Source organism: Theropithecus gelada, chromosome 6, assembly GCF_003255815.1.
Source record: "Theropithecus gelada isolate Dixy chromosome 6, Tgel_1.0, whole genome shotgun sequence".
Taxonomy (NCBI): Eukaryota; Metazoa; Chordata; class Mammalia; order Primates; family Cercopithecidae; genus Theropithecus; species Theropithecus gelada.
Genome location: NC_037673.1, coordinates 142,137,258 through 142,277,011, shown reverse-complemented (window position 1 = coordinate 142,277,011; position 139,754 = coordinate 142,137,258). Strand labels below are relative to the sequence as shown.

Genomic DNA, 139,754 nt, shown 5'->3' with positions numbered 1-139,754 from the left:
CCATGCCTGCTTTCTTAGGTTCAAAGTGTTATAATTTTTGAAGGCCTCCTATGTATCAGGCCATGTGTAAGTCATAAGCAGTCACACAGATGAAAGAGACATAGTATCTTCTCTCAAGGACATCATGGTCTCACAGGGAATTAGAGAATTAAACAAACATTTGCAAAATAAAATAATACATCCATATGAAGGGAAGAGAATAAAGATTGGTTAACTCTCCTTTCATTGTTGGTCTCCCTCATTCAACTTTGAGCTTCTTGAGGACAGGAACTGTGGCCATGCATCACTGTGTCCCCAGCATCTACACTGTGCTTGGTGCATAGAAGGTGTTCTATAAATATGTGGTGGTTTGGTGTTTGCAGAGACATGACATTTAATTGCATATACAGAGCCCTCAGTGTATTGTTGTATTATGGGCCAATGCCTTGTGAAAATTTCACCAGTGGACAGCTTCTAAAATGCCTCCCAATGATTCCCACCTCCTGGTATTCCTGGCCTGTGTAATCCCTTTCCCTTGAGTGTGGACTGGACCAAGTGACTTACTTCTAACAATAGGATATGGCAAAAGTGATGCGATGTCACTTCAAAGATGGAGTTGTCAAAGACTATGACTCTTTCTCTGGCTTTTTGCTTGCTCACCTGTTGAGGCCAACTGCCATGTTGCAAGGTGCCTTATGGAGAGGTCCATGCAGCAAGGAGCAGAAGATGGCTTCCAGCCAACTGCCAGCAAGGAACTGAGGCCCTCAGTCAGCAGCCTGCTGGGAATGGAATTCTGCCAACAGCCACATGAGTGAGCTTGGAAGAGGGTCTTTCCCCAGTTGAGCTTGAGATGACTGCAACCACAGCTGACAACTTAATTGCAGCCCATCAGAGACCTAGAGTCAGAACCACTCTGCTAAGCCATGCCCAGATCTCTGACCTGTGGGATACAAAACGGTGAGATAATAAATGCTGTTTTGAGCCAATACATTTTGGGATGATTTGTTACATAAGAATAGATAACCAGTACAAGGTAAGACCATCTTCTGTCTAGGTCTTTGTTGATGGAGCCTTATATATCTGAAGGTTTTTCTCATGGAGAAGAATACTAGCAACCATTTGTTCTTTGTTTAATGCTCAATTTATTAAGCTCATAAATCGAACACCAAAAACTAATAACCAATTTTTCTTGGGGCCTTTAAACACTGATCACAAATTTATTAAGAAAACCACCGTAAACAATTTAAACAAACTGCAATTAGATATTTGGAATGGCTAACCCTTTCAAACACTTCAAAACCATAATTCACAAACAGAAACAAAGACTACAGAACATAGTGCTGTGGTTTCACATAAATTTACTTTAAGGCATCAATATCATGGGTTTGATGCTTTTCTTATTTCTGTGCTTGTTTTTCTATGCTTGTTTTGATATACCCTCAGGATTTCATTGTTATTATTTTTATTTCTTTCTGGGGTCACACAATTTTTAGAAGGCCCAAAGAAAAGATTATCTTATCAGAACAGCCTAGATTGCAGGACTTGGTTTATTGACTGATTAATTCTTGGTTAGATTTGTTGCTTCTCCCAAGGTGATTCTAACCTGAACCACCTTTTTATAGTAAGCTTTTCTATAGTTCAATGATATCTGTTATGTCAGCAAGACTATTTCAGGCCTTATCTTACGCCTAGGGTTTAAGTTTTGCAACCTACTATCTACCCCTGAAATTGTTTTTGTAATTATCACTTGGCTGTTCTTACATAACTGATTCTCCTGTCATAATCAAATATCGATTTGGTCTCTTAGCATTAAAAACAGACAACTTCCTTATTAGCACTGAGATTTAATCTCCTAGGAGTTGAGGATTGAGTCTGAGTAGTTAGCCTTCATCTGTAGTTGTCTGGTAATTCATTACACTGGCAAACACTGCAAAACCGTCTTTCTGGTGGGTTATTGTAGGTATTCACTCAAACTGAATAGTGTTTTTGGCTTGCAGTTCCCAACACTTATTCTCCTTAAACAGACATAGAGAGACAGATGACTGTGTGTCATAAACACATAAAGTTAATGGAAGAAATATCAAGCCCTCTTCATTGTTAAAATCAGTAAGAAAATAAGTGTGCTCTATTATATTCACTGTTTTCTATTACAATGACCTTTTGCACAGACTTCATATTAACACATTTCTGTTTCGAGTTATTTTGAATGCATGGCCTTTGATAAGACTCACCTTTTTCCTATAATTCATGATGATGATGGTGGTGGGAAGAGTGATTTTGATGCTCACATTGTAACTTAATCTTGAAAGGCATATCATTGTTTTAAAAAAATTGGAGAGACTAAACTATAGTGTTTAGGAGTGCACATTCGGGTGATAATACTATAAAACGACAATGATGTCATTACTATTAGAGTGACGATATGCAGAAAGAAATGGGGATGTGGTTGGCATGAGGCTCATGGAAGGGGCTTATGAGGTGGGCAGCAAAGTTCTATATTTTTGACCTGGGCCTACATTTTACTTTTTTGGGGGCATATGTGCTTTCTTTTTATAAGGCAAAGTTTATTTTTAAAAATTGTCACCATATAGTTAGTGGGGCGCCCTGTATGCTGGCTCCCTTATTCTTTAACCACTGTCCCTGATGTTCTTGAAAATATTCTTGCTTTTTGGCAACAATAGAAGATTGAAGAAATGTTCTGATTTATTTCCATCTTAAATAATGAAATTAGCTATTCTCCAAGGAATTATTTTTCCTTTTAGTAGGAAATAATTGTAAAGTCCGGGAGCTGGGATCTGGGAGTTGCACATGAGAATGTGTGCTGAGCCAGAATGCTATTGATGTGGCTGTTAGGCCACTCAGAGTTGAAAAAATACTACTTAAGCTTATTATTTCACACTGGTATTTCCAATTTAACTTACTATGTTGCTATTCCATACTTTTTTATACTTTATAAGGTTTCATCAGCTACAAATCTTTCTCCTGAATTGACAATCTTTTTGGTATGATGAAACTCCTGAATGGAGCTAAGACATGCCTTCTATCAATTCTCCTCTTTGGTATAGTAATTCATAAACTTCTGTCATTCACATAATTCATATTTTTTGCCATATTTGTCAAATTTCTAATTTTGTACCACCTGTATTGTTGTTTTCTTAATATTTTATTTAATCAATTAAATTGAACCTCTTAAAATTCTTAGCTTCCTATTAAGCAATAATCTCTGTGAAATTGTAGGGTTTAATTAACTGGCATATATTGTTCCAGTTCACATTAAGATGAATACATAAGTATTGAGATTTGAATAGACTCAATAAATGTTACTTTCCCTTACTCAAGTTCTGCACCATCTGACAGAAAGATGAGAATCAGGAAGGTGGAGCTCAAAATAGTAGCTTCATTACTAGTGAAAGTTGGATTGGGGGATGCGGCTTAAGTGCTGGACAATTATGGGCTCCTTAAGAGTAAACTCCAGGTGTGGACAGACATGTACACTCATAGGTCTTCCCTGCCGTGGAGTACTATTGATCTCACAGCCAAGAACAGTGCAGAATTTGTCCTCCCTGAAGGAGATAGAGTCAAAAAGTACAAGGAGTGAATGACTGAGCTACTATACTCAATTTTATTACCATTATCAATGAATTAACTTATTTTAATTGTCAAATAAAGATGAGATATGTGTATGGTGTACCATATGTTGTTTTGAAATATGCATACATAGTGGAATGGCTAAATCAAGCTAATTAACATATGTATTACCTCGCGTGTTTATCATTTATTTGTGGTGGTGAACACTTAAAATCTACCCTCAGCAATTTTGAAGTATACAATACAGTGTTATTAACTATAGTCACCTTGTTGTATGATAGATCTCCTGAACTTATTTCTCTTGTTTAACTAAAATTTTGCATTAAAAAAATTGAGACAAGATCTCACTCTGTTGCCGAGGCTGGAGTACAGTGGTGAGATCATGGCTCACTACAACCTTGAGCTTCTCGGCTCAAGTGATCCTCTTGCCTCAGCCTCCCAAGTAGCTGGGACTACAGCCATGCACCACCATGCCAGGCTAATTTTTTAAATTTTTTGTAGAGGTGGGGTTTCAGTATGTTGCCAAATTTTGTACTTTTTGACCAACATTGCCCTAATCCTTACCCTCACTCCTAGCCCCTGCTAGCCGCCATTCTACTCTGCTATGAATTCAACTTTTTAAGATTCCACATATAAGTGTGATCATGCAGCATTTATGTTCCTATCCCTGGGTTATTTCACTTAACATATTGTCCTCCAGTTTCATTTATGTTGTTGCAAATGACAGGATTTCCTTCTTTTTAAAGGCTGAATAGTATTCCATTGTGTACATAAACCACATTTTCTTCATCTGTTCATCCACTGATGGCCACATCTAGTTATTCCTTCAAACTCACCAATGGGGCAGGTGTGACATTAAGCTAATGAACATTCCAGTAGGTAAAAATGCAAAATCAGGGAGTAACTACTAAGAATACATGTTTGTTCATGTATTGTGTCAGAACACCTCAAGTATACTTTTTGGGAATTTCTGCTGTAGTGAACAGTGCTATGATAAAGTGCCTGTGAAGTTCACCTTGTCAAATGTTGCTGGGTACCTTTTCTGCATCTCAGATTGCTATATATAGAGGAACGCATCTGATGTAGAAGAGTCTGTCTGAATCCAAGTCAGAGTGAGTCACATTGACCATGTGTCACATAAACCATCTTGGCCATTTTCCAGATGCTTTTGTTAAAGAAACTACCAGTACAAAATCATAATCAAAAGCTTCTAGTCCTCATGTTACTGACTGTTATTTTACTCTCTTCATTCACAAATTGACCAGACTATGGCAAGGTCTTGTGTGTTATCATCCTGTATTTCCTTAATTGAGTCAGGAACATGTATCCCATTCACCAGTTTTGATGTGGTAACTTCCTGTGATTAGCCTCCATAGAATGTCAGTGCTTAAAGGAAAAGGAGAGACACCCTGAAAGTAGGCGGAGTGAGCTCCCCCTTGCTCACAGAGCTGAAGAAGTGAAGGTCTGAGCAGGCAAAAGACTTGTCCAAGGTCACATCCTACTTATTAACCAACTTAAACCCAGAACTGGAGTCTCCTTACTCAGCTTATGCCTTTTTTATGCTGCCCCCTGACGTTTTAACTTAAAGTCAAAGTGAGAAACCATGGGTTTTGGCAGAGAAAAATAATTTCCTATCATTTTCTTTCTCTAAAATAAAGTTTGAATCTATCCATTCTTTTCTATGTTTTCTAACACTATAGACACAATCAACACCACCTGGACCACTGCAATAGCCACAAAACAGGTCTTCTCCATGTCAACCTCCAATTCCATTTCTTCCTCCAATTTAGTTGCTTCCCTTCACATAAGTTCTTCACTGGAATGCTTTATCTTTTATTTTTCACCATTTTCCTTGTACTCATTATATGAATTAGGGCTTTTTCTGTTTCTAAAGACAGAAAAACTTTGAAACTGGTAAATATAAGTCAGGATGAGCTAGGTTATGTTGTGGTAAAGAACAACTCTAAAATGTCAGTGCTTTCATTTCTCCATCTTGGTTGATGGGGAACTCTGCCCCCTGTCATGCTCTGTAAGGATCTTTAGGTTGACAGACTCCCCACCATTTGGAGTCTATTTGATTGCCATGGCAGGGATGGAAAACATGGTGGAGTGTGCCCCAGCTCTTAAAGGCTTCTGCCTCAAAGTGACACACGTTACATATGCTCACATTTCATTGGCCAAACCAAGTCCCATGTCTACTTCAAGGACTGAGGAAGTGCAGTCCTACCATATGTCCAGAGGAGCAGAACCAGAAGAAAAAAAAATGCCTAGCACTAATGACTACCATGCTTTACGCATAAGGGAATGTGTGATGATTCATGACTGAACAATTCTTGGGTGGATATGGTCAGGCAGAACTTAAATCAGAGCTTAAATGATGGCAAGAGGATATATTTCTTGACTAAGCTGTCTCTCAGTTGTATGTCATTCTTTTCTTTTAGTGTCAAGGTTGTATCTTTACAAGACTCAGTGCAGTGAAGAAGATAATCTACTTCCCTGATCGATTAGATCAAAGATTCTAAATGGAACCTGGCTGCTGTTATTGGCCCAACAGAGGTCACATGCTCATCCCTGAATCAATAGAATCATTACTGTGGTCAGGGAGATGGAATACACTGATTGGCTGAGCCTAGGTCTTGGCCCCACCCTAGCAGCCAGAGATGGAAGAAATAGCTCCAAAACACTGAGGCTGAGAATGTGGTAGAGTATTTTCTCCAGGAAGACTTGGGCTGTGGTTATAGAAGAATGTGAATGGAAGTTGGATAAGAAAAAACACAAGACATCTATCTATGGGTCTTTTCTTTCAAGCCTCTTTTTAATGTCACTTCCTCAGGGGTCCTCCTTGGGCACACACAGAAACTGAATTAGATACATCTTTATTTTCTCTCAGTATTCCTTTTATTTTTCTTTTAAGGCAAAATATGTAATTTTGTATTTACCTGTGTGATGATTTGTTTAGTGTCTGTTTCCCTCACTAGAAGGTAAGCTCCTTAAGGGCAATAACTCTACCTGTTTTGTGCATTGATGTTTGCTCAGCATCTAAAAAAATGCCTAGAATGGAGTAGGCTCCCAGGAAATATTTATTGAAAGAAACAACAGTAAATACTACCTATTTTGGATATCTACTGGTTGTAAGATAAAGATGGGAGCATGCGATGGTTAATTTTATGTGTCAATTTAAATGGATTAAGGGATGCTCATATAGCTGCAGATAGCAGGTCATTGTCATTGGGCTTCTCAACCTTTATAATCATACGAGCCTATCCCTAAAATAAACCCCTGTTATGTATATCTCTATATATCCTATTAATTCTGTTTTTCTGGGGAACCCTGACTAATACAGATTTGAATATTAGGGGGTTTTAGCACAAAGATACATGGCGTAGTATGTCTAGGTTAACAAGTAGATAAATTTTAGTAAGACAGTAAAGATAACAGATTGGGCTAATAAAAGTATGTATTATTAAATGCTTCTACAATAACCTTTACTGCAGCAAAATGAAAAAAAAAGGTTTCCAAGAATCTATAAATCAACATGACATATTAAAATGTTGTAAAAAACTAAGCAAATCTGTATTTTCAACCCTCTTATTTTGTCTAGAAGATGAAACACAATCTTGTTATGAACTGGCTTAGGTAAGTCCTATTGGTTGAGGCATGAGACTTTATGATTCTGTTTTTGTAAGTCATTAATTATCTAACTACTGAGCCCTTTGATCTTAAGCAAACTGTTGTATATCTTAGTAAATGTGTTGTACCTCAGCTTCCTAACCTGTAAACTATGGATAATAACTATACCTGGCAATTGTGGTGAGAGTTAAATAAACTAATACACATAAATTACTCAAAGCAATTACACAAATAACAGTGCCTGCCACATATTAAGTGTCCAATAAATGTTAGCTGTTATTATTAAGAACTTATTTCCCTTATTATTTCATTTGAATAGCAGCTTCTACTGCCAGAACACTTACTTACACATGATCTTATCCGAATTGCATGAGGTGTTCAGCATTTGGTATTTGTTGAGTGCTAGAGATACAAAGAAACTTGAGACCAAGTCCCATCTTTCAGAAATTTGCAACGTAGTTCCAACAGTATTTTCTGCTATGGCTTGATTTTAGAAAATACATCTCCAGGGGAGCTAAACATAGACTGCTAACTTTTTACCAATTAGGATTCTTTAGGTTGCAAGTAACAGAATCCAACTCGAAGTAGCTTCAAAAACAGAGTGGACTTGTTAGTATGGGTCAATGAAAAGAGTGTGTCTTTTAGGAGTGGTTGGTCCAGGATCTCCACAGTGTTCACTGAAAGCCCAACTTTTCCCCAGCTGTTGGCTTCTCTCATCACAGGGATGACATCAAGCCAAGGCTATCTACCCATAGGATGTCTACTAGCCTTAGCTTGGGGCATTTCCTTGTTCATATCTGGGGGAGGGGAGCTAATTTCCAGAATCCCCCAGTAAACCTCTCTTCATGTCTCATTGGTCCAATCTGCACCATATGCCTGTTCTATTGCCAGTCCCTGGGAGTGGAGATTATCCCTGGATCAATCAGGCCCACCTTGGAAGCTGGGAGTGAGTCAACCTCCTTTCAGGTCCCTGTGCTAGTGCTTATTAGGGCTACAATAAAAACTTGAAGGCAGAATGAATGCTGACTAGATAACCAACAATTCCCAGTCTACTCTTTGAGAGGAGAATGATACCTTACTTTTATGTTCTAACATGTTCTGAGCCAAGTATACAGAAAATGCTTAATAAATACTGCAGAAAGAGTGGAGAGTAAATAGACCTACCAAAGAATTATTTATCCACCTTACATAAGTCTCTGAATCCTAGAAATATTTGTCTTAGGAACTGGCACTATCAGTTTTTTTCTTGTTTAATTGCCCTCTCTCTCAGCAACATGACCGTAGACTCCATCTAGTCCCAAGAGTGTTGGAAGGGCAGTTGGGATTGACCTTTTCTTTTGGAGTCTCCCTTATTGATTGATCATAAGCTGTGATATTCGTAATTCATTCCCAGGTCAAGGGGCACATTTTGACTGCTTGGTATCATATGCTGTAGTAGATGAATCAATCTTTTAAGATTTGTGCCCAGAAAAGTTGGCATTTAAGCTTTCCCTTTATTCCAGCTCCGAGGTTAGGGAAACAGCTGTTGATGGACTAATTAGCATCTTAAGGGGACTAAGAATGATCTCCTATCCTTTAACAGTTGAATAAGCAGTTGTCTCAGGGAGATTCTTCGAGCATCACTGGAATATTATTTCATGCAGAACTACAGGCTGGCCTGACTTCCTGGTCACCACAGATAACACAATGGCAATAGCTATAGTAAAGAAAAGCAAGTTTGTCATGCCTGGTCATGGGAAAGGATAATGGTAGGGTGCATTTGACATAGGAAAGTTTGTAACTTCTCAGGAGTTAACCCTTCGACTGGCATGCTTAGCATCTGTTTTGTCTCACTTCTAAGAGAGGGTCTATGTCTTAGGAGTAGATGCAGGAAAACCAAGTACATACAATCAATGCATAATATCACACACAATAGCCACTAAGGATATTGGGAAGCTGAAGCAAAATCAGGAGCCACTTTATTCATTCTGAAGTATTACTACTGTACCAGTTAGTAACATTCTCATTGATAAGAACAGCTGGTTTGGTGAGCTGACCAAGACAGGAGCTTGAGGTAAATCTTTTTCAAAATTTTTGTTTTATCTCAAGCTCCAACATGATCAATGAGGTTAATCTTATGTATTCACTTATTTGTTTTACTGCTCTGAAGGTGCATCCGCATGGGTCAATCTTTTTTTTTTTAGACAGGGTCTCACTGTGTTGTCCAGGCTGGAGTGCAGTGGTACAGTCACGGCCACTGCAGCCTTGACCTCTCCAGGCTCAGGTGATCCTCCCACTTCAACCTCCCAAGCATCTGGGACTACAGGTGCACACCACCATGTCTGGCTAATTTTTCTATTTTTTGTAGAGACTGGGTTTCACCATGTTGCCTAGGTCAATATGAAATCCCGAGTTCCTCTGCCCTCCTCAGTTTCCCACAGTGCTAGAATTATGGATGTGAGCTACCAAGCTCACCTGGTTAATCTTTTATTATTATTATTTTAATTCTGGAACAGATTAAGATGAGAATGGCTTCGTTAATCTTGATGTGACCATTTTAGGAAAATAAATATTTTTTCCATGGGAAAATAACTAAAGTCCTTGCCTGAATCTTCTATTTCTAGGTATAATTTCCCCAATATCCATGTTTACCTATTGAATGTTATTTTCCCATTATTTCATAGTGGCCATCACCTCTTCTGACTGAAGTTTCTTTTTTTAAAGAAACATCAATGTCTTTAATCTGGATACTCTTGTGTGTTCTGGTTTCAAATAATTCCAGTTTTCAAGTACTGACTTTGAACCTATTAGTTTACATCTCTGCAAATGAAAGTTTAGTGAAATGGGAGTCTACTCCCTTTGGATGAGTTAATTAGCCCCTCCATGCTTCAGTTTATTCATCTGTGAACTGTGGATAATAATGGTAATGAATGTGGCAGTGCTTCACTCATGCCCCCTCTGCAGGGTCTGTGCTCCCCATCCTCCTCAAAGCTGTGCTCCTTTCTGAGGCTTGTCACCCAGCCTCCTTACCTTAATACCCCAGCTCCAGGGATTTCTATAGGATCGGTTGAGGCCTCAACTGGAACCAAATTTTGGAGCAGATTGTCTTATTGTCCAACCCTCCATTCCTCACTTCCTAAGGGGTGTATCTCCCTAAAGTACCCCCATCCTCATCTCTGTATGTAATTCCTTGTCTCATAGTCTGTTTCCAAGGAACCCAATCTGAGACAAATACCTACTTCTTCAGATTGTTGTAAAGATTGAGTGTCTATATAAAGCCCTTCAGATAGCACTTGGGTTTGGGAATAGATTTATTATTTGATAGCTGTCATTATTCTTGGGTTGTACTTCATTGATAACATTGCCATTTCTGCTTATCTCATCAATCAGATAGTCCTTTGGAAAAATAATTTAATAACTAGCCCAAGTCAAAGTTGTTAAGTTTGCTATTTTTCTGTTAGTTTACTCTTCCTTTGCCCTGGGGCCCTTCATGGCTGCCTCCTTCCCTGCCCCTTCTCTCCTTTCCCCTTCTCCTACCCATTCCAACCCTATAGTATCTGACTGCTCATGGCTTCCCCTGCTGGAAAAATATGTGGGAAAGGAAAGGACTTGCTAAACTTACTCACATTGGAGGCTCAGTGTGTTATCCCTTCACTTTCTAAGTTAAACTTCATCTGAAATTCTCTCTGTATGCCTTTGGTTTTATTATTACTATTATTATTACCTGCAGTACCACCACAACTGCCCTTCTGTAATTTTTTACCTTCAGTCTGTTGTGAGATCATTTTTAAAAAATTGGTCTTCCCAGATAAGAAGCATCTTAAATAGATGCTTTTAAAATGCATGCCATTATGAGCTTCAAGTCAGTGAAATTTTTTTTAAAAAAGAAATAAAATGCATGCCATTAAGATAAAATAAAATGCATGCCACTAATTGCTACCTGCTATTACAAAGAAAATTTCCCCTTTTGTACTCATATGGTGAGGCGAATTGGCCTTAAAGAATGCAATTTTACCAAACAAACAAGATGAATAAAATTCTTATTGGATTTCCAAACAATCAAGGTGAATAGGGTAAATACGGAGAGTTGAAAACATAATGTAAAAGGCAGCTCGACTTTCAAAGATCTCAAGAGCTGGGTCGATTTGGAGATGGAAAAAGAGTGGGCAATAAGTAGTCTTTTTTCTTTCCTTTTCTCTTCTTTTTCTTTGGGCACATGAACTCACGACAGCTAAATTTTTCTTCCACATCATACTAGATAGGAGTCTCAGTTCAAAGTGCTAGAAAACTCAACTCAAATTAAGCTAAGCACAAAAGGAGATTTCCTGGAAGGATCCTGACCAAGCTCAGAGAATCTAAGAAGGAGCTGCAGAAAACATGGCAATTCATGGGATTCAGGGACCAGAACTGGAGGTCCGATGCCTCCAGAATCTCTCTTCATCTTTCGTCTCAGCTTGTGTCTGATATTACTGGTTAAATTGTGTCCTTCAAAAAGATGTTGAAGTCCTAACCCCCAGTGCCTATGAATGCGGTCTTGTTTGGAAAGAAAGTTTTATCAGATGATCAAGTTAAAATGATGTATTAGCTTGCTAGGGCGTCCATAACAAAGTACCACAGACTGTTTGGCTTAAAATAACAAGAAATTTATTTCTTCACAGTTCCGGAGCCCAAAAGTCTGAGATGAAGGCATCAGCAGGATTGATTTCTCCTTGGCTTGTTGGTGGCCTTCTTCTCTCTCTCTCTTCACATGATCTTCCTTCTGTGCATGTTTGTGTCCTCAGCTCTTCTTCTGATAAGGGCACCAATCATATGGGTTATTAGGGCCCAACAATATGACCTCACTTTACATTAGTGACCTAGTTACCCTTTCAAAGCTCCTGTCTTTAAATACAGTCACATCCTGAGGTACTGGGCGTTAGTACTTCAACATATAAATTTTAGGGACACAATTTTGTGTATAACAGTTGAGGTCATTAGGGTGGCTCTTAATCTAATGTTCTTATAAAAATTTGGACACAAAAACAGACATGCATAGAGAGAAGACAATGTGAAGTCACAAGAAGACCATCCACAAGCTAAGAAATGCCTGGGGCTATTAGAAGCTAGGGGAGAAGCATGGGACAGATTCTCCCTCAGAGCCCTCAGAAGGAATCCATCCTGCCAACAACAGCTTGATTTATGACTTCTGGAATCCAGAGCTGTGAGACAATAAATTTCTGTTTTTCAAGCCATCCATTTGTGGCATTTTGAAAATGAATACATCTGGCTTTTGTTCCCTCTACAGTCAGACAGGCTTTCTCCAGATGGTGACCAGACTGGACCTTGGCTCTTCCTCTTCCCACTTCTGATCTTTCAGCACACGTTTCCATTTCTACTTTCACAACGGATCCAGAACCTAAAAACTGATCACTACCTGCGCTGATACCATTGTGGTCTCAGCCATCATTTCCTCTTATCTAGATTATGGCAATTGCCTCTTGAGGGGAGAACAAGCTCAAATCGTGATTTTTTTCCTGTGCTCTCACCACAAAAATCATCAACACAGAAGACGTTCTGTATTTTGTAGAGACCGGGTTTCACCATGTTGCCTAGGGCAGTATGAAACTCCCGAGTTCCTCTGCCCTCCTTCAGTAATGGCAGTTGTGGTGAGAGTTAAATAAACTAATACATACTATTATTATTAATAATATTGTTATCTACAGTACCACCACAACTGCTCTTCTGTAACTTTTTGGCCTTCATGTATGATGAAATATCTCTGTAAGACATTTGGTATCTTAAAGACCAAATAAGGTCATGAACTTCTAAGGTTGGTAACACACATGCAAATGTGTGTGTGGTTTCTCCCCATACAGCAAGCAAGCACTCAGGTCTGCAGTGGACACCAGCTAGGTGTCCTCCAATTCAATTCTGACACTACCTGGAGATAGTTCAGATCCCACAAGTTGAGGACCCAGTCCCACAAGATCACTCCGCTGTCCCCACCCTCCCCCATTCAGATGCTAGTTGCAAGTCCTGACCTCCAGAACTTCTGACTCACCCACTTCAAGACGGGCTTCCCGTGACCCTCTCTTTGGATTCAATTAATTTACTAGAGCAGCTCATAGAACTCAGGGAAACACTTACTTCCATTTACCAGTTTATTATAAAGGATAGTGCAAAGGATGTAGCTGAAGAGATGCATAGGGCAAGGTACAGGGGAAGAGGCGTGGAGCTTCCATGCTCTCCCTGGGTGCACCATCCTCCAGAAATCTCCATATGTTTGGCTAGCTGGGAGCTCTCTGAACCCTGTTCTTTTGGGTCTCTTAGCAAGACTCCATTGGATAGACATGATTGAAGACAACCAGGTAGAAATATGATTAGCTAAAAAAGGGTATGATCTAATACTAACAGACTGAGTCAGGAAACCTAGTAAGGCCCATCTGTCTAGATTCTTCGTGGCCTTCCCGTGCAGCATTTCTTCGTGCACGGTATGGGGCAGGACACTCTCTGGAATGAGAAATCAATCAGAAAAGCCAGGAAAGATTAGAGTCCTGCCTTGGGCAGGTGAAGGGAAGTCAGAAGAAGGTCAGAGAGAGAAAAGCCTGCTTCTGAGGCCTAAAGTGTCCCCAACATTATAGCAAAAGACTGTAGCAAGGGCTATGGGAGTTATGAGCCGGGAACCATGAATCTATATTTATATATAGAGGGAAGAGTGGAGTTTAGTGAGGAGTGGGAGTAGGGGAGGAAATTTTACATATGTATATATGTAAAATATCATACCTCTTAATTGGTCTTTTTCTTCACTTTGCCTCCCCATATTCACTTCTCCAAACTGTAAGTAGCCAGAGTGATTCTGTTAAAATATAGAGTTGAGATCATGTCTCTCCTCTGCTCAAAACTCTTAATGGCTTCCCATCTCATACAGATAAAGCCAACATCTTTACCATGGCCTGGAGGACCCTGTGTGACCTAGATCCGTGTTTTCTGACCTTATATCTCAGGAACTCTGCAACAGCCATACTGGCCTCCTTGCAGTTCTGAAATGTATCAGGAGAATGCCTGTTTCAGGATCTTAGAACCTGCCGTTCCTTCTACCCAGAATGATCCTCCTCCAAATACGAGCATGACTTGCTTCTCCTCTTCTTTCAACTTTTCTGCTTTAATGTAATTTTCTCAGAGAGGTCTTCCTTAGCTCTTTTAAAAAATTTAAACACTGCTCCTCTTTCCCCTGCCCTGCCATCACTTCTCATCCTTCTTCTCCAGTTTATTTTTTCTCCTTAGTACCCATACTTACTTATCATACATGATATTTTACATATTTGAATCTATTCTGAGATTTTGCTTTGTTTTCCTTGCAAGTTATCATTCTGTACCCTGGTTTCAATAACTATATCCCTGTTCCCTGCCTTGGCTTGTGTCTCTAGCCCACATCTCAAATGTAAGGTTGCTGGATTTTAGAGACAGTCTTGGCCCACTCAGTTTCTGCCCCTGCATTTCAGTTTTTTTTTTTTTTTTTTTGAGACGGAGTCTTGCTCTGTCGCCCAGGCTGGAGTGCAGTGGCCGGATCTCAGCTCACTGCAAGCTCCGCCTCCTGGGTTTACGCCATTCTCCTGTCTCAGCCTCCCGAGTAGCTGGGACTACAGGCGCCCGCCACCTCGCCCGGCTAGTTTTTTGTATTTTTTAGTAGAGACGGGGTTTCACCGTGTTAGCCAGGATGGTCTCGATCTCCTGACCTCGTGATCCGCCCATCTCGGCCTCCCAAAGTGCTGGGATTACAGGCTTGAGCCACCGCGCCCGGCCGCATTTCAGTTTTCGTTGGTGGAAAAACTGAGCTGCAGGGGCAGGAAGGATTTTGTTCAAGGTCATATTTTATATTAAGTACATTCGTGAGTTTTTTCAACATATACTAGGTGTCAGGCATTTTACTAGGCACTGGATAGAGAGGAGTGAATAATATATACAGTTCCTCCAGTCTTGAGAACGTCACAGTAACAGTGAAGTGTTTACATATACAGATAATTATAAGACTGGATACAAAAAATCATTGATAGAGAGATGGTCAGGATGGTCAGAAGTGGGAACTGAACCAACATGAAGAAGGTGAGAAAAGCAGAGAGACAGGGTCAGGGCTGGAGTTCTGTCTCACTTAAATCTTGCAGCATTTACAATCATTCATTCATTCATTCAACCTGAATATATTGGATGTCTACCATGTTTAAACTATTGTGCCTCCCTTTGAAGATACAAAAGGTATTTGATATCTTATAAAAGCTCTTTAGTAAGATATTTGGCATGTTAAAGACCAAATAAAGTCATGAACTTCTAAGGTCTGTCAGCAAATTTCCATCCTCAAGTCCCTGCCCAGTTAAGCCAAGCAATTTAAAAGCAATGGAAATTTGTTTCACAGTTTCTTCTCTCTCCCTCAGAGGACCCAGCAAGTAAGATTACTATTGTGCAAACCGGCTGTGATTCAGAGCTACAAGATTATAGGCTCATGTTGTCAAGTCTGGCACACGTTTCAGAAAGCCCCAATGTCCTTGGAATGGGCAGGTTGCATTTGTTCTTACACAAGTCACTCAGCCAATCAGCCCCAAGTAGAGGTAGCAGGTGGTGGGGCCTTTAATCTTTCAGGATACACCATTGGCCTTTCAAGGTTACTTAATCAGGAGATGAAATCCTGCTTAAAGATACACTCTGGGAGAAACTGATGGTCAGAGTGGATTGAGGATACAGGGCCCAGGACCCACGCTAGCGGTTTGTATGTCACATCTGGTCTCCAGCTACTCTGGTAAAAAAGGCAGATACAAAATACCATAAACTCTGCAGATAATTGAACTCTCCTTTGTGGGCCTGTGTAGTCTCCCTGTAAGACTGCCTTTTGTTTTCCCGTAAGGAGGGATTGGTGATATAATGGAGTGACTTTTCAACATGCATCCAACACATGTAAGAGCGTTTGCATCTCATTCTCCTCTCCACTCCTCCCTCTGTATTTCAAGGAAACGCTGCCTACAGGCTTAGTAAGGTGGGGATTAAGAATTAATTATTGGATTTAGCAATTTGGTCATTGGTGACCTTGACAACAGTAGCTTCAGTGAAGTGGTGGGGGCAAATACTGATTGGAATGGACTCAAGACATTACAGGGAGCTCTTTTGAGAAGCATCAGTGGAGCAGGGACTTGGAATACAGCTGGAGGAAGATAGTGAAGATAGGGGGTTAAGAGGGTTAGGAGTGTTTTTTTTTTTTTCTTTTTCTTTTTAATGGAAGAAATTACAGTGTACTTGTTGTGCTGGCTGGAATGGCCCACTAGAGACAAAGCTGATGATGCAGAAAGGGAGATATTGCTAGAGCAATGGCCTTGAACAAGAAAGAGGATGGGAACTTTTAGTGATGTACTAGAGCTGGCCATTCAACACAGCTATTATTAAAGCGTATAAATTTACAATCACATAAATTACATATAAAAATTAATAAATATTTATTTATTTGAGATGGGTCTCACTCTGTGGCCCAGGCTGGAGTGCATGGCACCATCATAGTTCACTACAGCCTTGAACTCCTGGATTTAATAGATCCTCTGGCCTTAGCAACAGGTGTGTGCCACCACACTTGGCTAATTTTTATTTTTTATTTTATTTTTTGTAGAGATGGGGTTTCACTATGTTGCCCACACTGGTCTCAAACTCTTGGCCTCAAGTGATCCTTCTACCTTGACCTCCCAAAGTGCTGAGGTTACAGGCAGGAACCATAGCAGCCTGGCCAAAGAGTAATAAACATTGAAAACTCATCCCTTCCTACTGCATTTTTCCATTATCTATGTTCTTGGTTCTTTATGGCTGTTGTACGTAGGTGGTGAAAATACCGTGTGATGGTGTGCTTCTGTGCTTCCCTCCCCAACTCCCACCCCTCACTAAACTCCATGTTGCTAAATCCCCAACTTGTGTTTAGTGACATCGAGTTGGCATCTTTAAACATGGTAGGAGTATTTACACCACAGGAATCAGCAACCTTTGGAAATCAGGGCCTTGCGTGATTTATGCTTTAAAGGAGAGCTGTTTGTTAAACATTTTTCAGTTCACCTCAGGATTCAGTGGACAAATGGAGACACTGGTGCTAAAACAAAGTGCTGACAGTTCAGCCACAGGAACAAGAGGGAAGGCAGGGCATTTGGTCTGGTTGGTAGAGAGGTGGCAGAGCGATGTGACCTACTGACTAAGTGAAAATGGAAGTAAGGTAATGACTGGAGTATAAGACTGGGAACAAAGATGTGAGAGGTGTGAGGTGAGAGGAATGTGGGAGAGTAAGTGGATTAGAGAAATTCAGTACTTTCTTTTTTCTTTTTTTTTTTTTTGAGATGGAGTCTTGCTCTTGTTGCCCAGGCTGGAGTGTAATGGGCGATCTCTGCTCACTGCAACCTCCGTCTCCCTGGTTCAAGCGATTCTCCTGCCTCAGTCTCCCGTGTAGCTGGGACTACAGGCACCCGTCACCACGCCCAGCTAATTTTTGTATTTTTAGGAGAGACGGGGTTTCACCATGTTGGCCAGGCTGGTCTCGAACTCCGGACCAGGTGATCCGCCCACCTTGGCCTCCCAAAGCGCTGGGATTACAGGCGTGAGTCACCGTGCCCGGCCAGAAATTCAGTACTTTCATAGTGTATTTGGTACTATTAAAAGGCGCCATAGGGTTAGTGGTTATGAATTTAAAAGATGCCTGTCACAGTGGGTGTGTATTTTCCTCCAGCCCCTTCCGGTGGCTTGGGTAGGGACAGTCAGAGGAGAGCTAGATTTACACAAGGCTAGGGTTTTGCCAGACCAGTGTGACTGTGTACAGCAGGGGCGAGCAAGATGGCAAAATCGTAAAAGTCATCACCTCGGAGACCCTCCATAATCACCCTCGCTAAAATCATGTCCGCGCCCGTGTCACTTTAACCGATTATTGTGTTTATTTTCCCAGCTTGTTGATTGGGTGTGAAATCAGCCGGCTCATCAGCAGGGCTGGTGTTTCCTCCCGGCAGAATCCGCAGTGCCCACCGCAGCGCTGGGGCATAGGAGGTCTCAGAACCGTGCTGAATACACGGATGAACGTGCTGGTTCTCCTAACATCTGGGCGTTGCAGTAAAGAATAATACTCGCAACTCTTTTGTATCCTCTAGTTCCCTGCTCCGTGGTGTTTAACCTCAGCGAGCAAAGGAACTTAACTGCAGGGTTGGATGCACTAAAACGAGGTTCTTATTCCCGAGGCAATCTTGACCTTACACAAGGCCCAACCCCAAGCCTCAGAGGCAGCTGCCTGGTGGCGTGAGTAATGCTGGCCTTTGTCACACCAGACCTTCCTTATTAATATTTTCCCGTGCTGCCAACCACGGCTTATTCTGTGACTCCAGGCGGTGATACCATAAACGCACAAGCCCAAGGTCCAGGTTTCCTGGGGCGGGGCGTGATGGCTTCCAGGCAGAGAAGCTTCTTTCGGCAGGCGCGGCCGCGGGAGGGTACCAGGGCCGCTCAGGCGCCGCCAGCGTGGAGACCGCGGGGCCCTAGGTGCTCTGGGCGCGCTCCAGCACCTCCAGCGCTCTGCAACACCCGCCTCCGTGACTCTGGGCGTAGGGGCAGGAGCGTGGGCGTGGCCCACTGCTCGTTTCTCCGAGTGGCCAATAAAGTTTCGAAAGTTTGAAAAGCGGAGGAAAAAGGCCACGCCCATGTGGCTGTCCGAGTGTGGGCGCCTGCGGGCCTCGGCGGAGCCTTGGGCTGCTCTGCGCTCGCGGAGGCGTGGCCGGTGCGCGGGGCCCGCGGCGCGCGGGGATGGGGGTCTCGGTGGACGTGCACCAGGTGTACAAGTACCCCTTCGAGCAGGTGGTCGCCAGCTTTCTCCGAAAGGTACCGCCCCGCTTCCACCCTCCGGATCCCGCGCTGCCTCCGCTGCTTGCCCCCTCTCTTCTCCTCCATCCACGCGGAAGCTGGCATCGTCCGTCTCTCTCTCCAGCCGCGGGCTTGGCTTCAGGGATGTGTGGGTCGAGAGGGATTTCCTCGAAAACTCCCCTTACAGGGAGCGGGAAAAGGCGCCGTGCTTGGCATCACGTTCACACCTGCCCCAGCTGAAAGAAGAGGCTTTCCTTTCAGGAAGAGCCTCGGGGAATGCCAGCTCGCGAACTCCGTGGAGTTGCAGATGACCGACGTGTGGAGCTTTCCCGTTCATCACTGACCCCTTAAAAGCGAGGGGAGGCCATTGGGCAGTCATCCTGGTTTACTCAGCATGATCGTTCTGCCGCCTCTCCACTTCCCCTTATTAAACAGCTGTGGGACTTCACGCAGCTTGCTTACTCTCTCTGTGCCTTAGTTTGCTAATCTGTAAAATGGGGAAGATAATAGTACCGACTCAGAATTGTTGTGAGGATCCAGATGAGGTAACTTACGTACAGTGCTTATCACAGCTGTGACCTAAATGAAGAAACTGAGGCAAAATCAATATAAAAAGAGAGTTTATTTGAGCCAAGTTTGAGGACTGCATCCTGGGAGTGAAGGTGCCCTGAGTACACATTCTGATGAGCAGAAGTCGAAAGTGAGTTTTTAAAGGAGAATAAGAAGCGGTTCCTAAGTTGTTTACCAAGAATTTATATTAAAGTAATATAAACTATTGATTGGCTGTACATTGTTCTTTGTATCACAAATTCCGGGAACTTGAAGGTAATGGGTAAGGCATCTAACTGGTCGGGAACAAAATTGGGCTCGCAGGAATAGGTTGCTCGCAGGAATAGGTTGGGTGAGGAGGGGACCACCGAAGTCCTGTACTCTTGTCTCTCTGGGCTTGATCGGTTTTGCGTATTTCACTGTAACTCACACAATCTGCTCTGAGCTATTTTTTTTTTCTCACTGCTACTGATGTTTAGTTAGGGCTCTAAAATGTTATTGTTGTTTGTATTACTACAACTGATTTCAATACAAGTAATGAACTCTTCCTCAATATTGAGTGGCCCTGAATCCTAAAGACTGTTTCTAGGGTTGTGGGTCCTGATAATAGGAAAATGGGATATGTCTTTGAGAAATCGAAAGCGCCCAGGCCTGGGAGGTAGGACTCCTGTACTCTGGTCTGGTTCTATGTGTGGTTAGTTCTCTGGGTTGACCTTGGCCGAGGGTCTTTTCTCTAGGCCTTAGTTTCCACATCTATAAGATGAGGGGTTGTACCGGAAGATCTTTTAAGGTCCCCTTCAGTTTTCACTTTCTTAAGCAAGATGTGCAACAATTGCAGTTTGTCTTGGTTAGCAGCCACGGAACATTGAACTCCATATGCAACCCGGAAGCCAAACTAAGGGAGATGCTGGGAAGACGAAGGTCATTTGTTAAACGATAAGGCATAGCCTGCATTAGAGGAGGTGACACGGTAGCCCTGGTCACAGAGGAATGAGGAGGACACTGGTTAACATTTTTTTGCTATAGGGGGCCTCTTTAGAAGGAATGTCAGCTTGCTGATATGTTCATTGATTTTCAGTGTCTAGACTAGTGCCTAGCACCTACTAGGTATTTAATAAAAACCTGATCAATGAATAAAGGAATGAGTGATTTACAGATCTTTTGTAGACTTTGCCTTAGGCCAGGCTTCTGGACCCAAAAAGTAACAGCCAACACCCAATGTTTTTGTTAGGACTGGCACTTTGGAGTCTGGGTATTCTTTTTTTTTTTTTTTTTTTTTTTTTTTTTAAATTTATTTATTATTATTATACTGTAAGTTGTAGGGTACATGTGCATAACGTGCAGGTTTGTTACATATGTATACTTGTGCCTTGCTGGTGTGCTGCACCCATCAACTCGTCATTTACATCAGGTATAACTCCCAATGCAATCCCTCCCCCCGCCCCCCTCCCCATGATAGGCCCCGGTGTGTGATGTTCCCCTTCCCGAGTCCAAGTGATCTCATTGTTCAGTTCCCACCTATGAGTGAGAACATGCGGTGTTTGGTTTTCTGTTCTTGTGATAGTTTGCTAAGAATGATGGATTCCAGCTGCATCCATGTCCCTACAAAGGACACAAACTCATCCTTTTTTATGGCTGCATAGTATTCCATGGTGTATATATGCCACATTTTCTTAATCCAATCTGTCACTGATGGACATTTGGGTTGATTCCAAGTCTTTGCTATTGTGAATAGTGCTGCAATAAACATACGTGTGCATGTGTCTTTATAGCAGCATAATTTATAATCCTTTGGGTATATACCCAGTAATGGGATGGCTGGGTCATATGGTACATCTAGTTCTAGATCCTTGAGGAATCGCCATACTGTTTTCCATAATGGTTGAACTAGTTTACAATCCCACCAACAGTGTAAAAGTGTTCCTATTTCTCCACATCCTCTCCAGCACCTGTTGTTTCCTGACTTTTGAATGATCGCCATTCTAACTGGTGTGAGATGGTATCTCATTGTGGTTTTGATTTGCATTTCTCTGATGGCCAGTGATGATGAGCATTTTTTCATGTATTTGTTGGCTGTATGAATGTCTTCTTTTGAGAAATGTCTATTCATATCCTTTGCCCACTTTTTGATGGGGTTGTTTGTTTTTTTCTTGTAAATTTGTTGGAGTTCTTTGTAGGTTCTGGATATTAGCCCTTTGTCAGATGAGTAGATTGCAAAAATTTTCTCCCATTCTGTAGGTTGCCTGTTCACTCTGATGGTAGTTTCTTTTGCTGTGCAGAAGCTCTTTAGTTTAATGAGATCCCATTTGTCAATTTTGGCTTTTGCTGCCGTTGCTTTTGGTGTTTTAGACATGAAGTCTTTGCCCATGCCTATGTCCTGAATGGTACTACCTAGGTTTTCCTCTAGGATTTTTATGGTATTAGGTCTAACATTTAAGTCTCTAATCCATCTTGAATTAATTTTCGTATAAGGAGTAAGGAAAGGATCCAGTTTCAGCTTTCTACTTATGGCTAGCCAATTTTCCCAGCACCATTTATTAAATAGGGAATCCTTTCCCCATTTCTTGTTTCTCTCAGGTTTGTCAAAGATCAGATGGCTGTAGATGTGTGGTATTATTTCTGAGGACTCTGTTCTGTTCCATTGGTCTATATCTCTGTTTTGGTACCAGTACCATGCTGTTTTGGTTACTGTAGCCTTGTAGTATAGTTTGAAGTCAGGTAGCGTGATGCCTCCAGCTTTGTTCTTTTGACTTAGGATTGTCTTGGAGATGCGGGCTCTTTTTTGGTTCCATATGAACTTTAAAGCAGTTTTTTCCAATTCTGTGAAGAAACTCATTGGTAGCTTGATGGGGATGGCATTGAATCTATAAATTACCTTGGGCAGTATGGCCATTTTCACGATATTGATTCTTCCTATCCATGAGCATGGTATGTTCTTCCATTTGTTTGTGTCCTCTTTTATTTCACTGAGCAGTGGTTTGTAGTTCTCCTTGAAGAGGTCCTTTACATCCCTTGTAAGTTGGATTCCTAGGTATTTGATTCTCTTTGAAGCAATTGTGAATGGAAGTTCATTCATGATTTGGCTCTCTGTTTGTCTGTTACTAGTGTATAAGAATGCTTGTGATTTTTGCACATTAATTTTGTATCCTGAGACTTTGCTGAAGTTGCTTATCAGCTTAAGGAGATTTTGGGCTGAGACAATGGGATTTTCTAAATAGACAATCATGTCATCTGCAAACAGGGACAATTTGACTTCTTCTTTTCCTAACTGAATACCCTTGATTTCTTTCTCTTGCCTGATTGCCCTAGCCAGAACTTCCAACACTATGTTGAATAGGAGTGGTGAGAGAGGGCATCCCTGTCTTGTGCCAGTTTTCAAAGGGAATTTTTCCAGTTTTTGCCCATTCAGTATGATATTGGCTGTGGGTTTGTCATAAATAGCTCTTATTATTTTGAGGTACGTTCCATCAATACCGAATTTATTGAGCGTTTTTAGCATGAAGGGCTGTTGAATTTTGTCAAAAGCCTTTTCTGCATCTATTGAGATAATCATGTGGTTCTTGTCTTTGGTTCTGTTTATATGCTGGATTATGTTTATTGATTTGCGAATGTTGAACCAGCCTTGCATCCCAGGGATGAAGCCCACTTGATCATGGTGGATAAGCTTTTTGATGTGTTGCTGAATCCGGTTTGCCAGTATTTTATTGAGGATTTTTGCATCGATGTTCATCAGGGATATTGGTCTAAAATTCTCTTTTTTTGTTGTATCTCTGCCAGGCTTTGGTATCAGGATGATGTTGGCCTCATAAAATGAGTTAGGGAGGATTCCCTCTTTTTCTATTGATTGGAATAGTTTCAGAAGGAATGGTACCAACTCCTCCTTGTACCTCTGGTAGAATTCAGCTGTGAATCCATCTGGTCCTGGACTTTTTTTGGTTGGTAGGCTATTAATTGTTGCCTCAATTTCAGAGCCTGCTATTGGTCTATTCAGGGATTCAACTTCTTCCTGGTTTAGTCTTGGAAGAGTGTAAGTGTCCAGGAAATTATCCATTTCTTCTAGATTTTCCAGTTTATTTGCGTAGAGGTGTTTATAGTATTCTCTGATGGTAGTTTGTATTTCTGTGGGGTCGGTGGTGATATCCCCTTTTTCATTTTTAATTGCGTCGATTTGATTCTTCTCTCTTTTCTTCTTTATTAGTCTTGCTAGTGGTCTGTCAATTTTGTTGATCTTTTCAAAAAACCAACTCCTGGATTCATTGATTTTTTGGAGGGTTTTTTGTGTCTCTATCTCCTTCAGTTCTGCTCTGATCTTAGTTATTTCTAGCCTTCTGCTAGCTTTCGAATGTGTTTGCTCTTGCTTCTCTAGTTCTTTTAATTGCGATGTTAGAGTGTCAATTTTAGATCTTTCCTGCTTTCTCTTGTGGGCATTTAGTGCTATAAATTTCCCTCTACACACTGCTTTAAATGTGTCCCAGAGATTCTGGTATGTTGTATCTTTGTTCTCATTGGTTTCAAAGAACATCTTTATTTCTGCCTTCATTTCGTTATGTACCCAGTAGTCATTCAGGAGCAGGTTGTTCAGTTTCCATGTAGTTGAGCGGTTTTGATTGAGTTTCTTAGTCCTGAGTTCTAGTTTGATTGCACTGTGGTCTGAGAGACAGTTTGTTATAATTTCTGTTCTTGTACATTTGCTGAGGAGTGCTTTACTTCCAATTACGTGGTCAATTTTGGAATAAGTACGATGTGGTGCTGAGAAGAATGTATATTCTGTTGATTTGGGGTGGAGAGTTCTATAGATGTCTATTAGGTCTGCTTGCTGCAGAGATGAGTTCAATTCCTGGATATCCTTGTTAACTTTCTGTCTCGTTGATCTGTCTAATGTTGACAATGGAGTGTTGAAGTCTCCCATTATTATTGTATGGGAGTCTAAGTCTCTTTGTAAGTCTCTAAGGACTTGCTTTATGAATCTGGGTGCTCCTGTATTGGGTGCATATATATTTAGGATAGTTAGCTCTTCCTGTTGAATTGATCCCTTTACCATTATGTAATGGCCTTCTTTGTCTCTTTTGATCTTTGATGGTTTAAAGTCTGTTTTATCAGAGACTAGTATTGCAACCCCCGCTTTTTTTTGTTCTCCATTTGCTTGGTAAATCTTCCTCCATCCCTTTATTTTGAGCCTATGTATGTCTCTGCGTGTGAGATGGGTCTCCTGAATACAGCAGACTGATGGGTCTTGACTCTTTATCCAGTTTGCCAGTCTGTGTCTCTTAATTGGAGCATTTAGTCCATTTACATTTAAGGTTAAGATTGTTATGTGTGAACTTGATCCTGCCATTATGATATTAACTGGTTATTTTGCTCATTAGTTGATGCAGTTTCTTCCTAGCCTCGATGGTCTTTACATTTTGGCATGTTTTTGAGATGGCTGGTACCGGTTGTTCCTTTCCATGTTGAGTGCTTCCTTCAGGGTCTCTTGTAAGGCAGGCCTAGTGGTGACAAAATCTCTAAGCATTTGCTTATCTGTAAAGGATTTTATTTCTCCTTCACTTATGAAACTTAGTTTGGCTGGATATGAAATTCTGGGTTTAAAATTCTTTTCTTTAAGAATGTTGAATATTGGCCCCCACTCTCTTCTGGCTTGGAGAGTTTCTGCCGAGAGATCTGCTGTGAGTCTGATGGGCTTCCCTTTGTGGGTAACCCGACCTTTCTCTCTGGCTGCCCTTAAGATTTTTTCCTTCATTTCAACTTTGGTGAATCTGACAATTATGTGTCTTGGAGTTGCTCTTCTCGAGGAGTATCTTTGTGGCGTTCTCTGTATTTCCTGGATTTGAGTGTTGGCCTGCCCTACTAGGTTGGGGAAGTTCTCCTGGATGATATCCTGAAGAGTGTTTTCCAACTTGGTTCCATTTTCCCCCTCACTTTCAGGCACCCCAATCAGACGTAGATTTGGTCTTTTTACATAATCCCATACTTCTTGCAGGCTTTGTTCATTTCTTTTTCTTCTTTTTTCTTTTGGTTTCTCTTCTCGCTTCATTTCATTCATTTGATCCTCAATTGCTGATACTCTTTCTTCCAGTTGATCGAGTCGGTTACTGAAGCTTGTGCATTTGTCACGTATTTCTCGTGTCATGGTTTTCATCTCTTTCATTTCGTTTATGACCTTCTCTGCATTAATTAGTCTAGCCGTCAATTCTTCCACTTTTTTTTCAAGATTTTTAGTTTCTTTGCGCTGGGTACGTAATTCCTCCTTTAGCTCTGAGAAATTTGATGGACTGAAGCCTTCTTCTCTCATCTCGTCAAAGTCATTCTCCGTCCAGCTTTGATCCGTTGCTGGCGATGAGCTGCGCTCCTTTGCCGGGGGAGATGCGCTCTTGTTTTTTGAATTTCCAGCTTTTCTGCCCTGCTTTTTCCCCATCTTTGTGGTTTTATCTGCCTCTGGTCTTTGATGATGGTGATGTACTGATGGGGTTTTGGTGTAGGTGTCCTTCCTGTTTGATAGTTTTCCTTCTAACAGTCAGGACCCTCAGCTGTAGGTCTGTTGGAGATTGCTTGAGGTCCACTCCAGACCCTGTTTGCCTGGGTATCAGCAGCAGAGGCTGCAGAAGATAGAATATTTCTGAACAGCAAGTGTACCTGTCTGATTCTTGCTTTGGAAGCTTCCTCTCAGGGGTGTACTCCACCCTGTGAGGTGTGGGGTGTCAGACTGCCCCTAGTGGGGGATGTCTCCCAGTTAGGCTACTCAGGGGTCAGGGACCCGCTTGAGCAGGGAGTCTGTCCCTTCTCAGATCTCAACCTCCGTGTTGGGAGATCCACTGCTCTCTTCAAAGCTGTCAGACAGAGTCGTTTGCGTCTGCAGAGGTGTCTGCTGCTTTGTTATTGTTTTCTGTGCCCTGCCCCCAGAGGTGGAGTCTACAGAGACAGGCAGGTTTCCTTGAGCTGCTGTGAGCTCCACCCAGTTCGAGCTTCCCAGCAGCTTTGTTTACCTACTTAAGCCTCAGCAATGGCGGGCGCCCCTCCCCCAGCCTCGCTGCTGCCTTGCCGGTAGATCACAGACTGCTGTGATAGCAATGAGGGAGGCTCCGTGGGTGTGGGACCCTCCCGGCCAGGTGTGGGATATGATCTCCTGGTGTGCCTGTTTGCTCAAAGCGCAGTATTGGGGTGGGAGTTACCCGATTCTCCAGGTGTTGTGTGTCTCAGTTCCCCTGGCTAGGAAAAGGGATTCCCTTCCCCCTTGCGCTTCTCAGGTGAGGCAATGCCTCGCCCTGCTTCAGCTCTCGCTGGTCGGGCTGCAGCAGCTGACCAGTACCGATCGTCCGGCACTCCCCAGTGAGATGAACCCAGTACCTCAGTTGAAAATGCCGAAATCACCGGTCTTCTGTGTCGCTGGCGCTGGGAGTTGAAGACTGGAGCTGCTCCTATTCGGCCATCTTGCTCCAAACGGTCTTAATTACTGCCGAGTCTGGGTATTCTTATGCCACTGCTTCTTTGTAAAGTCTTTTTGGATTGTCATCATCAAGAGTTAGTCGATCTCCACATTCTCAGAACTCTCAGGGCACTCTGTCTAGGCCTTGCTGACCTTCTGCAGTGTCAGATGGTGACTTCTGTATGTGTTGTATTTCCCATTAGACTCTCAGGTTTTTAAAGGTGAGACTCACTCCTGCAGAAGCACACAACACAATGCCAAGTTCTCATTTACGGAGGTCTCGGTGCATTGTCAGCTTTTGGAAAATGCTTTTCTTTTGTTGAATAGATACTTATCTTCTGTGTGCCAAGCTTTGTGCTAGGTGCTAGAAAAATGTGGGAGGTCACCACAGACCCTGTTCTCATGGAACTGATGGTGTGTAGTGGGTGAGATTAACATAAATAAATGATGAGCAAACGAACACAAAATTCAAATTGATGCTGTGTACTTATAAAAGGAAAATACATGGTGCTCGAATACAGCAGGGAGGCCTGCTGAAGTCAGACAGGGTGATCTTTAGGAAAGGCTTCCCTGAAGAAGTGGCACTTGTGAAATGATGGCTGAAGCATGAATAGAAGTTTCCTAGGAAGACTGGGTGTGTGGTGTGTGGTGTGGCATGGTGTGTGTGTGTATGTGCGCTCATGTGTACTTTCCATACTTTATCATGTTTACTGCTGCCAACACCCTCAGGAAGTAGTTATGATTAATTTCCATTTTACAATATAGAGAAACTGAGGACCAGAGAAGTCCAAGTGTCTTCCTCAAGTTCCTACAGCTAGCAGGTAGGACAGCCAGTATTTTAACACACGGATCCAAAACTCACACCCTGAGTCACCAGGCTCTGCTGCATTGCATATAATAGGCGCTTCCAACGATCATTGAGGGAATACAGTGTTTCAGAATCAACTTTGCTGGCCGGGCGCAGCAGCTCACGCCTGTAATCCCAGCACTTTGGGAGGCCGAGGCTGGTGGATCACTTGAGGTCAGGAGTCAAGACCAGCCTGGCTAACATGGCGAAACCCCATCTCTACCAAAAATACAAAAAATTAGCCAGGTCTGGTGGCCTATGCCTGTAATCCCAGCTACTCAGGAGGCTAAGATGAGAATCACTTGAACCCAGGAGGCGGAGGTCGCAGTGAGCCAAGATCACGCCATTGCACTCCAGCCTGGGTAACAGAGCAAGACTTTGTCTCAAAAACGAAAACAAACAAGCCCAAAAAACTTTGCTGTGCTCAATCTGTTTTCTTTTGTTCACAGTCTTCTCTCAGAGTTTGCTTAGCTGTGTGGATCTGTGGTCCCTGATATAAAGGTATAACTTGGATGTATGTTAGGGTGAGAACACAGAATGTTTAAGTTATCTATTGGTAGGTAACAAACCACTCCAAAATTTAATGACTTAAACCAACGACAGGCTTTTAATTTTCACAATTCTGTGAGTTGACTAAGCTCATGTGGTTGGTTTTTGTGTGCTGTGTGGTATAGCTGAGGTCACTTATATAGCTATATTCAGTTAGAACCTGTTGTAATTCTTATAAAATATTTAGCAGAGTACCTGGTACATAGTGAACAAGAACTATGGAAGGGAAGAACTGGGAAAGGCAGAACTGGGAATATCAGAACTGGGAAATGGAAGGTGGAACTGGGAAAACAAGAGACAAACATTTGGAGACTAAAGATCTAGTGATGGAACAGTGTTAACGTCATGCATGTCACTGTACTTCCTTTCTTTCTATTCATTCATAAAGGAATCCTTCAGAGATTTCTTGGAAGGAGCAATGTGGCTATTTATAAGATGTCAGTAAATCCATTTGCTGGGTGAATTTTCCCCTTATGTTATTCAAAGCCATGAACTGGAATTCAGTAGACCTGGATCCTAATCATTATGCTTTCACTGTTAGGTTGGGTGGCCATGGAAAACCGTTTTCACCATCCTATACTGTGTCCTTGTCCAAATTAGAAAAGGCATCTTTTAGGGGTCCGCTTCATAAGCTCACAGTTCATAGGGCTGGTGGAAAGCAAATGAGACTATTTATGCAAATTAGAAAATGGTACTCCTTCCTCTAGGTGGGTGCAGTCCTGTGCCCATGGGTGCACTTGACGAGGAGCCCTTGTGCAGTGAGTAACATCACAACTGTGTAAGCCCTAGTTTCTCCTCTGTGAAAATGGTAATGCCACCTACCGCACCTACCTTCCAGGGTTGTTGTGAGGATATAACATGTGTTGACAGTTTGAAAAGCATAAGCTTTTTAAAATAAACCTAGGGTAGTAATAATTATCTTTTTGGCAAAATACACTTTTATTTTTCTTTCAGTCTTTATGATTTTTGTTTCAAAGGAAAGCACTTGGCAGAAGGGACAATCATCTGAGGGTCCCTGGGAAGTATTTAATCTGATTTTGCACAATGGTATGTTTAGCATTGAAGAAGTTCTATTTTAAATCAAATCTACTGATCTATGGCTTTTGGTTTGTTAGCAGTTGCCTTCCAAGTTATAATATACTACTGTTTTTAAAACCTGAAGAATGTTTGCTCTTCTTACATCTGCCTGTTGAATACCACAGGCAAAATATTAGCTGCATGCTTTCAAAGCTAAATGACACTGTGAAAACAAACAATATGATACCCTTTGTTCGTGAAATATAGTATTTCTCAATAAACTTCATGGAGGAATGTTATGAAACCCAAAATGGTTTATTCATTGGATGCTGAACTGTATGTATTCCAAGAACTATAGTGTCAATGCACTTGACGGTGTATTTTGGTTTCTTTCTTTGTGTGACTCTTAGCTTTCTAGCTCTCATCACTTACCACGGTTTCCTTCCTTTTACTTAAAATCATCTACAAAGAGAACACAAAGTTGCATAGACGAATGTAGCAATGTAGAAAATAGGTCTTCTTTGGAATCTCACTTAGACCTTTCTAATGGGCTTGCCTTTCGTGACCTGGATTCAGAGAACTTCTTAAATTTCATCTGCCTGAAATTTAAAGTCATTAAAAAGGATCCAGAGAGCCATTATATTGACTATGTTTTCTTGTTTGTATCTAAATGAGGCCAGAGAAGTAAAGATTTTTCTTACCTTTGCAAGGTTGATTTTCTTTTTATGCTGTGGTCAAAAGAGTCATAGTGAATAGAGTATCACCTTCATAGGTGGTGATTTTTGTCATTTGTCTCTGATGTATCCCAAGTACCCAAAGAGATTCTGGAACATAGTAGGTACACAGCAAATCCTTGTTGAATGAATGAATGAAATAACTCTTTTGGGGATTAGCCCTGTGCAATTTTAGATTGAAGTCAGTATGGGATTCAGAAACATGTCCTTACTTTTGGTACTGTAATAAAATGGACAGATTAAAATATTAATAATTTCTTTGCTTCAACAGAATGACCCTGGGTGTTATTTATTTTGGCTGGGAGCCTGGTATGCTGAACAAATGGTTTGAATGTTTACTCTTAAGCTCATAAAGGGGATTTATGAATGGCTATTTCCATTTAGAGTAGAAAGTTGATTGGGTAATTAATAATGTTTCCATTTCTGATCCTATCTTTTCTCCCTTGCAAATCTGACACTTACATGTGTGGAACATATCTCCTTGCAAAGCTCCAGAAATATTTGGGGGTGAACCTGCATTTCTAAAATAAACGATTTGATAAACCATAGGCCTAGTTTAACATAATGATTATTTATCTTTTGTCACATGCTGTACTAATCTTTCTTCACTTTTATCTTCCTGTCCTCAGTTCCACTAGAAGATTAGGCATGATGTAAAGGAGAATGGTGCAGATGTGCAGGATGTGGGCTCTGACATCGGATGGGGTGGGGAAGACAGGGATGGAGCGCTGTTAGCCCTGTGAGCTTGGATGGGTCATTTCATTTTTCTATGCCTCGATTTCCTCATCTGCAAAATGAGAATAATAATCACTATCTTCTGGAGTTGTTGGAGAAATTAAATTGGATAATGCATACAGTTACACGTAACATACCCAGCTTAATTTCAGCACACAGTAGGCTCTTTTAAAGTACTTGTTGAATAATGATAACAACAACAACAACAACAACAATAATTTGTTGCATTGATTTCATGAGCCTGAAAATAAAAAGCTGAGAGAAGTGGCCTCAGAAATCTTTACTAACTTAGAGTAATAAAAGGGAGAGTGAGCGTGAATAAAGGTACACATTTGAATGAGGAATATTTTCTAAATGCCATTTGAATAACTGTAAAGGATACTTAGAAACTTATCTAGTGGAGATTGCTGCTTAATCAGTGTATAAAAGATAGAAGATATTGGCCAGGCATGGTGGCTCATGCCTATAATCCCAGCACTTTGCAAGGCCGAGGTGGGTTGATCAATTGAGCCCAGGAGTTCAAGACCAGCCTGGGCAACAGGGCAAAAACCCCATCTCTAACGACAACAACAACAACACTCCAAACCACACAGACACAGAAACAAACAACCCCCGCCCCCACCAAAATTAGCCGGACATGGTGGCACACACATGTAGTCCTAGGTACTCGGGAGGCTGAGGTAGGAGGATCACTTGAACCGGGTGGCAGAGGTTGCAGTGAGCTGTAATTGCATCACCACTACACTCCAGCCTGGGTGACAAAATGAGACCCAGTCTCAAAAAAAAAAAAAAAAAAAAAAAAATTTTTCATGATCTAAGTACATGGACCTGTCTTCAAGGAGTTCACTGTCAGAAGGGACAGAGGAGGATGTAATAGTTTTCATGATAAGGCTTTCTCGGGGGCATATGGCAGACGTTGCATTATAGTATGGGGCTAGATTTATATTTTAACTATAAATCCATGAAAGCATTTAAACTATTTAGAAATAGTTGCCTTTAAAAAAACAAGTAAATACTCTCTCTTGCACTCTCGCTTCTCTGGTGCAGCCCTTTCCCTAATGCTAGTGCAGAGTGAAGTGTCAGGAAGGCCTTGTATCTCACACAAATTCTGAACTGGTAAAGTATGAGCTTGCGAGTTTTTTTTTTTTTGAGACGGAGTCTCGCTCTGTCGCCCAGGCTGGAGTGCAGTGGCCGGATCTCAGCTCACTGCAAGCTCCGCCTCCCGGGTTCACGCCATTCTCCGGCCTCAGCCTCCCAAGTAGCTGGGACTACAGGCGCCCGCCACCTCGCCCGGCTAGTTTTTTGTATTTCTTAATAGAGACGGGGTTTCACCGTGTTAGCCAGGATGGTCTCGATCTCCTGACCTCGTGATCCGCCCGTCTCGGCCTCCCAAAGTGCTGGGATTACAGGCTTGAGCCACCGCGCCCGGCCGCGAGTTTTTTTTAATTAGTCTAGGAAAATCAGATATATTATCTTCTAATCATTTTAAAATCACTGTTTAAGTATTTTTGGATTGCAGATAGATGCCAGCAATATATTTAATGCCATACCACAGTAAATCGCAAGGTAAAAACCGAAGTCTTGAAGCTCTTTAAGTTTTCAAAAGCGTTGATTCATTTGTTAGTAGCAAAACCAGCTACATTGATTTTCTACTTGCACAGTGCTAGGTATTATACTGTAATTAAATTGTTTCCTTTAATTCTGGTAACAACTCTTTGAGGTAATTATTTATTCTCACTTTACAGATGAAGAGACTAGGGCAGATTAAAATGATTTGTCGAAGCTTCTCACAGATGAGATTCCAATTCAGATCTCTTGGGCTCTAAAATTCACCATTTTCCAAAATCCTGTCTTTAATTTTGTTTTTTATTTCTTAACTTTTCCTTTAGAAACAATTTGACTTATAAACCATTTCAAAATCAATATGGCAGAACAAATAATTCCCGTATACTTTTTTCCAGCTTCCCCGAACCACAGTATAGTTTCTAAAACCAGAAAATTAACACTGATACAATGCTATTAACTAACCTATAGACCCTATTTAGATTTTGCCAATTGTCCACTAATACTGTTTTTCCAGTCTAGGATTCAGTTCAGGCCCCTACAGTGCATTTAGCTGTCAGTCTCCTGCAGTGTAGGGCAGTTCCTCAATCTTTCCTTGCATTTCCAGACCATGGTGATTTTGAAGAGTGCTGGGCAGTTATTTGTAGCATATCTTTAGCTGCACTGGGTTTATGCGTACATTTGATGTTGTGATAAGAGGATTTTCCTCTGTGTTACAATGATAAACTGTCTTTTCAAAACCTTCACTATGCCATTGCTGATTATTGGGCCATTTTTGAAAGAAAGAGGCTGATGTGCTGTTGGTTGGCCTTTGTTTGGAATCATAGCTTTTCCTGGCCAGAAGGACCTCGATGGTCACCTGGTGGTTCACCACCCTGGCCTCACAGATGGCAGCGTTGTAGTCTGCATGTCTTGGCTCATTGCCCTTTGTTCTTTCTATTTCATCATCCTATTGAAAGACCAATGAACAGCCATTCAAAATACTTTTCAACTTAATTATGTTTTGTCCTTGATCTCGTCTTGGTATAAAATCAACTTTGCTTTTCTTCTGTGATAGACTATGATGTGTGGAGCTCATAAAAGGAATTTGGCATAGCTCGTGGTGATGTTTTTCTGCTGCTAAACACCAAATCTCTTTTCAGCAGCCCCATCTCTTTGCATGTACATGTTTGGCAGCAGCCTAGATAACAGATTCCCTTAATGCTTATAACACGGGGATGTTAATATACCAGACTGACAGTAGGTCTTCTTTGCATTCTTTGCAGGACTCTTCAGACAGATCTGTCACTCACCTGCTTCCTTGTACTCTCTCGGGTAACCTCATTTGAAAATTGGTAGACAGTGACTCCTTTGGATGTCATTGACTGTTTCTGAGAGGGGGAGAAAATGTTATAAAAAACAGGCATTGGCTTCTGAGCTTTTTGGAAAGTTGATATTTTAATAACTCTTTTAAGAGTAGGCTTTCTGAAAGCTTATGGAGTTTTTTTCTCTCAGCAAATATGAATGCTAAATGTTATATCTTCATGAAGCTTCTCCCACAAACATATTGAATATGATTTCTGTAATTAGATGGACTCAGTTTCTTGGACTCTTACTTTTTATATGTGTGTGTTTGCTTTAATGCTTATTCCCCCCGCCCAATATTATGGAATTCTTGGCTTATCTTTTAATATGTAAAAAATAAAGCAAGCAGATACAAGAGCTTTAGGAGAGTCTACATTTTACCCTTGTTAGACTGTAACATACATATGATATATACAGTGGTATTTGCAGTAGCTTCATGTCTTGGGGAAAGGAAAATGAGTTAGTTTACACATTCTGTGAAGAAAGTAAAAATTATAAGGATATGCAAAATGAAGTCAAATATACCTTTAAAAATTCCTTAAATCATCCATAAAGTAGTATAGCATACATGGCATATATATGCAGCCCGTGGGGTCATTCTCATGCACACTGCAGTTTGTGATCACCTGAGTTAGGATCAAGAAAGACAAGGACTTTTGGCAGATATCTGGGTCTTCAGATCACATTGCTTTCATGAGAGTCTCTAGTATGAAATGGTGATTGAAGAATCCCAGTGTGACTCTGCTTGTCTGCAGGCTTTATACTATTATATTTATAGCATTAATACTTGATAGGTTTTCATACTTTGAGAAGGGCTGAATGAAATCATGTGCATGGCGGCTTCTCTAGGATAGCACCTTGCATGAACCAGTAGCTGCTTGGTAAGTCTTTGATGGGTGTGATCCTGATTTAGCTTGATCAATTCTGCAATCATACTGGATTGTGTTTGAAAAGGTGTCCAGAAAAACCTGGCCACCTGCCTCCTGTCTTCTTCCCTGGTAAGTGTTTCTGGTGTTGACCTCTGAGAAACCTTCCCTTTTTCAACTCTTTCTCATGGGAGTTTTGGTAAATTTTCATGAATTAAAACATGAATATTCAAGTTACCACAAGATGGCGTCAGATCATTTCAAGTAATGCCAGGTAGGGGGCGCCTCAGTTCAGTAAATCTTTAAAGAGGTTGAAATTACGTGCCTTTCATAATACGGCAGTTAGCTATTGCAAATAAACCCCTACTTTCTTCTACTATTCTTCTATGGAAACTTGAGGCTCATGGCTCTTCAACTCCAAAAATTATGTAAGTGTGAAGTATTTGAGTTTATAATGTTTAAGAATTTCTCTGATAACTTAGTGAAGTAATCAGAACTTGAAAAATTTGATCACCATGTCTCCCTGGTGATTACATTTTCAATGTCCTTTATAGTTTAGTTGACTCATCTTCCTACAACTTATGGTGAATGTATAATATTCAGTCAATATATATTTATGGGTATGTAATGAACAAGCTAGAACTGTAGTAAATGAGATAAGCCCATTTTACTTTAGTGAACATGTTACAATTTACACACATATAATCACAATTCAGAGGACCTGTGTGAGTCTCAAATATCTCCCTTACTTTAGGGGTACTATGTAAGCGAAAGTCTCCTTTGCTGAGGAGCAGAGTATCTAAACCTGACCCTCTGTCATAGGCATGTAATTTGGAAGGGCTGAACTTCAAGAAAGCAATCATTGTAGTTCCAAGCATTTTTTTTTGTGTGTGAGACAGAGTCTCACTCTGTCACCCAGGCTGGAGTGCAGTGGCATGATCTCGGCTCACTGCAAGCTCCGCCTCCCAGGTTCAAGCAATTCTCCTGCCTCAGCCTCCTGAGTATCTGGGACCACAGGTGTGCACCACCACATCTGGCTAATTTTTGTATTTTTAATAGTGACAGGGTTTCACTATTTTGGGCAGGCTGGTCTCAAACTCCTAACCTCAAGTGATCCATCAGCCTCCCAAAGTGCTGGGATTACAGGCATGAGCCTCCATGCCCAGCCAAGCATATTTTTTTCCCTAGGGCTAAAATGAATGAATGAATGAATATATAAATAAATAGATTTTTTTTTTTTTTTTTTTTTTTTTGAGATGGAGTGTCACTCTGTGGCCCAGGCTGGAGTGCAATGGCACAATCTTGGCTCACTGCAAGCTCCACCTCCTGGGTTCAGGCCATTCTCCTGCCTCAGACTCCTGAGTAGCTAGGACTACAGGCGCCTGCCACTGTGCCCGGCTAATTTTTAGTATTTTTTAGTAGAGACGGGGTTTCACCATGTTAGCCAGAATGGTCTCGATCTCCTGACCTCGTGATCCGCCAGCCTCGGCCTCTGAAAGTGCTGGGATTACAGGCGTGAGCCACCGCACCTGGCCATAGATAAATAGATTTTTTAAAACCAAGTTTTTCATCAGTTATCAAGATTACAGTTTCCAGGATGGAAGTGTGAATAACAGAGTTTACCAACATGGAACATGAAGAGATATTGAGGTTGCCGAAAGCTGAGCCACTGCTCTCTTCATAGATTGGTTTCTGACTGAAGGCAGGCTCATTTTCCAAATTGATCCCTGAGGTCATTGAGGTTTATATTCCAAATTGTTTATTCAGAAAATATTGACTGAGTGCTTTCTATGTGCTGGGCATTATGCTGGCTGGTGGAGATATAGGAGTAACTGAAATAGACAGTATTCCTGCCCTCAGAGAGCCTGTGTTCTAATCTACTGTCTTTTTGGGTCATAGATATCTTTAAGAATGTGTTAAAATGATGAACCCCTTTCCCTGAAAAATCCATTAATAAATCAATATCACACACACACACACACACCCCCCCCTGCTGTGGGTGGAGACCCACAGTCAGAGTTTTGTGTTTCACTTCCTAGGGTTCGGAAAACGTAAAGCTCAAGTTTGCAAAGTGAGGGGCCTTTCTTCTTTCTCCCATCAGGCTGCCTGCTGCTCTTGCCTTCTGCTCAACACTTTGTGATGTCATGGATAAGACTTCTTGCTAATTTTCTTTTCAGATTTGATCACATGATACATCGGTAAACCTCAGGGAAAAGAGTCCAAGGGGGCTTAGTAGGCTCGGGTCAGCAGCTACCTTGTCCTGTGGCTTCTAGGAGGTCACTTCTGCTCCCAGTGTCTCTCTTTTCACATCTGAGTAATGGAAAGGATTGTGTTAGGTTAACTCTTAGGCGATTTAGTGGTAGGTTTGGTGGGCAGGCTTTGTAGGCTGGCAGAAAGTATCAGGGGGTAAATTATGTTACCCCCAGATATACTATTCATTAGCTGGACAATTTGAACAAATTATTTAATTTATCTAAGCCTTATTTTTCATATATGAAGTGGAAAAATAACACCTTATAGAATGGTTTTGTGAATTAACTGAGCTAATGTATCTAAAGTATGTAAATTGCCTAAGACAAAAGCAGTGGCTATTATCAACCTTGTCACAGCCAAATTGCTTTTCAGGGGAATTAAATCAGCATGTTAAATATTTATTGAGCATTTACTATGTGTCTAGCAAAGCATACTTCTATGATTATCCTACTGTGATGCTAACCCAGCCACCAGACAATGATATTAGACCATAGTGAAGAGGTGCACTCTATATTAAACAGGCCTGGTTTAATTCCCTGGCTCCACCAGGAGCCAGCTGGGTGACCCTAAACAATCCAGTCTTCATTCAGTTTCCATATCTGAAAGATGGGGATGATGATATCACATAAATCAGTTATAACAGAGAGGCTGTTGGATTTAGACAAGATTGTACAAGGAAAGCATTTAGTACAGTGCCTAACTCAAAGAACACTCTTGATTTATGTTAGGCTGGTTCAATATTAATACTATTATTATTTACTGATTAGCTTAACCTCATCCCCCTCAGGGCTAGGTTGGATCTAAAGAAGGTTTTCCCCAGATTTCATGTAAGTCGAGATGATGATAGCATCTCACTTATCTAGGCCCAAGTTATAAAATTAAGATCCATGATTCAAAACTGGGCTTTGTTTAGAAGTTTCTTGGAAAATATTTACTAGTCCTGCAAACAGCTGTGGTTACTACTAAATAATTCACCTTGGTAGATTAATGGTGATTATTTTTTATATGTTTTTGTTTAGTACCCCAACCCCATGGATAAAAATGTCCTCTCTGTAAAAATCACGGAGGAAAAAAGAGGTAAGTTCTCTGTACAGTTTTTTTCAGTAATGATCGTTAAATGATAGTGATTTTTGTAAAGATATGTGTGTGTATGTGTGTGTGTGGCCTATGAGGTTTTTAAAAAAATTGTTCACCTACAGTCCCTTTCCATTATTAGTTGTTAAACAGGTATATTTCTGTACTTGAGGTGACTTAGAAAGGTGTGGCAGGTAAAGCACCAGGATTTACGACAGTAAAAGGCCTGCTGATGCTTTTTGTCACTTTCTAACTAATAATTGATGACAACATTGAGCTATATATAATTGTAACCTCTAACATTTTTGAGCCCTTAATATGTGCCAGGTACTCTTATTAATTCATTTAATCTTCAGAACAATGTGTGGGATAGGTATTAGACTACTCATTTAATGCATGGAGAAACTGAGATACAGAAAAGTTAAGTGACTTGCTCAAGGTCACATGGCTGTAGCCTATTATCATATCATTTTGTAGATAGCAAAATGCATATGATTAAATATGAGATGTGACCATAAAGTGATTGCTTATGGAATCACAACTACTTGGCAATGTGGTTTAGCATTGACTAAATCAGGAGTTGACAAGCTATGGCTCGCGCTGCCTGTTTTAGTAAATAAAGTTTGATTGGAACATAGTCACATTTGTTTACATGTCATCTATGGCTGCTTCCTCACTATAACAGCAGAGTTGAGCAATTGCCACAGAGACTTTATTGCCCACAAAACTTAAATTATTTAACATCTGATTCTTCACAGAAAATGTTTACTGATTCCTGGTCTAGAGCATAGGAGTCTCTTCTCTTCTGTGTTATCCCTATCTCCACAAAAACCATTATCAGTGTCAGTGTTTAAACTTGAGAACTGGGCAAAGCAGGAAGCTGTGACGATGCACATAGTCAATGCACAAAGCTTTGGAGACACTGGGGCCTAGGTCCAGCATGCCCTTTAGCCTTCTTAGGAATCATGAGATGCTACTGTTTGTTGTATGACTCTGGAGCCCTCTCTGTGCTTGGCAAACATAACTGCCTTTTGCTTGTATATGCATTTTCTGTACTTCTATAATCATATAGATATATTAAAAATATTTTCTCATGTACCTGCAGTGTGGGAAAAACTTATTATTTGTCATCAGACAAACTGGATTTCAAATCTCGATTTCATTACTACCTTGGTGACCTAACTTTTTGGAGCCTCAGTTTCTTCATCTGTCAAATGGGAAAATAATCTTGTTTTTAGGTTGTCATGAAGATCAAATGAGAGAACACTGTGCATATTCTAAATTGAAATGTTAATTATAATTTCTATCATCGTCAGGGGCATCTTTGCCGTTGGGAGTGGCTAATCCATTTCGAGTATGTGTGAAGCAAACACTGGATGAGATGGCCAAAGGGAGGGCCAGTGGGCAGAGGGGTTGGCACCCTATCAACAGCTTCTGGGCAGTCAGGGTTTTTGCATCAAGGGTTGGGACTACTATAGCCAGAGTTTTGGGAAAACCTGTAACAGCGTGGCTAAGTCACAGTGATTCACAAAGCAGAAGACTGCACTTCAGAGTTTATTCTTTTCTCTGCCTCTGCCTTTCTTTTTCTTAACATTGTTTTTTACTTCCCTGGTTTAATTCTGGAAACTTCATCGCAGAGCAAAATGGTTGCAGTCCTAGTGTTACAGTAGGTAGCTAGTCAAGTATGAGCAGGATAGAAGAGGGCGTACACACACACACACACACACAGAGAAGAGGGCTTACACACATACACAAGAGAGCTTACACACACATAGAAGAGGACTTACACATACACACACAGAAGAGAGCTTACACACACACAGAAGAGAGTTTACACACATATACACACAGAAGAGAGCTTACACACACATAGAAGAGGACTTACACATACACACACAGAAGAGAGCTTACACACACACACACAGAAGAGAGTTTACACACATGTACACACAGAAGAGAGCTTACACACACACACACACACACACACACACGCACACACCCAGGAGTGTTGGGTGACCATCAGGTGATGGTCAGGTGGTTGTTAACTGTCTCACTAAAGTAATAATTGGTCACAGTTGGCATCAGGCAAAGGCACGCTCCTAATAGATAGAAAACACCTGAAACTGATGATCAGCAGCTTCCTGATAAGATCTCAGGATTTGGGAGAAGTGATGTAAGACCCCGGACGTATGCCAACGCGTAAAACCCCAAGTCAAAAGGTCAGACCACAAGCTTGCCTTTCAGGTTGCCCGCTTGGCTGTCTTCCAAGTGTCCTTTCCTTCCTTTCATTCGCATTCTAAAGGAACCAGAATAGCTTTTTCCTGTTTAGGAAGGTTTATAAAAAGAATAGGAATAGCCATTTCCTATTCTTTTTAATAAACGTTCACTCCTGCTCTAAAACTTGTCTTGGTCCCTCCTTCTGCCTGATGCCCCTCAGTCGAATTCCTTCTTCTGAGGAGGCCAGAATTGAGGTTGCTGCAGACGCGTACAAATTTGCTGCCGGTAACAACAGGAAGTCTACTCCCTTATAAGAGATAAATGTGGCTGGTAAAATGAGTTATAGGTTTAAATTTTGTAGCCAGATATCTGTGCTTGAAAGTTAGGTACAGAAAGTAGCAGCATCAGGTTCTCCCCCTTTTTGTTGAAACATTCTCTTTGGAGTTGAGCAAGAGTCCCACTGGTCATCGTCATTGGGGCACTGACACGGATAGTCCAGAGCAGTGAATGGTTGCGATTATTTCATCCTTGACACTGGAATGTGCGTTCTGAGTTACTGTTGTACCCTTATTCCTTCATCACAGATAAGGAGTATCTGCTTGGCCCAGGAAAGTGTCAGGGAAACTGAATTTTGAATTAAACATTTTCTGTAGGAATTCTGCAAATAGAAAATTGAGATTGACTTTAAAAGATTTATTGCAGGAGGCTGAGGCAGGAGAATCGCTTGAACCCTGGAGGTGGAAGTTGCAGTGAGCCGAGACCATGCCATTGCACTCCAGCGTGGGTGTCTCAAAAAAGAAAAAACCAAAAAACAAAAAACAACAAAAAACCCCCCAAGATTTATTGACACTAAGAAAAGAACACATTTCCTTAATTTTTTGTGTATAAAAATTTTTCTTTTTTAGATGAATCAACAGGGGTCATCTACAGAAAGAGGATTGCAATCTGTCAGAATGTGGTTCCAGAAATTTTAAGGAAGGTAAGTTCATTTTAAAGTTTAATCACAGTTGTTGTAACATTGAGTTTTTTTAATAGTCATGAAAAGGAACAGCATTTTCTGATGTAAAGGAGCATTAGAAACTTCCTCCTCCTTTTACTTTACAGCCTTCTGAGGAAGAAAGCTCTTTCTTATCCAACCTCAGTTTTAGCAGATGCCACTGGAGATACTTTGTCTCTCTGTCTTGTGAAGGACTCTTAATGGACATAGAGATGTTGTGAAATTACTTTAAAGATACTTTTGGCATTTTGCATGAAGTGACTAGTCTTTTCTTGATTCGAAATGACTCTTAGGTGAGAATGATCAGAAATGGGAAGATTGTAAATATTTAGTCTCATCTTTAATAAGAAAGAGAAAAACTTCAGTTTCTAATTCACTATCAGAGATAACAGCTATTTACCAGAGAATAATGTTCTCCACGCCCTCTGTTAAGTCTTTATGTGTATTTCTCTAAAGTAATATCATTGATGATGAAATCTTCATGATAGCAAATGTTTTCTCTCTTTGAAGAAGAGCACTCTGGTGATTCTTTGTTGGAAAAAGGTGAGTGGAAAATTTTAATCACATTGCTTGAACTATAGAGGGATTTTCAGTGGGAGTCCTTTTAGAGCTATGAGGAAGTCAGAGGAAAGCATCTGGATATGCCCTTTCAAACAGGTCTCAGAGGGTAGTTTCAACCTGAGAGAGATTCTGTGTGTGATGTTGTGTTAGTCCATTCTCAGGCTGCTAATAAAGACATACGTGAGACTGGGTAATTTAATAAAAGAGTTTTAATGGATTCACAGTTCCACATGGCTGGGGAGGCCTCACAATCATGGTGGAAGGTGAAGGAGGAGCCAAGGCACATCTTACATGGCAGCAGGCAAGAGAGTGTGTGCAGGGGAACTGCCCTTTATAAAACCATCAGATCTCGTGAGACTTATTCACTGTCATGAGAACAGCACGGGAAAACCCGCCCCCATGATTCAGTTACCTCCCACTGAGTCTCTCCCATGACATGTGGGGATTATGGGAGCTACAATTCAAGATGAGATTTGGGAGGGGACACAGCCAAACCATATCAAATGTGGAACCCAGCTTGGATCCTGCCGACTAGCTTGCAAATTAAATTGCTGTGTTGTAGGTGGAACAAATGGCAGCTTCCATCACTTCCTTATCATGAATTAAAAGACTGTCACATTCTTCAGTGTAATAAAGCTGATATGACAATGAAAATTAACTTTCTTTTTTCCAGATGGTAAAACTTGTTGCACTGTAGCAGCAAAATATTACTGGCTTTTTCCAGAGTGTGTACCCTGCTTTTGCCCTGTATACTCACTCTGAATCTATTATTTAAAAAGGCATTCAACTTTGTCTTGTATCTCAATTCTTAAATAATTTAAGGACACCTCTGACTTGTACAATTCTGCCTTTGTAGTTTTCCATGTCTTCACCTAGGAAACCATACATTTCTATGTATTGGACAGAGTTTAAAATGAAGAAAATATTTTACCTGATATTGTTCTGCATGTAAGCCTGTAAGTGGGCTCTATTAGAATCCATCAATTTAAGAAGGCCATAACCAGCCTTAGAGGAGATGCGAAGGAGGCTGATAATTTGCTTAGTGTTTAGCAGTTAGGGAAATTAGGCCAGGGACTGTATAGCCTACATAAATCCTGGGTCATTTGCATGTCCTCACCAGCACTTAGTAAGGTCATAGTATGTTTGATTATCAAAAACGTACAGCCACTGGTGAGCCATCATCCATATATCAGGATTACTTGTCATCTTGGTTATACAAGACTGAGAGTAACTCTGGATGTGGTCATTATGTAGCCTGCTCTTCCTAAATTGAGAAAGCCATTCTCTTTCTGTTGGGCAGGTGAGCATTTTGAAAGTACCTAATATCCAATTAGAAGAGGAGTCATGGCTCAATCCTCGGGAAAGAAACATGGCTATACGGAGTCACTGCCTTACGTGGACACAATACGCATCCATGAAGGAAGAGTCTGTCTTCCGGGAAAGTATGGAAAACCCAAATTGGTAAGACTCGTGTGTGTGTGTGTGTGTGTGTGTTTTGGATGCAGGGATGGACACATGAGTACATACATTCAAAATCTATGGTTCTATACTTATGACCTTTGTTTATAACTCATATGAATTCCATATTATTAATTTTTTAATCACAGTAATTAATGAATTTTTTGGAGGGGGATCAAGAAATGATAGAGTTCAACTCCCATCTGACCATCCCTCCCAATCCTGGTGTCTTTTTCACCCTCTCGAGAAGTAGTGTGTGTTATCAGTTTGCTGAATATTCTTCCGGACCTTAAAGAGATACCTTTAGATACTTACATATATACTCATAGAGTCTGTATAGTGTGATTTTGTATACATTTTTAAACATATATTATAAATTATTTTGTAAATTGTGAGTTTGTAAATTGTGTACTTTTTTTTTACTTAATGGAATGTCTCTGAGCTTAAACCATGCGATATATAAATATATATATAAACAAATATATATAAATATATACATAAATATATAAAAATATATATATAGCTTATTCCTTTATTGCATATAATTCAATCCTGTGACTGTATGACATTTTATATAGCTACTACTTTTTTGATAGACAGATGGTATCTAAGTTCTTTTTTTTACAAACAATACTATAATATTTGTGAAGCGTATGTTCCTTGTATGTGATCCTTTATGTTATATATGAGTTGTTTATCTAAAGTAGATTTTTTTTTTTTAAATGCAGTCACGCTCTGTCACCTAGGCGGGAGTGCAGTGGCATGATCGTGGCTCATTGCAACCTCAACCTCCTGGGCTCAAGTGATCCTCCCACCTCAGTCTCCTGAGAAGCAGGGACTACAGGCATGTGTCACCATGCCTAGTTAATTAAACAAATTTGTTTTGTAGACATGGGGTCTCACTATGTTGCCCAGGCTGGTCTCAAACTCCTGGGCTCAAGTGATTCTCCTACATCAGCTTCCTAAAGTGCTAGGATTCCAGGCGTGATCCACTGTGCCTGGCCTAAAGTAGAATTTTTAAATATCAGGTTTATTGAGATATTATTTGCATACAATAAAACTTACTTTTCTTAGTGTATAGTTCTTTGAGTTTTGACAAACATATAGTTGTGCCACCACTGCCACAATTAAACTATAGAACATTTTAGATAGGTTTAAAACCGTTAATATTATAAGACCAATCAATGGGGAAAGAATATTTCTTTCAACAAATGGTGCTGGGATAACTGGATATCCACATATGAAAGAATGAAGTTAGATTCTCTACCTCGTGTAGAATACAAAACTAATGCAAAATAGATCAAATATCTAAATGAAAGAGTTAAAACTATAAGGCACTTAGAAGAAAACATAGGCATAAATCTTTGTGATCTTGGGTTAGGTAGTAATTTATTAGATATGATAGCAAAAATTTAAGCAGCAAGATTAAAAATAGATAAAATTGACTTCATCAATTAGAAACTTTTGTGTTTCAAGGGACACTGTCAAGAAGGTGAAAAACAGGCTTGGCGCGGTGGCTCATGCCTGTAATCTTAGCGCTTTGGGAGGCCAAGGCAGCCCGATCACTTGAGGCCAGGAGTTCGAGACCAGCCTAGTCACATGGCAAAATCCTATCTCTACTAAAAATACAACAATTAGCTGAGTGTGGTGGCGCACGCCTATGGTCTCAGCTACATGGGTGGCTGAGGCACAAGAATAACTTGAACCCAGGAGATGAAGGTTTCAGTGAGCCAGGATCACACCACTGCACTCTTACCTGGGCAACAGAGTGAGACTCTGTCTTGAAAAAAAAAAAAAAAAAAAAAAAAGACACACAATAACAAGTGTTGGTTGTGGATATGTGGAGAAATTAGAACCCTTACATGTTTCTTATGGGAATATAAAATTGTGCAGCTGCTTTGGAGAACAGTTTTTCAGATCTTCAAAAAGTTAAACATAGAATTACCATTTGACCCAGCAATTTCACGCCTAGGTACTTCAAGAGAAATGAGAAAATATATGTCCACACAGAATCTTGTACAAAACTTTCATAGCAGTATTATAATAGCCAGAATGTAGAAACAAGCCAATGTCCATCAACTGATAAATACATAGCCCAATGTAATATATTCACAAAATGGAATATTATTTAGCCATAAAAAGGAATGGAGTGCTGATTCATGGTTAAACATGGACAAATTTTGAAAATACGCAAAATGAAAGAAGGCAGTTACAAAAGGCCACATATTGTATGGGTCCATTTATTTGAAAAGTCCAGAATGTGTAAATCCATAATGACAGAATGTAGATTATTGGTTGCCATGGGTTAGGGAGAAAGGAGAGTGATGAGTGACTGCCAGTGGGTATGGAGTTTCTGTTTTGGGGTGATGAAAATGTCCTGGAATTAGTGTTGATGATTGCAGAACTCTACGAATATACTAAACCTCACTGAATTGTGTACCTTAAAAGGATGAATTTTATGGTAAGTGAATTATATCTCAATACAGAAAACTATATAGCTGATTCTCAGAACATGCATACTTTTATTAGTTTATATAGTGTTTTAGTTTGGGCTGCTATAACAAGAATACTGTGAACTGGGTGGCTTACACAGTAAACGTTAATTTCTCACAGGCCTGGAGGCTGGTAAATCCACCGTCTAAGCACTGGCCTTTCCAGTGTCTGGTGAAGGCCATATTTTTGGTTTGCAGATGCTGCCTCCTCATCATTGCCTCACATGGTGGATAAAGTGAGTTCTAGTCTTGGTTTCTTTTTATAAGGACATCAGTCCCATCATGCAGTCTCTAACTCATGACCTCATGAAAACCTAACTACCTCCCAAAGACTCAGTCTCCTAGTACCATCCCATTGTAGGTTAAAGTTTCAACACATGAATTGGGGGTGACGGGGGAGGGTACCGACATGCAGTCATAACATACAGATTCTGTCACATTGCCTTCCAGTGTGTTAATATGCACATTTTACACTGATCAACAACACATGAGAGGGCTCATTCCCTTACAACATTGTCAGCACTTATTCACATGCTTTTTAACTTTTGCCAGTATAATGGGTGAAAGATGATTAATTTTTTTGAGACATGTTTAAAAATAAGCAAAATATAAGCACTAAATGTTAACAGTGATTTTTGCTGTGAACGGTTGTTGCTGTGAACTGGATAATTATCTGTGTTTTTTGTTATTGTTCTATGTGGTTTGAATTTTTTATTATATACTTATCATTTTATGGAAACAGTAAAGCCCTCAAGCCCAAACAACTATAAACCAAAAATCTAAAATCCATTCTTAAGCCCAAACACTTGTCCAAATCATTACTGCTCTCCATAACTTTGGTCCTGTAGTGATAATTCTAGGATGCTGCAGCAGCCCGCTGAGTGGGTGTGAAAGCCATGTCTTATTAGTATCAGAGGTGGGCTTGCTCTGAACCACCCACTATTTTTTCTGTCTTAGTCTCTCTCATGACAAGAGTTTCACATAGGGCATAGATGTTTGGGATTAAGTGTAAAGGCTGTGGCCAGAAAATAGAGCTTCTTTCTTTGTATGAAGAAATAGCAAAAGGATGGAATTGGCTGATTTTGTGCAAAAAAATCATTTCATCTACTTTGTTTTAGCCTTAATTTTTGCGCATATTTGAGCTATTAGCTAGTCTTAAAAGGTGAACTAAACCTTCATCTGTGATATGTAAAATGACAATTAACTCTGAGAGGGAGGATATCCTTTAAGAACAATTTTTCTTTGTGTGTTTTTCAAAAAGTATTTTAAAATAGTCATTCTGATTCTAGAAACAATAATGCGTGTGTCTTGTAAAAATATTAACGAATTCTGAGAAAAAAAGGAAATATTATCATACCTGGAGATACTGTCTGTTTACATGATTTTCTTGGTCCATTCCTAATTGATACTTAGATTGGTTTTGCTTTTACAAACAGTGTTGTGATGAAAATCTCTATGATTACATATTTTCCCACTTATTCATTTACCATTTAAGGTAGATTGAGCAAAGTGAGATTTCTTGGTCAAAGGTTATATGCATTTTATATTTTGGAACATATGACCAGACTCCTGTATAAGAAGGTTTGACCAGTTATATGTTTTTTTTTAAAAAATTTCTTTGGTTTGTTATGTTCCAGTCCTCTCCAAAACACTACCTTTTCTATCATTGACACAGAGGGCTAACACTTATTGATGCCTACTATGTCAAAGTCAAAGCTATATCCTTCATGTGCATTCTTTTGAGGCTTAGGTTAAATAACTTTCCCAAGGTGATACAGTCAGTAGATTGCTAAACCAAGATACAAATGCAGGTATCATAGACTCCACCTTGAGCACGGTGGTGAGGCAGGAATACGAACATTTACAAAGGATGGGTTTATCTTGTTCTGTAGAGTGCTTTGGATCCCAGGTATGAAGGATGGGTTTTGTCCCTTCAGCAACAAGCAGTCACACAAAGGTTTCTGAGTAGGGGCTGATAGGCTGAAAACTGGGATCCACATTCTAGAGAACTTATGTTTCCTTAGCTCTTGACATGCATTTAGAAAGGCATTTAGGCAGACATTCTAAATAAATAGGTAATGGCATGGGATGGGGGCATCCAAGAAAGATTCATTATTACTTTAATTTCTTCCCTTTGCTAAGGAAATATGAGAGTAATGGCTAGCTACTGCACCCAGAATAGGGACAATTGTTTTTTAAAGGGAATAAAAAAGCTGTCAGGGCTACTAAGTGTAAAATTAGACTTTCAAGCTGTGTGTTGGTTAGCAGGTGTGGGTGTGTGACTAGAAACCAGATGTCACTCTGTCCCTGTGCATGGCCTGTTGGCTCAATTCAGAGATGGGCTCAAAACAAGTTTCCTTTAGAAATTAAGCCTTGCTCTATGTCCTCTTTACATAGTTCTGATTTTGGCTTCCCACTGACATCTCTACAGTTGTGGCACCTTCTTGGGCGAGAGAACTACATTGGACTTTCCCCCATCTGTACTATCACACAACAGGATAGCTCTAATATTCTTTCTTCCTTCACTAATTATATATGACATTGTCTTCCTGTAGTTTTTATGGAATGGAATTTCTATTCTCTCCATAATAGGTATGGGAAGATAGGGTGATGTCCTGTTTCTCACTCATCTGACTCTCCCAGAACCCAGGTTGGCACTCCATGCCTCAGAGAAGCCCTCCTGTACTTACTTTATCCCTCCTCCTGTATCAGTTAGGCTGCCTTGTGCTGCAAGTAGCAGAAACCCTGACTCAGACAATACCAGCCATCCCTTACATGTGTTTACTATGTGCAGGCTCTGCTTTAAGTACTCAGTGTATATATGTATATGTGTGTGTGTATATGTGTGTCTATATTTAATCCTCATAATAACCATGTGAAGTTGGAACTATTATCTTTGTTTTACAAACTGAGGCTAGAGATGTCAAGTAACTTGTTCGAGGTAAGATGACCAGTAAGTGGCAGCACCAGATTCGAACATGGGCTGTTTGGCTTTCGAATCTAAGTGGTTGGCAGCGACACTGCCCTTCCTTTCACCAAGGAACTGCATTATCTCATAGCCAAGTGGGCAGTATTTCCATAGCTCTTATTCTTTTGGCTCTACCTTTGTATGTCAACTTTTTTTTTTTTTTTTCAAGTTTGGATTCCTCATGACTGTCAACAGCATCTAGAATCAGCATACTAATTTGTCCACATTTAGTGAGAGAAAGAGCTATGTCGAGGAGGGAACCTGTCTCCTAGCCGTGAGGAAAAAAGCCCTTCCCCTGATGCTGATTGAGTCAACTTAGGACACCTGCTCCCCCAGACCAATCAGCGTGTTCAGAGGAATGATGTGGTTGTATTGGCAGATCCAGTCAAGATCTGCCCTTGGAGCAGGGGGTGAGGTCGTCTCCCTCTGAAGCACATGGGCTGCATGGGGGTGAGTAGGCACCTGAACAGAAATAACTGGGGCATAGTAGAAGGGGACTCTGCACACATTTTTTCCTCTTCATGTTTTCTTGGCATCACATTGCCCGTTGTCTTTATTTTGCTTTGGAAGTAATGGAGACTCACTACTGCAGATTATTACAGGGATATTTCTGTACCAGTGATCAGGCCTCCTGAGGGATAGGAACCAGGAATTGGAAAGCCAGCAAGACCTAAGGCAGCCTCATAGTCTCTTATTTTTCTATGTCTGACTACTTTGTCTAGTAATTTACTTATCTGCTTTATTTACACGGCCAACCTGACTCCCTCCAGGCCTGCACAGGGTCTCTCCTGTCATGTCCTATGCCACAGTAACTGAGTAGGCTTCTGTGTTCAGAATCCTACCACTGGGTCAGGCGTGGCTCCATACCTATGATCCCCAAACTTTGGGAGGCCAAAGTGGGAGGATCTTGTGGCCAGGAGTTTGAGACCAGCCTGGCGACATACCAAGACCTTGTCTCTACAAATAATAAAGTAATTAGCCGAGCGTGGTGCCACATGCCCGTGGTCCTAGCTACTCAGGAGGCTGAGGTGGGAGGATCGCTTGAGCCCGGGTGGTCAAGGCTATAGTAAGCTGTGATCCTGCCATTTAATTCCAACCTGGGCAACAGAGCAAGACCCCTGATATAGTTTCGCTGTGTCCCCACCCAAATCTCATCTTGAGTTGTAGCTCACACAATTCCCATATGTCGTAGGAAGGACCCAGTGGGAGGTAATTAAATCATGGGGGCAGGTCTTTCCCGTGCTGTTCTTGTGATAGTGAATAAGTCTCACGAGATCAGATGGTTTTATAAAGGGGAGTTCCCCTGCACAAGCGGTGTTTTTGTTTGTTTGTTTGTTTTTTGCCTGCTGCCGTGTAAGACATGCCTTTTGCTTTCCCCCATGATTGTGAGGCCTCCTCAGCCTTGTGGAAGTGTGAGTCCATTAAACCTCTTTCCCTTATAAATTACCCAGTCTCAGGTATGTCTCTATTAGCAGCAGGAAAATGGACTAATACAGCCTCCGTCTCAAACAAAAAAAGAGGAAAAAGAAGAATTCTGCCCCTGAAACTGTAACTATGTGCCCTTGTACAATTTGTGTCACTTCTCTACTCCTCAGTTTCTTCATCTATATGATGGGGATGATAACCCTTTCCCAGAGGGTGGTTGTATGAATTAAATGAAGTCGTACCTAGAGAAAGCTTAAAATAGTGCCAGCCCGTAGTGGTCAGCAGATATTAGTGTTTTGTATTATTACTTTTACAATTGTTATTTTCATAATCTTAAAAATTCTGATAACTTTTGATTCCAATTCTCAGTGTATATTTAATATAGAAACAGTGTTTGTAATGATTTACTGTTACACTGCAGAAATATGTTCATGTTGGGCTTTGCATTCCCTCAGTACTCATCTTTGGGGCTACAAGTGCCTCAATTTGAGAGGCATGGGACTGGGAACCTTGTATTTTAGTTCCAGAGTGAAATTTAAGCTCTGGAGAGAATAGTATTCAGGCTCAATGCAAGCAATTGGCATGGACTGAATCTGCTCACATTTCTGGTTTTCTTCTAGGTTCATGCAATGATCTTGGCAGTTGTAGATTCAGGGGCATCACATAAGGTCCTCTGATGCACTGCTTGAATGTGTAGAATGAGAGATGCCATGCTCGTGCTCTGCTTTGCCTTAAGACACTTGGGCCAAGTCAGAAAAAAGATAAGTGAATCTTAATCTGAAAAGAGGAAAAAATTAAAGTTAGCTTTTGTGGGAATATGCTTTATTATGTAGAGCAGGACGCAGGCATTTACTTTCAAAATGGAGAATGAAGTGTATTATTTTAGACTTTTCAGAAGGAAGAAAAAGTCATGGTTTTTACCCTCCAAAGCCTTATGTTCTGAGATAGGTTTGTTAATTTCTTATCATTTTGTGTTTGTGTCTGTTCTTTAAAATATATTTATTTGTTAGTTTCTGGTTCTTATTTATTCCCCTTTTCCTTTTAATAGGTGTTTGTTATACCATGTGGGAATATAATTGACATGCATTTGATTTGGTTTTAGTAATTGACATTCGCTTTATCCAAGTACTGCAATGTAATTCTGAAAGATAATCACCTTGTAAAAGTATTTTCTTTGGCTTTACTCTTTCAGCATATGTGTTTTTATGCTAAGTAAAAACTTTCTGGTATCTTCAAGTTACTACTATCAGTGGGAACCTATTCTATTCATGATGTTGTGGAACTGGGTTTTTCCTCAAATGTAACAAGATTATTCTTCTACATTCAACACAGCATCTCAATGGCCATGTCTGTAGCTTTCCACGTCTAAAAGCTTCTGCTTATCCTCTGATGCTTATTTTTGACAATAAAAATGCCCAGCCAGGCCAGGCACGGAGACTCACGCCTGTAATCCCAGCACGCTGGGAGGCCGGGAAAGGTGGAAAAGCAAAATCTCTCCCAGAGCCCTGCATAGGCCCATGGGCAGGTTGGAGGCTGGCTCTTTGTCTCCAGGTACTTATAGCCTCATTGCATGAAAACCATTTTAGGACCCCATTTGGCCCACCCTCTCCTGGGCACAGTGGTTGGGCATAGCTGGGCCATGGCAGTGTGTCAAGACTTGATGAAGGGGCCGGGCACAGCTGGCTCATGCCTGTAATCCCAGCACTTTGGGAGGCTGAGGCAGGCGGATTGCTTGAGCCCAGGAGTTCCAGACCAGCCTGGGCAACATGGAGAAACCCTGTCTGTACTAAAAATACAAAAATCAACTGGGCATGGTGGTGTATGCCTGTGTTCCTAACAACTTGGAGGGGCTGACTGAGGTGGGAGAATTACTTAAGCCTGGGAGACGGAGATTGCAGTGAACCGAGATTGCGCCACTGCATACTCCAGCCTGGGTGACAGAGTTAAGACCATGTCGCAAAAAAAAAAAAAAAAAAAAAAAAGCTCAGCTTAGCAAAATGTGTGCTAATCATTTGAATATATCCCTCATGGAATATAGTAAAAAACAAGTCAAAATCAAACTTAAACACAGAATTACATTAATGAGATGAGAAACTGTTCTTTTTTTTTTTTTTCTTTTTTTTAGACAGGGTCTCCTTCTGTTGCCCAGGCTGGAGTGCAGTAATACAATCACAGCTCACTGCAGCCTTAAACTTCAGGGCTCAAGCAATTGTCCCACCTCAGCCTCTGAGTAGCTGAGATATAGGTGTGTGCTATAATGCCTGGCTAATTTTTTTTTTTCTTTTTTGTAGAGACAGGGTGTCACTGTGTTGTCCAGCTGGTCTTGAACTCCTGGCCTCAAGTGACCCTCTTGCCTTGACCTCCCAAAGTGCTGGGATTACAGGCGTGAGTCCCTGCGCCTGACTGCAGCTCTTGTTAGGTCAATACATTTTCATCACTACTGAAATTACTTGTGAATCTTCTTCACTGTGTAGTAGATATGTATATAACTTTTTAAATGTTTTATTTTTGAATTTCTGGATTAAAACGTCCTAAGTCTCAAGTGTTCATCTGAAAAATCACAAATAATATAATTTGCATGTGCTGAGAGCTAATTGGACATATTTTTTGGTGTCCATTGTTTCACCCTGCTCTGGAGTCTTTTTAGTTTTTTTTCCATGAGTGAATTCGGTAGTCTGGTGACTTCTGTGTATTTTTTTTTTTTTTTTGAGATGGAGTCTTGCTCTGTCACCCAGGCTGGAGTGCAATGGCCGGATCTCTGCTCACTGCAAGCTCCGCCTCCCGGGTTTACGCCATTCTCCTGGCTCAGCCTCCCGAGTAGCTGGGACTACAGGCGCTCGCCACCTCGCCCGGCTAGTTTTTTGTACTTTTCAGTAGAGACGGGGTTTCACCGTGTTAGCCAGGATGGTCTCGATCTCCTGACCTTGTGATCCGCCCGTCTCGGCCTCCCAAGACTTCTGTGTATTTTTAAGATTAGTAGTGGCATTTTTGATTGACCTCCAGACCTGCTTTTACTGAAGTATTAAAATAGTCTGGCTCTGCTGACTTAGGAATTATTTCTAAGCCCAGTCCTGGAGCTAAAGGGCTTGAGGGTGTAGTTAACTAATAGCCTGAATAAATACTACTGTATTCGTCCCAAAACATGACTCCCTCTGCTCATATTGACCTTGATTTCCAGTGCACCAGTGGATAATCAAACAATTAGCAGAAAGCACCACCAATTGTGAAAAGCCAAGCAGTAAAGGCTTTTCTATACAAATATAATCATCTGGGCTGGAGCTTTATTTTTGGCTTAATAAGACTGCCCTCCAAAAGATACTCATTTGCCATTTGATGTTTGTGTTCATATAATCAGAGTCTCCTCTGTTTTTTTTTTTTATCCTGTACTAATTGTTTTGTGGTGGCTGTGCACTGAGGTCACAGTTTACCACTGTATCCCACGTATTTAGCACAGTGCTTGGCTCACAGAAGATGCTTCATCACCATTTGTCTAATGAATGATGAATGAAAGTCTGCTAAAGGGGATGCAGATAGTACTTGTGGGCTGAAATGAGAATGGCAGGGGGGTTGTGGGTGGGAAAGGGAAAGAGAAGGAATTTGCTGCAGGGCAAGTTCAAACTGGGGAAGCCCAGTAGGATTTGGTAGGAAATGACACGTAGAGAGAATCTGCATTGAGCCAGTAATCTGGGAGCTTCTCTTCTTGTTTCTGCTTGGTCATTTTATGTGCTCTTTGACTCTGGGAAAAGGGATAAAGCTAGCCTGAGCTCCCTCACAGAGTGAAGTGAAGACTTAATAAGATAAAAAGTAGACATGCTATGTACATTTATAAAGCACCGAATAAATATAAGTTGTTGGAACTAATGGGATTAAATGTTGTTTTCAAAGTGTGGTGACTGTTTAAAGTTACTAATTTTGAAAATTAAAGTAAGCTGTTTTATTGAAAAGGGAAGTGATAATTGAGCTAGAAACAATGATGTTTAGCCAAGAGAGCATTCAATGACATAAGTAGGAGCTTTTAAGATACAGTCCAACACTGCCTACAACATTTCAGTCTATGGCAGACTGCATATATTAAAGTGGTACCATAAGATTATATTGGAGCTGAAAAAGTCCTGTTGGCTAGTAACATCATAGTCATCTTAATATCATAGCATGATGCATTACTCATGTGTTTGTTGTGATGGCAGTATAAACAAACCTACTGTGCTGCCAGTTGTATAAAAGTGTAGTGTATACAATACATAATATTTGATAATGGTGTATTAGTACATAATACCTGACAGTGGTATATTAGTCCTTTTTCATACTTCTATAAAGAAATAACTGAGACAGGGTAGTTTATAAAGGAAAGAGGTTTAGTTGACTCACAGTTCTACATGGCTAGGGAGGCCTCAGGAGACTTACAATTATGGCAGAAGGTGAAGAAGAAGCAAGCACCTTCTTCACAAAGTGGCAGGACAGAGATAGAGTGCAGGGGAAATTGCCATCAGATCTCATGAGAACTCTCTCACTGTCAGGAGAACAGCACGGGGGAAACTACCCCCATGATCCAATCACCTCCCATCAGGTCCCTCCCTTGACATGTGGGAATTACAATTTGAGATGAGATTTGGTGGGGACACAGAGCCAAACCATATAAATGGTAATAAATGACTGTGTTACTGGTTTATGTAATTACAATACCGTTTATTGTTGTTTTAAAGTGTACTCCTTACTTATAAAATATTTTAAAAAGGTAACTGTGAAACAGTCTTAGGCAAGTACTTCAAGTGATATTCTAGAAAGCATTGTTATCATAGGAGATGACAGCTTCACGTGTGTTATTGTCCCTGAAGACTTTCCAGTGGGACAACATGTGGAGGTTGAAGACAGTGATATTGATGATCATGTCCCTGTGTAGTCCTAGGCTAATGTGTGTGTTTTTGTGTTAGTTTTTAACCAAAATATTTTAAAAGTAAAAAAAAAAAAAGAAAAAAGTTAATAGAATAAGAATATAAAAGAAAATATTTTTGTACAGCTATGCAATATGTTTATGTTTTAAGCTAAGTGCTTGCAAGAGTGAAAAAGTTAAAAATGAAAAAGTTTATAAGGTAAAATAATTACAGTAAGCTAAGGTTATTATTGAAAAAAGAAATTTTAGAAATAAATTTAGCGTAGCCTAGGTGTACAGTATTTATAAAGTCTACAGCAGTGTACGGTAATATCCTAGACCTTTGCATTTACTCACTACTCACTCACTGACTTATGCAGAGTGACCTCAGTACTGCAGGCTCCATCATTCATGGTAAGTGTGTATCATTTTTTAATAAATGGTATATATGTGGTATGTATCTTTTATACTGTACTTTCACTGTGCCTTTTCTATGTCTAGATATGTTTAGATACACAAACATGACTGGGTTGCAGTTGCATACAGTATGCCGTATAGTAAGATGCTGTGCAGGTTTGAAGCCTAGGAGCAATAGACTCTACCATTTAGCCTACGTGTGTAGTAAGCTACACCATCTAGGTTTATGCAAGTATACTCTATGATGTTTGCACAACGATGAAGCTGCCTAATAATGCATTTCTCAGAACATATCTTCATTGTTAGGTGATACATAATTGTATCTTAGTGGACGCCTGTTGACATTTTTTCTTTCATCCTCCTTTTCCTTTGAGTTGTTTTGAGTTGTATGTTGGCCCAAGATTCAGTGGGGGAGTTAAAAATGTAGATTCACCTTGGTAATTCTAGTTTTGTATCCCTGGACTGACTCCTGAAAATCGACATTTTTAAAGTTCTTCTGATGAATCTGTTGAGTAGCTAGATTTGGAATCCCTGATATCTAGTAAGTATCCCATGGTCCCAGTGGTAAGCAAACATACAGCTGGCAGCCCTTTTAGAACTTCATTTTTTGTAAAATTCTTGTTAATCTTATAAAGCATGATCAGTTAATATTCTGGCTATCTAGCAAACACTAAACACTCTTCAGTGGAAACACCTGCTGAAAAGTCAAAATTCAGATGAGGGCTCTACTGAATTTATGCAAGAATGATCAATGGAAATAAGGGATGAGGAGGGGAGACTTTAGTGAGTATGATTAGTGTCAAAATTATATTGCATTTTCTGTTCTTAGGAAACACAGATACCAGTTAAATTTTTTTCTTTTGTTTGGTTAGCTTTTGTAGCTATAGGAAATAAAAAATTTTGGTATTAAAAATTACGATACTTTATTAACCAGGCACTGAGATAATGCAGGATAACCTAAAGATCTCGAGACAATAGAGAGGAACCTGGTGACAATCTAGTCTTAGGGTCTACCTCCTCCATTGGGCAGACAATCAGCACCAGCTGTCAGTGGGATGCATGCACTGTTGGGCCTGATATCCCAAGACAAGCCTTCACCTAAGCTAGTTTACAAACCATTGTGTAGTTTGAAGCTTCGCCATCAACTCGGGATGCCCGTAAACTTTCACTAAATAGACACTTTTCTAGGTAGTAGGGTTGTGGGAAGGGACATGGGATCTGAAGTTAACTGTGTTAATAGTGGCCCTGTCACTTATTTTTGTGTGACCCTAAGTCAGTTTGCCTCTTTGAAACTCAGTTTTTTTAATCTGTAAACTTGGGTTAATATTATATACCTTCTAAGACTGTTGTGAGAATTAACTGAAAGGCATGCATATAAAAAACTTGAATACAATGCTTTACCACAATAGGCTATGAAAATATGTTAACTGTTTTTATTAATAATCACTTCTTTTTTTTTTTTTTTTTTTTGAGACAGAGTCTTGCTATGCTGCCCAGAGTGGAGTACAGTGGTATGATCTCGGCTCACTGCAACCTCCGCCTCCCGGGTTCAAGCAATTTTCCTGCCTCAGCCTCCCGACTAGCTGGGTTTACAGACATGTGCCACCACACCCAGCTAATGTTTTATATTTTTGGTAGAGACGGGGTTTCATCATGTTGGCCAGGCTGGTCTCGAACTCCTGACCTCATGATCTGCATGCCTCAGCCTCCCAAAGTGCCGGGATTACAGGCGTGAGGCATATTAATAATCAATTCTTAAATACCATGTTTTAAGAGACAGAGCCAGACTGTCCTGAAATATGTACCTGTACTAACCTGCTGGGCCTCTGAGATTCTACCATTTAATTTATTTCTTAGTGTTATGGCATACCCTGTTGATACTCATTGTTAATAATTTAGGTAACAAGCTGTTGGTTTCTGGCATGGGTTAGAAGAACAGCTCAGAGGGAAAGCACTGAGGAGAGGAGGTCAGAGAAGAATGGTAGAGTGTTTGGTTTCACAGTGCAGAGTGTAGGGTAGCAGGGTGAGACAGGAGGCTGGGAAGTTGGGAGGCTTCTGTTCCAAGAGCTTTGAATGTCAGAACTGGGGTGGGGATGGGTTCATTCCCTTCATTGCCAAGTGGTTTATGGTGATTGAGTGCCACCTAGAAGTTAATGAATTGCAGAGTCTTGGAGTTGGCTGGGGCTGGATTTTCACAGTGGTTATTTGACTTCTCAGCCACTGTGCTTTTTCTGTTTTTTTTTTTTTTTTTTTTTACTTTAAATGGGAATAATAGGGAATAATAATGGTGGTTGTAGTAGAACAGCATTATTGTTACTAGTGTTAGTACTGTTTACCCACATTTGTTGAATGCTTACACATAGTACCTTGAGTGCTGTCCACATGTTGCCCTATTCAACCTTGAGACAATTCATGAAATAGGTATTATTAACCCCATTTTACAGAGAAGAGCAAACTTCACAGAACTTCAGGAACTTACTACATGGGTGGGTAGGCAAGATAAAAGAAGACGTGAATGTAAATGGTCTAATTCCAGGAGCCACACCTTTGTTCCCTGTCTTAAAGACATATATCTATATTGTGTGTGTGTGTGTGATTTTACACATGTAAATACACACATTCATGTTAAGGCTGAAACTACATAGCATATATTGAGAGCTCTGCAAATTGCATTGGTTTTCTGTGGAGGCAGTTATGTAAATGGGTTCAGACAGACAGCATGGGAGTGACTACATAGTCTGGCATGGTGGAGCAGCAGCGAGTCAGGAAGTCTCTGCAGCGGCAGCAGAGCCAGGGAATTGGGCAGGAGTGAGTGGGGCCGTCTGACTTGAAGACCCTGTGTTTCCTTTGGGACCCCTATTTCTGTGTACTTACAGGAGAATGCTAAAAACATGATTAGAACTGAGATGTCATCACAACAAGAGTATCTGTGGAAACTTTTTTTCCCCCTCAAAGACACTTTAATTAGATTCGCATCATGAAAACAATTAGGCAAGATTTGCCATACCTAACCAGTCAATAATTCAAGGACAGGATCTCATTAAGAGCTTTTGCTTTCCTGGAAACTGCCGTTTTGAGGATTCAGCACTGGTGGCTGTGTGCTCTGGGGATTAATTCCTGATCCATATTTCCCCTGAACTTTTTTATTTTCTCAAATCCAGAAGAAAACAAATTTTTAAATGACTGTGTAAGCTGCCCTTCATTTTCACAAAGGTGTTCGGGGATTTGAGTTGTGCTTTCTCTGTGACAGTTCCATTGGGTTCTGTTTTGAATTACACCCACTAAGTGGACAAAGCAAGAGATGGGACTCAGATACAGGTGCTGCTTGAGTGGGTCAGCCTCACTCTCAGATTTTGTAGGTGGCTTATCCCACAGCCAGGTGAAGGTTGTCTTCTGTTGACCTGAGCTGGTGGAACTCCTGAGACATCTGGTTCATTTTCCCTGACACAGGTATTGAGATGTACTATACATTTCTTCCCTTCTTTTGCTTCTTCACTTTCTCTTCCCTACAACTCTTTCCATCTCTTCATTCTTTCCTTTCTAAATGCATTATTGATTTCCTACCATGGGCTAGTCTTTGCAATTGGAATTGAGGATGCAATGAAGAAAAAATAGATACAACCATTTAGAAAAACATTTGGCCTGATCTATTAAAGTTGAAACTGTGCATGTGCTATGGCCCAGGTAATTGACTGCTGGATACTCCAGAGATACTTGTGCACATATATATCTGGATACATTATAAGCGTTTTCATAATAGCACCGTTGATAATAGCCATAATCTGGGTCCATTCTAAATATCTTCTGTAGAGTGGATAAATAATTTGGAGTGTTTTCAATCAGTAGAACACTATGTAGCAATGAAAATGAACAAACAACAACTACATGCAACATTGTGGATGAGTCTTATACACATAAAACTGAGCACATGGGCATTATTCACCCTGCCTTAATAGGCAGTGACATGATAGGTGTGTGCTTAGGAAGTTGGCTTTTGTCAATATGGAATATAGGGAATTCATGCTGGAGACAGGACGCCATTGGGAGGCACTTTGCAATGGTCCTGGAGAGAGATAATTCCATGCCAAGCCAAGGCAGTAGCAGTAGCAAGGAAGAGAGTAACATGGATTGTTGAGGGATGTTACAAGTGAAATAAGCACAATTGGGTGACTTATTGGATGTTTGGATTGATTATAGAGAGGGGACCATCTAACATGTTGCTAAGATTTCTAATCTCATGGACTAGAAAGACAGTTGTCATTCACTGAGAGCAGAGGAAGACTAGGATTTTGAGGTGATAGCTAATGAATCCTCATGACATTAAGCTATGTGACCTTGGGCAAGTTATTTAACATCTCTTTGTCATAGTTTCTTCATGTATAAAAGAGAGAAAATAATTTTCAAAGCATAGCAACCTCAGAAGATAATACAATGTCTGATATAGAATGGACACTGTTACAATACTGAGTTTTGAGGAGTAGGTATGACCCTGAATTTGTAATACCATAAATGTAATGGAGAGTCCTCCCTGTAGGCTTCTCAGAGATGAAAAACAGGTGAAGGAAACCTTGAATCATCCTTTTATGTCTTGCATATGATGAAACACTATGTACTTCAAGTACAGGGTGAGGAGAAAGTCTTAGGACACAGCTACAAAGAAATGAGATTACATAATGTGGGAAAAGGAAAGCCAAGAGGTGATTTAACAAGACTTTGAATGAAGAGGAAGCCAGAAGTTAGCAGGTACCATTGCTGAAAATGGTTTAAAAGGCACAGAGTCATTTATAAAATGCCTTATTTATTTATATAAAAGTGATACTCAGGGTCTTATTCCTCAATAGACTTTTTTTGGCAATTGCCAAAGGAATACGTATTTTTTTAAATAGAAAATTTATAAACCACTAAAAAGAAGAACAAAGCACGTAAATAACATATAGTTCTAATGCCCTAATGTTGTTAGCATGTTAGCTCTGTTCAGTTACTCATCTGTCCGTCCGTCCGTCTGTCCATCCATCCATCCATCCATCTTTTTTTAAAAATGAAGCTGAAATTAAACCATATGTTGTTGTGTAAACTGCTGTGTTTTGCACGGAACTTAAATGGAGATGAATTCTAGTGTGAGGGATTTAGGTTAGCTATTTGTAGTAAGAAGAGTGTCTGATGTGCTTCATCAATGAGTTATTGAGGGAAAGTGCAATATTTTCTTCTCTGGCAGTCTTAAAATATAATAGGATAAACTCTCATCTCATTGATGGCAAGGGCATTACCCTGTTTTACTGCCCTGTTATTCTCTGATATGTGGACAAAACCCGAGAGTGCTTTTCTGAGGACTTACTTCTCCTAAAAGTGGCAGAAAGCAATATTGGTTAGAATATGATGTAAGAGACTTTTATTAATCTCTCACCTACATTTGCCTTCAGGACTGGGGACTGAAGAGTTCTTCTCTCCCAAGAGTGTGAGACTGCTCAACTTTTCATTTCTTAATATTAAAATCACTGTAAAATTCTATTCTGACTAATCCAGAATAAAGACGGAAACGATTAGTGTCACCAGGATACAGTTTTACATGAGCAAATCATTTTAAATAGGCTTAAATCTAAGAGGTGAAAACTGCTTAGATGGAAGGTATTTATGTCAGATTGGATGGGATAACTCCTGTGTGTGTGTGTGTGTGTGTGTGTGTGTGTGTGTATGTGTATGTGTGTAAGAGAAGGTGAGGAAAGGGAGAGGGGAGAGTGAGAGAGGAATTCTGAAGGCTTCCTTTTATTGTATGCATGATCTAAATGTAGAGGCTACTGCTATTAGCAAGGTCTAATTAAGAGGTTTTAATAACCATTTTGACCAAAATGACAGTTTGCTGGATCCAGCATTTTCTCAGATTTTTGTTTGTTTCAGTGCATGTGCTCACATATGCATGCATATAAACACATGCCAACTAGACATACAGGAGACGTGGCTCTCATTTCCTTTCCACAGAGATGTAAGGTTGGAAAGATGTTTTCTGTGTTGAATATTTTTGATTACAAAGAAATTGAATTAATTCATTTAACAAATGCTCATTGAACTCATTCAGTGTAAGCACTGTGGTGAAAATGGGGGATAGGGAATTGTCTAAAAGCATCAAGGAATGGCAATGAGTGTTTTAGTCAGTGGTGCAGGTGTGACTATTAATCTATACCTGATACTTAGTGTCCTCAGAAGAGACACCCCCTTTACCTTCAGGGTAAAGCCTAAACTCAGCCTGAGGCCATTTGCAATCTTGTCTTCAATGATCCTTTCAGTCTCATATCCTAATATCTCCCACACCCACCTTATGCTCCAGTCATTCCTGTGGGAAGAATTTATCAAGCCCCATACCATGTACTGGGCAGTTTTAGATAACTTGTGGCTCCTCAAACATCTCTCTTCCTTCATGCCTCCTTACCTGGGTCCTTGTGGTTTTCCTCTGATGGAATGCTTCACCTCCAAGTGCTGACACTCTCCCACTTTTCTATTTGTCTTTTCCACTAGCCAGTGAGATCCTGGAGGAGAGAGACCATCTCCTTCTCTGTGGGCCTCTAGCAGTCAGTATGGCACTTAGCATATAGTAGCCATGCAGTCAGTGTGTTGAACAAATGAATGAATGAGGCAAAGTTAAATGTAATCCAAATCTCTAGTGGTGATGAGCTCCCTTAGCTTTTGTTTATTTAGGAAAGTCTTAATTTCTCTTTCTCTTTCATTTTTGAAGGATAGTTTTGCTGGATATAGTATTTTTGTCTTGTAGGTTTTTCTTTTTTTTAAATTTCAGTATTTTTAATATGGCATTCCATTCACTTCTGGCCTGCAAAGTTTCTGCCAAGGAATGTACTGAAAATCTTATGGGAGCTTAATGTGATGAGTTGTTTTTCTCTTACTGCTTTCAAGATTCTCCCTTTTTCTGTGACTTTTGACATTTGATTATAATGTGTCTTGGTGTGAGTCTTTTTATATATATATTATATATATTTTATTAAGTTCTAGAGTACATGTGCACAGTGTGCAGGTTTAATACATAGGTATACATGTGCCATGTTGGTTTGCTACACACATCAACTCATCATTTATGTTAGGTATTTCTCCTAATGCTATCCCTCCCCCAGGCCCCCACCCCGTGACAGGCCCTGGTGTGTGATGTTCCCCACCCTGTGTCCAAGTGATCTCATTGTTCAGTTCCCATCTATGAGTGAGAACATGCGGTGTTTGGTTTTCTGTCCTTGTGATGGTTTGTTGAGAATGATGGTTTCCAGATTCATCCATGTCCCTGCAAAGGACATGAATGCATCCTTTTTTTACGGCTGCATAGTATTTGATGGTGTATATGTGCCACATTTTCTTAATCCAGTCTATCATTGATGGACACTTGGGTTGGTTCCAAGTCTTTGCTTTTGTGAATAGTGCCGCAATAAACATACATGTGCATGTGTCTTTATAGTAGCATGATTTATAATCCTTTGGGTATATACCCAGTAAATGGGATTGCTAGGTCAAATGGTAATTCTAGTTCGAGATCCTTGAGGAATTGCCACACTGTCTGCCACAATGGTTGAACTAATTTGCACAGGTGTGAGTCTTCTTGAATTTATCCTAGTTGAAGTTTATTGAGCTTTTTCAATTTGTATGCCAATTTCCTCCCTCAAATTTAGGGAATTTTCAGCCATGATTTCTTCAAATAGGCACTGTGTTTCTTTGTCACTCTCTTCTTATTCTGAGATTCCCATAATGTGGATAATGATCTGTTTGATGCTGTCTTGTAAGTCCCTTAGGCTCTCTTGACTTTTCTTTATTCTTTTTATTTATTTTTTGGTCCATGACTCAATAATTTCAAATGACTTATCTTTAAGTTTGCTGATTCTTTCTTCTGCTTGATCATGTTTGCTATTGAATGAGCCCCTCTAGTGAATTGTTTTTTAGTTCCATTATTCTTCAAATCTGGAATTTCTCCTTGGTTCTCATTTTTCTCATAGTTTCTCTTTGTTGATAGTCTTATTTTGTTGTTGCATTTTATTTTTTCTTAATTCCTTTAGTTGTCTATTTTAGTTCATGGAGAATTTTAAGATGCTTATTTCAAGTTCTTTGTGAGGTAATTCATAGATCTCTGTTTCTTTAGGGTTGGTTTCTAGAGATTTATTTTGTTTCTTTGATTGGGCCATGTTTACTTGTTTCTTTGCATGCATTGTGATCTTTTGTTGAGGTTCGGGTATATAAAAAAACAACCACTTCTCCCAGTCTTATGGACTGGCTTCATATAGGAAAGACCTTCACTGATGAACCCAGCTTGAGATTCTGGGGGCCTCTCAAACCTTTTTGGGGGATGCAGCTTCTCTGGGCTTGTGGGTAATTTCCCAGTCAGAGAAGACTGCCCCTGTTCTCAAGAGCCAATGATCTTTTGTTACCCTTGGTGTCTGTCTGAGGTACTGCAGGCTCTCTAGTGTAACAAGCCACCATTGTGGCTTTTGAAAGTATATTGCCATTTCCTTTAGCACTCTGAGTCATGCCCCTATTAAAGACAGAATGTTGGATGCACAGTTAGCACTTTTCTATCCCTTCTGAGGGAGAAGCCAGAAGCTGGGAGTTTTTTCTTGATTGTGTTACACTATGCTGGGTGGGAGGGAGCTATCATAGGTAAAAGCAACAAAGTTTCTTATCTGCTTGGATGTGGCTCTTCTTGGCTTTGCACTCACCTGGGGTGCTGCTAATTCTTGAGGGAGTTCTCATAAAGGCAGTTTGGTTTGTATGTTGTTCTTAAGTCATTATCTCTGGGGGTAATGAGGGCTTGGGACTTCCTATTCAGCCATCTTACTACTATCACTCTTAAGTGTAATCTAGATCCCTGTTTTATGACATGAAGATAATTAATATTGATATAATTTTGGTAATTAAAATTGGTAGAGATGGTGACATATCTCTTCTGTCTCACCCCCTTCTCCAATCGAGGTTTGAAAACGTCATTCCAGGTTTCCGGTTTTCTAATCTTGTCTCTATCTGACTCTATTTAGTAATAGTAGCTAACATTTAATAAATACTTATGTGTCAGGAACTCTTCGTATTCCTGTGATGTGTGATAACTCATTTACTTGCCACAGTAGTTGTAAAAGAAAGATACTATGGTCGTTCCCATTTTACATGTGAGGAAACCAAGTTATAGAGAGTCGAAATAATTTACCTAAGGTCATATCATTGATAATTACCTCAGACTCAATTTTAAAAAGAGATTTTGCAGCATGAAATGAATATTCTTTAATTTGAATAAGAATGTTGTTAATATTTTATAAACTATAAATTACTTTTAACAAAATCTTCTAACAGGTAGTTATTGAATTATTATGGATATTATTTTGTATTGATTATAAGTGGTAATTATACAGCTAGAAATGTCTGTTGTTTACATATCCAAGCATAGAATGACATCCAAGATGTGTTTTTTGTTTTTTGTTTTTTTGCAGGACAGAGTTCATTCAGAGAGGCAGGATTTCAATCACAGGAGCTGGATTTCTCAACTGCATTTTAGAAACTTTTGCCAGCACATTCTTAAGACAGGGAGCCCAGAAGGTAACTTTATTTCTGCTTTGAACCGACATTAATTTTAAAAAACAATAGGAGTTCCAATAGGGTTATTGAATAAGACTCATGAACAGACATAATGAGAAAAACATATAGTTAATAAACAAATATATGCAAAAATAATTACCCTCAAAATTATTATATAAATTCAAATCAAAGTAAAACTAAAGTGCCATTTATGGCTCATTAAATTAAAAATATGCCAATGAAGAGTATGTGAAAATTTGGAGCATACTTATAATCTAATTAAAAGAAATAATCAGAATGAATAATAATGTATAGTTTGATGACAACTATTTAATAAAGATATGATAGTTAATATTTATTGGGCACTTACTATGTACTACTGACTGCTAAAAGAATTTGCATTTATTAACTCATTTAATCCTCACAAACCTTTGCAGAAGCTATTACTGTTGTCTTAATATTATGGTTGAGGAAAATACAGAGACCCCAATTGTCCATTCTTGTAGTTTTCAAACTCTATTCTCAAGGGAGCTTAGGCTTCCATGAAAGTGATTCAGAAGTCATGTTGGAGTTCTAAGGTCCTGTGTGCTCTATTTTAAGTAGAACTGTTCCATTTTAATCTGTCCTCTATGATATTCCATATGACATTTATATATCCTATTTTATTGCCTTAATAGCATTATTTTTAAAACTTCATGTCAAAACCCATTGCTTATGCATCTTTATATGCTTATTGCAGTGCTCAGTATAGAGCACTTGCTCCAAAGTGTTTTATTATTGTTATTAATTGCAATGATAATTATACTCACTTATTTCCAGATTTTACTCAGGACTTTTGTATAAGTTACCTCATTTTGTTTTGTGGGATAGAATTAACCGCTGGTGTAAAGAACCATTGTTATGACCCTCAGAGACTTCCTGGTAATGGACCCTTGTTTTCATTTTTGCATGTCTAGGTTCAAGAATGAACCTGTACTAGGAGGTGTTCATTTGGGAGGCTGAGGGCGGTGAATGAACATTCAAGTACTGTTCTGTACACCATAGACATACTGTCGTGATTGATGATGTGTTCTTGCTCCAGTTTGAGGTGGTTCCTGGCGCATATTCAGACTGGGCCAGCCTCTTTAAACCTGAACTTGAAGGGAGTAGTTGAACTTCCAGAAGATGTTATGTCACCTTCACTCACTCAGACATTATTGCACATTTTCCTGTTATATTGCAATTTATGCATTTGTAAAAACTCCCATGTTCTGCAGCATTGCACTCTAAAAATAGTGGAACTGATGAGAAAAGTAATTTCATTGCCATGTTTCTTACCGAGTTGACTTCTTGTGCATCCTTTAAACTCTGTATGATAATAATAGTAATAACAAATTGAATTTTTTAATAATACAGATATATTAACTAGAAGAATGGGATTTTTTTGAGGGGGAGGGATAACATTTAGCTGATGTAGGGTTCAAAGTTCATGTTCCCTATCATCAAATTGATTGCAAATGTTCATTTATAAAAACCATTCTTGTAGGCCATATAAAAACAGGTGGTGGGCTGGATTTCGCTTGTAGGGTATAGCTAACCCCTACTTCAGATAAATATTATTTCATTAACTGAAGTGGGTCTGTATCTGACGCATCAATTAATCTGATGAACCTAATAATGACTTTTAATTGCACAGTGGTTATGTACATTCTGATCCTCTGAGACACATAGAGTGAAATTTTTTTTCCCATTTTATTAATGAGAAATGCCTTGAAAGATAAGCATACCTGATATGTGGTAACTGCTTTCCCTGCTTCCTTCCTCTTACAAATATGTATTGAGCACCTGCTTTGCACTAGGCACTGTGCTAAGTGTGGGCTAAATGTGTTTCTTCAAGGTCACAGAACTAGCAAAGTGTGGAGTCTGGACTCAAATCCCCATCTTTTGTCAAGAAGAGTTCCCTCTTGCCACTTTACTATACAGCCCTCAGATGAATGAGGTGAAATCCTTGCCTACCTAGCATCACAAACTTCACTTATACTTCTGCTCATTAAATGAATTTGTGTTGTGGTTACTCCCTTTGGATTTATTAAGTCTATTTGGTTGCAAGTAACAGAAACCACTTCAGGCTAGCTCATTCTAAGTGTACAAGGGTGGTGAGGCTGGCAGGCTTCAGAAAGGTCTTTACTGGGAACTGAACACTGCCAGGAACCCAAGTGGTATTCCTTCTTCAGCTCTTGTCTGTAAGACTATGTGTCTGTTTTATTCCACTCTTTTTGTGTAGTCCGGTTTTCTCTGCTCCCCAGGCTATGTAATGGGACATGGGCCTCCACTGTCAATCATACATATTATATATTGATAGAATTCTCACTAATAATAAAATAGCTTATTTTTTTTCTTTATTAATTCTTTGGGAAGGACTCTCATTGGCCTCCCATAGCTCAGGCACCACCAGGAAGATGGAAGTCAGGTTGTCCAGTTATGGCTCATCCTCTGCCACGACCACATGGACCAGGGTTAGGGGGGACACTTCTCAGGGGAAGGGGTTGTGGGGCGGATATATACTCCCCAACATTTCTAGCATGATCCCACATTTGATTCTATGTTCCTTGATGGCAGAGAGGTGGTTTTATTCACCTTAATTCTTATTCCCTCCTCCCAACCTGTAGTGTCTTGAACAGAATTCCATCCATTTGTGTGGGAATGAGTAGAAAGGAAATGACCAGGGAGGTTCACAGTTGGTTTCTGATGAATATTATCTGGAAATAATTAGGTGACTTCAACTTCTTAAAGTGATTCCTTTTTATTCTCATTTGTTATGCTCAGAAGTAAGAATATACTTTTCCTGCTAGCTTTTGCCTTTTCTGACTTACTTTTTCTTTTTGAAGAGCCCACGTTTAATTAGCTTTTTGATTTTAGGAGCCATTTATGCTTAAGTGTCTTTTTTCTTTTATCCAAGTGGTCATGTTTTCCAGTATCAGCCTGACTTCCTGATAAACCCTCACAGCTGAGCCTGCATAAATGGTTTCTGTGGAAGTCACTGTAAGAGTGTTTTAGATGACTTTATTTTCACTTTAGGACTTATCCCTGAGTCTGTTGAGTAGTGGTAATGATGGGATCTAGTATCTATTTTTTTCCAGAAAAATCAAAACTAGGTACTCACAAACTTTATATTTTTATGTTTGTAAATTAAAAGCTGGCTTTAGCTATGGATCCCCAAGCTGAGGTCATATGTATTCTGTGCCTCTGAGGACTGGCTCAATTGCTTTTTTCTCCCTTCACCACTCTTAAAGGGAGGTAACGTGGAATTTGGAAGCCTTTGTGTCACAAATGCTGACTTTTCACACACCTGTCAGACCCCTACTTCCTCCTGGAGTGGAAATCTGTGGGCAGGAGAACTGGGATTTCCCTTTGGCAGTCAAGTTGACAGATGTATCCTTGAAACAGAAGTGGTTCTGAACTTATAGCCCTCTCTCCTCACCTTTGTGACCCAGCACAAATCACTCTGGCCCTCCCTATTGTCAGCTTAATTATCTGCAAAATGGGGATTTTAATGTGTTCCCACAGATACATGTGAAACTAAGTTTGATAGCTTTCTGTAAGTTGGTAAACACAGGACAAATATACAAAATATGTTTTAGTTTTCAAGAATTAAAACTCACTGCCACATACTTCTTTAACGTATTTTCTCTTTATGGTTATATATTTTTTATCCCCCTCAAATTCATGTAAACACATATAGGCTAGACAACTAGATTTTAAGTTTAACTCTACCAGCACTTTTTGAGTGTCACCTATGTGCCAGGCATTGGGTAGAATGCTGGAGACACAAGTAAGAATTAAGACGTAATTCATAAGATAGAGATTGTGCCTTAAGCAGCTTTACTTCTGGGACATCTAGCTCAGGGCAGAAAGCAGGACAGACAATGAATAAACATCTGCTGATGCAGAAAATTTATCGAGCCTTGCTTGGTGTTCAGTGCCAGCACTGTGATCACTGCTGAGAAGCATATTAAAATAACAGCTAGTGCTTATAAGAGCTTAGTAGATGCCAAGCACTGTCCTTGGCATGCATTACCTTATCTGATTTTCTGGACAACATAATGAGATAGGAATTGTTATTTTCATTTTATGCATAGGGAAACTGAGGTCCCAAATGGCAAAGCAGTTTTCTCAAGGTCACAGGATTAGTAAGTGGTGAACCTGAGATTTGAACCCAAGCCTGTCTGACCCCAGAGTGCTCTTGATCTCTGCAGCACAGAGCTGCATCCATGATCAATGCACTTAAGCTACCTGCGTGGGGCAAGCTGTGTGTTCTTGATATAACCAGAGTGAGGCGATGTGATGCACAGCAACGACGGAGGAATGCAAGCGTAGGGAGCTCAGTTACAAGAGATGAACTTGGAATGGGCCAGAGGAATGGGGCCATGCTACTTGAAACGGCCTTTGAGGGGCAAGTGAATGTCTTCCCTTCTGTTCGGAGGCCCCAGCATCTGTCGTCTACACTACAGCTGGCCTGAACTCCATGCAGCTCAACACTCTCAACAGTGCCATGCAGGTTGAGAGTATGTTAGCTGACGTTTCTCCCATTTTTATTGTAATGACATATCCTCTTTTCTGCTTTTCTATGTACTGCAGATTTATGAAAATATTTTTGTATTAAAAAATAGTATTAAAAGTTTGTTTTTCATTGTGGCAAAATATACATAGCAAAAAATTTACCATTTTAACAATTTTTAAGTGTACAGTTCAGTGGCTTTAAGTACATTCACATGTACTTAATGTGATGGTGATGCAGCCGTCACCATCATCTGTCTCCAGAACTTTGTTCCTCTTCCCAAACAGGAGCTCCCTAGCTGTTAAACAATCACTTCCCATCCCATTCACCTCCTAGCCCCTGACAACCACCATTCTACTTTTTGTCTCTATGAACTTGGCTAGTTTAGTTATGTCATATAAGTGGACTAATACAGTATTTGTCTTTTTGTGACTGGTGTTATTTTACTTAGCATATGTTTTCAACGTTCATCTGTATTGTAGCATGTGTCAGAATTACCTTTCTTTTTAAGGCTAATATTTCATTGTTTGTATATATCATATTTTGTTTGTCTAGTCATCTGATATGGTTTGGCTATATGTTCCCACCCAAATCTTACCTTGAATTGTAATAATCCCCACGTGTCAAGCACGGGGACCAGGTGGAGATAACTGAATCATGGGGGCTGTTTCCCCCATACTGTTCTCATGGTGGTGAATAAGTCTCATGAGATCTGATGGTTTTATAAATGGGAGTCCCCCTTCACAAGCTCTCTTGCCCGTCGCCATGTAAGACATGACTTGTTCCTCATTCACCTTCTGCCATGATTTTGAGGCCTCCCTAGCCCTGTGGAACTGTGAGTCAATTAAACCTCTTTTCTTTATAAATTACCCAGTCTCAGGTATGTCTTTATTAGCAGTGTGAAAACAGACATAATCCATTGGTGGATTCTTGGGTTGCTTCTGCCTTTTGGCTATTGTGAATAATACTACTATAAACATGGGTGTATAATGTCCCTGCTTTCAATTCTTTTGGGTATATATATATATATATATATAGACCCAGAAGTGAAATTGCTGGATTAATTATATGTTTAATATTTTGAGGACCAATTTAAAGGTTTTAAAAATTTTTAAGTTAATTTTTTGTTTATAATTGACAAATTATAATTGTATAGATTTATGGGATACAGTGTGGCATTTTGAGATACACACACACACACACACACACACACACAATGTGGAATGATTAATTCAAGCTTACTAAAATATCCATCACCTCACATATTTAACATTTTTTGTGGTGAGATCATTTGGAGTTTACTCTTAGCAATTTTGAAATTTACAATATATGCTTATTAACTGTAGTCAACATGCTATACAATAGATCTCAAAAACTTATTCCTCCTGTCTAACTGAAACTTTATGCCTTTTGGCCAACATCTCCTCATTCTCTCTCACCTCCCCCAGCCTCTGATAACCACCATTCTACTCTCTACTTATATGAGTTTAACTTTTTTAGATTTTACATATGAGGTATTTGTCCTTCTGTGCCTTATTTCACTTAACATAATATTCTCCAGGTTTATCCATGTTGTCACAAATGACAGAACTTGCTTCTTTTTAAGGCTGACTAGTACTCCACTGTGTACATATACTACATTTTCTTTGTGCATTCATCCATTGTTGAACACTTAGGTTGATTCCATATCTTGGCTATTGTGACTAATGCTGCAGTGAACATGAGGTGCAGCTGTCTCTTTGACATACTGATTCCAAATTCTTTGGATAAATACCCAGAAGGGGGATTGCTGGATCATATGGTAGTTCTATTTTGTGTTTTTTGAGGAACTTTCATATAGTTTTCCATAATGGGTAATTTACATTTCCACCAACAGTGTACAAAGGCATCCTTTTCTCTGATTCTTGCCAACACTTTTTATCTTTTATCTTTTTTATATCAGCCATTGTAACAAGTATGAGGTGATATCTGATTTTGGTTTTAATTTACATTTCTCTAATGATTGGCGCTGTTGAGCATTCTTTTTTTCATATACCTGTTGGCCATCTGTATGTTTTCTTGTGGGAAATAACTATCTGGTTCTTTGCCCATTTTTTAATTGGATTATTTATTTCCTTGCTATTGAGTTGTTTGAATCCCTTGTATATTTTGGATATTAACCCCTTATCAGATGTATGATTTGTAGATATTTTCTTCCAATTTTCAGGTTGTCTCTTCACTCCATTAATTGTTTCCTTTGCTGTGCATAAGCTATTTAGTTTGATGCAATCTTATTTGTCTGTTTTTGCTTTTGTTCCCTGTGCTTTTGGGGTCAAATCCAAAAAATCGTTGCCTACACCAATGTCATTGATTTTTTTCCCTTCTAGTAATTATATAGTTTCAGTTCTTATGTTTAAGTCTTTAGTTCATTTGAGTTGATTTTTGTATATGGTGTGAGATACAGGTCCAATTTTATTATTCTATGTGGATATTCAGTTTTCCCAGCACCATTTATTGAAGAGACTGTTTCTTTCCCATTGTGCGTTCTTGGCATCTTCCCTGAAAATCAATTGACTGTAAATGCTCTGGTTCATTTCTGGGCTCTCTAGTCTGTTCCATTATTCAATGTGTCTGTTTTTATGCCAGTATTGTGCTGTTTTGATTACTATAGGTTTGTAATGTATTTTGAAATGAGGTAGTGTGATGCTTCCAGCTTTGTTCTTTTTACTCAAGATTACTTTGGTTATTTGAGGTCTTTTTTGGTTCCATGTGAATTTTAGAATTGTTTATTCTATTTTTTGTGGAAAATGTTGTTGGAATATTGATAGAGATTGCATTGAATCTGTAGATTGCTTTGGGTATTATGGATAAGTTAACAATATTAATTATTTCAAGATGTGATCATGGGGTATCTTTCCATTTATTTGTGCCTTTAGTTTTGTCCATGTTTTATGCTTTTCAGTGTAGAGATCTTTTACCACCTTGGTTCAATTTATTCCTAAGTATTTCTTTGGTAACTACTATAAATGAGATTGATTTTTAAATTTTTTTCAGAGAGTCTTTGTTAGTGTATAGAAATGATACTGACTTTTGTATGTTGATTTTTGTATCCTGCAACTTAACTGAATTGATTTATCAGTTCCATTTTTGGTGGAGTCTCTATGGAGATATATATATATATATATATATATATATATATATATATATATATATGTATATAAAATCATGTTGTCAGCAAACAGAGATGGTTTTACTTCCTCCTTTCTACGTGGATGCCTTTTATTTCTTTCTCTTGCCTAATTGCTCTAGCAAAACTCCCAGTATTATATTGAATAGAAGTGGCGAGAGTAGACCACTTCTTTTGAGATAGTTGTCTATCTGTGTGCGTGACAGCAATGGGGTATACCGTGTCTGTGAATTTTTCTCAATTCTATACAGAAGAATGAATATATGCTGTCAGCCAGTGAGCACTGGTGGGTGTGCCATACAGTGTGTTCCTCAATCTGAGAGGCATTCACTCATCTCTTGACTGTGCCATAGTCTCTCTCAGCCTTGATTTCATGTGCTGGTGGATAATTTTGACCCATAGTGGCCAATAGAAGATAGTATATTGGAAGTGCCAAAAACATTCTGAAGACAAGTATTTGCTTATCTCAAGTCATGCTAAAATATGTAGTTATCTTTTAATATGCCTTGAGATAAGTAAGTACATTCAGAAAGCAGATCAAAAAGATAAAGTTCTGAAGGAAAATAGTGGTTGGTAGAAATCTGGGACACATGAAAGGCTTCATACACATTTCTACAGCTTTGGGAGATGGCCCAACCACTGTGTGAAGCAGAGCTGGAAGATAACCAGGCCAGAGTCAAGTCATGATCTCAGACCTCAGGGACCCAAAGAGAAGGAAACAGAGACATCACTGATGCTCTGCAGGTGCTCACCAGTTTAGGAGGGCTTTCCTTAGGTCAGTGTTTCTTAACCCTTTTTTCATTATCAACCCCTTCAGGAGCCTTTTTAGACAATTTCCGCCTAATTACTCTTTTCACCATGAAATTTTAAGACCATAGATATACTGATTATTTGTTCATGCACTATATTATGTTCAATTTATACATAAAAAGTGAAGATAGCTGGGTGTGACGGCTTGTGCCTAGAATCCCAGCACTTTGGGAGGCTGAGGTGGGAGGATCACTCGAGCTCAGGAGTTTGAGACCAGCATAGGCAACATAGGGAGATCTCATCTCTACAGAAAACCAAAACAATTGGCTGGACATGGTGGTGTGTGCCTATAATCCAGGCTGCTCTGGAGGCTGAGGTGAGAAGATTGCTTGAGCCAGGAGGTAAAGGCTGCAGTGAACTGTGATGGCACCACTGCACTTCAGCCTGGGTGACAGTGAGACCTTATGTCAAAAAACAAACAACAAAAAAAGTAGCCTCTTTTCAGTATTGCCCTACTGAGACAGTGTGGCATTTACTATTTTGGGCATACTATTTAGGGAGCTTTCATCTCTACCCCTCTAAATTGAAGTGATAAAATTGCTAGCTCCCCACTCCCAAAAAATCTCAAACCAAAAATTTCCAAACGCAAATCAAAAGAACGTTTTGGTGAACCCCCACATATTTGCTTACAATTTCCACATTTTGCTTCTCTGGGGAGGCTTAGGAGATAACATGGGTGATAAAAAGTCTTGTTATGCAAGCATTCTTTTTTTAGCCCAGTTTGTCTGAATCTTTAGAGAGTACTACAAGTGCTGTGGAAATGCAGAGCTCTCTTTATGCAATCGCATAGACGTGGTTTTTTGGTTTTTTTGTTTTTTTTTTTTGAGTTTGTGAAATACATTTTCAATGTGTGATGAAATAATTTGTTATTTCAGCCACTCTCCTGGCAAGGCCCCTTATTAGTTCCATCATTATTCTTATTGTGTTGATCAGGAGGCTGAAGCAGAGAAAAATTGAATTCAACAGTGTGTGAAATATTTGTCACTGAAACAATGCGGGCAAGTCAAACAATTTGAACATCGCTTTGAGGAAGGTCTGGCCTAGACATGCTACAGCTAAAGAAATCAGAATATGCTGTTTCCTTGGGGTATATGTTTGTTGTTTTAGCCTTATAGAAATCCATTTTAGTAGTGGGAGATAATTTCCTGGGACTCAAGAAAAAAGTGGAGATACTACATATGTAGTTCAAGTAAGGCATTTGAAAAACCTTGAGACATTTGGTGGCATTATTTTCGTAAACTAACTGTATGAGTTATTTATTGCTGTGTAGCAAATTGCCCCAACTTTGCAGCTTGAAACAACACATATGTATTACCTCTGTTTCTGTAGATTAGGAGTCTAGGCACAGTTTAGTTGGATCTGTTTCAGGGTTTCACAAGGATGTAATCAAGGTTTTAGCTGGGGCTGCAAACTCATCTGAAGGCTCAATGGGGAAGCTTCATCTCCAAACTCACATGGTTGCTGGTAGGATTCAGTGGGCCTCCCTTGGTTCCTTGCCACATGGGCCTCTGTATAGATGATCTCAGAATGTGGCAGTGTGTGTGACAGCAGGAGATTGCTACCAAGGTGAAATATCAAGTTTTTTATAAACTAATTGAAGTGACATCCTTTTATTTTCTGTATTCTGTTCATTAGAAGAAAGTCACAGCCCACACTAAAAAGAAGGAGATTACACAGGGGCATAAATACCAGGAGGCACAGGTCACTAGGAGCCACATCAGAAGCTGTCTGCCACACTGACCTTATCCAACGTGTATGCTGAGTTGTAGGCAGAAGTGTTAAGTTCTTTTTGATACATACTGGGTATTGATGATAATGAGAGGTTGCTGAGGGTCAGCTGCATCCCTGAAACCTCATTAACAGTTTATGGAAATTTCTGTGACACATATATTGTGACATTTATTAGTCATTTATTTATAAGTAGGCACAAAATAGTTTACCTGTTCTGTAAGTTTGATTAAGTCTTCATCCTTTTGGGTGCTCTGACCATGAATTGCATGAACAGCTCCCTGAAGGCAGAGCAGACAATATTCCAAAGGCAGGATTCAGCTATTTTATAGAGAGCATCAGGTAACCAGAATCTTCTGATACAGTAGCTGGCCCTGGGACCATGTAGGCATAAACTGTGGGTGCCATCCCTAAAGTTGGAGGGTGAAGGGCTTGCTGGATAGAGACTTAGACCCTGATGGCACAAGGATGGGTGCGCGTTTAGAATTTTGAGCTAATCCACATATCTTAAGTTCCATTTATTGAGTTAATGACAGTCCGTTTCTAATATCCATTATGCTAGTTAACAAGCCATTACTTTTACCAGTGCAAATTTGCAATTTTAACATTCCTTGTGCTAATAATCAAAGCCTTTGGTGTCTGACTGAAGTTTCTGGAGCGTGAGCTTGCTGATTAAAATGCCCACAGACGGGGGCGGAGCAAGATGGCCGAATAGGAACAGCTGGAGTCTCCAACTCCCAGCGCGAGTGACACAGAAGACCGGTGATTTCGGCATTTTCAACTGAGGTACTGGGTTCATCTCACTGGGGAGTGCCGGACGATCGGTGCTGGTCAGCTGTTGCAGCCCGACCAGCGAGAGCTGAAGCAGGGCGAGGCATTGCCTCACCTGGGAAGCGCAAGGGGGAAGGGAATCCCTTTTCCTAGCCAGGGGAACTGAGACACACAACACCTGGAAAATTGGGTAACTCCCACCCCAATACTGCGCTTTAAGCAAACAGGCACACCAGGAGATCATATCCCACACCTGGCCGGGAGGGTCCCACGCCCACGGAGCCTCCCTCATTGCTAGCACAGCAGTCTGTGATCTACCGGCAAGGCAGCAGCGAGGCTGGGGGAGGGGCGCCCGCCATTGCTGAGGCTTAAGTAGGTAAACAAAGCTGCTGGGAAGCTCGAACTGGGTGGAGCTCACAGCAGCTCAAGGAAACCTGCCTGTCTCTGTAGACTCCACCTCTGGGGACAGGGCACAGTAAACAATAAACGCAGCAGAAGCCTCTGCAGACGCAAACGACTCTGTCTGACAGCTTTGAAGAGAGCAGTGGATCTCCCAACACGGAGGTTGAGATCTGAGAAGGGACAGACTCCCTGCTCAAGTGGGTCCCTGACCCCTGAGTAGCCTAACTGGGAGACATCCCCCACTAGGGGCAGTCTGACACCCCACACCTCACAGGGTGGAGTACACCCCTGAGAGGAAGCTTCCAAAGCAAGAATCAGACAGGTACACTTGCTGTTCAGAAATATTCTATCTTCTGCAGCCTCTGCTGCTGATACCCAGTCAAACAGGGTCTGGAGTGGACCTCAAGCAATCTCCAGCAGACCTACAGCTGAGGGTCCTGACTGTTAGAAGGAAAACTATCAAACAGGAAGGACACCTACACCAAAACCCCATCAGTACATCACCATCATCAAAGACCAGAGGCAGATAAAACCACAAAGATGGGGAAAAAGCAGGGCAGAAAAGCTGGAAATTCAAAAAATAAGAGTGCATCTCCCCCGGCAAAGGAGCGCAGTTCATCGCCAGCAACGGATCAAAGCTGGACGGAGAATGACTTTGACGACATGAGAGAAGAAGGCTTCAGTCCATCAAATTTCTCAGAGCTAAAGGAGGAATTACGTACCCAGCTCAAAGAAACTAAAAATCTTGAAAAAAAAGTGGAAGAATTGATGGCTAGAGTAATTAATGCAGAGAAGGTCATAAACGAAATGAAAGAGATGAAAACCATGACACGAGAAATACGTGACAAATGCACAAGCTTCAGTAACCGACTCGATCAACTGGAAGAAAGAGTATCAGCGATTGAGGATCAAATGAATGAAATGAAGCGAGAAGAGAAACCAAAAGAAAAAAGAAGAAAAAGAAATGAACAAAGCCTGCAAGAAGTATGGGATTATGTAAAAAGACCAAATCTACGTCTGATTGGGGTGCCTGAAAGTGAGGGGGAAAATGGAACCAAGTTGGAAAACACTCTTCAGGATATCATCCAGGAGAACTTCCCCAACCTAGTAGGGCAGGCCAACATTCAAATCCAGGAAATACAGAGAACGCCACAAAGATACTCCTCGAGAAGAGCAACTCCAAGACACATAATTGCCAGATTCACCAAAGTGGAAATGAAGGAAAAAATCTTAAGGGCAGCCAGAGAGAAAGGTCGGGTTACCCACAAAGGGAAGCCCATCAGACTAACAGCAGATCTCTCGGCAGAAACTCTACAAGCCAGAAGAGAGTGGGGGCCAATATTCAACATTCTTAAAGAAAAGAATTTTAAACCCAGAATTTCATATCCAGCCAAACTAAGTTTCATAAGTGAAGGAGAAATAAAATCCTTTACAGATAAGCAAATGCTTAGAGATTTTGTCACCACTAGGCCTGCCTTACAAGAGACCCTGAAGGAAGCACTCAACATGGAAAGGAACAACCGGTACCAGCCATCTCAAAAACATGCCAAAATGTAAAGACCATCGAGGCTAGGAAGAAACTGCATCAACTAATGAGCAAAATAACCAGTTAATATCATAATGGCAGGATCAAGTTCACACATAACAATCTTAACCTTAAATGTAAATGGACTAAATGCTCCAATTAAAAGACACAGACTGGCAAACTGGATAAAGAGTCAAGACCCATCAGTCTGCTGTATTCAGGAGACCCATCTCACACGCAGAGACATACATAGGCTCAAAATAAAGGGATGGAGGAAGATTTACCAAGCAAATGGAGAACAAAAAAAAAGCGGGGGTTGCAATACTAGTCTCTGATAAAACAGACTTTAAACCATCAAAGATCAAAAGAGACAAAGAAGGCCATTACATAATGGTAAAGGGATCAATTCAACAGGAAGAGCTAACTATCCTAAATATATATGCACCCAATACAGGAGCACCCAGATTCATAAAGCAAGTCCTTAGAGACTTACAAAGAGACTTAGACTCCCATACAATAATAATGGGAGACTTCAACACTCCACTGTCAACATTAGACAGATCAACGAGACAGAAAGTTAACAAGGATATCCAGGAATTGAACTCATCTCTGCAGCAAGCAGACCTAATAGACATCTATAGAACTCTCCACCCCAAATCAACAGAATATACATTCTTCTCAGCACCACATCGTACTTACTCCAAAATTGACCATGTAATTGGAAGTAAATCACTCCTCAGCAAATGTACAAGAACAGAAATTATAACAAACTGTCTCTCAGACCACAGTGCAATCAAACTAGAACTCAGGACTAAGAAACTCAATCAAAACCGCTCAACTACATGGAAACTGAACAACCTGCTCCTGAATGACTATTGGGTACATAACGAAATGAAGGCAGAAATAAAGATGTTCTTTGAAACCAATGAGAACAAAGATACAACATACCAGAATCTCTGGGACACATTTAAAGCAGTGTGTAGAGGGAAATTTATAGCACTAAATGCCCACAAGAGAAAGCAGGAAAGATCTAAAATTGACACTCTAACATCGCAATTAAAAGAACTAGAGAAGCAAGAGCAAACACATTTGAAAGCTAGCAGAAGGCAAGAAATAACTAAGATCAGAGCAGAACTGAAGGAGATAGAGACACAAAAAACCCTCCAAAAAATCAATGAATCCAGGAGTTGGTTTTTTGAAAAGATCAACAAAATTGACAGACCACTAGCAAGACTAATAAAGAAGAAAAGAAAGAAGAATCAAATTGATGCAATTAAAAATGATAAAGGGGATATCACCACCGACCCCACAGAAATACAAACTACCATCAGAGAATACTATAAACACCTCTACGCAAATAAACTGGAAAATCTAGAAGAAATGGATAATTTCCTGGACACTTACACTCTTCCAAGACTAAACCAGGAAGAAGTTGAATCCCTGAATAGACCAATAGCAGGCTCTGAAGTTGAGGCAATAATTAATAGCCTACCAACCAAAAAAAGTCCAGGACCAGATGGATTCACAGCTGAATTCTACCAGAGGTACAAGGAGGAGTTGGTACCATTCCTTCAGAAACTATTCCAATCAATAGAAAAAGAGGGAATCCTCCCTAACTCATTTTATGAGGCCAACATCATCCTGATACCAAAGCCTGGCAGAGACACAACAAAAAAAGAGAATTTTAGACCAATATCCCTGATGAACATCGATGCAAAAATCCTCAATAAAATACTGGCAAACCGGATTCAGCAACACATCAAAAAGCTTATCCACCATGATCAAGTGGGCTTCATCCCTGGGATGCAAGGCTGGCTCAACATTCGCAAATCAATAAACATAATCCAGCATATAAACAGAACTAAAGACAAGAACCACATGATTATCTCAATAGATGCAGAAAAGGCTTTTGACAAAATTCAACAGCCATTCATGCTAAAAACGCTCAATAAATTCGGTATTGATGGAACGTACCTCAAAATAATAAGAGCTATTTATGACAAACCCACAGCCAATATCATACTGAATGGGCAAAAACTGGAAAAATTCCCTTTGAAAACTGGCACAAGACAGGGATGCCCTCTCTCACCACTCCTATTCAACATAGTATTGGAAGTTCTGGCTAGGGCAATCAGGCAAGAGAAAGAAATCAAGGGTATTCAGTTAGGAAAAGAAGAAGTCAAATTGTCCCTGTTTGCAGATGACATGATTGTCTATTTAGAAAATCCCATTGTCTCAGCCCAAAATCTCCTTAAGCTGATAAGCAACTTCAGCAAAGTCTCAGGATACAAAATTAATGTGCAAAAATCACAAGCATTCTTATACACTAGTAACAGACAAACAGAGAGCCAAATCATGAATGAACTTCCATTCACAATTGCTTCAAAGAGAATCAAATACCTAGGAATCCAACTTACAAGGGATGTAAAGGACCTCTTCAAGGAGAACTACAAACCACTGCTCAGTGAAATAAAAGAGGACACAAACAAATGGAAGAACATACCATGCTCATGGATAGGAAGAATCAATATCGTGAAAATGGCCATACTGCCCAAGGTAATTTATAGATTCAATGCCATCCCCATCAAGCTACCAATGAGTTTCTTCACAGAATTGGAAAAAACTGCTTTAAAGTTCATATGGAACCAAAAAAGAGCCCGCATCTCCAAGACAATCCTAAGTCAAAAGAACAAAGCTGGAGGCATCACGCTACCTGACTTCAAACTATACTACAAGGCTACAGTAACCAAAACAGCATGGTACTGGTACCAAAACAGAGATATAGACCAATGGAACAGAACAGAGTCCTCAGAAATAATACCACACATCTACAGCCATCTGATCTTTGACAAACCTGAGAGAAACAAGAAATGGGGAAAGGATTCCCTATTTAATAAATGGTGCTGGGAAAATTGGCTAGCCATAAGTAGAAAGCTGAAACTGGATCCTTTCCTTACTCCTTATACAAAAATTAATTCAAGATGGATTAGAGACTTAAATGTTAGACCTAATACCATAAAAATCCTAGAGGAAAACCTAGGTAGTACCATTCAGGACATAGGCATGGGCAAAGATTTCATGTCTAAAACACCAAAAGCAACGGCAGCAAAAGCCAAAATTAACAAATGGGATCTCATTAAACTAAAGAGCTTCTGCACAGCAAAAGAAACTACCATCAGAGTGAACAGGCAACCTACAGAATGGGAGAAAATTTTTGCAATCTACTCATCTGACAAAGGGCTAATATCCAGAACCTACAAAGAACTCAAACAAATTTACAAGAAAAAAACAAACAACCCCATCAAAAAGTGGGCAAAGGATATGAACAGACATTTCTCAAAAGAAGACATTCATACAGCCAACAGACACATGAAAAAATGCTCATCATCACTGGCCATCAGAGAAATGCAAATCAAAACCACAATGAGATACCATCTCACACCAGTTAGAATGGCAATCATTAAAAAGTCAGGAAACAACAGGTGCTGGAGAGGATGTGGAGAAATAGGAACGCTTTTACACTGTTGGTGGGATTGGAAACTAGTTCAACCATTATGGAAAACAGTATGGCGATTCTTCAAGGATCTAGAACTAGATGTACCATATGACCCAGCCATCCCATTACTGGGTATATACCCAAAGGATTATAAATTATGCTGCTATAAAGACACATGCACACGTATGTTTATTGCAGCACTATTCACAATAGCAAAGACTTGGAATCAACCCAAATGTCCATCAGTGACAGATTGGATTAAGAGAATGTGGCACATATACACCATGGAATACTATGCAGCCATAAAAAACGATGAGTTTGTGTCCTTTGTAGGGACATGGATGCAGCTGGAAACCATCATTCTTAGCAAACTATCACAAGAACTGAAAACCAAACACCGCATGTTCTCACTCATAGGTGGGAACTGAACATTGAGATCACTTGGACTCAGGAAGGGGAACATCACACACCGGGGCCTATCATGGGGAGGGGGGACGGGGGAGGGATTGCACTGGGAGTTATACCTGATGTAAATGACGAGTTGATGGGTGCAGCACACCAACATGGCACAAGTATACATATGTAACAAACCTGCACGTTATGCACATGTACCCTACAACTTAAAGTATAATAATAATAAAGTAAAAAAAAAAAAAAAAAAAAAAAAAAAAAAAGAAAAGAAAGAAAAAAAAAAAAAATGCCCACAGACAACCTCTGGCATGTGAGGCCTGCATGAGGGCATCTGGCTGTACCTAGTGTATAACTTGAACTAACACTCATGCTATCTTAGTATACCTCATGTGCTGAAGTATTTTAAAGCAAATTATAGACATCTTAACAATCATATACCAAATATCAACTTCTGAACTAAAAGCATAGTATGCTGTGCCTTTAGAAAGATTGTTGAGTGTGAAACAAAGTTTTGTCTGTGTGTTTAACATAGGGATTGAGTATGAAACTTTAGAGGAAAGCTTCTTGGCCATTGATCAGGCTTTCTCACATTCCACAAGCCACACTTTTCTCTCTGACCCTTAACTTTCTCTCTCTAGAATGAAGTGATCATAAACCCTATTTTACGGGATTTTTAAAGGATGAAGTAAGGTTACATATGTGAAACATGCCTGGCACATAGTAAAACCTCAATCATTGTTAGCTTTAAGAGACGTTCTCTGCTAGGAACTATATTTTTATAGATAATACCTTTTAAATACAAACGTTTTAGATATACAGTGGTACAGGGCAAGTTTATGGTGTTTCTCTTAAAAATGATATATTTTTATCATTTTCTTGAATTATAAAAGTATTAAATATTCATTATCAATTTTTAATTAAAGTGCAATTAAGATAAAATCATTCATAATTCTAATAGTGTGTTCACAGTTAACATTTTGATGTAGATCTTTTTATATGTCTGTTCATGTTTGCATATGTATGTATATGCATTTGTTTTTTAAAACCAAAGTTGGGATTATTTAGCCCAACTATTTCATTTGTGGACATATTATAAACATTTTTTCTGTGTCATTACATATTCTTTGAAAACATGATTTTTGATGCCAGCATAATATTCCATCGGCATAATAGCTGTTGTTGGTTTCTATTTTTCTTCACTATTATGAGTAATATTGGAATACATTTTTGAATATAAATGCTGTATAAATGTTTGTGCACATTTCTTGTTGCTTTCTGAGCTAAGACCTTTCATGCTTATTGCTAGATTTTCTCCCAAGAGAATTCTGCAAATTTGGCGCTGGGTATCATCCATATTCTTGCTGTATAACTTGAATGAAGGACTTCTTAGAACTTTCATTTATCATTAAGAAATTAGGCTAATCTCACTTCATAAAATTGTTGAGAAGAAAACAAAACTGTAAGGTCTTGTCTTCTGATATCTACTTTGAAGGCTACTGAAAGTTAATGATTCTACCATTAACTAGTTGTTTGATCTTTGTTTCCCTCCATTAATTTTTTTCTTTCCTTTCCTTTCCTTTCCTTTCCTTTCTTTTCCTTTCCTTTCCTTTCCTTTCCTTTCCTTTCCTTTCCTTTCCTTTCCTTTCCTTTCCTTTCCTTTCCCTTTCCCTTTTCCTTTTCTTTTTCTTTTTCTTTTTTTTTCCTTGTTCTTTTTTAGCTCACCACAACCTCCGCCTTTCAGGTTCAAACAATTCTTGTGCCTCAGCCTCCCAAGTAACTGAGACTACAGGCATGTACCACCATGCCTGGCTAATTTTTTTGTGTTTTTAGTAAAGACCAGGTTTTGCCATATTGGCCAGGCAGGTCTCGGACCTATGGCCTCAAGTGATCTGCCCACCTCGGCCTCCCAAAATGCTGGGATTACAGGTGTGAGCCACCATGCCCCAGCTCCAAGCCTTTCATACATCCTACCTTGGACCAATTGCTCTGAGGTGCTCAAATCTTTATCTGTGAACTTGCTGTTCAGGGTAAGTTACATACAGGGGTAGTCGCAACTCTGAAAAGCAGTGGACATTTCAAAATTCAATAATTCTGAGATAGAGGAAAAGAGCAAATAAAACTGTCATTGGAAAGAATAAGGAGAAGTCACCAGTGTGATAGAAGAACAGGGTGTGATAGTATACTGACTGTATATTGGAGACTTGCATTTCCTGCTTGTTCATGTGAATCCTTTCAAGATTCTTTGTTACTTGACCCACATGAAAAAACTGATGAAATGTTTTTTTCCCTGTTCCAGAGGGTTTATTTCCCAGTTCAAATTTACCTCTGTTGATACTTTTTAATCCCACCCTTGAGTGCTCAGATAGATTGATTTAGTTGATATTTATTCATTAGCTGTCCTGAGAATATTACCAAGAATTCTGATTTTTAACAGTTTATTTCTAGACCAGGTAAATCATAGTAGCTGCTGTCTTCTTACACATCTCCCTCCCCATCAGCCCTGCTACTACTGTTACCTCTAGAGTTTTCGTCTGATGAAACATAGCTTTTGCAGGGAAAACAGCTTCATGGAAATGAGTATTCTGTGAATGATACAGTTTTTTGTTCCTTCTGCTGAGTTTAAATCAATGCCTTTACCTTGACTGTGAAACCTGGGAATCCACAATCCCTTGATGGCTCATTTGAATTCATCCTCGTTGTAATAGACTTTGCTCAGTGGTAAAGCTTTTGGGAATTCCTGGTTGATTTACCAGCTGAAATTCTGGGACGTTACCTTCTATGAAACTAGATGAAATCTCAGAAGTCAAGCTCTTGCCTGAAATGACAGTAAGTGGTTTCCTGAGCTCCAGATGTGTTGGTGCATAGTGATGGGAGAAAGTGCCTCTCCACACAGTGTGGTGGGGAGCCTGTCAACCCAGCCAGGAGTCAGGAGACCTGGGCTCTGGCCCTGTCTTGGCGGCTCTCTAAGGGCTGTGTTGCTTGGACTACTTGCTCTGAGGTTCACTAACATTTTCCATAAAATCAGACTGAACTGGGTAGGTCATTTTCAATTAGGCCATTGTATGACTTAAAAAATTTTTTTTCTCTCCCTTCCTTCAATGTCTGACCAAGATTTTTCTGTCTCACAAGTAGTCTTTAAACCCTGCATCAAAATGCAGTAGTTTAAGCTAACTAGGGCTCTAAGAGCATCAGAGGTAATTCATTTAGCAAGTTTGTAGTCAAGGGTTGAGATGGCAATAAAATATTTAAAAATAAGAAATATAATTTTATAAAATGCTAATTAGCAGAAGGCATGGTAAGCATGTGGTAGGGTTATTACAATTTCATTTTATAATTTGATTCACATAAATATGTTGGCTTATATTTAATCTATGCCTTCTATAAACACAGCCTTTGGAAACTTTGGGGAAGACCAGATATAAGAGTAGCTGTAATTATTGAGTGTTTACCATGAGCCAAGTGCTACATTGTTCTATGAACATTTAGTTTTCCCAGTTACCTTCTGGAAGAGAGACTGTGGTTACTCCCACTTTTCTGTTTTACAGATGAAGAAATACAGGCGCACAAAGGTTCAATTCCATGCACAAAGTCATCAGCCAGTAAGTGGCAGAGCTGGAATTTGAATCCAGGTGGTCTGACCTCAGAGCCCATCCTCTCAACTGCCATTCACTTTGATTCCCTCACAGGGAGGTCAGAGTCCCAAAGAGTTCAGGTGAAGGAGACAAGACAAATGCATGACTTGTCTCCATGAGCACTGGGTGTACATATGACATTGAAGTAGATACTTGTTAGACTATAGGGAAAAATGTTCTCATCTTCAAAACACTTAATATGATACCTGCTTTCTTAGTGTTCCTCTACTCTCACACCCATTAGTTCCTCTAATGTCTCCAAAGAGATTTGGGAGCTGTGTTCTCTCTACTATTCTTCCAATATTGGTTGGGATTTCCAACCAATCTATTAGTTTTCTGAACCTGTTATCTCACTCGTTTGTGCTAAATTCAAAGACAAAGACAAAGACAATGAGAAAATAGGAATTTGTGGCCACTATAAATCTTCATGTACCTCATATAAACCTAAGGCAGGCATAGAATTGAAAGCTGCAACAGCTCTGGCCAGGCTGCATTGAAATACCAAAACAAATTGTGTATTTGGGTGTGTGTGTATGTGTGTGTGTGTGTGTGTATAGCATATATATACATACATATATAAAAATATAAATATAGGGGCTGCATCTGCACATTGTGTGGACTAAGTGCCTCTAGGAACACATCTGTTGTAAATCAAAGGCATCATTACTTACACCTTGGGCTTGGACTTTTCTAGGCTCTTTGTGTTAAATTAAACCTTTTAATTTGACCAAAAAGACCAGGAAAATGTCATTCAGACATATCAGCTGAGGGACTAATACAGAATTCTGGGTAGAGCTCCTTGAATTGTAAAGGTGATTTCATTTAAGGCTACATCTACTAGTTTAGCAACAGCTGTGTCCTTAAGCCCTGCAGCATGCTACTTCAATGCTCCTTGAGCTCTCTGAGGTATCCAGCTGTTCCCCTGGAGCCTTCTCCCTCCCTTTGTCTGTGGTGATTTCTCATCCCGCCTCCCCACTCTAAGATAGAATTTCATCCTCCCCGAAAGGCCCCTTTGGTTGTACCCACCCATAATGGGCAGCAGGCAGTGACCCAGGAAGGTGGTGGGGAGGAGGCTGCAGTGTCTGCCTGTTGTTAGGGAAAAAGGAAGCATTGTGTCTAGTGAAGCTGGGTTTGTTCGAGTGACGTTTCTTTGTCACTTTCAGTTTTTTTGAATTCCATTTGCTGTATGGGATTTGACTCCTTTTTCCTTGGCTAGCTTCTTTCCTTAGATTCCAGCTCACCGTCTCTGAATTTCCAAAGGAAAATGATGGCTTTTTGAAAGTTAAGTAACTCCTTTGCTTCGGCCTCCCAAAGTGCTGGGATTACGGGAGTGAGCCAGCATGCCTGGCCCCCATTGTTGTTTTAAGAGACGAAGTCTCACCATGTTGCCCAGGCTGGTCTCGAACTCCTGACCTCAGGTGATCCACCTGCTTCGGCCTCCCAGAGTGCTGGGATTACGGGAGTGAGCCAGCATGCCCGGCCCCCGTTGTTGTCTTAAGAGACGAGGTCTCACCATGTTGCCAGGGCTGGTCTTGAACTCCTGACCTCAGGTGATCCACTTGCTTTGGCCTCCCAAAGTGCTGGGATCACAGGAGTGAGCCAGCACGCCCGGCCCCTGTTGTTGTTTTAAGAGATGAGGTCTCACCATGTTGCTCAGGCTGGTCTCGAACTCCTGACCTCAAGTGATCCACCTGCTTCGGCCTCCCAAAGTGCTGGGATTATGGGAGTGAGCCAGCACACCCGGCCCCCCATTGTTGTCTTAAGAGACGAGGTCTCACCATGTTGCCCAGGCTGGTCTCAAACTCCTGGGCTCAAGCTAGTTGTTATTAACATTACTTTAAAAGCAAAATACAAGATAGTTAAAAACAATAACTTATTTTTCCCATTATGACATTATAAACAAATGTTTAGTGGTTATGATGAGCCTGTCTTTGGAATCAACCCAATGTGGATTTAAATCGGAGTGCCCTGCCTCATAGAGTATGGATGAACTTAACCTCTCTCTGGGTGAAATATGAATAATACTGTCTATCTTATGAGTATGAGAGTGAAGGAGATATTATAAACAAGTACTTAAAATACTCTGGCACACAATAAATACTTTATAAATGATAACTGTTATCTTTTCATTTTGACCCAAATTGGCATATTTCCTTCTAGTCTCATATGCAAATTTTAAACACAGTCATAATTAAACAGTGTTAGTACAATTTCATTTCTTGCTTTTTCAAGTAATATTTTGTAATAAATGCCGTTCACAGTAACTACATAAACTTGAAATTCATTTTAATAATTATATAATATTTCGTTAAATAGTTATATAATAATTTATATCACCCTTTAGTATTGAGCATTCAGGTTATTTTCACTTTTACCATTATAAATGACACCATGTGAAACAACTTTATATACATATAACCTTTCATATTTTTGTACCATTACCTTAGAAAAGATTGCCTGAAGCACTCTTAACTGTATGTGACTACTTTCTTGATCCTTTGAATGTGTTTTTTTCTCTCTCTCACTGAAAGATAGGCTTCTGTTTAAGGCTTACCACTTTATCCTTAGTACCTAGCACATCATCAATGCTCAATAAATATTTCTTGAATTAATGGACAAATGAACATATTATAATATTATTTTCCAAAAGTGGTTAGGCTTTATGTTTTCATTCTATTATCTTTTAACAACACTCTTACAAGCAGAGGTGCTTTCTATATGACACAAGGGTAATCAGAAAGGTAACAGCAACAGGTAATATTTTTTGAGTATTTTCTATGCCCCGGGCATCAATCATCCTGAGTATGTTGCATGTATTACCTCATCCAATTTGCTTAGCATCCACCATACAATTCACTATGGTGAGTACTATTGTTACAGGATCTTTGGGGTATCACTTTTCTGGCTGGAAACCTGTGGCTGGTGACACCTTTGCCTGAGTTTTGCTTGGGCCTGCTGGGCTCATTCCACCCACTTGGCCTGGCAGGCTGTGCTCAGTTCACATTACTGCCCTGGCTTCCACGCCTCCAAGGGAGACTGCGAATCAGGCGTGGAGCAGCGAGGGGTGTGTGAGCAGGCATGGAGTACAGCCACTAAGCAGTTGGACACACCAGCTGCTGCCATGGGGCAGGCAGTTCTAGGTGCTGGCATGGGTGCCAGTTCTCTGCAAAGCTGTGGCTGGGCCAGGCACAAACAGCTTCCCCGGTTGGCACTGTTTATGTTTTAACTGTTTCAGCTTGGTGGGTACTGAGTTCTTGTTCTGTGATCAGGGAGAATGAGATACACAGACAAGTGGAGGGTGAATAAGTCAAAAAGGAGCTTTACTGAGTGATAGAACGGCTTAGAGGGAACTCACAGTGTGTAGCCCCTTTCCACAGCCAGGGTGTCCCACAGAGTGTTCAGTCCCTAGCAGAGTGGAGAACCTGGAGTGGGAAGCTCCTCTCTGCAGGCAGATCGTCCAGTCGTCCCTGTAGCTCTCAGCAGAGAGGAGGCTCTGGAGTGGGTTGCTCCCCTCTGCAGCTGATACTCCTATTTCTACATCTCTCAGCAGAGAGGAGGCCCTGGAGTGGGTAGCTCTTCTCTATGGCTGGTTGTCCCAACATCTGCTCAGCTCTGATTGAGCCTGGGTCTTTTATGGGCCTCAGAGGGGAGAAAGTGTGCACTGGTTAGTCCATGGGTGGCCACAGGCAGGCCCAGAAAAGGCCCACAAATTCCCACTCTGGTGGAACTGGCAACCCCGCCCTCAGCCTTCAGACCCTCCCTGGCCTGAAGATGGAGCTTCATCGGACACCTGCTCCCTTCCGTCCAGGAACCTGTCTGCCTCCTGCTGCCATTCATGGCGTTCAGGTTCGGCCCTGATGTTGCTCTGAGATTGGAGCAGGTCCTGACAGCTGAGAGAAGCCAAGCAGCAGGGACAGGCACTTCCAAGCCTGCAAATGCACGGGGGCCCTTCCCGCCTCCTGGCCCCCAAGAGTATAGGGATGCCTTGGTTTGCAGCACGCTTTGGGTGGTTGCAGCTGTGCCCATGGGGGCAGAGTTTCTGCCTGCTCCAAGGAGCAGGAGGCCTGGGTCTGCAGCTGCAGTTTGGGCAGCTGTAGCTGCACCCAGACAGGTGGGGCTCCTGCCAGCCTCATGGAGCGTACAGCCCTGGCTGTGCCTCCCTGTTGCAGCCAGCAGTGATGGCAGTGGCGCGCCATTTGCAGCAGCTGCTGCCATCACTATCATTACCGTTTTATAGATGAGGAGGCATAGAGAAGTGAGTTGACTTGCCCAACATCACACAGGTGGTGAGTGGTAGAATCCAGATTTAAACTAGACAGTGGGACTAAGACTGAGCACATAATTACTAGGCTGCATGACTTTAAGGTACTGAAAATTTCCTCTCATGCTAGGTGCCATGGCTCATGCATGCCTGTAATCCCACCTACTCAAGAGGCTGAGGTGGGAGGATTGCTTGAGCCCAGGAGTTCAAGGCTTCTGTGAGCTGTGATTGCACTGCTGCACTTCAGCCTGGGTGATAGAGTGTGAGACCCCATCTTTAAAACAAAAAAGGAAATTCCTCCTAATTTTACTTTTCCAGCAGCTCACTTCTTTACTTCATCCACTGTAACAAACTGTTTTCTCGAGAACCTGAATTTGTTGGCCAAATTCCATATAAGATGTGAATCAGAGCTGTCCCTCAGTCTTGGGAATTTTGCATCAGTCTCCAAACGAGAGCCAGAATTGCTTACAGCACTTGGTTTTTTAAAGCAATCCCACCCTTGCAGTTGACCAACTGAAGGATTTGTGAATTTTTTTAAAGTACAAGCCTTAATTTTTTTATTGAAAGGAAGAATTTTATTAGATTGTTTAACATTAAAGACCGATGGTAGATTTGGAACATCATCCACGTGGGAGATACTAATCCATGCAGGGATAACTCAACCAAATCATACAAAGAATATCCTAGGGATTAACCAAGAACACTCCCCACTTAGTTAGCAACTGAAATCGTAGAGCAACTTTTAAGACATATGAACATTATTACATCTATTTCTTCAGTGTCTCCTTCTCCTTACCAGTTTATTACAGGGTTTGGGAGCTTTAAAGAGCCTTTGTATATAAAGTAGTCCCTCTTACCTTTGGTGGATATGTTCCAAGACCCCCAGTGGATGCCTGAAACCGTGGATAGTACGAAACTCTACATACACTATGTACAAATTTCTTTTTCCTTCTTCACAGTTTCATGGATGGAAGACTTGTTCTTACCATAGATCTTAGCAACCTCAGCATATGATTTTTTAAATTTCTTCATTTGAGAACTTTCACCTTTTCACTTACAGGAAACACGTTGTGGCTTCTCTTCAACATATCTGAATTGCCAGCATCACTACTTTTGCACTTTGGAGCCCTTATGAAGTAAAATAAGGGTTACTTGAACACAGGCACAGTGATACTGCAACAGTTGATCTGATAGCTGAGAGGGCTACAGAGTGACTAATGGGCCAGTAGTGTCTACAGTGTGGATATGCTGGACAAAGAAATTATTCATATGCCAGGACAGAAGATTTCATCACACTTCTCAGAATGTCATGCACTTAAAAACTTATGGATTTTTTATTTCTGGAACCTTCCACTTAATATTTTCGGACCACAGTTGACTGTGGGTAACTGAAACTGTGGAAAACAAAACTACAGAAAAGGGGTGACTATTTATAAGCACTGCAGACACTTTTTTTCTTTGCAAATAGTTGACTTAGAAACAGCAGATGGTTTATTTTTAGGCTATTATCTGCTTATAGAGATTTTATTTTTTAATCATTTAGTAGCTTTCCTGTATGTAGCTTTTTTTTCTGATTACTTTTTTTAATTTGTAGTGTTAAATGTGTGGAATTAAAACACAAATGTCACTTCCTAAACTTGCCATGGATTTGCTGTTCCTTCACTCCACAGGTAATGCAAAGGATGAGGAGTGAAGTCAAGCTATCATATTTATGTTGCTCTTGTTAATGACAGCACTCTGGCTAACCTTGTACTTCATTCACCCACTGCGGGTTTTGTCCCCAAGAAATGATGACCGTATTCAGTACGGAAAGGCTTTTAGTGGGAAGTGAAGGGCCCTCCATGTTGGCATTACACAATGGAATTCTAATAGGCAAATATTGTGTTAAAGCAGAAATGCTTCCCTGTGGAATGTTTCTCTTCTGGCTTCTCCAGAGTGCACGAGGGAGCTTCACTTAGTGTCAGCAGAAAACAAAATTCACTTGGATACATTGGGAGGTGCTTTTTTTCTTACGGTAATTTCAAGAACTCTATGTCCACTGCCTCTTCTATGTTAATAAAATTAAAACCACACAGATATAGATGGAAATGATTTTTCGATTGTAGGAAGGAATGTGCCTAAGCTGACATGTCATTTTTTTGGTAATTTGAGAAAACCCTATAAACACACCTTTTCAAGGAGATAGTATACAGAAGACTCAGAGTCACAAAAATCAGGGTGTGAAGCTGGATTATACTACTTTTTGTTGTTGTTGTTGTTTGAGATGGAGTGTCATTCTGTTGCTCAGGCTGGAGTGCAGTGGCTTGATTTCGGCTCACTGCAACCTCCACCTCCCAGGTTCAAGTGATTCTCCAACCTCAGCCTCCTGACTAACTGGGGCCACGGGTGCACATCACCATGCCCGGCTAAGTGTATTTTTTGTGGAGATAGAGTTTCACCATGTTGGCCAGGCTAGTCTCAAACTCCTGACCTCAAGTGATGCACCCACCTCAGCCCCCAACATGCTGGGTTTATAGGCATCAGCCACTGCACCTGGCCTGATTTTGTCACTTATTAATTGAGTGTCTTTGGTTACCTTTTTTAACCTAACTGAACTCCATTTTTCTTATGTAACTGACTTGTAGGTGGGATGTGAGGGTGAAGGCATATAATGTACTCAGTGCAGACTCGTAGATAGAGGCCTTAGCCTGCTTGCTAATTAGTTCTTTCCCTGGAACTGGATTCTAGTTCTGTCTCTGATGACCACTATGACCTGAGGAAACCTGGTTTACCCTGCTGGGCCTAGTAGTGTGAAACAGAAGTGTTAGTGACTCTTAGAGGTGATGTGAAGGGCAAGGAAAATGTGAACAAGCGTGAGGTGAGCCCCTGCTGGTATTTCCTATAGGTCACCAGCCTCTAGCTGAATGTGGGGAGGTGCCACACTGTGGGAGTCCCATTATAAGGGGCCCCTAGTCAGATAGAGTCCATACATAAATCAGTAGCTACTTTTTAGGACACAGGAAGAATGGGAGGTAATGGTTAACAAAAGTCTGTTGTGTACCAGTAGCTTTATATGTTGCCTCATTTAATCTTCACGAGTGATCCTGCAGGGAAGCCTACTTACTCTCTTCCCTCCACCCATTTTCAGGCACAGAAACACATTCAGTGAGGTAAGTAAGCACTCATTGTGGAATGAGGTGGAGAAATCCAGATTTAAATCCTAGGTCTGCCACTTGCTAGCTACATGACTTGTTCAACAAGTCATTTACCTCTCTGAGGCTGAGTTTTCTTACCTGGAAATGGTGACAGCAGAACTGTCTTACCTCACAAGACTATTGAGACGGTTAAATGAGATAATGTAGGTAAAATCTCAGCATACAGTAAGCCCATAATAAATTATCATTAGATTAAATATTGAGGTTTGGTGAGATCAGTTTTTGACTGAAATATGGCTTTGAAAAATTCTGTTTTGTTGAAAGGAAACACCTGAATTAAAGATATAGTAGACCAACCTTTTATGTAAAGAAGATCATTGACTTGCAGAAGTCACAGAATTGCATGAACCTGTGGGGAAGGAGAAGGGTAAAGATACAAGATAAAAGCAGAATTATCTGGGCAGCTTAGCATCAGTTGGATTCGTTTAGTCTGTTAAAGACAATTTGTTGATAAAATGTACAACATGCTGCTAACCACTTTACCTCAGAATAGGGAAGAAAAAGGGAAAATTATGACTGAGCTTAAGTCTGATGAACAGTGAAAAAATGGCTGATAAAAGGCAAATAATAGGAACCTTGTTGCTTTTTACTTTGGCACAGTTGAGAGTATAGGAGTTGGTGCTGGAATGCTCTGGTGCCAGCCACTAAAACAGTTCCTTACTCTTCAATGTGAGGAAGCACTGTCTCGTAATTAAGCACAGATGGACTAAGGAACAGTATGCTTCCCATGAATGGAGGTTTCCAGCAGGTAACAGATGATCAACTGTTATAAATGTCACAGATGGGCATGGCACTGGGGGAGAGGCCATATTTTGCATGCAGTACAAGTGAGGAAAAATCAAATTATATACAGGTCAATTTTTTAAAAATTCAAAATGAAAATAGATTAATTGAGTCACATTGGAAGGTGGTGGAAGTAACTGTGTAAAGTAGAAAAACGCCAGTGACTTAAATCTTCATGTTAGGTTAGGGTTTATTTGAAAATCAGCAACATGGAAATGATTTGGTAATCGATCTTTCGTTCCGATATTTGATTGCAGGAAATCTCTTTAAATCCGATAGACCAGTTTTGATTCTTTTTTTTTTTTTTTTTTGAGACGGAGTCTCGCTCTGTAGCCCAGGCTGGAGTGCAGTGGCCTTGATACTTTGCTTAGAGTTTCGTATCTGGACTAGAAAATATAAGGTCACTTTCCAATTTTTAGACTTTATTATTTGGGGATATATTCTTTTCCATTATAAATTGTGAGAATTAAATATTCTCTTTAAGGACAGAGAAAGCTTTATAATGTGAAGCAAAGACATCTGAATTATTGTATCAGTTTAATGTTCTACAGTTATACCTAAAGATTTTGGGTTACTTACAAAAATAAAAATGAATCTTACTCAAGAGTTTATTAGCTACTATGAGAAAATTATATTGAAGCCATACATTTTATCAGGCTATTTCTAATTGAAAAATATTGTCTTTAAAACAGTTTGTAGATGGGGTTAGATATTGATTCATATATTAAGATTCATGTTATTTTGTTTGGGAGCAGGATTAAAATACCTGATTTACTTATTAGGTTCTTTGAATACAGCCAATAAAGAAAGGAAAAAAAACTCTTGCTATATACCTGCTATGGTTTGAATGTGTCCCCCCAAAGAATGTGTTGGAAACTTAATCCTTGGTGCAACAGTGTTGGAGGTGACCTAATAAGTGTTTAGCTAGTGAGGGCTCCACCCTTTTGAATGGATTCATGCCGATTATAAAAGGACTTGAAACTGTGAGTTCAATCTCTTGGTTTCTTGTACCTGCTCTCTTGCCAAGTGGTGCCTTCTGCCATGTTACAACACAGCAAGAAGGCCCTCGCCAGATACACTCCCTCGATCTTAGACTTCCCAGCCTCCAGCACCATAAGCCAAATAAACTTTTTTTTTGTTTACAAATCACTCAGCCTATAGTATTCTGTTACAGCAGCACAACACAGACTAGTTCCAGCAGTGTAGTGGGGTTTTCAGTTTTGCATTCTCATTTAAACTTCCCATCCCCACAGTGTAGTAAGATTCAGGATCCTGGATTCTTGAGCCGGATTGCCTCCTGTCAAATTGAGGTTTAGTTACTGTGTGATTTTGGACAGGTTGTTTAATTTCTCTGAGCCTTGGTCTCATCAAAAAAATAAATAAATAAAAAGGAGATGGGAGGGTAAAATAAGTGATTGCAGGCAAAGTGCTTGGCACACAGTATGTGCCAATGAATTTTAGCTGTTTATTTTAGATTATTATTAGGTGTTATTCCACTTTCTAGATAAAGTTCTATGGCTAAAAGAATTAGACAGCATCAGATTAAAAGTTGCATAAAAGTTGCTTTATAGTGGTAGAAGATCTCTTCGTGGAGAAATTTCATGCAGTATTTCTCTTACCTTTTGATGAGAAAACTGGATGCAGATCCCTTCCTCCTTTCCTCCCTTCCTCTCTTCCTCCCTTCCATGCAGTTCCCACTCCCATCCATTTTCTTTTTCTTTTTTTTTTTTGAGATGGAGTCTTGCTCTTGTTGCCCAGGCTGGAGTGCAGTGGTGTGATCACTGCAATCTTCGCCTCCCAGGTTCAAGCAATTCTCCTGCCTCAACCTCCCAAGTAGCTAGGATTACAGGCATGCGTCACCACGCCCGGCTAATTTTGTATTTTTAGTAGAGATGGAGTTTCTCCATGTTGGTCAGGCTGGTGTTGAACTCCCGACCTCAGGTGATCTGCCTGCCTCAGCCTCCCAAAGTGCTGGAATTACAGGTGTGAGCCACCGTACATGGCCACTCCCATCCGTTTTCTTAAGCCTCCTTCTGCTTGGTCTTTCCCTTTATCTCTGTGTGTCACACTCATGACTAGACTTTGGGTCTTACTCAAATCCCTCTTCTTCAGGTGGCTTCTGCAAGTCCTTCCTTCCTGCAATATTAGTTTCTACTTCCTTTCTTCCATTATACAGTCACTTAGCAACAGGGATACATTCTGAGAAATGTATTATTAGATGATTTTGTCATTGTACAAACCTTATAGAGTGTACTTCCACAAACCTAGATGGTAGAGCCTACAACATACCCAGGCTATATGGTACAGCCAATTGTACAACATACCCAGGCTATATGGTACAGCCAATTGTACAACATACCCAGGCTATATGGTACAGCCAATTGTACAACATACCCAGGCTATATGGTACAGCCAGTTGTACAACATACCCAGGCTATATGGTACAGCCAATTGCTCCTAGGCTATAAATCTGTACTCACTGTACTGAGTACTGTAGGCAATTATAACACAATGATAACTATTTGTGTATCCAAACAGAGCTAAATATAGGAAACGGTACAGTAAACATATGGTATAAAAGATTTAAGAAAAAGGGTAAAAGGGTACATCTGTATAGGATACTTACTGTGAATGAAGCTTACAGGATTGGAAGTTGCTCTGGGTGGGCAAGTCAGTAAGTGGTGAGTAGAAAGGCATAGGACATTACTGTGCATTACTGCAGATTTATAAACCCTTTGCACTTAGGCTACACTACATTTATAAACAAATACTTTTGTTTCTTCAATAACAAAATAACCTTAGCTTGCTTTAACATTTTTTACTCTATAAAATTTTGAATTTTAACTTTTTGACTATTTTGTTATAACCCTTGGCTTAAAACGCGAACACATTGTACAGATATGCAAAAGTATTTTTTCTTTATATCCTTATTCTAGAAACTTTTTCTATTTTTAAAATTTTTAATTTTAATTTTTACTTTTTAAACTTTTTTGTTAAAAGCAAAGGCACAAATTCATGCATTAGCCTAGGCCTACACAGAATCAGTATCATCAATTTCATTGTCTTTCACCTTCACATCTTGTCCCATTGGAAAGTCTTCAGGGGCAGTAACATGGAGCTGTCATCTGCTGTGATAACAATGTCTTCTTCTGGAATACCTCCTGAACGACCTGCCTGAGGCTGTTTTACAGTTAACTTTTTTTCAGAGACAGGGTCTCTCACTTTGTTGCCCAGGCTGTAGTTCAGTGGCATAATCATAGTTCACTGCAGCCTCAAACTCTTGAACTCAAGTGATCCTAAGTAGGTAAGACTACAGGCTCATGTCACTGCACCTGGCTAATTAATTTTCTTTTTTTTTTTTTTTTGTAGAGAAGGGGGCTTAGTATGTTTCCAAGGCTGGTCTCGAACTCCTGACCTTAAGCAATCCTCCCACCTCAGTCTCTCCCAAAGTGCCGCTATGACTGGCCCTATAGTTAATTTTTTTTCATAAGAAGAAGTACATTCTAAAATAATAAAAAGTACAACATAATAAATACATAAACCAGTAGTATAGTCATTTATCATCATTATCAAGTATTATTATATTATAATTGTATGTGCTATACTTTTATACAACTGGCAGTGCAGTAGGTTTGTTTACACCAATGCCACCACAAGTACATGAGGAATGTGTTGGGCTATGATGCTATGACAGCTACAAAGTCATCAGGTGATAGGATGTTTTCAGCTCCTGTACAGTCCTGTGGGACCACCATCATATATATTATCTGTCATTGACTGAAACATCATCAAGCAGCACATTACTGTACTATTTTCTTTTAAAAGTCATAGTGTTTCTCAGAGGCTGTCTGTCTTTCAGTTATTTTTAATTCCTCTGAAGAGGCCAATGGCCCCTTGTGTAGAGGCATCTTGTCTTATCTGCATCCCTGTTCCACATAGCTTCCCTGCCCTTCCTTACACACAGTGGGCGCATCAGTTCATGGTATTTACTCCAAAGACATGACCCACAAGAAAGCATTATTTCCAGTGAGGGTCTTTAGCACCATTCTTTTATCACTGATAATTAAGTGAGCAATTCTCTTTTGTTAAGAGCTCCCTGTGGATGTACCTTTTGAGAACTGCTTTAGAAAATTTTTATTCGGTCTAATATTACTCTCTTCCAAGCCTCCTACATAAATCAGAGCTTCTCAAGGACGGATCAGTTTTATAACAAAATAAATATACTGTTGGAATTTAGCCACCTTTAGTTTCAACTTATTCCTGCTCCTCTTAAGACAAGTTTTGTGTTTTTAGTAATAATCAGCTATTTCTCAGAGACTCTTAGAGTGGAGAATTCATGAAGTATTTTGAATCTGAAAGACTCTGAGTCTCCTTTGTGGGGATACATTTGGCCAGCACAGCTCTGGTATTAGGGAAATAAACCTGCGAGATAGCTCACTTATCTGTACATTGGCAAATAGAGAAAGATAGCCTTGTAATAGAGAAAAAAATCTCAGAGGGGAAAGAAATAATAAAATCAAGCTGGTTTATGGTTTGTCAGTCCAAAAAGCTTTTAAGCCTTATCTATAAAGGTAGATCCACTTAATGTTTGTTCTGCATTTCAGGCATCATTGTGTGATAAGTGGTGTAAATTTAGCCCCTTTAAGCCTGATCTCCTGGGGGTTGAGATTTAAGCGTTGGAACTTTATTTGAAAGAACTCTATCGATTGGGCTTTGATTTGGTCCTTCTTTACCAAAGAGAGGTGCTAAATCATGGTTTAGCTTCCCTGTTAGGGTTTTTTTTTTCTCTTTTATTCATTTTATTGGCCTCTCTCTCTCTGCCCCCATTCTCCATGTTCCGTTTCTAACTGTTCTGCTTAAAAAGACTAAAGTGGTATAAGAAAGGGGGGGAAAAGGAAAAGAAAAATCAACTGACACCCTGTGAACATAATTGATTCAATAAATAACATCTTTCAATTCCCAAGGAAAACCTCAGTCTTTGCTTATGTCAATTAGTGTTCAGTTCAATAAGTGGTGGAGGTCTTAATTTAGATGGATGGGAAAGTTTGCAGGTTCTTACCTCCTAAGGAAGGAGTGTGCTTTTCTTATTTCAAAGTCATCCTGTCTGGATTTATGCATCTACTCTGCAAAAATAAGCTTGAAAGAGAATTAATGTGATAGTTTTTATTCTTCCTGAAAACAGAAAGAAGACATTTAATTATTGTCCAGAGATTTGTTAGAATAAAAAAGTGAAACAAGGGAATGAAAATTTTCTGGAATCTACTAGACTGTAAACTCCATGAAGGCAGGAACTATCTTGTGCATTCACCATTTAATCTCCAGTGCACGTAGTAGGTGCATAGTATATATTTGTTAACTGGATCTGTTGTTAAGGGAATGAGAACAAAAAGGGGCACAATTCAAGTTTTCTGTTAAGAATTTAGTTAAATTTCATTTCACTGGTTGTTTCATCCCTTGGCCCCAATCCCCTTTCCCCTAATTCTTTTTTTTTTTTTTTTTTAATGGAGTCTCACTCTGTCATCAGGCTGGAGTACAGTAGTGTGATCTTGGCTTACTGCAACCTTTGCCTTCTGGGTTCAAGCAATTCTCCTGCCTCAGCCTCCCGAGTAGCTGGGACTACAGGTGTGCACCACCACATCGGGCTAATTTTTGTATTTTTAGTAGAGACAGGGTTTCACTGTTTTGGGCAGGCTGATCTCAAACTCCTAACCTCAAGTGATCCACCCGCCTCAGCCTCCCAAAGTGCTGGGATTACAGGCATGAGCCTCCATGCCCAGCCAAGCATTTTTTTTTCCTAGGGCTAAAATGAATGAATGAACGAATATATAAATAAATAGATTTTTTTTTTTTTTTTTGAGACAGAGTCTCGCTCTGTCACCCAGGCTGCAGTGCAATGGCACAATCTTGGCTCGCTTAAGCTCCACCTCCTGGGTTCACACCTTTCTCCTGCCTCAGACTCCTGAGTAGCTAGGACTACAGGCCTGCCACCGTGCCTGGCTAATATTTGGTATTTTTTAGTAGAGACGGGGTTTCACCATGTTGGCCAGGATGGTCTCAATCTCTTGACCTCGTGATCTGCCTGCCTCGGCCTCCCAAAGGGCTGGGTTTACAGGCATGAGCCACCGTGCCCAGCCTCCCCTAATTCTTTAAATGGCAGGTACCTCTTAAGAGTGCAGTATATACTATATCTTCAGAAATGATGAAGGATAACCTATTTCATCAATTCCAAGACTGTCAGAGTTGGAAGAGATGGTGTAAAGTTGCTATTTACAAATTCAAGTAAATGAACTGATTGTGTTTCAGAATCACATTGAAATGGGATAGTTCCCTGACCCCTTCCCATGACTTATGAAGGGGTTGGCTCATTTAGTCAGCAAACAGCTCTCAACCCCTTGCAAGAGGGGGAGCGTGCAGGTGAGCAGGTGCAGGATGAGTGCTTCTAGGCAACCAGCAGGAGCAGAACTCTGTGCGGGCCTGTGGCAGCATCTAGAGGTTGCCTGTGACCCCCAGAACCCCAGGGGGTGTGTGTTATAGTGTGCTCTTTTAGCTTTGTCATTCATGGATGGCTTAAGTGTTAAACAGCTCAGTGGAGGGTCAGTGTGACAGCCTTTTGCACTCACACCCGGGTCCTTGTCCTGCGTCCAAGAATAATCAGGTAGCATGAACGAATTGAAGTGTGGTGAATGTGGAGGATTTTACTGAGCAGTGGAAGTGGCTCTTAGCAGGATGGAGAGCTGGAAAGGGGATGGAGTGGAAAGATGGTCTTCCCCTGGAGTTTGGCTGTCCCTGGCTGAATTCTCCGAGGTCCTGCCATCAAGCCATCCCTCTGAAATCAAGCTGCTTCTCTTTGATATCCAGCTGCTTCTTCTCCTCTCTCCTCTGCCACTCTGCCACTACACCGGTGGGGCCTGGGGTTTTTATGGGTACAGGATGGGGGGTGGGGTGGGCCAGGGTGGTTTTGGAAAAGGCAACATTCATGTGGGAAAACAGGAATGCATGTTCTCACTTTGGGCCACAGGTCTAGGCTTGAGGGTATGGCCCTCACTGGGACTGCCGTTTTCTACCCAGTATTTTCCTGCCACCTGTCCTTATCAACATGAGGTATGTCATACACATACAGACTCAGGCCTGAACCTTGAAATTTCTGACTGAGTCAAACACACTCTTGGGTAGACTCTTGGGAATCTGTTTTCTTTTTTGACTTTCCTAGTAAGGCTAGAGTGCAGCTGGGTATAGAAAGCACTAATCCCATCTGCCTCTCAGTGCCCTGACCTCTGTGGTCTATGTTACTCCTTGGTAAAAGTGATCAGCCTAAGGTACCCAGCGGAATGACTGGTGGAGTTGTGACTAGAACTCAGGTCTCCTACCTCTGACAGTGGTGCTCCTGGTCCTGTGGTTTACTGCTTTGGTTTAGCAAACACTCCTTACTACTCAGCATTCTCTCAAGATCCAGTAATACTTTTTCCTTCCAAGATAATGGTAGTATTTGTGGTGATGGCCAGGCAGAATCTGAAGGACCTTCTGAATCCTCAAGGAAATACTAACTTTAGTTTAGTCTACTTTGGTGTTAAATATATGTTATTGTCTTCTCTAGTGATGCCTTTGATTACCCTCTGTCCCCATCCCTGGTCTCAGATCCCAAGTGGGAAATCTCTGCCTTTTTCCTGTGGGACCACTTGATGTTCACAGCCCTGCCTAATCATAAGATGAATTATGGGTGCCTGTTAAGGGCATAGAGCTGTGGTGCCTGCTTGAGTCCCATTAAATCAGAATTTTCCTGGGAGGGGCCTGGGGATCTGTATTTTAAGTTCCCCTTATCATGATTCTCTGCAATAATTCTCAGGTTCAGGTCTCTGAAAATAGCAGCTCCCTTTCCCATGGATCCAACCTTGATGTCCTGGAGTCCCCACTTTGTAAATTGCATCATAACCCTCTCTTCCCACTTGAAGGTTTATCCTCTGGTCTGTAAAACTTGTCCTTTAAGAAGGACAGGAATTTCTGCTTTCTTCTTTCTTCCAAGGTAGAATTTTTCTGGACAGGATACTGAGTAGACAGGTGGGTATGGACAGTAGCAGAATGAACATTGCAAGAAGGCTCACGGATGCCTTTGAAAAGGAAGAGGGTGCCTATGCTCTTTCCCTGGCTCTATTACTTAATAGTTGTGTAACTTCGGGCAAATTATTTAAACCTCTTTGAGTTTCTGTTTCCTCATCAGTAAAATGTGGGTAAGAATTATTTGGCGGTTTTATGTGTATTAAGGTGTCCTATGTCAGCTCTTGGGACACAGACTCAATTTGAGATTTGCCTGCAGGGGGTATTGGAGAGCGCACTCAGGAACAACTCTTGTCATGGGGTATGGGAAGGGATTTTTGAACTGCAATGCACTTGAAACAAAGGTCTTAGCTGATCCCTTGGGGAGCTTTGAGGGTTGGATGTTCCCCAGAGTTGTCCCAAATTAAGGGAAGGGGCCAGGTCTTTATACCCCTGTACCTACCAGTCATCCAATGTTGTAGGCTGCACCTGGAGGGACATGACTTCAGGTAAGGCAGTTCCCTTTGACTGAGGTTGTCTGTGTGCCAGCTGCAGCCTACAGTGTTGGTGGAAAGGGAAGGAGTGCTTTAGTTCTGGGAGGGATCTCAGTGGTACACCATAGCACTCGCTACCCCCAGGTAATGCACATAAAACCCCAGCAGTGAATCTAGCATATTTGTAAATGTTCAATGAATATTAACTACTGCCATTATCATTCTAGCTCTGGCGGGGCCACTTTCAAGAAGTTATTTAACTACTCTTGGGCTGTTTTCCTATGTTTAAAATGGAGATCGTAAGCTCTGTTCTGCCTACGTCGCTGAGTGGTTCTGAGCAAATGCGGAGATAATGTATGTGAAATTGCTGAGTAAAATATTATAAAAATGTCAGGTGTGGCTATGAGCCTACTTTTTTGAAATGAATCTATGGCCATGACCTGGATTCTTTGAAGGGAAAAGGTTGTGATAAATGTAAAAGTACTTGTCTGTGAAATAGGGCATTTTAATTTTGTTTTCCTTCTTTCTATAGGGAATTAGAATCATGGAGATGCTGCTAAAGGAACAGTGTGGTGCCCCCGTAGCTGAATAAAGAATCATCAGTGAGTACCAAAAGCAAAGTCAGAATTATTTACGCAGGCCATGTTTTCATGCTTATCAGCCTGGTATTCGAAAGCAGCCTCCCTGGGCTATTCACGCTGCACATTTCCCAGTTATATGCACAGAATACTATTTCACAGGTGTTTTATCTCTTCAGTACTTTTATTTACTTGGTCCTTTGATTTTCAGAGCAGTTTTGTATTACATGCTGGGTTACAACTCTATTCAAATTGTTAAAACTGTTGCACAATCTACCATGATTGAGAGCCTCAAGCTGTCATAGATTTGTAAAGACTGCAGCTCAGATTAACTGAAGCTTAATGTTTTTGTTCTGAAAATAATCAAAGGAAGGCTTTAAAAGTGTAATTGGAGCACGAAGAGAAACAAGGAAGGGGCGTGTTGATTGGCCAGTGAAACAAATATCTCTTATTAGTCATCTGTATTTCCACTGATTGTGGGTAGCTGCCTGAAATGCTATTGAAAGGGATTCTGAGGTCTTGAGAGTAATTCCCAGGCTCTGGGTAAGAGCGCCTTGATGGTTAACAGTGTCTGCCATGGGCAGAGGATGGAAGGAAGACAGCACTCATGCTGAAGCACGTGTCACATCTAGGGCAAATGGTACAGGGTTAACAGATAGTGGGAGATTGCAGAACTACTCAACTCCCTATCCCCACCCCCTAAATTTCTGTTGTCTAAATCAGGGAGAATGGTCTTTATAGTGGAAAGGGCAGGACAGAGTTATTTAAGAGAGAATCAAAGCCCCAAATAAATGAGTATGATAGATCTATATCTTACAGAATTTATAGGCTTTAGGTTTTTTTTTGTTTTTGTTTGTTTGTTTGTTTGAGATGGAGTCTTGCTCTGTTGCCCAGGCTGGAGTGCAGTGGCCTGACCTCAGCTCACTGCCACCTCTGCCTCCCGGGTTCAAGTGATTCTCCTGCCTCAGCCTCCTGAGTAGCAGGAACTACAGGTATGCACCACTATGCCTGGCTAATTTTTGTATTTTTAGTGGAGAAGGGGTTTCACCATGTTGGCCAGGCTGGTCTTGAACTCCTGACCTTGTGATCCACCCGCCTCAGCCTCTCAAAGTGCTAGGATTACAGGCGTGAGCCACCGTGCCCAGCCAGCCTTAGGTTTTTAACATCTGAGAGTTGAAACCTTTGAATAAAACAAACTTTGCCTTGGGTAATGTAGAATTACCTCAAATTTTCTTGTGTTGGTTTAATCGAGACATGTGGTCTTGTGTAAGCAACCTGGTATTCTAATTGTGATAAACAATAAAATTTGAGAGCAGTTAACCAATAAGAAGCAAAGGGAACATCATATACAAGCACCTTGGCGTACAAAGCATGCTGTCCAGACCTGTGAATGAACATTATTTGGAGAATTGTAAAGTCTTTCTGCTTATTTGCAGGTTGGACTCCATTTTGATTAATATTACACCTCTGTCTACTTAATACATATTAATAGATTCTTATATTACTAGAAAAGCTAAACAGGATAATTTCATTTAGCATAGGCATACACACAGCAGGTGCTCATAAAATGCTGGAATTGGATCTAAATATGGTTTACTCCTACACCCACCCTGTTCCTTAAAAAATTATAGAGAACAACTTGGCCACATCTCCCTGTTTTTCTCGGCTAGTATATTTGTGAGGCTCACTAAGCACCTCTTGCACTTGCATGCTTAGACACAGATCCCATCTTACTCTGGGGGGTGGGATCTCGAGTCAGCTCCAAGGTAAATGAAGGAATGAGGGGTCTCCATCTCCATGGGAAACGTATACACCTATTGGTCTTCAAACTTCAAATTAGTGGTTTTGAAACTGTCTTGAGCATCTGAGTCATCTGGAGGATTTAACACAGATTGGTGGGCCCCACTCCCCAAGTCACGATTCAGTAGGTCTGAGATGGGGCCTGAGCATTTGTGTTTCTAACAGTTTTCCAGGTGATGGTGATCCTGGTCCTGGGGCCACACTTTGAGAATGGCAGTTTCAAATGAGTTCACATCTCTGGGTAGAGACAGATGAAATGTCAGGGCACTGAGAAAGCTAATAGGAGTTAGGAGTTAGATATTATTGTCGTGCATTCGGTCAACTTTTGATTAATAGGAAGAATGATATTCTTTGTATGGCTTTTCCCTGATTTTAGCATCTCAGCTTCTTGTTTGCCCCCTTTTTTGTTGCTTAAATGTGGCCAGGCTCCACCCTCGAGAAAATGTAGTTGAAAAGAGGGGAGGTGAGATTCACATCAACTTGTACTTTAAATCAATTTGGATTTAAATTGTTGGTAGTGAAAATGAGTAAATTAAACAAGTTTACAGCATTACCTATTGTCTTGTTACCCACGTTCTGTGTTTTGTTTTGTTTTATTTTGAGACAAGGTCTCGCTGTTCTGTTGCCCAGGCTGGGGTGTAGTAGCGCAATCACGGCTCATTACAGCCTTGACCTCTGGGGCTCAAGCAATCCTCATACCTCAGCCCCCTTAGTAGCTGGGACCATAGGCGTGTACCACCACACCTGGCTAATTTTTTCCTTTTTTGTAGAGATGAAGTCTCCCTATGTTGCCCAGGCTGGTGTGTTTTGTTGTTGTTGTTGTTTGTTTTTTTGCCCTGTGGTTGAGGGCTAAGCCATGAACTTGGGGCATCGTATTGTTGGTGAAAAGCAACTTATTCTCCTCTCTTAAGTGAAATGGTCGAGGTCTGAATATAACTAGGAGTTTAGTACAGGACAGTTGCATGTAATGCATTCAATGCAATGAAATTTCCTGAAGGATTTACATAATTCAAAGTCTCAAAATTCATGACCAGTTTTCTCAGAGGAGTAACTGTAAAGTAGGGGATATATATATATGTATGTATGTACTCTTACCACATAAATCTACAATTTGATGTTGCATCGAATGCTGCCAGCTTATTCCTTTACTTTTTTTCCCATTTTCTTGACTATTCTTACAGAGTTTTTCAAGTTTGAAATGTGCCTATTTTAATGGAACTTTTTAATTTCTCAGAAATATCTGTATGGAAAATGGAGGGGATGGTTGTAGGTGGGAGTACTATTGTTTTCATGAGTTGTAAAATGCTACATTAAAAGAAGTGGGGGAAATTAGCTCTATAGCTATAATAAAGTAGAGGCCAAAAACCTACAGCCTATAAACCAAATTTATCCTGCTTCCTGCTTTTATAAATAAAGTTTTATTGGAACACAACTATGCTCGTATGTTCTAAGCTACAACTCAGAGTTGAATAGTTGTAACAGTGACCTTACAGCTGCAAAGCCTAGAATATTTACTGTCTGGTTCTTGAAGAAAATTTTTGCCTACTGAGTTAGTATCCTAAATTGACATCAAGGAGTGTTTTGGTGAATGGCCTTTTAAAATACAGTTTGACAGTTTGTTTTTCTTGCATTAGCTCTAACATAACACTTTGTGAAGACTTGGCTGATTTTATATTAAGACATAAAAAGGTATTAAAATAATAACAGAAAGTTAAAATACCAGCAACAGTGGTCACTAAAATTGCTCATAAAGTTCCAATGCACGTACACAATGGAGTAGACATGTAGGCATTTAGTTTGGCACATAAAGTGGCACTGTGATGAGGCTGTAGGGTAGATGCTATTTATAATTTACTCAATTTGCCAGCTTTGGAATTTTGCAATTTTTGATACTTAAAAGACGTTTTGTGGGATTTGCAGAAATGTGCATAAGGAGACAGTATTTAATATTTTTATGTCATACCATATTTTAAATTTGCATAATTTAAATTCACATAGGAAGTGACTACATTCCACATTGTACCTAACATTAAAGATACTTCACAGAACTCTCCGACCTGTATGTCCAAGTGGGCATTTGAAGATTAGAAAGCTTAGAAGGTGATTTTTGTCATGAGCCAAAATGGAGACACATAAATCTCACTAACCAATATGCTTGTGGCGTTGCTGTTGACACATCCTTTTGATAGATTTTTGATTTCCTGTCATTTTTGAATAAAACAAATAACCCTGACATCTGTCTGTTCTTGCCACTGGCGGTTGGGAGATCAGGCTTGTTGAGATTTGACAGCATAGCAGAGTTCTATCACATTGGAATGATTAAGACCTCAATTTTAGCTATATCTTAACTCTTCTCTGAACCAGCTCCTTTGGGTAGTTGGACTTAATAAAATGAGGTGCTTGCCTTGTTCGAAGATCATTAGGAGGGAGAAATGCAATTTCAAGAATTATCCATAGTGATAGAATTCAAGTGGACTCTGAAGAGTTGCTTCAGAAAAGAGGGCAAATAGGTATTGATTGGTGAGACATGTTTATGAGGTGATAAAGCCTGTTTGCTTTCTCTTGCAGGAGAGCTGTATCCATGTCTACTTTTTTATTTTTATTTTTTATTTTTGAGAATCACTTCTTGGCCACAACACATCACAGACACAGTTTCTGGAATACAGGTTTGAAGATACAGTGTCGGCAGCTTCAAGAAGAGAAGACTTTCTTGCCAGGACATAAAATGATACCCTCCTCTGGGATCCTACTTCGAATAGTGGAACTCAGGGAGATGAGATCTTCTTGCTGGATTTTTATGACACAATCTCTTTATAATTTTACAAATAAAGGAAAAAAGACCCATGTAAGATGATGTGTGCCCTTCCTCAGGGTGTGCTGCTGGTTGTCTGGTGATGGTGTGAGGGCAGCTAAGGACAGGATAAAGGCCAGGAGAGGGTGCTTGTGCCCTTATGTTATCAGCACCATTGTTCATAGGATTTGTGAGGGGATTCTGGAACCAATAAGGGAGTTGAAACTGGTACCTGATTCACGGGTGGACTGGAACAAACGGGAATGTGCCAGACCTATGTTGAAGCTAAGCCGTATTTATAACAATGTTTAAGATTCTCAGAAATCAGGAGATTTTTATCCTATCCATAAGTAATATGTAACTGCCATTAGTATAGCTTTTAGAATGTAACATGTAAACTGTGATTTGGTCCTCTGAAAAGAACATGAAATGAAGAGTGGGAAGGCAGTTTCTTGTCTGCTAATTCGTTCTGTGATGTGGAGCAAATCATTAACCTCTCTGTTTTTTATTGGGCAAATGGGAATAATCAGGCACACGTCTTTCCACCGATGCGTTATGATGATTAAACAAGGTAATTTTGTGTAGGTTTTTAAGTCAACAGACAGACCTGGGATTGAATCCAAGTGCTGGCACCTACTTGCTCAGTGATCATGAACAAAATTTTAAATCTTTCTGAACCTCATTTAAAAAAATTTATGAAACAAGATGATAGAATTAACTTTGTGAGATTGTTGAACTGATCTGAGATCATGCCTATGAAGCACCTAGCATGATGCCTGGTGCATAGTAGAAGACCAGGAAATGGAAGCCATTATTATGTAAAACATTTTGCAAATGTACTTTTTAACTGTAATGTAAGGTGGTACTACTGTTTGAAACTTAGATGGCAGTAGTTTGCATTTCTCGTGATCAGAAGCCAAAATATAAATACATACTATCTAAAAAATCTTCAAGAGTGGTAATAATTTGGAATTCATCTTCTTAAGATAAAAATCAGGGCAGGGCGTGGTGGCTCACGCCTGTAATCCCAGCACTTTGGGAGGCTGAAGCGGGTGGATCACAAGGTCAGAAGTTCAAGACCAGCCTGGCCAATATGGTGAAACCCTGTCTCTACTAAAAATACAAAAAAATTAGCTGGGCATGGTGGTGCATGCCTGTAATCCCAGCTACTCAGGAGGCTGAGGCAGGAGAATTGCTTGAACCTGGGAGGTGAAGGTTGCAGTGAGCTGAGATTGTGCCACCGCACTCCAACCTGGATGACAGAGCAAGACTCCATCTCAAAAAAAAAAAAAAAAAAAGAAAAAGAAAACAACAACAACAACAACAAAAATCTGGCCATTACTGGAGAATCTTGGGGAATTTTTTTTTTTTATTATACTTTGTGTTCTAGGGTACATGTGCACAACATGCAGGTTTGTTACATATGTGTACATGTGCCATGTTGGTGTGCTGCACCCATTAACTCGTCATTTACATTAGGTATATCTCCTAATGCTATCCCTCCATGCTCCCACCACCCCACAACAAGCCCTGGTGTGTGATATTCCCCTTCCTGTGTCCAAGTGATCTCATTATTCAATTCCCACCTATGAGTGAGAACATGCGGTGTTTGGTTTTCTGTTCTTGCGATGGTTTTCTGAGAATGATGGTTTTCAGCTGCATCCATGTCCCTACAAAGGACATGAACTCATCCTTTTTTATGGCTGCATAGTATTCCATGGTGTATATGTGCCACATTTTCTTAATCCAGTCTGTCATTGATGGACATTTGGGTTTGTTCCAAGTCTTTGCTATTGTGAATAGTGCCACAATAAACATATGTGTGCATATGTCTTTATAGCAGCATGATTTATAATCCTTTGGGTGTATACCCAGTAATGGGATGGCTGGGTCATATGGTATTTCTAGTTCTAGATCCTTGAGGAATCACCACACTGTCTTCCACAATGGTTGAACTGAAAAAATGTCTGAAAAAATTTCCACGTAGTTTATTGATGAATTTCAAAGTAATTGCATTTTTTCATACAAGCTTGCCACTGTGAGCCTCTTCTTATTGTATCTGAGCTCTTTATGCTGCCTGAATTTTGTCTCTGAATTTCTTTTCAGCTTCATAGGGTTTCATTCTTCTATTGTGTTGGAGGGAAAAATAATGGTAGAAACTGAAATACACTTTGACCTTTTTTTCCAGCTTGTAAATGGCATTTGGTAGGCTTTTGGAGTAATAGCCTATTTCCAAAAATAAGAGGTGATACAAATTATTGTGGAGGTGAGAGACAAGAAATTTGTATTTGGAGGTTGGCATTAGAGTAAGTTTAACCCTTCACACTCAACAACGCCCATCCTCTGAAGGGAGGAGTTCTCAACCTTGGCTGTCTGTTAGGATTGCTTGGGGAGCTTTCTGCAATTCTGATGCCTGGGTTGCTTCCCAGACCAAGAACTCAGAATCTCAGATAGTAGAACCAAGACATCAGCATTTAAAAAAACTCCTTAGGTCATTCCAGTGGGCAGCTAAGAACACTACAATGACTTCTAGGTATTTGCAGACATTATCCTATTTTTTTTCTTAATATCTCTGTGGTTGGAAAGGATCTTTATAGCAGGATTTTTTTTTTTATTAGAAATAGAGTGAGGCACAGAGAGGTTGAATTTCTACCTTGTGTGCAGGGGTGGCCAATGGTAGTGCTTGCAGGGATCAGGCAGCTGGTCTGAAGAGGGAGGCCGGCTGGGGCCCCCGGGGTGGCGCCATTGGGAGCGCATACCTGACTGAAAGTAGGCAGCTTTTGCCCAGTTCCAGCACAGTGTGGTTGTGTCGCTGGTCTTTTTTAGTACTTCCTATTTCCAATTTTCTAAGAAAAGACAAAATTAAAAAAAAAATCTCCCAGTTTTTTATTGGCAACCAATTCAGAATTGTTTAAAACATTGTGCTGGCCAAAACAAAAAACATGTTTGCAGCCAGTAGTTTTTAGCCTCTGCTTCCAGAGTGTTAAGGACAGGCCAAAACATCCTGGCCGAGCTGTAATAGATTTGCATTTTTGTGTTCTGGATGCATGCTGCATTCTACCTCTCCTCCAAGACTACTTTTAGATGTATCTTCCTCCTCATTCCTAAATAATCCTCAAGGATTACTTTTCCTCACTCAGTATTTTTCCCCCTGCAGGCAGCTATTGCTTCCAGCTTCACATATATGGCTGAGAAATCTTATGGTCTTTTTTTTTTTTTTTTCATTTCCTTTTTCTTTTGAGATAGGATCTCACTATGTTGATCAGGCTAGTCTTGAACTTCTGGCCTCAAATGATCCTCCTGCCTCTGCCTCCCAAAGTGCTGGGATTACAGGCATGAGCCGCTGTGTCTGTCCTCTTGTTGGAATTAATTAGGGTCTGTTAATTTTTTTTAAAATTATATGTTTTGTGATAAAACATTTAGAAGTCCATGTTTTTTATTCTGTACCGTGTAGCTTACGAGCTGTCAGAACCAGGAGTACAGCCTTATTGGGCACACTAGAAACAAGAGTGGGAAAGGGTTAATTCACAAACCTGGACAGTCTCCTCCTGTCTTCAAGGCAATGATTCAGTCTGTGATTCTCAGACTTCCCATGTACCGGAAATCTCTGGGGAAATGTGCTAAAGTGCAAGTTCTCAGGGCCTTTCCCCAGTGATTCTGATTCATGGAATTTCAGTTGATCACTCAGGACACAGTATAAAGTTCTTATGCAGAGAGAAGCTGACTCGAACTATCACTATATGATTGAGGTGCTTTTACCAGGAAGGGGCTTTTATAGTTTCAATCATATATGGATGAAAAAGGTGCTGTATTCTTTTTCTATGAACTATTTTGTGTATTTTATAAGCAGTATATATGTACTGATATTCCGCAATAATGGTGAGGAATTGTAGGGTGCATGGTGTAGAAAACTCAAGGTTATTCTTTTAACTTGCACATCTTTTTTGCTTTATTTCAATCATTTACGTCAAACTATTTCTTAATTTAGTATACATTTCTCTGCTTTTGCAAACACAGTCTACTGGGGATAATTAAATCTTTTCAGAGTCGTCATATATGTTTTTAATTCTTTCAGGTCCTACTTAGTTTTGTTAAAGTCCCTACACTGAAGGCTCCAGATATGTTTGCTCTTTGAGTTCTACCATGGTTTTTTAGAGTTTTTCTTTTCCCTCACTTTTATCTGTCATTTATCTCTCCCATTACTGTTTCTACTTCTAGGAACCTTTCTCTAATTTGCCCTGGGGTTGGGAAATTGTGTAACTACATACTATATGTTGAGTAAGAGTAGAGAGGATTTGAATGAGGTTTTGAGAGGCTGTTCTAGCAATAAAAAGGAATGTACTTTGCTACACTGACTTGGTGACATTAATTTAGTGGCTTAACTCCCTTCCTCTAACTTACTTCTTTATCCTCATCTGCAGTTGTCATATTTGTGACCTCATGGCAACTGAGATATTGCTAGAAATAATTTCTCTTGATCAATAAACCATTGTCTCCCCCAGTTGTGTTAGTGTTTTTGTGTATTCAGTTCTATAATGTGAAACTTAAGAGGATTAAAACTGAAAAAATTCTCAGGCCAAGTTTTTGTGTGGGATGAAGTGTTTCTGATTCACTGTTATTGTGATATAGAACTATAAATTAGTTGTTTACCTATGAAATTCCTTCCTGCAGTCATTCTGAAATAAAGTTGTTACAACTAATATTTATGTGTGCATTCTAATTTGGGGGGTATCCCATCTCTCAGCCGAGCTTATGGTTATCGTTAGTAGTAATAATCCTAGTCCTTTTCAGCTGCCCCAGATGAGGGTGTTATCCCGACCATATGACGTTAGCTCCCTGCCTTCCCTCAAGGTGAGACATTAGAGTTTCTCCCAGAAATAAGCAGAGGCCACAATTATTGAGTGACCTGGGTGGGCCATGTGCTAATGGAACAAAGGACCAGTATCCGCAGAGGGAGAAGTAATGAAGCCCAACATGGACAAACAGAATGAAGCCAGGTGTTCCCAAAGGGTGAAGGAGAGAGAGGGTAGCTCCTTGTTGGCCTGTGAGGCTCAGCTCTATTTTCTGTACTTTATTTCCATGTTTCATATTTATCCTTTAATTTGTCCTCTTTTTACTTGAATGTGTTTGGGCTGGTTTCTGTGCCTTGTTACCAGAATACCTTGTCCATGCCCTGTTAATGCCCTTCCTTTGCTAGATTCCAGGTGTGGTGATGACCCTTTAGGAGTAGAGTCCTAAGTTCAGCCAGCATTTATTGAGCATCTGCTGTGTGCCCAAAAATGGCAGGATTTGTTTTCTCTTTTGACTTGATCCAGTGCATCACTAGAAGGCTTCTATCATTATATGAGGGGGCTTTAAAAGTTCATAGAAAATGGGATTAAAAGATTATAAACTTTATTTATCAAAATAAGTTCTATCAAGTTCAAGACACTTTTTAAAGCAATGATACCAGCCATTTAGTCCATCCCTAAAGAACTGAGGGTCTTGGAAATTTAACCATGTCAGTGCAGTCTTTTTTACATTATTAACTGAAGAAAAATTGGTTGCCTTTAAAGGTTTCTTTTAAGATTAGAAAACAAAACAGGGGCTGGGCACAGCGGCTCACACCTGTAATTCCAGCACTTTGGGAGGACAAGGTGGGCGGAACATGAGGTCAGGAGATCGAGACCATCCTGGCTAACACAGTGAAACCCCACCTATACTAAAAATACACACACAAAAAATTAGCCAGGCGTGGTAGTGGGCACCTGTAGTCTCACCTACTCCAGAGGCTGAGGCAGGAGAATGGTGTGAACTCAGGATATGGAGCTTGCAGTGAGCCAAGATCGCGCCACTGCACTCTGCACTCCAGCCTGGGCGACAGAGCAAGACTCAGTCTCAAAAAAAAAAAAAAAAAAAAAAAAGAAAGAGAAAAGAAAAACAAAAACAAAAAAAGTCAGAGGGATCCAAGCCAGGACTGTAAGGTGGATGCCTAATGATTTCCCATGAAAACGCTCACAGAATTGTCTTTTGTCTGATGAGAGCAATGAGCAGGAGCATATTGTGGAGAAGGCCTCTGATGAAGCTTTCCTGGGTGTCTTTCTGCTAAAGCTTTGGCTAACTTTCTCAAAATACCCTCATAATAAGCAGATGTTGTTGTTTGCCCTCCAGAAAGTCAACAAGCAAAATGCCCTGAGCATCCCAAAAGACGGTTGCCATGACCTTTGCTCTGGACCAGTCTGCTTGTGCTTTGACTGGTCCACTTCTACCTCTTGGTAGCCATTGGCACGATTGTGGTTTGTCTTCAAGATTGTACTGCTAAAACCATGTTTCATCTCCTTGTGCAATTCTTTGAAGAAATGCTTCAGGATCTTGATCTTACCTGTTTAAAATTGCCATGGAAAGCTCCACTCTTGTCTGCACCTGATCTGGGTGCAATGATTTTTACACTCATTGAGTGTAGAGTTTGCTCAACATTATTTTTTCATTCAGAATTGTATAAGTTGAACCAATTGAGATGTCTATAGTGTTGGTTATTGCTTCTGCTAATTGCCCTCCTCTTCAATTGGGGCACAAACAAGATTATTTTTTTTTTCTTGTAAATGATGTGGATGGTCTGCCACTGTAGGGTTCATCTTCAGCATCATCTGGTCCCTTCTTAAAATGAGCTATCCACTTGTAAACTGCTGATTTCTTTGCAGAATTGTAAGACATCAATGATTTCATCATTCATCCCAAGCTTCACCATAAATTTGATGTTTTTCTTTCAATCTTAGCAAAATTTATGTTGCTCTGGTAGAGGCTCTTTTCAAACTAATGTTTTAGCTTCCTTAGTGCCTCAAAGTAGATCCTGTTTAGACATATTATAACAACTAAGTATGAGTTTATTTTGGTGAAAAAAATTGAAATTCATGCATAGTTTTTCATAATATGCATTTTCCATGAATTTTTAAAAGATTCCATGCACTGACAGATGGCAGTAGTGGGAACCAATTGATGGTAAGACCAGACACAGTTACCTCTTGGGTATATCAAACAATGATTACTTATTTAAAGGATGCGGAAGAAAAATTAGCATAGGATGCACAGTGGAGAGATCAGCAGAAACGCATAGGTTGGCGGCCCCAAAGCTCACCAGCAAATGCATGGTTGTGAATGATAATGTCTGAGTGAGTGAAGTGCATGCTATACCTTTGTAAGATAACAGTTTCTCTCTAGCCCAGCCTTATATACAGAAGGGTGGAGCTGGCTGCATGAGACCACATCATCTGAGTCAGGTAGGAGCTTTGCAGTGCACAAATTGTAGGGTACAGGACATTGAGGTATAAAAGTTTTTTTACCTTCAAGCTGTTCAGATGGTTACAGCCTAGTTTGAGGACATCCTTGAATTCAAGCTGCAGTATCAGCAGTGATTCCCTGATGTCTCAGGGTAGGAGGGTAGCATGCGGACTTGTGTGGGCTAGTCCTGCGAGCCCCAGAGCCTCAACACAAGCCTTGGAAAGACTGAGGAAAGTGGAAAGGGAGAGTCCTAAGAATGGCAAAGTCAGTGTGGTAGGGACTCAGAAGAGAAGTTAACTCAAAGAAACTTAATTTACAGAAGTTTGAAATGCTGTCTTCAAAATTTTAAATGCAGTATTTTATACCTTAGCTGCCAATTGGTAAAACCCAGGGAACTTTAAAAAACACTGATGCCAGGGTCTCACCCTCAGAGATTCTTTCCGGTTTATTGGTCGGGGTTGCTGGTCTGATGCAGGCTCCAGCATGAGGGTTGCATATAGCTCCCAAGGTGATCCTGAAGCCGTGGGCGGTGATTCCTACCAAAGCCGGAAGTCATGATATTCTCTTATCAGTAGTAACCCTTAGGAAGCTTGCTGGAGAAGGAAGTTTGAGACAAAAGAGCTCTCCCTTCTAGTGTTTTACCTCAAGTCCTTCAGAAAAATACAAGTTACTGTCCTAGAAAAAAGTGTTCCAGTGCCTCTTAAATGCTAATAGAAGAAAAGAGATTCTAAAAATACTACTTCGTGCACAGCCCGTTTTGTTATGATCAAAAGTTTTAAGTTGCATTTGTTGGAACAGAATCCCATGGACAAAAAGGATCCCACAGTAACTCCAGACCCTTGATTGTCTTGAAGGGTTAACCTGAGTAACTGCACTGCCGGACCTTAAGATGTAGCTGTGGACTGCATGCTGTGCAAGAGGCAGCAGAGAGAAAATAGCAGCCACTATCCTGTTAAATTAAACTCCACGGAGCTATTCTCCAGCATTCTCAGAGAAGGTTAGAGCCATTTCGTGCCTGCCATCTGTTAGGCTGCTGATAGTATCATTACTTCTTTGTGCCGGTGCCAGGATAAACTTTTAGATCCGATGACAAAGGAGAAAATGCAAACTTGTCCAGTTGCATGTTTTTGTTTTCCCATTTTGAGTTTAGGTGTCTCCCTACATTTGAAAACTCATCAATTGTTCAAACTTTAAAATTACTGCACTGCCAGTTTCTTCAGTGGTTTGTAGGGAAATTATTTTCTGGACTGAAGCCCCTTCTTTCATTTGTGTTTGTTTAAGAATGCAGTCATTAGTCTTGTGGAAACCAAAGTCATTCCTGGTCAATCAGAGAAAAAAACAAAAACCAATTCCCTGGGCCTCAGGACAGGAGGCTTACAGAAAGCAGACAGGAAGGGTTTAATGAATGAATCACCCCAAAATATAGTTATTGTAAATGGCGACAGGATATGAGGTGAGGAGAGGGAGAAAGAAACGGAGAACCCTACCAAGGTCATAGCTGTCACTGATTAGATGAGGGTGACTGAGGAAAACCTCTATTGTCTGATATTTTCTTTCACAAATGACATTTTAGAGAATTGGAGAATGTAGCATGGAGGTCTATGGTGTTCAATTCAATCCCGCCCCCCGAACCCTGCACCCAACATATCTTTAGGTATGGCAAAAAAGAGTTTAATGACGCTTTTCTGCTAGTTTCTTGGTGATTGGACATAAAGCCCTTAAAAAACTTAGAGTCGCATTAGTGGCACTCGATGGCCACAATTTCAAATTATGGTTTCAGATTGCATTAAGCAGTATGCATCAGATTACAATTGGAGCTATTCCAGTATGGAAAGTAGTCTTTCTGTATGTGTGAACTCAGAAGCTAGCATTGTAACTTGTTTCTTTAGGTGTTAATTGTTCTGTCAAGTGCTATGAGAATCGTTTCTTCTTGGAAAAATAAATGCTAACAATGTTTTTTGAGCCTTATTAAAGGAAAGGGTTTTGCAGAGAAGTATTGGGGAAGAGCGAGGAGTCAGCTAGACATGTAGTTTTCTGCTGGTCTACCTCTGAAACCTCTTTCTGGGGGGTTTCTCTTAGGGATCTGCAGTCATCTCTGTGAGGGGCGTGTTAAGTCACAAGATAGACCGACAAAAACTCTTCTTTTTTGAGATGGAGTTTCACTCTTGTCACCCAGGCTGGAGCGCAATGGCACGATCTCGGCTCACTGCAACCTCCGCTTCCTGGATTCACGTGATTTTCCTGCCTCAGCCTCCCCAGTAGCTGGGATTACAGGCACCCGCTACCATGCCCAGCTAATTTTTTATTTTTAGTAGAAACGGGGTTTCACCATGTTGGACAGGCTGGTGTTAAACTCCTAACCTCAGGTGATCCACCCACCTCAGCCTCCCAAAGTGCTGGGATTACAGGCGTGAGCCACCACGCCTGGCCCAAAAACTCTTCTTTTGGAGCATTAATTTTTCTCAAAGCTTTGTGGAAAAATAGTATTTTTATATTACAACAGGCAAATGATTTTGTAGAAAGTAAAATTGGAATGGATTCTTAATTTTTAAAAAGTGAGACTTAAATTGTGTTTGGGGCACTGGAAATGCTTGGAATGCTGCCTAACACACAGCAAGTGTTCTGGTTGGTTGAATGTAATGGAAATACCAAAGAATGGCAATTGCATATGGGTCAGCCTAATACAATTACTTGCGATCAGTACATTGCCAAATGCTGCAGAGCTCTGTTCTGCTGGTAGGGACCTGGGGTCTCTTGGAAAAGTTGGAGAAACGCTGATTGAGGCCACCCCCAGTCACTGGAACTCCTAGAATTTCCATGTTGTGCGGAATCAGCCTATGTTCTCGCAGCATAGCTGGGAAGCCTGGGTAAGCCTTGCCATCAGCAGCATCATGGGTTATTTTGAATACTGAGTTAATATAGAGCTCTTGGTTACTAAAGCTCTTAGTTGAGAAAGAAGTCCTGTATAGAAATATAATGAGAATTTATTGAACATTAAATTCTCCATGATTTTCCCTGTAGTGTATGTGTTTGGGCAACGCTGTTTCCTCTTTTGTTTTCCTGGTCAGAAAAAAATGTAATTTGTCAATATAATGCTTGTAACATACCAGTTTTTCCTAAATGGAGGCAGTTCAGATATACCTATATACCGCAACATCTCTAACCAGTCAGTCTACAGTGTTTAATCCAGGGTGCTTGTTAAAATCAATGGGAATTGGTACAATTAGTCTTGAAGGGGTAAAGCAACAAACACAACGGAAAAAATTAACGAAACTGTGTTGTGATTCTTGATTCTTGTAATTATATTGGTGCAGCTGGTTCTGCTTTAGTGATGCTCTTACCATTTCCAAAACCAAACCTCTTTTCTGGTTTATTCTCTCGGATATATTTTAACTGTTATCTGAATGGGAATTGTATGGCAGTTGCCAGCAGGAATAACTTTTTTTAAAATTTACAAAATGCGCATATTTCTATTAAGAATGGCAAATACGGTAGTATCCCAACTTCTTTGTTGAAACAGTATATGCTGGTCAGATCTGAATTTCCTGTTATAAAAGTGAAATTTGAATATTTGGTAATAGATGAAAACTTAAGAAATCTTAGCATTTGATTTGATTCCAGTATTTTTTGAGCAATGGCCACAAAGCAAGCTCTGTGAAATTTAGGGATTGCATAATGTGGTGGGTGAGAATAAGGGCTTAGGAGCCAGGAGCTAAACTGGAATCCTGGCAGTGCTGTGTACTAGCTGTGTTATTTAAGCTCTTTGGGTTTCATTTTCCTCATATGTGAGGGAGTAATAATAGTGCCTACTTTGTGGGGTTGTTGAAAGGATTAAATGAGTTGAGACATGTAAAACAATTGGAGCCATTCCTGGCACATAATTAAACACTGGAAGAGATTGTAGAGTTGGTATAAATTCTTAAATGTTTAGTAGAATTCTCCAGTGACACCATCTCAGCTTGGAGATTTCTGTTTGGGGGAGATTTTAAATTATAAATTGAATTTTTTTCTTTTTCTAAATTTTATTTTATTTTTTAAATTTTACTTTAAGTTCTGGGATATGTGTGCAGAATGTGCAGGTTCGTTACATAGGTATACATGTGCCATGGTGGTTTGCTGCATGTATCAACCCATCCTCTAAGTTCCCTCCCCTTGCCTCCCACTCCACAAGAGACCCTGGTGTGTGTTGTTCCCCTCCCTGTGTCCATGTATTCTCATTGTTCAACTCCCACTTATGAGTGAGAATATGCGGTGTTTAGTTTTCTGTTCCTGTGTTAGTTTGCTGAGAATGATGGCTTCCAGCTTCAATCATGTCTCTGCAAAGGACAGGATCTCATTCCTTTTTGTGGCTGTGTAGTATTCCATAGTGTACATGTACCACATTTTCTTTATCCAGTCTATCATTGATAGGCATTTGGGGTGGTTCCATGACTTTGCTATTGTGAACAGTGCTGCAATAAATATACATGTGCATGTGTCTTTATAGTAGAATTATTTATATTCCTTTGGGTATATACCCAGTAATGGAATTGCTGGGTCAAGTGGTATTTCTGGTTCTAGATCCTTGAGGAATCCCCATACTGTCTTCCACAATGGTTGAACTAACTTACATTCCCACCAACAGTGTAAAAGTGTTCCTATTTCTCCACAGCCTCGCCAGCATCTATTGTTTCTTGACTTTTTAATAGTCACCATTCTGACTGGCATGAAATGGTATCTCACTGTGGTTTTGATTTGCATTTCTCTAAAGATCAGTGGTGTTGAGCTTTTTTTCTATGTTTGTTGGCTGCATAAGTGTCTTCTTTTGAGAAGATCTGTTCCTATCCTTTGCCCACTTTTTGATGGGATTGTTTTTTTCTTGTAAATTTGTTTAAGTTCCTTGTAAATTCTAGTTACTAGACCTTTGCCAGATGGGTAGATTGCAAAAATTTTCTCCCATTTTGCAGGTTTCCTGTTCACTCTGATGATAGTTTATTTTGCTGTGCAGAAGCTCTTTAGTTTAATTAGATCCCATTTGTCAATTTTGCTTTTGTTGCAATTGATTTTGGTGTTTTTGTCATGAAGTCTTTGCCCATGCCTATGTCCTGAATGGTATTGTCTAGGTTTTCTTCTGGAGTTTTTCTGGTTTGGGGTTTTACATTTAAGCCTTCAGTCCATCTTGAGGTAATTTTTGTATAAGGTGTAAGGAAGGGGTCCAGTTTCTGTTTTCTGCATATGGCTAGCCAGTTTTCCCAGTACCATTTATTAAATAGGAGATCTTTTCCCCATTGCTTGTTTTTGTCAGGTTTGTCAAAGGTCAGATGGTTGTAGATGTGTGGTGTTATTTCTGAGGTCTCCGTTCTGTTCCATTGGTCTGTACATCTGTTTTGGTACCAGTGCCATGCTGTTTTGGATACTGTCGTCTTGTAGTATAGTTTGAAGTCAGGTAGCATGTTGCCTCCAGCTTTGTTCTTTTTGCTTAGGATTGTCTTGGCCATACAGGGTCTTCTTTGATTCTATATGAAATTTAAAGTAGTTTTTTCTAATTCTGTGAAGAATGTAAATGGTAGTTTGATGGGAATAGCAATGAATCTATAAATTACTTTGGGCAGCATGGCCATTTTCTCGACATTAATTCTTCCTATCCATGAGGATGAAATGTTTCTTCATTTGTTTTTGTCCTCTCTTATATCCTTGAGCAGTGGTTTGTAGTTCTCCTTGAAGAGGTTCTTCACATCCCTTGTTAGCTATATTCCTAGGTATTTTATTCTCTTTGTAGCACTTGTGAATGGGAGTGGCTCGCTGTCTATTATTAATGTAAAGGAATGCTTGCGATTTTTGCACATTTATTTTGTACCCTGAGTCTTTGCTGAAGTTGTTTATCAGTTTAAGGAGTTTTTGGGCTGAGACGATAGGTTTGCTAAATATAAAATCATGTTGTCTGCAAACAGAGACAATTTGACTTCCTCTCTTCCTATTTGAATACGCTTTATTTCTTTCTCTTGCCAGATTGCCCTGGCCAGAACTTCCAATACCATGTTGAATAGGAGTGGTGAGAGAGGGCATCTTTGTCTTTACTGGTTTTTGAAGGGAATGCTTCCAGCTTTTGCCCATTCAATATGATATTGGCTATGAGTATGTCATAAATGGCTCTTATTATTTTGAGATATGTTCCATCAATACCTAGTTTATTGAGAGTTTTTAACATGAAGGGATGTTGAATTTTATCTAAGGCTTTTTCTGCATCTATTGAGATAATCGTGATTTTTGTCTTTGGTTCTGTTTATGTGATGGATTTCGTTTATTGATTTGCCAGCCTTGGTAATATTATTGATATCAATAAAGGATGTTAAGCCAGCCTTGCACCCCAGGGATGAAGCCCACTTGATCATGGTGGATAAGTTTTTTGATGTGCTGCTGGATTTGGTTTGCCAGTATTTTACTGAGGATTTTTGCATTGATGTTTATCAGGGATATTGGCTTGAAGTTTTCTTTTTTCATTGTATCTCTTCCCAGTTTTGGTATCAGGATGATGCTGACTTCATGATATGAGTTAGGGAGGAGTCCGTCCTTTTTGATTGTTTGGAATAGTTTCAGAAGGAAGGAATGGTACCAGCTCCTCTTTGTACCTCTGGTAGAATTCAGCTGTAAATTGATCTGGTTTTGGGCTTTTTTTGGTTAGTAGGCTATTTATTACTGCCTCCATTTCAGAACTTGTTATTGGTCTATTCAGGGATTCAACTTCTTCCTGATTTAGTCTTGGGAGGGCGTATGTGTTCAGGAATGTATCTATATCTTCTAGATTTTCTAGTTTATTTGCATAGAGGTGTTTTTAGTATTCTCTGATGGTAGTTTATATTTCTGTGGTGTTGTGTCCAGAATTGGTGGGTTCTTGGTCTCACTGACTTCAAGAAAGAAGCCGCGGACCCTCGTGGTGAGTGTTACAGCTCTTAAAGATAGTGTGTCTGGAGTTTGTTCCTTCAGACGTTCAGATGTGTCCGGAGCTTCTTCCTTCTGGTGGGTTCGTGATCTCGCTGTCAGGAGTGAAGCTGCAGACCTTCGTGGTGAGTGTTACAGCTCTTAAAGGCAGCACGTCTGGAGTTGTTTGTTCTTCCTGGTGGGTTCGTGGTCTCACTGGCTTCAAGAGCTGTAACACTCACCACGAAGGTCTGCAGCTTCACTCCTGACAGTGAGGCCACGAACCCACCAGAAGGAAGAAGCTCTGGACACATCTGAACGTCTGAAGGAACAAACTCCAGACACACTATCTTTAAGAGCTGTAACACTCACCGCGAGGGTCCGTGCCTTCATTCTTGAAGTCAGTGAGACCAAGAACCCACCAATTCCGGACACAGTGTCAGTGGTGATATCCCCTTTATCATTTTTTATTGTGTCTATTTGATTCTTCTCTCTTTTCTTCTTTAGTAGTCTAGCTAACGATCTATCTATTTTGTTAAATTTAAAAAAAAAAAAAGCTCCTCTATTCATTGATTTTTTAAGAGGGTTTTTCATGTCTTTACCTTCTTCAGTTCTGCTCTGATCTTAGTTATTTCTTGTCTTCTGCTAGCTTTTTGATTAGTTTGCTCCTGCCTCTGTAACTCTTTTAATTGTGATGTTAGGGTGTTGATTTGAGATCTTTCTAGCTTTCTAATGTGGGCATTTGGTGCTATAAATTTCCCTCTTAACACTGTGTCAGCTGTGTCCCAGAGATTCTGGTACATTGTCTCTTTGTTCTCATTGTTCAAAGAACTTCTTGATTTCTACCTGAGTTTCATTATTTACCCAGCAGTCATTCAGGAGCAGGTCATTCAATTTCCATGTAATTGTGTGCTTTTGAGTGAGTTTCCTGATCCTGAGTTTTAATTTGATTGCACTGTGGTCTGAAAGATAGTTTGTTATGATTTCCATTCTTTTGCATTTGTTCAGGAGTGTTTTACTTCCAATTATGTGATCACTTTTAGAATAAGTGCCATGTGGCAGTGAGAAGAAAGTATATTCTGTTGATTTGGGGTGGAGAGTTTTGTAGATTTCTATTAAGTCCACTTGATTCGGAGCTGAGTTCAAGTCCTGAATATTTTTGTTAATTTTCTGTCTTGTTGATCTGTCTAATGTTCACAGTGGGGTGTTAAAGGCTCCCACTATTATTGTGTGGGAGTCTAAGTCTCTTTGTAGGACTCTTAGGACTTGTTTTTTGAATCTGGGTGCTCCTGTATTGGGTACATGTATATTTAGAACAGTTAGCTCTTCTTGTTGAATTGTTCCCTTTACCATTATGTAATGCCCTTCTTTGTCTCTTTTGATCTTTGTTGATTTAAAGTCTGTTTTGTCAGAGACTAGGAATTCAATCCCTGTTTTGTTTTTGTTTTTTTTTTGCTTTCCATTTTCTTGGTAAATTTTCCTCCATCTCTTTATTTTGAACCTCTGTGTGACTTTGCATGCGAGATTGGTCTCCTGAATACAGCACACCGATGGGTCTTGACTCCTTATGTAATTTGCCAGTCTGTGTCTTTTAATTGGGGCATTTAGCCCATTTACACTTAAGATTAGTATTGTTATATGTGAATTTGATGGGGTCATCATGATGCTAGCTGGTTATTTTGCACACTAGTTGATGTGGTTGCTTCATAGTGTCATTGGTCTTTATATTTCGGTGTGTTTTTGCAGTGGCTTGTACTGGTTTTTCCTTTCCATATTTAGTGTTTCTGTCAGGATCTCTTGCAAGACAGGCCTGGTGGTAACTAAATCCCTCAGCATTTGCTTGTCTGGAAAGGATTTTATTTTCCTTTGCTGATGAAGCTTAGTTTGACTAGATGTGAAATTCTGGATTGAAGATTAGTTTCTTCCTTTTTTTTTTTTTGAGATGAAGTTTCACTCTTATCACCCAGGGTGGAGTGCAATGGCATGATCTTGGCTTACTGCAACCTCCGCCTCCTGGGTTCAAGTGATTTTTCTGTCTCAGCCTCTTGAGTAGCTGGGATTATAGGTACCTGCCACCACGTCTAGCTAATTGTATTTTTAGTAGAGATGGGGTTTCACCATGTTGGCCAGGCTGGTCTCAAACTCCAAACCTCAGGTGATCTGCCCTCCTTGGTCTCCCAAAGTGCTGGAATTACAGACACGAGCCACCTTGCCGGCCCAGTTCTTTTCTTTAGGAATGTTGACTGTTGGCCCCAAGTATCTTCTGGCTTGTAAAGTTTCTGCTGAGAGGTCTGCTGTTAGTCTGATGGGCTTCCCTTTGTAGGTGACCTGGCTTTTCTCTTTGGTCACCTTTAACATTTTTTCCTTCATTTCAACCTTGGAGGATCTGATAATTATGTGTCTTGAGGTTTATCTTCTCATAGAATATCTTAGTGGTGTTCTCTGTATTTCCTGAATTCGCATGTTGGCCTGTCTTGCTAGGTTGGGGAAGGTCTCCTGGATAATACCCTGAAGTGTGTTTTCCAGCTTGTTTCCATTCTCCCCAACTTCTTCAGGTACTCCAATCTATCATAGGTTTGGTCTTTTTATGGAGTCTCTTATTTCTTTGAGGCTTTGTTCATTCCTTTTAATTCTTTTTTCTCTAGTTTTGTCTGCATGCCTTATTTCAGCAAGGTGGTCTTCAAACCCTGATATCCTTTCTTCTACTTGGTCGATTCAGCTATTGATCCTTGTGTATGCTTTACAGAGTTCTCATGCTGTGTCCTTAGCTCCATCAGATCATTTATGTTTCTTTCTAAACTGGTTATTCTAGTTAGCAGCTCCTCTAACCTTTCATCAAGGTTCTTAGCTTCTTTGCATTGGGTTAGAACATGCTCCTTTAGCTCAGCACACTTTTTTTCTTACCCATCTTCTGCAGCCTACTTCTGTCAATTCTTCCATCTCATCCCCCGTCCAGTTCTGTGCCCTTGCTGGAGAAACATTACAATCATTTGGAGAAGAAAAGGGACTCTGGCCTTTTGGATTTTTGGCATTTTTTTGTTGATGCTTTCTCATCTCTGTGAATTTGTCTAGGTTCGATCTTTGAGGCTGCTGACCCTTGGATAGGGTTTTTGTGGGGCCTTTTTTTGTTGTTGATGTTGTTGTTGTTATTGCTGTTTGTTTTTCTTTCAATGGTGAGGTCCCTCTTCTGTAGGGTTTCTGTGGTTTGCTGGGGGTTCACTTCAGGCCCTGTTCATCTGGTTCACTCCTGCACCTGGCGATGTCACTCAAGGAGGCTGGAGAACAGCACAGATGGGTGCCTGCTTCTTCCTCTGGGATCTCTGACCTCAAGGGGCACCAACCTGATGCCAGTACGATTGCTCCTGTACAGGGTGTCTCACAATCCCTGTTGGAGGGTCTCATCCAATTGGGTGGCATAGGGAACAGGACTCATTTAACGAAGCACTTTGTCCCTTGGTGGAATGGGTGTGCTTCACTGGGGGGAAACCCACTCGTCTGGTCTGACCAGACTCCTCAGAACTAAGTCTGAGGAAAGATTAATTCTGCTGGGCCGCAGGAGAAAAGGCTAAGTCTCTTAGTCTGCAGAGACTGCAGCCACCCCTTCCGTGAGGGGCTCAGACCCAGGGAGATCTGGGTTCTGTCCCTGAGCCTCCAGATGGAGTTATGGGAGTTCCTGCAGAGACACCCTACCCAATGAGGAAGGATGAGTCAAGGTCAGGCCTGAAGAGGCACTCTGGCCACAGTCTGCCACAGCTGGTGTGTTGGGCTATGGGGGATACGTCTTGGGACCAAGCTGTCCAGCCTCCCTGGCTCCAGCAGGGGAAAAGCATGGCCTGGAGCTATGGAGATGGATGCTGTCCTTCCCCCACCCATGGAGCTTAGCGTGTTAGGCAGTTGTGAGTCCCAGTGCTGGCCACTGCTCCTCCCAGAAGGAGCTCAAATGGCTTAGACAGCAGGCAGCTGGTTGTCCCTCCCGCTGGGAGCTCGGTAGGCTTAAGCAGATTGCAGGTGAGAGGCTGTTGAGAATCTGCACTGCTCCAGGGTTGGGACGCCACACCTCTGTAACACAGGTTCGCCAGTGGGATCTTCCGACCTACCCGTGGAATTTCACTCATGCGGCCCATTCTGGAATGCAGTGGCTCAATCTCAGCTTACTGTAGCCTCCACCTCCCGGATTCAAGCGATTCTCCTGCCTCAGCCTCCCAAGTAGCTGGGATTACAAGCGTGTGCCACCATGCCTGGGTAATTTTTTGTATTTTTAGTAGAGACAAGGTTTCACCATGTTGGCCAGGCTGGTCTTGAACTCCTGACCTCATGTGATCTGCCTGTCTCGGCCTCCCAAAGTGCTAGTGTGTCCGGAATTGGTGGGTTCTTGGTCTCACTGACTTCAAGAATGAAGGCACAGACCCTTTCGGTGAGTGTTACAGTTCTTAAAGATGGGGTGTCCGGAGTTTGTTCCTTCAGACGTTCAGATGTGTCCGGAGCTTCTTCCTTCTGGTGGGTTCGTGGTCTCGCTGTCAGGAGTGAAGCTGCAGACCTTTGCGGTGAGTGTTACAGCTCTTAAAGGCAGCACGTCTGGAGTTGTTTGTTCTTCCCAGTGGGTTCATGATCTTGCTGGCTTCAGCAGTGAAGCTGCAGACCTTCCTGGTGTTACAGCTCATTAAGGCAGCGTGGACCCAAAGAGCGATGCAACAAAGCCACCACATTGTGGAAGGGGACCCCAGCAGGTTGCACTGCTGGGCGGGCAGCCTGCTTTTATTACCTTATCTGGCCCCACCCACATCCTGCTGATTGGTCCACTTTACAGAGAGCTGATTGGTCTGATTTGACAGAGTGCTGATTGGCACATTTACAATCCTTGAGCTAGACACAGAGTCACAGAGCGCTAGTTGGCTAGATATAGAGTTAGCTAGATACAGAGTACCAATTGGAGTATTCACAAACCCAAAGCTAGACACAGAGTGCTGATTGGTGCATTTACAATCCTTCAGCTAGACAGAGTCACAGAGTGCTAGTCCTCCAAGTCTCCACTAGGTTAGCTAGATACAGAGTACCAATTGGTGGATTCACAAACCCTGAGCTAGACACGGGGTGCTGACTGGTGTATTTACAAACCCTGAGCTAGACACAGAGTACTGATTGGTGCACATACGATCCTCCCCTTAGATATAAAAGTTCTCCAAGTCCCCATCCAGTTCAGGAGCCCCGCTGGCTTCACCCAGTGGATCCTGCACTGGGGCTGCAGGCGGAGCTGCCTGCCAGTCCCCAGAGGCACCTGCACTCCTCAGCCCCTGGGCTGTCGATGGGACCCAGCGCCACGGAGCAAGGGGCGGCGCCCATCGGGGAGGCTCAGGCCATGCGGGAGCCCACCACAGGCGGGGAGCTCAGCCATGGCGGGCTGCAGGTCCCAAGTCCTGCCCCACCGGGAGACAGCTAAAGCCTGGCGAGAATTTGAATGTGGCGCCGGCGGGCCGGCACTGCTGGGGGACCAGGCGCGACCTCCGCAGCTGCTGGCCCTGGTGCTAAGCCCCTCACTGCCCTGGGCCTGCGGTGGCGGCAGGCCGTTCAACGTGCTGGGCCGCCAAGTCCGCACCGGTGCCCGCCGGAACTCACACTGGCCCGCTAGCGCAGCGCACAGCCCCGGTTCCTGCCCGTGCAGCCCCGGTTCCCGCACTCGCTCCACACCTCCCAGCAAGCAGAGGGAGGGGGCTCTGGCCTCAGCCAGCCCCAGAGAGGGGCTCCCACGGTGCGGTCGCGGGCTGAAGGGCTCCTCAAGCGCCGCCAGAGTGGACGCAGAGGCCAGAGGCTGAGAAGGCGCTGGAAGAGTGAGGTCTGCTAGCACATTGTCACCTCTCACTAGGATTACAGGTGTGAGACAAGGCGCCCCGGCCCTTATGGTTCTTTTGCATGGGAACCTATGATCACTCCAGTTTCTAGTCGGCCGTTTAGGCCCCGCCCCCTAATTTTCTTAATACTTGAAAGGGCTATTCAAATGTTCTATTTCATATTGGATAAGTTGTGGTAATTTGTATTTTCTGAGAAATTGGTCAATTTCATTTAAGTTGTCAAGTTTTGGTCAAATAGGACATCTTTATTATCCATTTGGTATCTGCCTGGATTTTAATGATATCCCATTTTATTCCTGATATTGGTAATTTGAATCTTCTTTCTTTGTTCTTTGTCAGTCTCGCTAGAAGTTTAATTTTATTGATCTTTTCAAATAAGCAGTTCTTTGTTTTATTTTCTGTGTGACTTTTCTGCTATATCTCATTGATTTCTGCTCTTTATTATTTCTTCTGCTTACTTTGGGCTTATTTTTCTCTTCTTTTTCTAGGTCTTGAGTTGGGAACTTAGATTGTTTTGAGACTTTTTTCTTTTATAACGTATGCATATAGTGCTATAAATTCTCTTTCTGACTGCTTTAATTCTGTTCCACACGTTATGATATGGTATTTTTTCTTTTAAATTTAGTTCATTTTTTTTTTTTTTTGTATCCCTTGAGACTTCTTTGGCTTCTAGATTTTTGAGAAGTGTGTTGTTTAATTTCCAAGTGTTTGGAGATTTTCCAACTGTATTTCTGTTATTGATTTCTGGTTTGATTCTACTGAGTTAGAAAAAACTCTGTATTATTTCAAGTCTTTAAATTTGTTGAGCTTTGTTTTCTGGCTTAGGATGTAGCCAGAAAAAAAAAAAATATATATATATATATATATTTTATGGGCACTTAAATGTTTATTCTGATGTTGTTGGGTAAAATGTTTTATAAATGCTAGTTAGATGTTTTCAATAGTGTTACTGAATTCTTCTGTCTCCTAGCTGATGTTCTATCTAGTTGTACCAATTATTGAGAGACTGTTATTGTAGTCACCTCCTATAATGATTTCTCTATTTCTCCTTTCAGTTCTATAAATTTTTGCTGCACATATTTTGCAGCTCTGTTGTTTGGTGCATAACACATTTAGGATTGCTATATATGTATATTTATAAATCCTTTTATTATTATATAATGACTCTTTCCCTAGTACTTTTCTTTGCACTAAATCTACTTTAACTGTATTAATATAGCCACTCCTACTTCCTTTATTAGTGTTTGCATGATATGTATATATTTAAATCTTTTTACTTTCAACCTGCCTGTGTGATTATATTTGATGTGAGTTTCTTGTTAATAGCATATGGTTGAGTCATGGTTTTTAAGCCACTCTTCCAGTTTCTGACTTTTAATTTTTGTATTTTGGCCATTTGTATTTAATGTAATTACTGACATAGGGCTTATGTTTTTATTTTTCTATTTCTGTTTGTCCTATTTTTTGTTTCTTTGTTTTCTTTTCTTTTTAAAAACTTTCTTTAGGTATTTGGATACGTTTTAGAATTTGTTTGATTAATTTATGTAGTGTTTTTGAGTAAATTGTTTTGTACAGTTTTTTAAAAAAAATTAGGTGGTTGCTCTATATATTACATTATATATACATAACTTTAAAAAGCCTATTGATAGGGTCGTTTTATCACTCCCAGTGAAATGTAGAAACCTTACTTCCCTTTGCATTACTACCCTCTCCTGTTTATAATCAATTATTTTAATATTTCTTGTACATTCATCTGGGACCACATCAGAGAATGTTGTAACTTTTTTTCTACAATTTTAAACATAATTTAGAAGACTTAAGAGGAGAAAGAAATGTTATTATATTTATTCATATTTTGCTTACCTTATTCTTTCTTTCTTGTTGAAACAAAAAACAATTTTTTTGTTTGAAAAAAAAAATTTCTTTTTGTTTTTTGAGATGGAGTCTCACACTGTTGCCCAGGCCGGAGTGCAGTATTGCAATCTCCGCTCACTGCAGCCTCTGCCTCCGAGGTTCAAGCAATTCTCCTGCCTCATCCTGGGATTGTGAGGCTGGGATTACAGGCGCCCGCCACCACGCCCGGCTAAGTTTTTGTATTTTTTTTTTTTTTTTGAGACGGAGTCTCGCTGTCGCCCAGGCTGGAGTGCAGTGGCCGGATCTCAGCTCACTGCAAGCTCTGCCTCCTGGGTTTATGCCATTCTCCTGCCTCAGCCTCCCGAGTAGCTGGAACTACAGGCGCCCGCCACCTCGCCTGGCTAGTTTTTTGTATTTTTTAGTAGAGACGGGGTTTCACCGTGTTAGCCAGGATGATCTCCATCTCCTGACCTCGTGATCCGCCCATCTCCGCCTCCCAAAGTGCTGGAATTACAGGCTTGAGTCACCGCACCAGGCCCCAACTAAGTTTTTGTGTTTTTAGTAGAGATGGGGTTTCACCTTGTTGGCCAGGGTGGTCTCGAATTCCTGAGCTCATGATTCACTTGCCTCGGCCTCCCAAAGTGCTGGGATTACAGGCGTGAGCCACCACACCCAGCCCCCCCAAAATTTCCTATTTAAATTGCTTTTATGTTTAGAGAATCTACTTCAGTCATTCTTTTAGGGTAGTCTGCTGATGACTAATTTTTTCAGTTTTTCGTCATCTGAAAGTGTCTTGATTTCCCCTTAACTCCTGAAGGATATTTTTACTGGATATTTAGGATTCTGGGTTGACAATTCTTTTCTTTCAGCACTTGAAAATTTGCCACTTCCTGTAGCCTCCATGGTTTCTGATGATAAATCCACTGTTTTTCCCTTATAGGAAAAGTGATGTTTTCCTCTCACAGTTTTAAAAAATTTTTTCTTTGTCTTTACTTTTTTTGAAGTTTGACTATGATATGTTTTGATATGCATTTCTTTGGGTTTGGCCTGTTTAGAATCACTCATCTTCTTGAATCTGTAAATGTATGTGTTTTGCCAAATTTGAGAAGTTTTCAGCTGTTGTTATCTTTGAGTACTCACTCATAGAGCCTCACCCTTTTTCTGCTCTCCTGGAATTATGATAACAGGAGTTAGATCTTTTGTTTTAGTCCCACAGATCTTGAAGCTCTGTTTTTTTTTTTTTCTTTCAGTTTATTTTCTCTCTGTTGTTCAGATTGAGTAATTTCTATTGTTATATCTTCCAGTTTACCAATTCTTTCCTTTCCCTATTCTGTTGTTGAGCCCATCTCTTGCATTTTAAAAAATTTTGGCTATTTTTTTCTGTTTGAAATTTTCCATTTGGCTGTTTATAGCTTCTGTTTTTTTGCTCAGAGTTTCTGCTTTCATTTGTTTCAAGTGTGTTTGTAATTGCTTACCAAAGCATTTTTGTGAGGGCTGCTTAAAAATGTTTGCCACGTAATTCTAATGTGCTGTCATGTTAATGTTGGCATCCATTGCTTGCCTTTTTTCTTTCAGGTTGAGATCTTTCTGGTTCTTGATATGAGTGATGTTTTTATTGAAACTTGGATATTTTGTGTATTATGTTATGAATCTTATTTAAATGATCTGTTTTAGCTGGGTTATTCTGACATTACTCCAGCTGGGGAAGGGTGGGCAATATCTTGTTACTGCGATGCAGAGATAAAGGTTCACAATCTCTGTTGACATCTGAGGCAGTGGGTTCTCCTTTTACCACTTGATGGGAGTGGGAGTTCTGGTTTCCCATTGCACTCCCCTGATATCACCCTGGGAAGCGTAGAGGTGTCTTATTATTGCTCCTCATCTGGCCTCCACTGATAGTGTGGGGTTGGGGAAAGTCTTAACTCTTCACTAGGCTTTTCCTGGAACTACCTCAGTGGGGTGGGAAAGAGGTATCTCCTTCTGCCAGGTGGGGTGGAAGTCCAGGCTCCTCACAGAGTCTCCAGTGGGGTTCATTACCTCCTGGTGGGATGACATTTCCAACTCTTTACTAGGTCTTCTCTGACAACACCCTGGCAGGAGGATTGGCCCCCCGCCCTTCCCCACATTACATCCTGGTGAGGGTGAAAGTCTAGGTTCGCCACTCAGCCCTTGCCAGTATGGGTTATGGTGAATCAGTTTTTTTCTATGGTATTTAGCTGGAGTACAGAAGTTACCTTCTAAACATTTCTGCCTTGCAAGACTGCTCCTTTCCTGGTCTTTTGCCCGGAGATAGCATCCTTTTTAAAAAAAATTGTCTGTGCTTATTGCTGTTTTTAGGCTGCCAGCTTCTCTAGTACCTGACCTGGGATATATGAGGCAAAACTAAAACTCAGGAAACTTACAGCATTGTTGTTCTTTGGGTCCCAAGTTTCCTAGCTTCTTCACTCCACATTTCACAGTCTTTTTATGTTTTTTTTTTTTTTTTAAATAACATCTAGAGGTTTTAGTTGTACCACCACTGACTTTTTATAAGTTCAAATCTTTGCGTGCCTTCCTCTATTTAAGTTCCACTTTTCCTTTATTTCTCAGCGGGAGCATTGCTTCTTCTGGCATGCTCATTCTGAGCCTGCACACGAGTCTGGGTCCCCTGTTATGCTCCCCCCTAGCACCCTATACTTCTTCTGATAGTAACTGTTCAGAGCCTGTGTCATCTGTTTGCCTGTAAACTCCTTGAGGGCAAGAATTGGTCCCATCTTGAATAAATGAGTGACACCTTCATTTGTAAAGACAATTGAAATAGATGAATTCAAAGTCTCTGTCTCTCTTTCTCTCCTCTTTTCCTTCTCTCTTTCTTTTATCTCTTCCTCTCTCCCATGTATGCTCTCTCAATTCTCTTCTTTTTCTCCACCACCCTCTAAATAATTCCCCAAATAAAATTGTTCCTGAAGTCTTCTCCTGCGCTCTCACAACATTAGATTTTATCATGAAAAGCAACATTGAAATTTTGATTCTCTGTTAGATGAATAAAGACATCTAATTATGGTTTTATCTTGCACGTATTTGAATACTGGGAATGTTTATTCATCTTGTCCACAACGATTGAGCATCTCCTATGTGCCAAGCTCCTCTGGGTTCACAAAACAAAGTCTTCCCATGAAGCTGATGAAGTGTTTGCATCTATTTATTGATCATTTACATATTTTTTTGTGAATTACCCTCCACATCAGTTGTTCATCTATCTGCTGCCCTCTGCCCCTTTACAGAACTTAACAAATATTTTGCTCAGAAGTACGGAAGGTGAAAAATTTTAAAAATCCTCTCCACTATTCAGTTAGCATGTATTCTGGCTCACCAGATAGATCATAGAGTCAAACAAAAACCTCTTCATCAAAGAACAAGTCTGAATAGTGTACTCATTATCACTAATTTTATATAATCTTAAGTAATTCAAATTTGAATTCAAATAGTCACTTGAGGCTAGTAGTCACTGTCTTAGATAGAGCTGTGTGTTCTTGGGCAAGTAACTTACTCTCTGTGAGTCTTTGATTCTTCATCATTCTGATGATGAGGAATCAATAAGACCAGATGACAAATTAAATGCAAAGAACTCGATTAAAACATTAAAGAGCACAAAGGCCAAAGGCTTGTGAATTTTGGCACTTTATTTTTATAATAAATGTGTGGTCCCACTGTATATCAACAGTTAAATACTATACATTGCAAGAGGGAATTGAAGAGCTGGATTTAATGAAATCATTTTAACAAGAACCAGTTGCAGTGTTAGGTTGCAATTGCAAAGGAACCTGCCCAGACTTTAATTTGTCATCTTGTTGTATTTTAAAATGGTGCTCAATTTGCATTTCCCAGATGTCAGAGGCAGTGATGAGAGGTCCTGGGTGACAAACCTTTAATATCAGCAAGATTTTAAACAAAACCTCGTATTTCTCTGATGAACTAAAATTCTACTCACTTCAGAGAGAGCGCCGAGTAAGACTGTTTTAGTCTCACAGTGTGGTTGGTCATGCTGATCACCCATTTCACTTATTTCACATGTAATTGCAATCCCTTACATCTGTAGAGGGTGCTTTAGATGATAAAGCACTTCCGCATGCCTTATCTCATTTAATCCCTGAAGCAACCGTGTGAAGATGGTAGCAGGTGATTTAAGATGAAGAATCAAAGGCTCGCAGTGGGTAAGTGACTTGTCCAGGAGCACACAGGTACTAAGTGGCTAAAGAAGAATCACTGCATGGCCACATATTTATCACGCCTTAAATATAAATGCATAGTACTGTCATAGTAATGTCACGCAATGCTAAATACACCAAAGATAAATGTCTTTATACTTCTTTCTTTTTCTTTTTCTCTCCAGTCATGAAATATCTGTATACCTCTTGATTTGTGCTTCCTTATCACAAACTATGTTCTTTACGCTATGTCATGTCATTGTTACAAATCTTATTTTTCCTCTTTCTCTGAGGTGGAGTAAACTATGTTATGACTCACTTGATGTGTTTCTGAGTGTGTATAAAAACACATCTTTGTAAAAGCCCTTTATTAAACTCTCCCCCCACCCCCCAATTATCTAGTATGGCTATTGTATTTCTTGCTGTGATCTTGACTACTACAGTGTTGGAGTTAAGATAAATTAGACTAATTGTAGCCTTTTTTTTTTTTTTTTTTTTTTTTTTGAGATGGAGTCTCACACTGTCACCGGGGCTGGAGTGCAATGTGCAATCTCCACTCACTGCAACCTCTACCTCCTGGGTTCAAGCAATTCTATCACTTCAGCCTCCTGAATAGCTGGGATTACAGGTGCCTGTCACCATGCCTGGCTAATTTTTTGTATTTTTAGTAGAGATGAGGTTTCACCATGTTGGCCAGGCTGGTCTTGAACTCCTGACTTCGTGATTTGCCCGCCTCAGCCTCCCAAAGTGCTGGGATTACAGGCATGAGCCACTGGCGCCCGCCTATAGCTTTTTATCTGTGAAATGAAACATTTCCGTTAGCATCTGGGACATAGAGAAACTCAAGTTCAGCAGGAGCCTTAAAAGCCTAAACTTTCCCATTAGTGGATCATAGTTCACGTGTTCCTTAGTCAGTCTGCCATTTACTAACTCTGTGGTGAGACAAGTTATTTAATCACTCTGAATTTGTTTTCTCATTGGTAAAATATAATTGATAATGGTATCTATTTATAGAGTCATTGTAAAAATAATTAGTATAGTCCCTGGCAGGTAGTGACTCAATAAAAGTGAGCCATGAAAATAAATGGTCTTTTTCTGGATTAAGAGATTGGCTGGCTGGATTAGTGAGTAATCTCAATTTTTTCATAAAACATGCTAATTAATGCCCACAGCATCCTGAATAATCACTGCTAGTACCCCTCACTTATTCATTGGTAGACTTCTGGTCTCAAAAGTTGAGTTATATGTTGCCCAAGGATAATTTGCATTAATTCCCAAACCAGTTTATGCTCGTTGCATTTATAATCATTTGATTTAATCACCTATTATGTAAACTGGTACACTAGTTTCCTGTTGCTGCTTTAACAAAGCACCACAAACTTAGTGGCTTAAAACAACACAAATGTAATATCTTACTGCAGTCCTGGAGTCTGAAATGGGCTTCACTGGGTTAAAATCGAGTTTTGAGCCAGGTGCAGTGGCTCATACCTGTGGTCCCAGCTACTCAGGAGGCTGAGGTGTGAGGATTGCTTCAGCCTAGGAGTTCAAGGCTGCAGTGAGTTATGGTCATGCCACTGCACTCCAGCCTGGGTGACAGAGTGAGACTCCATCTTTAAAAAAATTTTAAAATATCAAGATGTTGGCAGGGATGCATTCTTCCAGAAGCTCTAAGGGAGATAGATCTGTCCCCTTTCTTTTTTCTACTTCAAGAGGCCACCTGCATTTCTTGGCTTGTCGCTGGCCCCTACCTCCATCTTCAGTCCTTCCCAATAGCATCTTTAAATTACACTCTGGCTCTCCACTTCTCTTTTATAAGGGCCCCTGTGATAGGGCCTGCTGGATAATCTAGCATAGTATCTTCACGTTAAGATTCCCAACTTCATTATAACTGAGAAGTCCCTTCTGCCATGTGAGGTAACAGGCTCACAGGTTCCAAGGATTAGGGCATGGACATCTTTTGGGGACCATGATTCTGCTCACCACAACTGGTGACATTTGAGAGGAGACAGAGGATGTTTTTATGAACTCTACTTTCTTGCTTTTGAAAAACTCATTAAGTTAAATTGAAAAAAAAATTGCCTTTGAGTTAGATGTGGGCTGGCTAAGTATAAAATTTTGGGACACTTGTGAAAATCTAGAAGGATTCTGTACTCAGATTGCTTCAGAAATATGTTTATGTTCTTGCTTCATCTAGAGAAACAAATGATAAGTCAGAAGGTACAGTATGGTTTTGATTTATGGAAGGAAGATAATGCAGAGTAATATGAGTACTGTTTTTTAAAGCTTTCCCACTTTAAGATAAAATTATTCACTTTCTCAGTTAACCAGCCAACTGTCAATCTTAACTGTGCAGATTTTATATTATTTAATACAACCCACACCCATTCCCAGCCCTTTTGTTTCTGAGGCTAGAGAATAGATTTATGTTGGTGATTCTTCACATGTTAGTTGGAGTCTTGGATTCCACTGAGATTTTTTTTTTTTTTTTTTTTTTTTTGAGGCAAGGTCTCACTCTGTCTTCCAGGTTGGACTGCAGTGGCGTGATCACAGCTCACTGCAGCCTTGACCTTCTGGGCTCAAGTGATCCTCCCACCTCAGCCTCCCGAGTAGTGAGTAGCTGGGACTACAGGTATATGCCACCACGCACAGCTGTTTTTCCTTTCTTTCTTTTCTTTTTTTTTTTTTTGGTAGAGACAAGGTCTGGCTATGTTGCCCAGGCTGATCTCAAACTCCTGGGCTCAACTAATCTTCCACTGAGAATTTGATGAAAGCTAAGACTGACCTTGAAAAACACCTATACAAGTATTGTGTTCCTTTATTTTTAGTGTCTTGGATAATGAAGAGTTGAGTTATTATTCTCTTCAATTCTTGGTCCACTATCACTTTTAGTCTGTGTAAAACTACCCTTGTATTTATCATATTTTAATCTTCACCTCCCATCCCCATTTCCACACCTACCCCTATACTATCCTCCCCATAGATACCCACTATATTATTTAATACTTGCTCTTGGATAGTTATGTATCATTGAAAGACATTTAGTATTGTTTTGCATACTCAACGTTTCATCTACAATTTTGGTAATTTTATGCATCTCTGAAGGTTATTTTTGGATACTAGAGGATCTATAGGCCTCAGGTCAAGAAACTTTGCCATAAATCTGAATTATCCAGTACAGTGAATGTCAGGCTCATGTGACTATTTAAATTCAAATTCAAATTACTTCATTATATCCAATTAAAATTTTGGTTTCTAGGTCTCACTAGCCACATTTAAAGTGCTCAGTAGCTGTACGTGTCTAGTGGCACATTTGTGCAGGACAGTGCAGATATAGAACATGTCCATCAATGTAGAAAGTTCTATTGGATAACACCGTGCTAGTGACCTATATGAACTCTTCCACCTCTAGCACTAAGGATGAATTTTGGTTGGAAAACTTTTCTCTACCTGGCATGCCTTTGTACATGCGTGGAGTAACTCATTTTTCAAAAGTGTGTTAGGGAGTCTCTGATAAAGTAAATGGGAGACAGGCTCAGGACATGAAAACTGTAAGCAGTGGTTCTGGATACAGCAAGATAAAGGACTGCAAAATGTGTTCCTAATCAGTTGCTCTCTGGAGGACTTCTACAGTGACATAAACTGTAATCCAGGAGGCCACAAGTATAATTCTGAAAATTTAAATAAAACACTTCAGATTTCGAGCACCTGTTTATTTATAGCTACCTTTAGTGATGGTGTTATTATTGTAATCATTGTAACCATTGTCACAGAATGTCCAGGCTGGTATGCAGGTATAGCCCATTACCAGGAGGAAAATACAGAAGGTGATATATAACAGCTTTTTACTTTCCTCATTGAACTATCCTTCAGTCTACATAAAGTCTACTCTAGGAGATAATTCAGAGGCTTCTGCTGTCTTTAATCTCCTTTACTCCCTTCCACTCCTGAGGGTTCAGATTTCCCCCTGGAATCAGGGACATGAAGTCCTCTATTCTGGTCTCTGCTGAGAGAGAAAGGTAGATCTTTATGGCCTGGCCTCCTTTTACAGAAAGAGGCACAGGTATTTCTGATTCATCATAATGGAGACACAAACTCTTTTCTTTGCTAAATTTGACAACTTCTCATAGCATAATTTCAACAGTAGTGGGGGTAGAAGGAACAAAGTATAGTGAGGAAGAGAGAAATGATCTGCCAGGTTGTAATTAGCCTCATTTTACTAATGAAGGCGGTAAGGCTAAAAATGGTTCAATGTCATGCCCCGGATTAGTCAGACAGTAAGTGTTTGGCTACAAATCCAGTGTTCTTTCCCATGTCGTCCTCTCTTAACAATTTGGAATGAAGAGTTCCACAGCGTTCAGACCACTTTGATGGGTGAATACCTCTCTGACACATTGGACTTACTGGATTCCCTGTCAGTATGCATCTTAGTCACTCTACATTTTAGGAATGGAGCAGGATTGTGGCTGAGAATAGGAGCCAATATTAACATTTGCCTTGGTCCATAGCTGTGATCAATGGATCAATGAAAGGATCCTTATGTTCGAAACTGAGTATGTTCCAAGAACTCTGGGAATTCCCAAATATATGGCAGATAATTTCCCCTGTGAAATGCAAATATATGCTATAAGCATTAGTACACATGCAACAATGTAGAACACGTAAGAGTTAAAGAGGAAAGAAACACAAAACGTGGCTGGCAGTTAAAGACAGGTTTTCTTTAATTAAAACCTGGCCAATTTTGGTCAGGAGTGCTTTCTCTTACAGACTAAGACTATATATTGGTTTTAGGATGAGGGGGCTTATCAGAAGCCTGCATTGTTCCTATTTGAGGAAGAAGTTTTATGGTGGGGTTGGAATGTCTCTGGGAGGAGGGAGTTTACCTTGGGGCAGGCATCCTTCTGGCCAGAGGTTTATCACCTCGAGACTGGCATCTTCCCAGCCAGAGTGGGGTTATCTCAGGACTAGCATGTCTCTGGTTGGGGAGGAGTTTGGAATGTTTCTGGTTAGAAATGTTATTTGTGGTTTATGGTCATGCTGACCTTAGTCATTAGACTGATGCCCTTAGGATTTAGGCAGTTTTTTTTTATTAAGGTGAACTTTAGAATGAGGGGCTTGTCCAAGATGGCGATGCTCCCGCTCTGTCAAAATAAAGTTGCAATGTGATATGATGTGATGTGGATACTGAGTAGTTATCTAGGCTCACTCACAGGTAAGAAACTTGCTTTTGTACTTCTTCCAACCAGCCTCATCCTCATTAACATGGGTGATTCAAATTTATGCCTCAGCAAAATTACAAATGACTCCCGGTCACGGATCTTCATGCCATACATGAATAGTCAAAATCACCTTAGTTTGGCATTTTGAGCGTGTGCTAGTTATTAGTGCTGCTCATTAAATATTACCTGCTTTCTACGTTATGGGCATGGGGTAGAATTACACTTCTCTTCCCTTCTTTTAAATTGGGCATGGCTATGAGAATTACTTTGGCCAGTGTGTTGGGAGAAAAGCTGAGTGTTGGGAGAAGGTGAGGCAGGGCTTGCATGTCTGACATAATGTGAAAGAGTCTTGGAACATGTCCGGGGTCCAGGTTCTAAAACCCCTCATGGCCTGTGGAACACTAAGCTCTGTGCTAAAGGGTGGAAGACTACCCTGATGCACCATAATATAAGCCCAGGGCATAAAACCCCTTGTGGCTCTGGAATGTGTCTAGACTTGCTGTCTCCTTGCTTCTAGCCCTCCCAGGCTCCTAGAGATTGAATGTGTCTTAGAATTGGCTGTATACATGCGAAACCATCACAGCTGTAAATGATGTGCTTAATGCAACGCTCCCTTTCAACCCCACAGTCTCACCACCTGTTTCTTTGATCACCAATAAATAGTCTGGGCTTCCAGAGCTCGGGGCCTTCACAGCTCCATACTCACGTTGACCCCGTGGACCCACTTTATCTCTCAAACTGTCTGTTTTCATTTGTTTGACTCCACCAGACTTCATTTCCCCCACGACCTGGTGTTGGGTCTGATCACCCCAACATTCCTGGCTGTCCAACGTGGGGCGACAAAGACCCAGGTGAAGGAATGCTAGAGCGTGTAAAAGTGGAGGATGCATCATCAAAGGACACCTGAAGACAACTGAAAGAAACTCAGCGGGAAAGTTGAGTGCTTGGAAGAAACAGAGTAACAATGGGACAAAGTGAAAGCCAACATTCTGCTTACTTGAATTTCTTAACACATTTATTACATAGAGGGTGAGGCATGGGGTATAAGACCCAGTGGAATCTGAGGCTTGTTTATTCAGAGGGCCCCATTTAGAGAAAAAGAAGAGAAAGTGAGGACTTAGAAGGAAACTTGGCAAGTAAAGTCATCTTGAAGCTTCAGTTTCATGGTTAA

At 40.4% G+C, this 139,754-nt stretch overlaps 1 protein-coding gene across 3 annotated transcripts; it reads left to right on the top strand.

Moving 5' to 3' along the window:
• Positions 1-18,863: 18,863 nt before the first annotated feature.
• On the top strand, positions 18,864-107,742 carry PRELID2 (PRELI domain containing 2). 3 transcript variants are annotated; one of them, XM_025388222.1, is made up of 8 exons: positions 18,864-19,029; positions 34,567-34,770; positions 37,911-37,968; positions 41,088-41,161; positions 43,041-43,201; positions 64,832-64,937; positions 102,690-102,759; positions 107,104-107,742. In XM_025388222.1, exons 3-7 carry the CDS (start codon positions 37,923-37,925, stop codon positions 102,747-102,749), a joined length of 447 nt encoding a protein of 148 aa, XP_025244007.1. In that variant the 5' UTR covers positions 18,864-19,029; positions 34,567-34,770; positions 37,911-37,922; the 3' UTR covers positions 102,750-102,759; positions 107,104-107,742. The 3 variants fall into 3 exon arrangements, with proteins under 3 accessions (XP_025244007.1, XP_025244005.1, XP_025244006.1); XM_025388220.1 differs by lacking the exon at positions 34,567-34,770 and adding an exon at positions 41,690-41,722 and having other exon boundaries at positions 18,874-19,029; XM_025388221.1 differs by lacking the exon at positions 34,567-34,770 and having other exon boundaries at positions 18,874-19,029.
• Positions 107,743-139,754: the final 32,012 nt, after the last annotated feature.

Coding starts and splice junctions, on each gene's coding strand:
- PRELID2 (XM_025388220.1), top strand. CDS start 18,955: ATGGGGGTCTCGGTGGACGTGCACCAGGTGTACAAGTACCCCTTCGAG. Junction 41,723..43,040: donor TGATTCTTTGTTGGAAAAAG/GTGAGTGGAAAA, acceptor TCTGTTGGGCAG/GTGAGCATTTTGAAAGTACC. Junction 43,202..64,831: donor AGTATGGAAAACCCAAATTG/GTAAGACTCGTG, acceptor GTTTTTTTGCAG/GACAGAGTTCATTCAGAGAG.